The 133,329-nt window shown below is 37.9% G+C and overlaps 2 protein-coding genes and 1 non-coding gene across 4 annotated transcripts; 2 read left to right on the forward strand and 1 right to left on the reverse strand.

The window, feature by feature from the left end:
• Window positions 1-48,778: 48,778 nt before the first annotated feature.
• On the forward strand, window positions 48,779-101,230 carry TNKS2 (tankyrase 2). 2 transcript variants are annotated; one of them, XM_054572848.1, is made up of 27 exons: window positions 48,779-49,289; window positions 55,639-55,863; window positions 58,261-58,356; window positions 59,695-59,731; window positions 59,890-59,965; window positions 60,337-60,431; window positions 62,320-62,386; window positions 65,722-65,908; window positions 66,943-67,064; window positions 69,303-69,394; window positions 69,483-69,561; window positions 72,557-72,728; window positions 74,713-74,792; window positions 78,456-78,601; window positions 79,152-79,317; window positions 79,899-80,118; window positions 82,488-82,597; window positions 83,285-83,473; window positions 85,456-85,708; window positions 86,552-86,634; window positions 87,709-87,829; window positions 89,814-89,911; window positions 90,932-91,006; window positions 93,111-93,216; window positions 95,453-95,639; window positions 98,127-98,283; window positions 99,119-101,230. In XM_054572848.1, exons 1-27 carry the CDS (start codon window positions 49,091-49,093, stop codon window positions 99,179-99,181), a joined length of 3,501 nt encoding a protein of 1,166 aa, XP_054428823.1. In that variant the 5' UTR covers window positions 48,779-49,090; the 3' UTR covers window positions 99,182-101,230. The 2 variants fall into 2 exon arrangements, with proteins under 2 accessions (XP_054428823.1, XP_054428822.1); XM_054572847.1 differs by lacking the exon at window positions 83,285-83,473 and having other exon boundaries at window positions 48,797-49,289.
• On the forward strand, window positions 96,170-96,275 carry LOC129070059 (U6 spliceosomal RNA). Its single transcript, XR_008529077.1, has one exon. It is a non-coding gene; the product is annotated as a U6 spliceosomal RNA (small nuclear RNA).
• Window positions 101,231-130,989: 29,759 nt separating the features above from the next.
• FGFBP3 (fibroblast growth factor binding protein 3) lies at window positions 130,990-131,754 on the reverse strand. Its single transcript, XM_054572466.1, has one exon. The coding sequence runs from the start codon at window positions 131,752-131,754 to the stop codon at window positions 130,990-130,992; it is 765 nt and encodes a 254-aa protein (XP_054428441.1).
• Window positions 131,755-133,329: the final 1,575 nt, after the last annotated feature.

Consider the following 133,329-nt stretch of genomic DNA (forward strand, 5'->3'; position numbering starts at 1 on the left):
CAGAAACCCTGAGGTCCATGCCAGCTCATCCCAAAGATTCTCTGCCAGGCCTTCATGTAACCAAGCCAGGGGCAGCCTTGCTCCAGGCCAAGGCGTAGGCCGAGGTCCAGGCTCAGCTACCCTGAGGCAGTTGGATCACAAAGAAGCCCTGGCCTGGTCTGTGGCCCCTCCTACACTCTGCCAGGGCAGGCTTTTGTGGGGGTATTTTGGCCCAGAGCCTAGCATAGCTTTCACATGTGGGGCTCCCTGCAGAAATTAACAATTACCGGCCTCTTGGCTCTGTTGCTGAGGACACAAGGAAGCTCTGCTCCCAACCTCCCCAGGACAATAGTGGCCCAAAGACCCACGACAGTTTCAACTCTTGCAGGGATCCAGACAAACTGGGCTGGTGACTAATACAGAGAGGAAATCTGTGCTTTGGCTATAACAGTGCTACAGGAAGGGACAGGGGTCAGCTCTCCTCTAAGCTCCCCATTGTCTCATCAAGTGAGCACAATCTGTACTTAAGGCAATTCCTCCAGACAAGCAGAAGAGAATGACTGGATTCTGCTCATCTTCCTCTCCTCAGTACCACGGTGCCCCTGGGACAGGGATGTTCAGGGCAAAGTCGAGCCACAAGACTGTTCCTCAAGGGCAAAGAGAAGCCAGCATTCTAAATCCTTGGCTCAAGGCTATAACCACTAGGGCTGCCCAAGGGAGAAAGTTGCAAATGGCCAGGCCAGAGAAATCAGATGACTAAGACAGGACTCCAAGGACAGGCCATTAACTTAGAGAGTTACTTGTGCTTAGAAGCAGAAAGCAGAGGCTCTGCAATCATAAGCAGGGAGAAAGAAAGCAGAAAACTGCAGGACAATGGGAGTTAGATATGGAGCAGACAGATGCCCTAGTGGGCAGTGTGGATGGTTCGTGGCAAAACTTAGAGGCCCAACCTCTCTCTGTGTGAAATTCTGGAATTCTATCATTGGCTCAGGCCAGGGTCCTAAGGGGAAGAATCTCTGGACAAGGATCCCATCAGCTACTCTTGGAAAAACAGCATTCAGTTTACAGCACTGATTAAGCAGCAACGTATGTTCAGAGCTATGCCAGGCACTGGGGTATGGTGAATAAGACTGACTTATTCCTGTCTTCACAGAGCCCCTATGTAGCAGGAATGACAGACATTATGTTAGTTATTACAGATGCAGTGAGCCCTGCAAAAAAAGTTCAGTTAGAAAAAAAATAAAAGAACATTTTTCATTGCTTCTCTACTCAATTCTTTAATGAAGACCATTTGAAAATAGGTGTGAGACAAGCTATCCAGTCCTGGTCTCATGACAGTGACTTCGTGGAGGTGATTTCTCCCAAACATCCCCAAAGCTGCTCAAAGATTCATTTAAATTTTATCATCCATGAATATCTAAATCTTTCCTGAAGCTTACTACTTACTACCTGATTCTATTCTACCATTGCCGGGTTAAATAATTCTGACAAATGCATCCACAGTCTCTCAGTCTTGATCTTTCTAGATCTTCTCACAGAAGTTCTGCCCTTCCCTTCACCATTTACCCCTCCCCACCCCTGGATTTTTTCCAGCCCCACTAGGTCGTTCTTGACAGGCACAGTCAGAAATGGTAGAAAGCCCAGTTTTACTGCCAATGCCGTTTGCCAGAGTCTGCCCACGTACCCCACGGGCCTGGGCAGCCCTCCCCTGCTGGCCTCCATAGGCCCGGGAAGGCCAGTGCCTGCAGTCCCTGCAGGATGGAGCCTCCCATTAATATCACTTTTCTTGTGCTCAGGTTTCTTAGTTTGCAAAGCTCTTTCATTTTCTCATTTGCTACAACAATCTGAAGAAGTAGGCAAGGTAGATACTAGAATCCCCATGTTATAGAATAAAAAAAAAACAATGGTTCCAAAAACTTTAATTGCCTAACATCATAAAACTACCACTGACAGGTACAGAAATTGAACTTGGGTCTCCTCAGTTGTACCTGCCCCATCCACCCAAACTCTTTAACTCCAAGGCTCCATGCCCCAGTACCTAATGGCTGCCTCAGATCTCCTCTTTTGGTGCAATCATGGCTTTGGAACACATGAAGATCCCGGTAAGAACTGCTTCCTCACCTCTGTCCGTATGACTCACACCTGGGAGGCCAACCCTCCCAGTGCCTTTTCCGCCCCTGGTCCCCACTTCTGAAGGAGGGAAGAGGGATCATAGCACTTCTAACCAGCCCTGGATGCTCTGAATAACAGCACAACAACAGTACTCAATACGTGTTGGACAACTTGCGAGGAACTGTGCCGTCTGTTTGATTTCTAGTTCACTGTCTCATTTGCCCTCTGCCTCATATGTTCTTTAAGGCTTGATTTTAGGCCAATTTCCAACAAATAATTTCACCCCTTCCAATTAAGAGACCCCAATATGACCTATTTCTACTCTCAGCATTGTTTCCAAAAAGTATGTAGTGTGTGCACAAAATACTGGAGCTCCCTTCAACCAAGCATGTGATCAAGGCTCTGATAGAGCGCAGGGGATCCACAGGTGCTTAACCCAAGCGGGAGTGAGAGTGAAGTGGAAGAGAAGTAGGTCAGGGAAGGCTTCCAAGGAAAAACAGTGCCTGGGCCAGTCTTTAAAAATGAGTAGCCGAGAAGACAGAGAAAGGAGGGTGTTCTAGGACAGAGCGTGCCACATGAAAGGACACAGAGTATGAGAGTTTATGGCACTTGGGGGAACTATGAGAAGGCTGGCACAGGCAGAAGGCAGGCCGGATGGGGCAGTGCTGGGGGACGGCTCTGGAGAAGGGCATGGCCAGGCGAGGAAGGGCCGTGCATGCCATGCTGAGGGGATCAGGCTTCCCACTGAAGGGCACGGGCAGCCGCTGAAGAGTACTAATGCAATACTAGATTTGCAGAAATACTCTGGCTGCCTAAGGAGAATGGATCAGAGGCTCCTAGAGTATCTGCACTGAAAGGAATCTTGCAAATGAACCACCTTGTCCAAATGCTGTTCTAGAGAGGAAGTGAGGAGGGTGGCAGGCACCACTCTGCTGCCATCAGTGCCTCGCTTGACCCATTTATTAGTCCTCTCTCCCATGAGTGTATTAGTTTACTAGGGCTGCCATAACAAAAGACCACATACTGGGTGGCTTAAGCAAAAGAAATTTATCTTCGCACAATTCTGGAGGCTAGAAGTCCAAGATCCATACGTCAGCAGGTTTAGTTTCTTCTGAGCCTCTCCCCTTAGCTTGCAGATGGCCATCTTCTCACTGGGTACTCACGTGGTCATCTGTCTGTGTTGCTTATGTCCTAACACTCATCTTCTTATAAGGACACCAGTCATATTGAATTAGGGCCTATGCTAATGACTCCATCTAATAATTACTGCTTTAAAGGCCCTATCTCCAGAGGCCATCACATTCTGAGGTATTGGGTGTTAGGGCTTCAACATACAGTGTGAATGACACTGATGAAGGGGACACAATTCAGCCATGAACGCGAAGAAAATATTTTCATAGTGCACAGGGGAAGGAACGTTATGACAGACACCTGGGTGTTAAAGGATGAATTCACAGCAGGAATAGGGAGAAAGGGGAATCCAGGAGGAGAGAACAAATGAGAATTGACCCTCCTGGAATGTCAATCATGATGAAGCCCCTTGGGTCGTAGAACCCACTTCATGGGCAGAGTCTCATATCGCCACTGATGCTCACCCACTGTACTCCTGCCCAGGCACGCAAGATGCCAGATGCCTGTTCAGTGGATCGCCTCTAGCTTATTATGCATACATCCGCACGCAGTAACAGGAAACTAGAGATGAGGGCCTCTTCCAGATCACTAAGGAATGTTTTCTCGTCATCTTAGCCCTGATACCAACACTAAATTAATACCCTGCCACTGTCCCCAGGGTGGAGTACCATGCAGTCGTTATATTGTGATAATCCAAGAACAATGGGGTGAGGCTCACAATTTATCAGTAAGTGAAGAAGCACGATGCAAAGTTGCCTTATACTTCTCATACTATTTTGTTAAAAAAAAAAAAGGCTGAAAGACATTTCAAGAAGATGCCAATAAAAATGGTCTATGAGAGCAATGGGACTGAGATAGCTAGTTTTCCAAATATCTATACAGTTATGTGAGAAAATGCATTTAACAAACTTTTAAACCTCTATCCACAATAGAGTCACATTTTTACATACCCTTTGTTTCCCAGTACAGTGTAATAAAATGCTCTGGGTGCCTAAGGCTTTAATGAAATTCACTACCAAGATAAAACATGTCCCATATTCCATAAGTATCAGTTTCAAAGTAATCGGTTGTCTAGTTTTTGAAACTAAAACTCAAGGCAAGTGTTGTAATATATATTTATATTCACCTATTTACAAATTAACTTACTGTAGAAAATATGAAAAATAGAAACAAGCACAAAGAAAAAAAGAAAATCACCTAACCTGACTCTCCTAACACTTTGCGGACTTACCTTTCTATGAATAATTGTTGAATAGGATCAAATACTTTATAACTTGTTTTTAACTTATCAATAAATAATAGACATTTCCTCATCTATCCATTACTCTAACATATCATTTTTATGACTGCCTACTACCCCATTTTATAGTTATAGCTTACTTTACCTAACCAAGTCCTTTTTGATGGAAATGTAGGTGGATTTTTTTCTTTCAGTCATAAATTGGACTGTAATGAACTGTAATGATAAATAAAAGCATATGTCCATGACTATTTTGAGAGAATAAATTCCTAGCAGTGAAAGTGTTGAGTCAAACGCATTTAAGACTTAGGATATACACTGCCTAGTCACCTTCCAGAAATGTTGTACTGATTTATCCTCTTAGGGTGCCTATTTTTTTCTCCAGTATTGAATATCTTAATTTTTAAACCTCTTTTTCAGTTTGAATAAATGCAAAATAGTACTTCAGTATTTTATGTCAATGGCTTTTTGAGTGTCTAAATATTTTTGTTCACTGGGTTTGCATGTGTTCATTCACAGATTTACCTCCTCAAGAAGCACATTTTTCAAAATTCCAAACTTGTTTTTTTAGTGTCTATTTCATGCAAAGCTCTGTACTAAGTGCCTTTTCACAATGGGTTATATTTATTTTATGCTTTCTGACCCTATACTTCATCTTTGATTCTACCATGTTGCCAAGAATTAAAGTGTGAATAACTTAACACCACATTAATTCCCATGGCCCCCTCTGGAATTTCTTCATGGATGTATGTTGCTAATCCACCAGTTATCTGGTAACCATTAGTAAATTTAAGGTTCATATTTTATTTAGCCAATGGTTCCAAAATCAGCTAGGTGGATGCCATATGTTCAAATTGTTTATTTACACCCAAGTTGCCATCTTGTTCTGGAACATTTTGTGCTTGTATCATCATTTGACATATACCATCTAGCTTGGCAGCTACCAAAAGTAATCTAAGTGCTCAGCTTCTTGTCTGAGGCATTATTGCTGAAGTGTCTCAGGGACATTAGACAGTAATTATCTGTGGAAAAAAAATGCCACTGAAAGGAAGGAAAATCAAATTTAAGGTAAAAAAAAAAAGTAACAATAGTATGGAATATTTCTAAAATTCAGTAAACCATCATATACTAGTCAGGAGTCAATGGATTTAGTTCAGTAATAAAAAAGTCTCTTCAATGTTTAGAGCATATATTAATCAGGTTCTCTCGGAAAAATGAAGCTCATGCTAGATGGTTCAATGGAGATAAGTAAATACAGGGAACTAGTTATAAAGGTGCTGGAAAAATTGAGAGGTTAAACAAAGGTCAATGAGATAACCCAAAGATTCACAATAGCAGGAAGTTGCTACACTATTATTATCAAAGCCCAGAAGTCAGTGCAAAGGAACAGAAACTGGACACTCAAGACAGCCCCGTAGCAGAGAAATAAGGAATGAGTTACACCGGCTTCTCCCTTTCTTTTTTCCTCCAATCTCTCTCCTAGGCTTCTCATTGGTGAAATGTAAACAGAAGCCAGTGGGCCAGGAAGCTTGGGAAATGCAGTCGACAGGGCAGCGGTGCTGAGTTTTAGAGCAGAGTGGAGAAAGTGGTTATGGGACCTCAGATCAAGTAAGCAAATGAGTGGCACAGTGCTCTAGCAAAGAGCTAAAATTTTGCCGCAAAGAGCTAAAATTTTGCCACAAAGAGGGTACTTCTCTCTTAATGGAAGAGCCCAGTGCCTCAGGCTCTTCAGATGTTCACGTTTCTTGCTCTTAATTCCAGTCTCCACATGAATAGGTCCCCAACACCAGTCCCGGACCCACTTGCACTCCCCACTATTAATCTCTGTTTGCACCTTGACCAATGGTGCTCACATTTCATCATCTTTATCCATGGAGGCTGATCTAGACTTTGACCAGCTTTGAACTCTATGCATTGCTTCAAAGTCTCTGGACTTTGGGCCCATATCCAGACTTCTGACCTTTGCCTAACCCCACAGATCTGCCTGCACTTCCAAATTCCAGTGTTCTTTCCCAAAATCAATGGAACCATAAACAGAGACTTAACGATATTAAAGTTATAAGGGTACCTAATATCATAACTAAAGAAATCACATACAGCTATCAAACAGTGGGAGGAGCAGGAGGGAATATGGGATGGTATGAGCTAAATCCTCATCTGATGCTGGAAGTGAACACATAACACTTAAAGCTGATGAATCAGGATGGAGTTATAAGAGCATATAAATTAGAGACTTGAAAATATCCAACACAGGTAAAAACAGAAACAAAAAGAAAAAAGATGGTTGCCTTTGAGCAATGGGGCTGCAGGGTAAAACAAGGGTCTGTTGCTTTTCATTATAATTGTTTCTATATGCCTTTTTTTTATTTTTTGGATAATCATAGATCTGTACTCAGATTTTGCACTTGATGTTCCCTCTACCTGGAATGCTTTTTCCACTTGGTTGACACTCTCATTTCCTCCAGGACTTTCCTGATTACTTCTCCCCATCCTGTACTTTATTTCTCTCTGTACAACATCACTTGTTAATATTCTGTGTGATTCTTATTCTTTTCTGTCTGCCCCAATTACAATGTAATTGCCAGAAGGGTAGGGGCTTTGTTTTGTTCATTGGTAAATGCCAGCACCTGGAACAGTAACTGACGCTCTTGACTATGTGAACAAATTGTATATGTGTAAATAAACTTTTAATGAGCAATAATTGTTTTAGAAAAGTTTTCTCTTTTGCTTGTTTGTTTTAGTTTTCTTATGTTTCACACTGAGATAGTTCCTGAGGATTAACTATGCCTGAAGTTTTCCAAATGGGTTGCTCTTTTGTACTTTGTCCTTCAAAGATTCCTTTGAGTTTAGCCTAATGAAGCATCGGGCTGGTCCAAGTGCAGGGAACTGACATCGCTGGCAAAAGGAAGGAAGTTCTCTGGTCAAACACTTCCTTACCCAGGAGGATACAAGTTCCCTCAGGTGTCCCCCAAGAAAAGAACTTTTAAAATGAGGACACGCTCCACTGAGAAAGGACATAACCAAAATAACACCATGTCTTAACAAGTGGTAGATTTTGTTTTCTCAAAATAAAACATTCAATTATTTAACTCTACAAAGCTAAATGATTAATGGTTAGACAACCTTGGTAACATACAGGTCTTTTAGATAAGGAAGTCTAAACACTGCACCTTTCAGGGACCTAAAATTCTTCATTGTAGTCAATGTACTCCAATTTCTTATGAAAAGACCAGCAATTCCTCACAAAGGTATCCATAGGTATTAACAGCATCAAAAACATCCACTCTCTTCAGTCCCTCAAAGGATTTACTTACAACCTTCCTCCTGAAGCCTCCCATCTATGGGACTGAATTGCTAAGACCCAGAATGCAGATTAAGACACTGTAGTCCAGGTCCAAGACCAAGCCCACCACTCACTAAGGACCTCCCTGTTTTGAAGACTGGCTTCTTCAAGCCTCAATTTCTTCATCTCTGTGGCAGGAATAATGGAACCTATTTCAAAGGGTTATAAGAATTAGACGTTATATATAAAGGACACATGGACAAAGCCAAAGGGGGTGGGATCAAGGGTCGGAGGCGGGGATGGGTGGGGCAGGGGGGAGTGGGGCAGGGAAAATGGAGACAACTGTACTTGAACAACAATAAAGAAAAGAATTAGATGCTATTCTATAAGGTGTGTAAAATGCTTGCCACAGTGTCTGCAGCCATAGTAAGTATTCAATAAGAAATGGATATGTTTTCATATGATTTTATTCATATATGGAATCTAATGAACAAACTGAACTAACAAGCAAAACAGAGACAGACTCATAGACGGAGAGCAGATGACAGCTAGTGGGGGAGGGGGAGGAGATTAGGGGGTGAAGGGATTGAACAAAAAGGTAAAAGGACTCATGGACATGGGCGACAGTGTGGCCCGTGCTCCAGGGGGGATAGCTGCGGGGGGAAGGGGTACAAGGGGACTAAATGGCAATGGGAGAAAAATACAACAAAAATTACATTTTTAAAAAGAAATGGTGTTTTATGATATTTTTTTAATTGGGTAGCTGTGACATTTTGTAAAGTTAGGAAAAGTCTCTCAAAAACAAATAAATTAGATTTAGATTCTAAATTTCATGTCATACCCATCACTTCACCAATACATTCCTTGCAAATTGCCAGTGCTTAGAACCCTCTGAGTAAACATGTTTAAACTTTAATTACACGTCTCCTCTAGAATAGAAAATAGAACCTTACCTTTGACTCAAATAATTTTGCCCAGTTATAGTAGATGTGTGCTTCATTAGAAAAACAAGTATTATGTTCTGTTGCTGATTCTCAGGCTGCGTGCCCTAAAATTTCATACTTTAGGATGATTAACAGATAGATCTCCATCTATTGACTACATTTTTAGATAGTGGTTAAACCTTTAACATGACCAAAAACTAGTATGTTTGGATTTCATCAGGCAGGCCAAACATTAATTAAGAGCTTGACTAGGCCAGAAATTTCTTAGAAGAAAAGGCTTTCTCTTTCCAGAGGTGAACAATTCAGGTTACCACCCAAGTTACTGAATATACTGAGGCCCAGGTGCCCTAGAATTAGAGTTGCCAGATAAAGTTAGACTGCCCACTTTAATCTGAACTTCGGATAAACAATAAATAATTTTTAGTATAAGTTTATCCCAAATATTGCATCATTATCTGAAACTCAAATATTAACAGACATCCTACATTTGTATCTGGTGAATCTAGCAACCCTACCCAGAGTAAGGAGATAACTACTAAACCACACCCCCCAACTCTTCATCTCCCATAGCGCTATCGTCTCTACTAAATTTTGAGTTTCTTGAAGTGGGCCCTGTATTTCAATCTTTGAGGATTCGGCAAGGGTTGTGCTGTCAGACTGCAGCACCAGAGCGGCTGGCGGCTGCCCTGAGCCCAGCAGCAGCTTGAGCCCAGCTTCTAACCATGTACTTTGTTCTGACCCCCTGTATCCCTGTGGACAGAACAAAGAAGATAAGGTGATCTGAACTGTACAACCATACACTTTAAGTGTATGTGATAATAAACAGCATTAATACTGGTCCATAAGGCTAGAGACTCAATAGGAAACAGGAGGGTTTGGATAGAAGTGGATTAGGAGCCGCAGCTGCTTAATTCCGGCTCTTTGTAGCGAAGCAGAAGTACCCATTCTCCACGTGGCCAGAAAACCCAGCTTTTCAAGTGAAGTCAGAAATCTGTGTATTTATGTGAAATCTCCTAGTTTTTAATAATAGACAAGTAATTCAAAAATCATTTGTTAATGCTCTATGGCCACACTTGCAGGCTGGATTTGGCCCCCAGCTCTCAGTTCACATTTCTGGACTTTGTAACTCAAATTTTCTGTCTCTGCAGAGTTGCTGATCAGTTTTAAACTTTTGATTAAAGTTATTGCTGTACTAAATAAATAACTTGGAGGCACAACTCCTCTCTTGTGGCTGTGTGCTTACACTGGTTATAAAATAGTGCTGAAAAGATCAAGGACGAAGGACTAGCCATCCCATTTTCAAAACAACACATTTTACTCGCAGTATTGAGTGGTCCTCCCGCTTACTCAGGTCATCGGTTCCATAAAGACAAGGGAGGGGCGGGAAGACGGATGCGCAACATAAACCATTCGGCTCCTACAAGGCCAGACCGGACAGTATGGTCTTTGGATATCATGAAATCATCTATGTTGTTACCTAGATCAGAAAATTTTTAAATATGTAAACTGCTCCAATGAACCATTTCAAATGCAAAGGTTCTTTTTTTCATATTGTCCTATCTTTTCATTGCAGTTTTTATTACTTCAGTATCCATTTTCTAACTGTAAACACACTTTTTATAGCGCCTTTGATCTCAAATAACTACATTACCAATTCTGTAGATTTGGTCTGTTGACTCTCCCTCATAGAGTATTCCTTCCTTATGGGTTTATGTATTTTTAATGTGAACATATTTTTAACAGAGATTTTTGGGGGGGAGGGGCTAAGGAGGGGTGTTGCCGAAAGAAATCCCATGTACCCTGTTACAGAAGTGTTGCTAAAGAGAAATTTGGTATTTGCTTCTACAAATTTCACTGAGTTGTTATCTTTTTTTATGTTCTCTTTTGGATTGAAGATTCTGGAACTACTTGGGTAAATATAAACTTGAACTCCACACAAGTCACTAACCTGGGTCTTTGATTTCTCAAGGGCAGAGAAATGTTTTGGATCACCTCCCTAGGTGAGTAAATAAATTCTCTCTAGTCCCATTTCACTAAAGATGCAGCTCTATAGTCATTCTGTCTTTATGGACAGGTCTCAGGGCGAGCTCCTATCTTACAAGAGTTCAGGGCCATACCTTCTGCCCTCTAACGAACATAAATATTAAATCCTCAGCTATTAGTCCCTACTACCTATAGGGAGGAGACCCAAAAAATGGAATTTATTTATTAAAAAATTGTGTATTTATTCTTACATGTTCAAACTTCAATTATCTTCAAAGTACTCTCCTTTTCATGCAAGCTATCGAAACTTTTTTTTCCACTACTCAAAGCAGTTTTTGAACTAGTCAATTTTAACACCTTTCAGTGCTTCTGCTGTTTTTTGTTTTGTCTGTTCCACATCAGCAAAACATTTCCCTTTGAGGACTTTTTTCATGAGGGAAAAAAAAAGTCATTCAGGATGAGATTGGGTAACTAGGGAGGGTGGGCACAGGGGCCATGCCATTTTTAGTCAACAACTTCTGTACACTCAGCACAGTGTGGACAGGTGCTCTCATAAATCACCTGCCATAGAAAGGGCAAACGCGCTGACCCTAAGAGTTCAGTGAAGCCAAACACAGCCTCTCACAACACCACCAGCTGGTACACTGATAGAGATGGATTCTGTCATTATAAGGGGCGTGCCTTCCAGAAGATAATTCTAAGGTTTTTTGTGTCTCCCTCGTATTTCCAGCCCAATATCTTCCCGAGCCATTGTGACATCAGATCATGAAGTTACACATCTGGTTTAACACTCACTCATTCTTGGCTCCCAGGGAATTATTTTTCTTTATTTTGAGCTCTGCTATCGCATTTAAATTTTTTGCAGCAATACTTTGTCCTACACTTATATGTTCTTGAGGGAAAGAAGATAATATGGAGTATCTCAGTAAACCATGTTACCAGAACCCAGGAAACTATTTTTATAAGTGTTCATATTTAATAGAAAGTAAACATTATCTCAGCAAAATTCTCATCAGAAAATGCTATTTTCATTTCCCAAACCACTTTGGTTTATTTCCCTAACTGAAATTCCTTTGCTAAGTAGCAGATCCAAAATTGGACACAAGTTGTATAAATAATTCTATGAACGGCCTTTTTGTATATGGTCTTTATCTTGAAACATTAGACAATTGCCATGTCCTATATCATCAAAAATTCATTTAAAAAACTAGTTTTTAGGACCTGTATATTATTTCACTATAGTATGATAATTTATTTACATATTGTCCAGTATTTTATATAAATAATACTATGATGATTATCATACTTAAATATTTATCCACATTTTTTACTATTTCCTTAAGATACATTCATAGAAATACCTTCATGGGGGAGTTGTATTGAACTCATTTAAGCAAGTGTACTACCTGGGGAATGATTGTTTAAATTGTGTGCCCGCCAAGAACCTAACTGGCTAATGTGCTAGCAGGAAGAGAATGATTAGCAACTACCCTTCAGCAAGCCACAATTTCATAAGATTCCTGTTTGCTTTATTGCAGTTGTCCCTTGATTGAAAGTCATTAAAGGCCAAAGATAATGAAAATCCTGTGTTTCATAAGTGTAATTAAATTTCACCAGCTTTCCATATCCCACCAGAAAGCCAGAGGCAGTTTGGTTCTTTCAACCTTGCTTTTCAAAGACTGCTCTTCATTTCCTCCACCATGTTTCCACATGCCAGCAGTTTGCAGAGGCCCAAGTCAAATGCCATTTCCTTCAGGATCCCACCTTACCAGGGGGAAAATATGCCAAATCTCTGGCATGTCTGGCATGTTTTTTCCAGTTGTACTAAGAAATCATTGACATAGAACACTGTATAAGTCTAAGGTGTATTGCATGATGGTTTGATTTACATTTATTGTGAAATGATTACCACAATAGATCTAGTTCGCATCCATCATCTCATATAAATACAATAAAAAGAAAAAAACAGAGTTTCTCTTTGTGTTGAGAACTCTTAGGATTTACTCTCTTAACTCCATGTATATCACATAGCAGGGTTAGCTGTAGTCGTCATGTTGTATATTCCACCTCTAGTAATTATTTATCTTATAACTGGAAGTTCATACCTTTTGACCACTTTCCCCCGGTTACCACTCCTCCCATCCTTCTATCCCTGGTAACTATAATTCTGATCTTTTTCTTTAAGTCTGATTTTTGGGGGGTTTCCTTTCATTTTTAGATTTCACATATAAGTGATATCTTGCAGTATTTTTCTTTTTCTGTCTTAGTTCATTTAGCATAATGCCTTCAAGGTCCATCCATGTTGCCACAAATGGTAGGATTTCCTCTTTTTATGGCTGAATAATATTTCATTGTATATGCTATACATACCACAACCTCTTTATCCATTCATCCATCAGTGGACACTTAGGTTGTTTCCATGTCTTGGCTATTGTGAATGATGCTGCTATGAACATGAGGGGGAGGATATCTTTTTGAGTTAGTGTTTTTATTGAGGACAGACTCTGATTCATCTTCACAGCCTCCAAATTACCTAGAACTCCAACTCCGTCTAAAGCATGGAAAAGACTCAATAAAAAGTTCTTGTGAATTGTAATGCATGTATGGTAACAAACCTAACTATATACCATTTCATTAACAACTAGCCAACAATATATATACCTACTATTAAAAAGTGAAAAATTAGTTTTTACTCAACTGTGTTGAGGAAGTTTGTCTTTCAGAATAGAAACACTGCCTTGATAAAAGCTACCTAATACTAGATTTGTAGACATCAAAACCTGACTAAATCAGTATGATTCAAGCAGAAATAAAGTGAAACTCAAAAATTCACTTAAAAGAAGTTCGTAGCCTTTGTCAAGCTTGTGTGGGAGGTGCCACCCTCATAAGACCGAGGAAGAAACTGGACTCGACTTGATCGAAGCCTCTCTTCAGAGCCCCAGAGGGCAGGCAGGAAGAAGGACTAGGAGGCCCCGTGTCAGGAGGTCTGAACTGAGCGGGTGGGGCAATCAGAATCTTAAGAACTGGGCAGATTGGTGATCAGGGAGAAAGATTTGGCTGAAATGCCAGAGAAGAGAACTACGTCTTCCCAAGATTCTTCCTTTTCCCAAGAGAAGAGGACAGAAAAAGGGGAAGTGACAGTTCTGCACCTCACAGCCAGATCCCAGGCATCTGTGACACTCAGGAAGTGGCCATGGACTTCACCCCAGAGGACTGGGGGAAGCCGGGTCCTGCACAAAGGGGCATGATGCTGGAGAACTATAGGAACTTGGTCTCACTGTGGCTTCCAGTTTCCAAGCCTGAGAACTCCAACTGAGAGAATGGAAAGGAACAATTGAGCTTGATTAAAAAGTATCCAAAAGCAACTATTCAGGAAGAATAATTTTCACATATGTGTGTCTGCCTGAGGAAATCACATGTACGTCGTCTAACAGGTAGGACCCCGGATGCACATCGTTGGTCCACGCGTCTCACCTGAAAAGACTCCTGAGGGCTTTATCTGTTGGCACGTAGAGCCCCCCACAGGCTCACTTTAGCAGCTCTCAGCTCCCCTCCTCCTTGTGGACCAGAATTAATGGTTCCCACCCTCTTTCAATGGACACTAGTGTTTTTCCCAGTTTCTGGCAATTTCATCAGTGCTCTGATGCATAACCTCAAAAAGACATTTTTGAAAAATTGTGCAAGAATTGCTGTGGGGTGACCACCTAGGATGAGCAATGCCTGGTGCAGGTGTGCACCTGTGGCACTAGGACAGGACAGGTAAACACTTGTGAGGGTTTGCTGCACCAGAGGCACGTGACATTTCTCTCTGGCCTTGGGTTGTGAGAAATGCTTTCCAGCTTGTGGTTTGTCCTTCCAGATTTCTGCATTTTCTCATTTTGCATGGGCACAGGATGAGCTAGCCATTGCCTCACTTCTGGCCCTCAAGTCGCACTTAGCACAGTGGTCTCCACCCCAAGAATTGTGCACAAACTTACCAAAAGGACTTCTTCTTTCTATATGATCTCTAATCCCACTGGGATTTTCCTCTTAAATAACAAAAATATGTGAGCAAACAGAAAAAGGCACATATTGTAAGATTCCATGTATAGGAAATCTCCAGAATAGGTTAAAAAGAGAGAGAGAAAACTCATCAGGGGTCGCCAGGGGCAGGAGGAGTGAGGAGTGAGTACTTTTGGTGCAGGTTTCCTTTCAGGGAGATGAAACATCCAGCAGCCATACAGCGGTGATGCTTGCACAGTGCCATGAATATACACCATGCTCAGAAATGGCCCAATTTACAATATGAACAATAATATTTATTTAATACTTAAAATTAGGAGAAAGGGAAAATAAAACAGTTAAAGAATGTAAGAGGAAAAGGTCAAACGGGGCGGTCAAACAACTTCTGGTTGGAGTAGGAGAGCTGGTTTGATAATACGCAGCTCTGGGACTGGCCCTGGTGCGTTTTGCAAAGGCAGCTCCTCCCCTGCGGTGGGAACCAGGGCAGGATCCAGGGAGGGTTTTTCAGGTAGGCAGGGTGGGGCCTCAGTCAGGTCAGCAGACGCTGCACAGGCCAGCCGAGGCTCCAGTGCTGCAGCTGCAGCAGCTGCTGGACTGGCACGATTGCTGGAGAGGGACGCCCCTCCTGATCTGGAGCTGCATCCTGGTCTGGAGCTGCGTCCTGGGCTGAACCTACACCCAGCTCCTCCGGATGGAGGACAGGTGTTGAAGAAGCAACCAGCTTTGCCTCCTAGGCTCCTACTGGAGTTTCAAGAGGAGAAAAAACCACTTACGTGCCCGAGTTTTATGTCCCCCCCACAGACAGAACACAGCCAGAGCCTTCCAGAAAGGCCTCAGCCCGGGCCCCACTGCAGGACGTCCTCCCCGCAAACAGACCAGCAGACGGTGGTGTGAGGCAGGTCTTCGCTCCCAGGTAGCCTCTGTGGGTGCTCCCCATGTGTCTGGCACCAATTTCTCCCAATAAGCTTATTTTTACCTCCACCCACCCCCAACCCTGCCACCTTCTCACCCTTGGGCTCATCCTCCTTGGGCTCCAGGTCATTCAGCCCCGTTGCCTTAACGTGGGCACCATGCATGAGATTAGATTCTGGAATCCTGAGCTGCCTATGAAGACTAGGAGGCTTCAGAGGAGGTGTCCTTTTCCGGCCATCCAGGGACACTGGTTCCCCAGGCACCTGGGTGGCCGCTGTCACAGTGGGCCTGCTCTGGCCCTCTGTCATATGGCCCACCTGCCCCTCACTGGTAGACTCAGGGTGGGGTTTTTCATTGACAAGCTGCTCCTCCTGGGCTGGTACCAGAGTTGTGAGAAGAGAAAAAACCACCAACGTGCCCGATTTCCATGCCCGCCCGCCAACACACACACAGAACACAGCCAGAGCCTTCCAGAGAAGCCCCAGCCCGGGACCAACCGCCGGACGTCCTGCCCGCGGACAGACCAGCGGATGGTGGCGTGAGGCTGGTCTCCGCTCCTGGGCAGCCTCTGTGGCTGCTTCCTGTGTGTCTGGCACCAGCCCCTCCCCATAAGCTTACCTGTACCTCCACCCACCACCCCACACCCACCTCCTCTTCCACCTTCTCACCCTTGGGTTCAGCCTCCCTGGGCTCCACATCATTCGGCCCAGTTGCAGTAACATGGCCACCATGTTCCAGGAGGGATTCTGAAAGCCTGAGCTGCCTGTGGAGCCTGGGTGGCTTTGGGGGAGGGGTCTTTTTTCGGCCATCCATAGACACCAGCTCCCCAGATCCTTGTGTGGCTACTGTCACAACGGGCCTTCTCTGGCCCTCACTGGTGTGGCACATCTGCCCCTCAGTGGTGGAGACAGGGCCAGGGTCTCCGTCAACCACCTGTTTCTCCTCCAGGACCTGGGTTGAGTTCTTCTGTGACAGTGACAGGCAGCCGGTCCCAAAGCCTCAAGCCCTGCCAGGCCCTAGTTGCTGCTATTTCTGCTGCTGTACCTTCTGCTCCAGGATGTGGCCCAGCCCTGTGTCTACACAGACCTCCACTCAGGGAGAATGAGATTCACATCCTGGGCTTGGGATAAATATCGGGCAGGGGACACCACCCATACTCCATGTCCACCCATCCAGCCTTGACCTGGGGTTGAACATGACCAGCCCACCAGTCTTCTCACGGTCCTCAGCCTGTTCCTGCTTGTGGAAGGCCCTATCCAAGTGAATCCCCTACACACACACACACACACACACACACGCACGCACACACACACACGTAGGTGATACAGGGCTCCTCACGCTGGATCAGAGTGATGGCCTGGCCCAAAGAAAACCACCCTGGGCTTCTTTGTGTGTTACCTCTGGGTCCTCAAAGAAAAGGGCCACAGGCATCTGGGCTGAGTCTGGGCCCAGTGGCAGCTGCAGTGGAACGTACTGTCACCAGTTCTTTTGAGGTCTTGGCCTCGGCTAATGGGCAGACAACAAGAAAACATCCTGCTGGATGAAATACCTCTACCTAAGTGAGGCTGGGTAGAGGCAGTTTTAGAACGCGGCTGCCTGGTTACCAGGGTCCCAAGTTCTGTTGGGCTCTATTGTCAGGAAATGAGGTCAATGCCTGGGTCCCCTACCCCCGAGCACTTCCTCAGACAAGAGCAGTGACCCCAGCCTGAGGAACCCTCCCCTGAGCCCTGCCGGGATCTCGCCCCAGTCCCTGCCCCGGTGGAGGGGCTGGCTCTGGAACATGTCTCAGAGCCACACGTAGAGCCGTTCGTTGAACCTGTACTTTCTGTCCTACCAGAATGTGTTTGCTTTCATCTCTATGACTTTTTAAAATTTTTGTTTTCCCTTTATTTTCTTTACAACGTGATTTATGTCATAAATAAAAATTATTGTTTATATTTCAAACTGTGCCATTCCTGAGCAAGATGTACATTCATGATGCCTTGCTCTAATCCAGAGTTGGATTCTCCAACATTTCTAGATTATCTCTAATACGACATGTGCCACAAATTTGTAGCATGCAGCCATATTTTTATGTACATATATGTAAAAATAACTCAAAAACAGTGTGATGGAGATGTGGCTTGCCAATTTCAAGCAAACATCTAGATATATTATATATGTGTATATATACCTAGAATATGCATGTGTGGACATGTGTGCATGTTTGCATGTTTGCATACGGGTCAGTACATGTACACGTATTTCCATGTTCTTTCTATTACATATACTGATGCCTCATTTTATTGCGCTTCACTGTATCACTCTTCACAGATATCATGTTACTTACAAATCAAAGGCTTATGTGTACCCTGAGTCCAGCAAGTCAGTCAGCGCCATTTTTTTCAATAGCATTTGCTCACTTTGTGTCCCTGTGTCACATTTTGGTAATTCTCACCATATTTCAACTCTGCCATTATCATATTTATTACAATCAGTGATGAATGATCTCTAATGTTACAACTATAATTGTCTCAGGGCATCATGACTGTGCTCATATAAGAACGCAAACTTGTGTGTTCTGACTGTTCCACCAACCGACTGTTCCCCATTTCTCTCCCTCTCCGTGTCCTCCCCATTCCCTGAGCCACAACAATATTGAAATTAGGCCAGTTAATAACCTGACAACGGCCTCCAAGATTTCAAGTTAATAGAAAAGCTGGTAAAACCCAAATAAAAGTTATAGTTTAGTTGGAAAACAACTCAGCTAATTTGATTCTTGCATCTAACATTGTAATTAATTTTATCTACATGATGGCTGACAATAAGCCTAATTGTAATGCCAAATAGTGAAGTTAAATGACTTTTTTACCTTTTGGGATTCTTTTTTTTTTTTTTTGAAAATGTTAGTAATAACCCTTAACTATGGGAGAAATGACTCTGACTACTAAATGACTATTCTGTATTTTTTCCTTTTAAAAAGAGGTTTATGATAGACTAATAGATATGTGATAAAGCAAATAAAGTAACATTTTAACAACTGTATAATTTAAACCAGAGGTTAGCAAACTTTTCTGTAAAGAGTCAGATAGTTAAGAACTTGAGGCTTTGCAATTTCTGTTGGAAATACTCAGGTCTGCTTGTAGTGCAAAAGTAGTAGAAACAACAGGAAGTAATGGGTATAGCTCTGTTCCAATAAAACTTCATTTACAAAGACAGGCAAACAATTGGATCTGGCCCATGGACTATAGTTTGCCAACCCCTGATTGAAATGGTGAGTATATGGCTGTTTGCTATACAATGCTTTCAACTTTTGTATGTGTTTTAAAGCTTTCATAGTAAAATGTTAGAAAATGTCTGTGAATAATCCAAAGGTTTTAAGTATTATGCAAATGTCTAAATATAAAAGCTTATAAATTGTCACCAAGTTTTTGTTTTTATCTATGTTGTCTGATGTAGCCTTCGGATGGTAAAGGTTCGATACCAAGTTTTCTGAAATGCCTTTAAGTTTGGGCATTAAAATCATTCTGAATAGAAATGATTGAGCCAAAATGATTAGTACTTGGCATAGTAAGAAGAAAAATTTCCTCACTACTTTTCTCCCCCAATGCCTCACAGTGACTTTCCACTTAATTTGTAACGTTTTCTTGCCTGTCCAGGAAGGGGAGGTGGATGTTTCTATGGCACTGTTATTTTGTATACACTGCGTGCCTTTGTCCAGGGTATTTAAAGCTTTCCGTCATTTAAAGCTGACATTATCTAAAGTGGACAGCAGTCACTTTTCAAGTTATGTTATTTCTCTTTAACTATTTCCATCTAAATGATGCTTAATATAATTTGACTTTTTTTTTCTTTACAAAATGGATTTCTTAAACTCCTTTTCTGGCAGTTGTGAAACAGGTTACTTTAAAACACTAAAAGGAATCTAAAAGTGTAGGTGTTTATAATATCAGCCTGCTGGACAGAGCAAGGTGACAATCGAGCCATAGACACCATTTAGGATCTGTGTAACCTGCCTGAATTACGACAGAAGAAAAATCCTGCTTCATAGTTAATGGCTTAATTCCTAACCCAACCCAGATATTAGGAGGCATAGTAGTGTCTTTGTCCCTGACGGAATTTTCTTCGGGCCTATGAAGCCCTTCTGGCTCTAGGGCCATCCTTTCTCCATAGGGGAAAGAAAAAGAAAAAGAAAAATAGGACCGGGGGCGGGGGGGCGGGGGGAACAGTCTGCTGTAGAATCATACCACCTACCACAGTCACAAGTACTGCTTCTTTTGTGACTGCCAGCCCTTCTGGATGCTGAATGCTGCCTGCCTACTGAAACTGGGGATCCTGGCTGGCTTTCCTGCCACTCAGCTCGTTCATGGAGACCTTTGATGTAAGACCAGGGGACCGCCCCAGAAGACCTGACCCTCTTCCTGCACTAAGCACCCGTAGTTGCCCACTTTGTCCTGAAGAGTCACCATTTTAAATGAAGACACTCAGGCTGAGAGAAGCTAGATTACTCCACCATCTTCCCTCCTGCTGGGGCGGATCCTCACTTCTGACCTCTCCTGTCTCTGCCCCATCACTATCAGTTTGTGACAAGACAGATTTCTTGCAAATGCCTGCTTTGTGCATTTGCAAGAGTACAAACTCTGAAGTCAAGCAGATCAGGGGTCAGCTTTCACAACTGTCACAAGTTATGGATTTGGGTCAAGTTACTTAGCTCTGCTGGGGTGGGCCGACAGAGTAGCTCCTAAGGTGTGTTTGCATCCCAATACCTGGGACCTGTGAGTGATTCCTTATATGGTAAAGTTTTTCCAGGTATGATTAATTAAGGGTCTTGAAATGAAGAGATTAGCCCAGTGGGCCCTAAATGCTAACACAAGTGTTCTTAGAAGAGAGAGACAGAGGGAAAGCAGATGCCACACACAGAGAGAGGAAGGTAATATAAAAATGGAGGTGGAGATTGAAGCGATACAGCCATAAGCCAAAAATGCAACAGCCCCTAAAAGCTGGAAGAGGCAAGAAATGGATTCTCCCAAGGAGCCTCCAGAAGGAACCAGCCCTGCTGACATTTTGATTGCAGACTTCTGGCCTCCAGAATTGAGAGAGTTAATCATTACTGTTTTAAGCCACCGGCTTTGTAATAATTTGTTACAGCAGCCGCAAGAAACTGATACCCCTGCTAAGCCTCAGTTTTCTCATCTGTTAAAGAGAAATAATAATATATGCCTTGATGGTCTGTTTTAATAACAAAAATTAACAAATGCAAAATATGAGCTCAATCTCTGGCACACAAGTAAGCATATGGTGCATAGCAGCTATTGTTTCTATTATAATTATAGTTTTGGTTTTTTTGATATGGATAAAGAGTATGGGCAGCTTATCCTAAACCCATTACCACTGTTTTAAAAATCAGTCAAATCAAATGCCCAGTAGTATCATTTTTGAATAGGAAGAACTGCATGTTTATTTATAGTTTGTATCAAAATACTGCCTCTCATCAAAAAGCTGTTTTCTATACTGTTGCTATATTATGAAGTGCCAGATCTGTCCATGCTAATAATTAAATAAGCCATGTTGCATTTTTTCAAGTATTTAATTTTATGTTTTGCCATAAATTACATGTTTAAAATGGAAAATAAACATTTCCAGCTGTTTCAAGGACAACAAATCTAAATTCAAACTGCTGAGTTCTGGAAAAACTACAGATCTTTTAAATATGCTCCTATTTTTTTTTAAACCAATGTCAACTCTTGCTTATTCAAAACTTGAGCATTCAGTGAGGTGTATTTAAGGAAGAATGAGAGTTTTATGTGACGAAAGATCGCCTCCCCAAATACAGAAGTGTAGTATGTAGGGGGTAATCATTCATTTAACTATTGATTTTTAAGGCGCTGTGACAGGCATTGGAGGATGAGTAAGACATTGTTCCTACCCTAGAGGGACTAACAGACAGCAAAGGACATAGAAATAAAAGCAAATAGATTAAAATTCAGAAAAATAGTGAAGCTAATAGTTACCAAGTGTCTACTATGTGCTAGACACTGTATAACCCTTTACATGTTTTATCTCATTTAATCCTCCTAACAACCCTATGAAGTGGGAATTTGGCAGGGTTAACTTCCCAAAGGTCACATAGCTACTTTAAGAGGAGTCTATTTTTTTTTAATTTTTTTATTCTTAGAGAGAGGGGAAGGGAAGGCAAAAGAGAGGGAGAGAAATTTCTATGTGAGAAACATCAATTAGTTGCCTCTCCCACACACCCAGACTGGGGACTAGGCCTGCAGCCCAGGCATGTGCCCTGACCAGAAATGGAACCAGTGAACTTTCACTCTGTGGGATGACGTTCAACCAGTGGAACCACACCAGTCACAGCAAAAAGAGTCTAATTCTTGAACCCTCTCTCTTAACCACTACTGCAGAGGCATAAACTGCATAATATGAGCACAAAGAAAAGGAGAAAACTTACTGTGCCTGAGGGAAGTGGGAAGGTTTCATCCCCCCTCTACACACATACTACATGGAAAAATATTTAAGGAAAAAGGGGTGCCCTGGCTGGTGGCTCAGTTGGTTGGAGCGTTGTCATGCACATCAAAAGGCTGAAGGTTTGATTCCCCATCAGGGCACATACCCAGGTTGAGGGTTCGATCCCTGGTCGAGGCACTTATAGGAGGCAACCGATCAATGTTTCTTGTATTGATGTTTCTCTCTTTCTTTTTCTCTCTCTCTGAAATCAATAAACATAGCCTCAGGTGATGATTTTAAAAAAGAAAAAGAAAAAAGAGTTATGTTAGATAAAAAGGAAAATTCAACCTAAAATGATTACGTACCAAATAACATAGCATTAAAATAAATAAAGCCAAAGCTCCAAGAAATACAGAGAAAAGTCCAAAACTGCAATTCTAATAGGAGGCTTTAACATACCTCTCTTCTTAATAGATCTAATTAACAAAAGCAAACATGAATAATATATAAAAGTGTAAAGTTTAAGTTAATAATATATATCATACATTGTGTCTCAAAAGCTTTACATTATATCACATCCTAATCAACAAGAAAAACTCCACTCATTCCAAAAACTAAAAAATTGTACATGCTACCATTCCTAATGACAGTGCAATTAATAAAAGAGAAAACAAACAAAAAAGTAAACTATTTGCAATTATTAAACACTATATTAAATAATTTGGGCTACAGAAAAATATAAAATTGCAGTTAGAGGCCCTTAGGAAATTATTAGAACACTATCTAAATTTGTAGAAAAAAGTGCTCAAGAGGAAAATATAAAGCCTCAAGCATCTACATTAAACAAAAAAATCCAAAGAACTTACATGTACTTCATTCAATAAGCTGTTAAAGGCACTAAAAAATAAATCTGAGGAAAATATGAGGAAAGACAAAATATAACAGCTCACAGAATAAATTAATCAATTCAAAGTTTAAGAAATGGTTCACTTTTAAAACCAATAAAACTTACCTTTGGTGACCCTGGCCAGGTGTTTCAGTTGGTTAGGGCATTGTCACTACATGCCCATATTGCAGGTTCAATCCCTGGTCTGGGCACATACAAGAAAGAACCAATGACTGCATAAATAAATGGAGCAAAAAACTGATGTCTCTCTGTCCCTCCCTCTCTCTCTCTCCTTCTCCCTCCCTTCTTCTCTCTCTCTAAAATGAATAAATAAAAAATAAAAAACTCAGCAAAGATACACTTTTGTGTACATTTTATTGTATGTAAACTTTGCATCACAAGAAAAACTATAAACAAATATTGAATACTAGCTAATGATATGCTTATTGAAATATTTAGAGTAAATTGGACAGATGTCTGTAATTTACTTTGTAATGCACCCCCCCTCAAAAAGATAGATTGATGGGTGGACAGAAGATTGGTTTCATTGATAGATAGCTGATAAAACACATACATAAAATACTAATGATAAAATTTTATAGTCGGTAATATGTGGTCACTGTAAAAATCTTTTCAACTTCACTATGTGTTAAAAACATTTCCAAATAAAATGCTAAACCTGAATAAAAGGCAAAACACACCTTCCATGGGAAGTGTATGGGAGCAAATTATTCCATGGGAGCAAACTATTCCACTTCATTCCTAGGTATCTTCCCAAGAGAAATGAAAGCATATGTCCATACAAAGACTTGTACACGAATGTTCAAAGCAACTTTACTTGCAATGACGAAAAACTAGAAACAACCCAAATGTCCATTAAGAGTCAAATGAATAAACAAAAAGTGGCATATCCTACAGTGGACTATTCAGCAATAAAAAGGAATGAACTATCAATGTGAGCAACATGAATGAATCTCAAAATAATTACTCTGTGAAAGAAACCAATCCCTGCCCCACAAAAGCGTTCCCACTGGATGACTTCATCTATATAAAATTCTAGAAAATGGAAACTAAATCTATGGTGACAGAAAACAGAACAGTAATTGCCTAGGGGTGGGGGGTGGGGAGGAGTGTGGAGAGAGGCACAGAAGGAGAAGGAAAGATTACAAATGAGAATGAGGAAATATTGGGGCCTAAATGTGGTGGTGGTTTCCCAGTCATGAGCATATGTCAAAACCTATCAGATTTTACACTTTAAATTGGTGGAGTTTAGAATATATCAATTATGCCTCAGTAAAGCTGCTTTTAAAATCCTAAAGAAGCTATTGAAAATTTTAATCCAACAGTATATCTTTGAATATTTTAATTATATAGGCTTTATGCAATGAATGCAAGGTTACATAATATTGAAAATTTACTAATATGCTAAATTATATTAATTGAAATTTAAGATTTCGATTAACCTTTTTAATTCTGATTTTTTTAATTCTAAGAGATTTTAATTATAAATATATTATAAAATAGTTTTTTAAAAGGTTCTCAATCTCTGGCCAGGTACTCAGTGGATTGGATCACTGTCCTGTACATAAAAAGGCTATGGGTTTGATTTCCAGTCGAGGCGGGGATGGAAGGCAACCGATTGATACATCTCCCTCACACTGAGGTATCTTTCTCTCCCTCTCTCTCTTCCTCTCTCTCTAAAACCATTACAACTTATCTTTGAGTGAGGATTTTTTTAAAATTAAGATGAAAATCCAGAATCCTCTCACCATGACTCTCCATGATTGGATTCATTGTACATTTTTCACTTCATCTCATATCCTTTCTGACTTCCCATTTTCCTCCAGCCACACTGCTCTTCTTTCAAGCACTCAAACATATCAAACTCTTCCCACTTCAGAGAGTTCACATGTGTTTTTTCTCTCTACTGAACCATTTTCAAGGCTCTTTGCCTGTCTCTCATTTTCCCTTCTAGTCTCAGCTTAAATGCCATTCTCTCAGAGAGTCTTACCTCAGCTACTATCAGCCCCCAATCTAAATTAGATCTATTATAGCATCTTGTACTCTGCCTTCATAGGATTTCCACTGGTGAATTATATACCTATTTATGTGATTATTTCTTGTGTGCTTTTCCACTAAAGCTAGACTATACACTGTATGAGAACAGGTGCCAGGGAATATTTGTTTGGCTTATCATTTTATACCCACACTCTGCCAGGACCTGGCATATTGTCTTGAGATTTATTTTTCAACATTGGGTTAATGAATACATGAAGATTCAGCCCAAGCCTCAGTTCTTATATAATTCCTTTCTCAGACACCCTGCCTACTCCCTAATACTGGTATATTTCAGCACTTGCTTCCTTGTTTCCCCCCACTGCGTACTATACCTATAACACATACTTGACAGTCTCACTGAACTTCTTTGGGGTTCTTACATAAGCCAATACTGCATGTCACTTCCGGGTCTTCACACATCCTATCCCCTCTACCTGGACACTGCTCTCCTTACTTAGCTGAATGATCCATTTCAGATGGTGAGGGTCAGTTGATGTTAGACAATGAATTAAGAACCTGCTTGAACAGTTCTCTCCCTAGAAAGGTGAGAGTAGGCCTTCCTCTACCTTCTTAAACCAACATTTTTTGATGAGAAAAACACATTAAGAATAGGAAATTCTAAAAGCAGCTACTGCTGACCCCAGAAGCACACTTTGCTGCTGAAAACATTACAGATTTAACTCCATCTCCTACCAATGGAATGGAAATAAATAAACTAGTTTCTCTAAATTGGTTTCAAGGACAATGTCAGTGTTAATAAAATTTCAGGCACAGAAAGCAATGTTACATAAGATGAGTGCTTAATTTTCTACATAATTGATTAGCTTTTTCACAAGAACAGCCTTGAAAGTATCCAGAAATTGAGCGATTGGGTAATGTACACTCAACAAACCCAAAATTGCAATAGAGCTTAAAAATCACTGAGTGAAAACCAGGGAGGCCTTAATAGGCACTGTCCAAGTAAAGGTGGATGCTGAGACCACAGAGTACATTGAGAGAGAATGACCAACATATACTGATACAAACTCAATCATCAATGATATGGCATGAGCTATTTTTAATAATAACTATGGTTGCAGGATCATGGGTTGGTTTGCTTTGCATCTCTTCCTATCCTCTCTACTATAGAAGCTAGGGAAACTAAATAACCACTTTCCCAGGCTCTCTCACAACTAAAGATGGCTAAATGAACAGTTTGGGCTGAATGAGACATCTTCATTCCCCCATTTTCTTAAGTCAAAAACTTAGAGTCATTTTTGATTCTTATCTTTCTCCCACATCCCTCATCTAGTCCACTAGCAAATTATTTTTGCTCCACCTTCATAATATATTGCAAATCCAAATATTTCTTACCAGCTCTACCACCACTGTTACCTTGGTCTAAGTCAGCATTATCTATTGCCTGGGCCACTGTGATAGTCTCCTCTTTGGTTTCTCTGTTTCTATCCTTACCCCTTACAACCTATTTTCCAAAGAACAGCTGAAGTTATCTTTTTGAAAATACAAACCTCATCATATCATGCTTTGCTCAAAACCTTCCAATGTCTTTAAATAAAATAAAATACAAACTCTTGACCATAATCTACAAGGCTTTGCATGATCTGACTTTCACTACCTCATCAACATTTGTGCCCATCACTCTCCTGCCTGCTCATTCTGTTCAGCATTGCTGGCCTCCTGGCCGTTACTCAAATATGTCAAGCATTTTACTCATCAGGCCTTTCTGTTTGCTTTTCCCTCTGCCCAGAACATTTTTCCTCCAGAAACATTTCCCCTTCATTTATTCAGGCCTCTTCTCCATCATCGCCCTTCCCCAAAACACTGTAGCTAAAATAGCATGCTGCCTGTCCTTTTTTCCTTCCCTCACTTCATTGCACACATTACTACTTGACTTTATATTTCATATGTACTGGTTTATTACTTTATTGTCCCTCCAACACACATACTCACACACAGATGCAGATACACACTATTTTATTTACCAGTATATCTTCATCATCTAAAAAGGTGTCTGACACATAGTAGGAGCTATATGTAATTATATTTGTTGAATTAGTAAACTTTTCATAGACCTCTACCCAAACTTGAGTTATTACTATATTACCTATCTTTGCCATTTCTTCTACTTTAGCTAAATTAATTGTTATGGCAGACATTGTTCATTGTCCTCCCATCACTTAAACTTCATATTCCACTTCCGTGACAACAAAACTTTGAATCGTTGGGCTAGAGCCAGCAATCTATCCCAGTCCCAAGCAATGAATTATGATTCACCTAAACCAGTCATGGCAATGCTATTCTACTTTGCCACAGGTTATTATACAGTAGACATGTGATCTTATTTTGTCAAAGAAAAAAGTAAAAGGTTTTCCTTCTTAAATAAAAAGACAGAGTCTTGAAAGTAGCTAATCTTTGTGCCTGCCTCTTTCTTCCTTCTTGGGCTATGGGTGTGAAGATATAATGTTTAGAGCTGTGCCAGCTATCTTGCAACCACATGATTACATGCATGAAGACTAAGAGTCAACTCAATGAGGATGGTAGAATGGACAGGTAGAAAGATGATGGATCCATGATGACATCACTGAGCCAGGGAGTAATCCTGGAACTGCCCATTTCTGACATTCTTCTTAAATGAACAATAAATTTAAACCTAACTTAAACCATAAGAACAGTTATGGTTCCTTTATCAACAGCCAAATGGAATCCTAACTGATTCAATTATTTTATTTAAAAATGTGTTTGTAAGAACAAATGTATTTTTACTTTATTTAGAACATTCTGGATAAGAAAAGGGAGAGAAACAGGATGAAAAGAAAGAAAAAAATAAACTCAACTAACTTGTGAATAAAATAATTCTGGAAGTGGAATAAATTACAGGAAGCATAAAATATATACTTTTTCTGGACAGACAATACATATGTATATGTATGTGTATATGTATATGTATATGTATATGTATAGTCTATAGATAGATAGATAGAGTCTGTCCAGAAGAAGTCCAGACATTGTTGATATAATAAGAACAGTTTGCACAATATCAGTGTAACCTGGGAGCCAAGGAGAGTGGACTGGAATGCACATGTGTGAACCATGATGACTTCACTGTGCTAGTCAGTGAGGATGGTAGACACTGTTGAGAGGGCTTGTGTACTGTGTGGCCGTGGCATTCAAAATGACTGAGTAAGTAGAGCAACAAATCAGCATCAATTTTGCGTAAAGCTTGAACATTCCTCCATGGAAACTATCCTGATGATTCAGAAGGCTGCAGGTATGGGAAAATGGCCATTGTAAACTTCATCAGGACAACGCGCCTGCTCATGTATCACATTTGGTGAAACATCAAATTGCCCAGGTGACTCAGCCCCCCACAGCCCAGATTTGGTGCCCTGAGACTTGTGACTTTTCCTAAAATTAAAATCAACCTTTGAAAGGGAAGAGATTTCAGACTATTGATGAGATTCAGAAAAATACAATGGGAAAACTGTGTCAGTTTCCCAAGGCACCTATTTTGAAGGGGGATTGAGGTGTCATTGTCTTATGTACAATGTTTCTGGTATCTTCAATAAATGTCTCTATTTTTCATAGTGCATGGCTAGATATTTTCTGGGCAGACCTTGTATATTTAATATCTTTCTCATTCATCACCTAGTCTCAACTTCCTCCACTCTGTCTTTATCTGTTCCTTCCACTAACATAGAAGGATCACCAATAAAATCTACCACCTCACTCCCTAAAACCTTTAATGGTTTCTCAAGATCTATCAGGGAATGTTCACCTAGTTAGCATTCAAAGATTCTAAAATCTTATCACACCATACCTTCTAACTCCTAATATAAACTTTTCCTCCTCAAATAAACAAATAAGAACTCTCTTTATTGTCCTGTATTCCTTATTACATCCAAGCTGTTGATGTCACCATTCCCAGTTGCTGAATAACCTAATAGACAAAGTATTTAAAACATTAGCAAAGCAGGGGTTGCAGGGGCAACCCTCTGAAGCAGAGGGTTGTTGGGGAGGGTATTTTGCAACCATAAAATCTTGAATAAACTATTTTATTTCCATTATATGTGTACATTTTATTCTTTACAGTTTTAGAATTGCCTTATTTTGAATTATATATGGTATATGTACATCATAAATTGTCTTCTAAAGGTTAAATCAAGTGCTAACTATTTAGAACACATCTTCTCTCCTCATATCTAAATTCTGCTTCATCCGTTGAGCACAAGTCAAAATCCAAGCTTCTCCAAGTAAACTTTCCAAAGCAGAGTAGAATCTTTTTTTAATTAAATTTTTATAGCTTTTAGACTCAAGTGTTCATGTAAATGTATATGTATGTATTATAAACTGTCCTACGTATTATAGATGATTCCCCTTATTAGACTCAAAATTGCCTACTTACAAATAAATCATCTAGAATGCATTGTACCATAATTTTTTTTAATCTTCTACATTGCAGCTACAACAGTAAGAACACAATGAATACTTGCTGACTGGAAGGAGTACAGAGTCCTGTCCTGCCAGTTTACATGACCAATATGTAAACAAATGTTTGAACATAAATGTCTTATATTTCAAGAATGATCCGAAAGCTATTTGGCTAAAGATAAATCCTGGATTAAGTTGTAAGGTAAGCTACTACAAGCAGCATCAGTGAATGAAGAACTAAATCCTCCTTTAAGACATTCTGCGGAAGTCCACCTATTTTAACCAATTGCTCCTTGCAAAATCTTTTCTTCTTAACAGGCAAGTGGAGAATCACACAAAAACTCATTTGGTCAGAGATTTACCATCCGCACCCAGGTGCACTCCTCCCTCTTCACCCAGCACCACTACCCCGTCACCAGATCAAAAATATGTGTTTTAAGTCGGAATTTAGATTGGCAGCCAACAGCATTTGCGCCATACAGAAATTGCTTCCCCGCACATGCCCACCTCCCTGCTGCCTGTAACGGTCTGCTACCTGCCTCGGTGACAGAAACTGACAACCAGCATGCTTGTTCCTCCCCTTCAGTGTTAGTGGGCTATTCTGCTCCCTCTCTGTTTAGAAACTATGGCCAAAGATGCTTTTCATGAGCGGCCTCAACATGCCTAAGGAAAGGGAAAAGGAACTTTGGCACCCTAATTTTAAAAGGGTGCCAGTCTATGATGTAAAAGGAAGACAAAATCATTCTCCAAATGTGGATCCGATGTTTCTTTATTGCAATCATAAGCGGATGTCTTTGGCAGAGAATATATTGAGTAACCTTTTCCAGGATGGGTTTGTAGCCTTGGAAATATACCATCCAAAACAAAAAGCCAATCATTTTATTGTTTCTTGGTTTTTACCCACACATCCACTGATACCTCATTTATTAAAAACGAGATAGAGCCAAATTTATATTCCTGCTGTCCCCTTATCAATGATGAATCATACAGATTTTTACTTCTCTTTTTGGTCTATTTTCTTTTCTTTCTCAATTAAAAGAAACATTTTTGTCACCAGTAACTATTGCATTTCCCATTTTCCCTTTTCTGTTCCCTGGCCTCATTTTTTATGACGGCCACCTAAACAAAAGAAATTTTAAAAACTAAATTGATTGTGGGTAATCTGTAATTGAAATTTTAAGATCAATATATAAAAATTGAATATTAATAGGATTTGACTCAATAGCTCATTTATTTATTAATAAATCTAAATACAGTATGTTTAGCATTCATTATAAAGTGATTTTAAGGGGAAATGTAAAATCTTTTCCTCAGGAAACATTTATTTTGAAAGGTTGCATACTCACATTGAGCCAATACCACATTATAATAAGATAACAAAATTAAACTACTATAAGCTCTTTTCCACAGGATCATTTACATAAATTTAACAGGCAATCAATCTGCCTTTCCAACTTCAACTTTAATCAATTCCAATGTCAAATCTTTGATTATCATATGCTCTGCTTAATGAGTAACTAGCTAGAGAGTAAGACTTCAGTTTGATTGCAGCATAATATGTACAAACCAGAGGACTGGTTTCTCTATTTTTAACACAGTTAAATAGTAACAAATATGTTTTTAAAGGCCATGGAAAAATACCACATAGTTTAAAGAACTGAAAAATAGAAATGCTTCTAATTACATGTTAAGTTACTCTCATATTCTGGGTTTGGTTTTTTCTTAGGATATAATACAATATGTGCTACAGAAACAATAAATAACTTTCACTAACATCTACATTATTTATGCATTGTGAGGACTAGGCCAAACCGACTCAAGCAAGTTTTTATTAAGCTTTTCCTAAGAATTAATCAAGATTTGAGTCCTAATTCTACCACTCAAACGCTATGGGACATTAGAAATATGGTTAGTTTTCCTGGGTCTCAGTTTTCTCATTTGTAAGATAGATTTAATAACCCACCTCACAGGGCTATTGTGAGGATTAAAGGAGAAAATGTATATGAAATATCTAGTGCAGTGCCCAGAATCTCAGGAACTTCCTTCAAACCCCTCCCCATCTTTAAATTTCCATCCCTACTATTATTAGTCAGTAGGGATGTATGTGAACATCCCTTCCATTCCTCAGTAGCAATAAGTTAAATGAGTACCATTTTGTTTATAGGCGTTCTTGCAAAATGTATCATGTACATGTGATTTTAATTCATGTAAATAGTATTATATAACATATTTCATTCTATTCCTTATTCTATTTATTTTTTTGGTTTGAACCTTGGATTTCTTTGTTGCTAGTTATTGTGGTTTGGGAAAAATATAAAATCTATTATATATTACATCAGTCCTTTCAAAGGCAAATTCAAAACCAAATTTTTTTAGATCAGATATGCCCAAACTTGCTTGGAACAACTTTACCGAAGAGATTAGATATATGTGTAAAGCAAATACATGATGAAAGGGTGCAAGAGTTCTTTCATATTGGTCTTTTGGCCTTTTTTTCTCTTTTTGGGCAGAGGTAGGTGGGTGGGTGGGGCGAATGCGGAGAGGACACAGGGTTGAGTTAAACATATTCTTCACTTCACAGCCCATTATCATGATTGGTCTGTGCAAGACTCGTCCGTATTTTATTCATTCCCTTTAATCCCTATTCATGCCTTTCTCCTTCCTCCCCCGTAGACAACCATGCCAATGTGTTGAATGGATATACTTTCGTTTGTTAAGTGTGCTTGCAAAATATATTGTTTTATGCAAAGATAATTTTAATTTACATAAATAGTATAATGCTATATCTTTCCATTTCTTTTTTTCACTTTACACTATGCTTTTAAGCTCATGCATATTGTGATGTATAAATTCACTTAGCTATTTTTAATTCTTGCCTTGTTCCCATGGTGTGCAACCACCACATTTTACCTTGCTACTTTCCCAGCAATGGACACTCACAAGAACATCCAACCACCTACTACCACAACAAATAATGCTGAAATGAAAATTCTTACATGAGTTCCCACATTTACCTGTGGGGAACTTCTTTGGCATACATATCTAGGAACAAAACTGCTATACGAGGGTATATAAACCTTTAATTTTATCACATACTGCAGGATGACGCTCGTCCGCAGTACCAGCAGTACCTGAGAGTTCCTGTAACTTCAAACTTGGCGTGACATAGCTTTCTAATAAATGGAAACTGGAATCTCATTGTTCTAATTTTAATTTCTCTGATTACTGGTGCATTTGAGCATCTCTTCATTTGCGTGTTGTAGTCTCCTAAACCTGTCAATTAGGCAATTCATGTTCATTTTCCTATTAGAATTGTCTTTTTCTTGTTGATTTGTATGAGTTCCTCAAATATATTAGATACTCATCCATTGTCAGTTTTAAACTTTGCAAATATATTCTCACTGTGTCATCTATTAATTTTGTCCATAGTATTCTTTGAATAAATCCTTAATTTTGATGTACAACAGTATCATTGTCTTATGCTTTGTACTTTTGAAGTTTTATTCTTTCCTTGCCCCTGGGGCACAAAAAATATTCTTCTAGGTTTTCTTCTATTAGCTTTATAATTTATCTTTCTCATTTTGGTTTCCGTTCTTTTTTTCCAAAAACAATGAAGTTAAAATTACCAGAATCTGTGGCAATGATTTTTAAGCTGGCACCCAGGAAGCTATTGGGCAGTTTCAGAGGGAAAAAAATCAATGGAAGTATTTTGTTTATGCACATTAAACAAATTGGAAGTTTAGATTATATTTTTTCACAGAAATCCCACTCTAGTCTTAAAAGCCATTCTATTTTTAAAAGTTTTTATGTGTCAAGGATATCATTTGTTAGCTCATCTCAGATAAAATTCAGTAAGAAGGATAAAGTTCATTTGCACTTGCTTTTTTAAAAAAATACTTTATTTTATTTATTTATTTTATCCTCACCTGAAGACGTGCTTAGAGGGGAAAGGCGGAAGAGAGAGAGGGAGAGAAACATCAACGTGAGAGACACATCAATTGGTTGCCTTTCGCACATGCCCCAACTGGACACCGAACCTGCAACCCAGGCATGTGTCCTGAACCAAATCCCCCTGGTGACCTTTCCGTCCATGGGACAATGGTCCAACCAACCGAGCAATGCTGGCTAGGGCCGAACTTACTTTTTAAAATATCATTTTGCATCAGTTTTCTTGTTTGTAAAATTTGCATTGTTTTACTATTATGTTGGGTTATATCTCTAATTCAAAGACATATATTTGTCAATCATACTTCAATAAAGCTGGAAATATATATTAAAGCTCAGCAGTGAGTGGTTCATTGAGAAATACAAATAGTGATAAAAATTATAACAGAAGAGTTATCACTAAGAATTAGATCACAAGTCTACAGTGTAAATACAGAACTAGAATTGGTTTAGAAACATCTCTGAGTATGATTATTTCATACAAAAACTAAGTATAATGGCTGATATATGAATGTAAGATTTTTGAGAACTAACAATCTATTTTCTCTTAGTTTCCAAAGCATTATCTGTTATAGAAATGTGTCAAAGAGTTCTTACCATTGAAACATTAGGGTTATTTTCAATTAAAGCACCATAATCTCTCCAGTAAACCAAACATGCGCAAATAATGCTTCCCAGTCTTAAAAGAAAGAATTTTGGCTTGAAAAGGCCAAAAAAAAAAGCCAACATTATAGAGGCATTATTCCATTTCATTCCTTACAGTAAAGACAGGTACAAGTTATAATATTTGTAAGAAGTTTGTGTTAAGAGCCATAACCAATAAAGCTGATGTTTTTCTCTTAGAAAGAAAACATAAACTACAAGCAAAATTTCTTTATCAAATAACACCATTGAGTTCTGAATATCTGGAATATAGCTGTGGAAGGTAATTACAACACATATCCATGCTAGAAGACACTTCACTCTATGGTTGCTCAAAACCACTGAAATGATGAATTACTTCTTAACATTATGTTAGGTGATTATGTACATAATTATATACATCATGCATTATATACACTTCTTTAGATGGTAAAAAGCACCAGATGGCTTTATGTGTTTATCACTGAAAATGCATGCTACAAGAAAAAAGACTATGGTTAACAATTATTTTTTGAGTTTGTGATGTAAAGTGGAAAATGTATGGTGGATTGTACTGGCCAGGTGGCTCAGATTGTTGGAATGTTGTCCTGTACACCAAAGGTTGAGGGTTTGATTCCTGGTCAGGGCAACAGATTGATTATTTCTCGCTTACATCAATGTTTCTCTCTTTCTCTCTCTCCCTTCCTCTTCCTTTAAGGCCAATGAATATAGGAAGAAGAAAGTGTATTGAGGATGTAGTAATGATAGGATACCAACTATATGTTAGAGCAAGGGACGTGCTGCTAAACAAATGGAAGGGGCACCTAAACATCAATCGGCACAGCCAGATGTCTACATATATACCTCCCAGTCTTCACTCCATGTGAAAGAAATAGTGACAATTGTGACAATGATCAAGGTTAAATACTTTTTTTGTGATGAAAAAAAAATTTTAGGAGTAAAACTTTTTATGAAGTACGCCAGCTGATTACACGTTTAAAATGAAGACAAAGAATAAAATATTCTTCTAGCCTAAATAGAATCATCTCTTCTGATCATGCTATAAAGGCCATTTTTAAAATTTCAAATGGCTTCCTTAAACTGTATATCTCAGATATATACCTTTATCTTACTAGCCAGAACCTCTTGTTTTAAGGTAAAAATATCATGATGTTTATAATGCTGATGTTAAAGTATTGATATTTCGTAGGAAAACTGAACTGTAGTGAAAAATGATTCAACCATCAAGAATTTCACTCTGCCAACACTTGATTCTCTTTGCCCTTCAAAGAAAGAAATCTGTGGTATATAACTGGGCATATTTTAACATTGCAACCAGACACTGCAACAGAATATCAAGTAATATTTCTTAGAGCCACACAGACAACCAAAGAGTATGTTATTAGAAATTCAAATGTCTGAAACATTTGAAACATGAGCATCTGACTGAGAAGAGAACCAAATGTGCTGTTCAGAGAAAAATCTCTCCAACACTTTTGGATCTGTACTCAATCAAAACATCCAAAACTATCTGACAAAGTCTGCAAACATTAGTTCTCACTTCCAATGACTTATAATGGTGAATTAGCATTTTCTAGTTTAGAAGAAAATAAAGAGTAAGAAAACATCTTCATAAAATCTGGCCAACAGTTCAGTTCATCCATGGTCAAATATATCAGAGACTATTATTAACAACTTTAGTATGCTTTATTTTTAATACTAATAGATTTTAAACCTAAAATTTGTGACTTGAATATGCTCTAAAAATCTGTTCAGTGGTCTATGGACAGCAAAAGTTAGAGAAACACAGATCGATGGTAAGCATATTGTCAAAGTGTTCTGATCTGTGCCTCAGGGTAACACTAGTTCAAAACTAGCATCCGAAGTTTTAGGTGGGAACTGAAAAGACAGAGCTGTTTTCTTACAAGGTATGAGTCATGGGAATAGGTGTTTTACTCTACTATACTATTTTTATAAACAATGAAAAACTGTAATTTGGGTAAGTAAAATGAAGAGTCATATAAATGGTACACACCAGAAGCAGACATAACTCAGGTCTTCTCACCCTGAATTCAGACTCTGCTTTACACCATTCCTTCTCAGAATTGGAGGCTTTTGGATGCATTTGGCATAGCACAATGCTTTAGTTATTTAAACTATCTAAAGGACTATTTATCTTGGAACTTTAATTGGGTTGATGGCTACTAACTAGCTGAACTTTCTGTATCACAATTAGGTACTAGTTGTTCAACTCTCATTGTGAAACTTCCTTCTTTTTTTTCCCCAAGGTGTTGGGTTTCTTTTTTTTTATTTTAATTTATTTTTTCAAATACATTTGTCTCTGCCTACCCCCCCCCCCCCACTTTCCCTTGCACCCTCTCTCCTTCCCTCCCTCAGCTCTTCCCCTTTGGTTTTGTCCATGAGTCCTGGTTAAATGTTCCTTGACTTGCCCCTTCCCTTCCTTTTCCGCGCCCCATCTCCCTCCTTCCCTCTTGTCCCTGTTGATTTCTTTTCCTTTCAGTGTTGCTGGTCTTATTTTCCTTGCATCTTTGCATTGTTGGTTAGGTTCCACTTATAGGTGAGATCATATGGTATTTGTCTTTCGCCCCCCTGGCTTAGTTCGCTTAGCATGATGCTCTCCAGTTCCATCCATGCTGTCGCAAAGTTTAGTACTTCTTTTTTTCTTTCTGCTGCGTAGTATTCCATTGTGTATATGTACCATCATTTTTTGATCCAATCATCTACTGATGGGCATTTAGGTTGCTTCCAACACTTGGCTATTGTAAACTGTGCTGCTATGAAAATTGGGGTGCATAGGTTCTTTTGTATTGGCGTTTTGGTGTTCTTAGGGTATAGTCCCAGCAGGGGAATCACTGGATCAAAAGGCAGTTCCATTTTCAGCTTTCTGAGGAAATTCCACACTGCTTTCCACAGTGGCTGCACCAGTCTGCATTCCCACCAACAGGGTACTAGGGTTCCCTTTTCTCCACAGCCTCGCCAGCACCTGTTGTTTGTTGATCTGTTTATGATGGCCATTCTGACTGGTGTGAGGTGGTACCTCATGGTGGTTTTGATCTGCATTTCTCTGATGGCTAGTGATGCCGAGCATCCTTTCAAATGCCTCTGGGCCCTCTGTATCTCCTCCTTGGAAAAGCGTCTGCCCAGGTCCTTTGCCCATTTTTTGATTGGATCATTTGTCTTCTTGGAGTGGAGTTGAGTGAGTTCTTTATATATCTTGGAGATCAAACCTCTATCTGATGTATCATTAGCGAATATATTTTCCCATATGGTTGGTTCCCTTTTCATTTTGCTGATGTTTTCTTTTGCCGTGCAGAAGCTTCTTATTTTTATGAGGTCCCACTTGTTTATTCTTTCCTTTATGTCCCTTGCTTTAGGAGACATATCAGTGAGAAAATTGCTGCATGGGATGAAACTTCCTTCTATCCCATGAAGTTGTCTTCTTCCTGCCACCTTGAGAGAGCATTCAACACAATGCCTATTGGGGTCCAGAGCTCTTATTCCCTGAACTTTGTACAAAGCACCAATCTATTTTCCTACCCTGCAACCTGACCTCCAATTTCACTTCAAGACCTGGCCATAAGATAAGGAAGTATCTGAATCTGAAGTATCTGAATTTATATATACATATATAAATAAGTATGTATATATAAATATAAAAGAAATATATATATATATTTCTTTATAAGCCTTAAACCAGCATTGCAATTTGGAGTTGAACTGGTTTCACATTCAATTTGCCCGTTTTTTAAAATCAGTGGAACTATTTCCACTAGATGGCTGTCTTTACCAAGAAATGTAAGAGTGATGCCAGCTTGTGGCAATTTACAAGTTTTAAAGCCTCCCTTTTACAGAGATAAGTATATATATGTGGCCATTTAGTAAATTTACATACGTGAAGTTTTCATGATTCCATTTTTTAGCCCCCACTTAGCAAAAAGTCAAAAAATGTTAAAAGTGTAATATGCTTTTAAAAAATAGAAATTTTGTTTGTTTCAGATTGAGATTTTTCTTTTGTTAATTGAAATATGTTTGACTATAGCATTGTGTAAATTTAAGATGTACCTGTTAACTTACTACACATATATTATCGTATACTTGCCATTGTAGTGACAATTAGCGCTGTTATCACTCCACATAATTATCATTTCTTTTGAGTGGATGGAATAATTGAGTTCTAGTTTCTTAGCTAGTTTGATGATTATAATACAATGTTGTTGTCTATATTCACTATACTGTGTAATTAGATCTCTAGGATTTATTTACAACTTGTTCCAAGTTTGTAACCTTAAAAACATCTAAAAATTTCCTTAAAAAAAATAAGCTGTTTTACCCAGAAAAAAGACTGAAACTTTCTATATCATAACTAGGTGCTAGTCATTCAGCTTTCTATCTCTGGGACTGTTATTCATATTTGCAGATAAAAAATACTTGTTGATTATAAAAATTAAGTGTTTGATATTCAGGAGAAGAGATTGGCAGTTGCTATTTAGTGTTAGCAATTGTTTTACATCTTTTCTCCCGGCAATAAATGTTATTTTTCAGTTAAAATATAATCTATTGAATAGAATTTATCATATGCCACAAGTCCTACTCCAGTCATCAGTGACAATCTTACTCTCACATGCTTTGTCATTTATTAGTTTCCATTGTGATTTCTTATTGGAGTCATAACTTATTTAGAATTATATTGCTTAATTTCCTAACATTTGAGGGTTTTCTAGTGAACAGTTTTTGATTTCTAACTGGATTCATTATGGTCAGAGAATTCATTCTGTATAATTTCAAGCCTTCAAAATTTTGATGAGCCAGTATACAGTCAATTTTTGATAAATGTTCTACATGCACTTGATATGAATGTGTATTCTGTTGTTGGTATGGATAATGATCTGCGTATGTAAGTTAGGTTGTTTTGTTAATTATGTTGTTCGGCCCTTCTTTATTGTTACTGATATTTTGTCTGCTTGTTCTATCAGCTACTGAGAGAAATACATTAAAGTGTCCCACCACTATGACTGTGAATTTCCCTATTTCTCCTTTAGTTCTGTTGAGTTTTTGCTTCAATATCCTTTGAAGCTATCTAATGGGGTGTATATGAGTGAAAATTGTTATATCCTCTGGAAGGATTCACCTTTTAAAAAGTATTAAATGTTTCTCTTTATTTCCAGGAATGTTCCTTGCCTTAAAATATTCTTATCTGATAGTGATGCAGCAGCATCAGATTTCTTTTGATTAGTATTTGCATGATATACTTTTTCATTATTTTACTTTCAAATTGTCTATGTCCTTATATCAAGGTATGTTTCTTGTCAGCAGCATATAGGAGGGGTTTTTTTTTTACATCCAATCTGACAAGTGTTTAATAGGAATATTTGGTCTGTTTACATTTAATAATATTACATGTACTTTTAAGTATATTAAATGTACATTTAATGCAATGATTAATATATAATATGATAATGTTACTATATTACTACTTGTTTTATATCTCACCCAGGTGGTTTTTATCTTCCACATCTTACCTTCTTTTGGGTTAATTAAATAATACTGTATTATTCTTTTTCTCATGTATTTGTTATTTATATTTTTAGCTATTCTTTTCATGGTTAGCCTAAATATTATAATTTATTACAGTCTATTAGTTTCCTAGGGCTGCCATAAAAATTACTACAAACTGGATAGCTTAAAACAACAGAAATGTATTCTGCCATAGTTCTGAAGGTTAGAAGTCCAAACATCTAGGTATCAGAAATACTGGTTCTTTCTGAGGGCTCTGAGGAAGAACTATTCTATGCCTCTCTCATAGTTTCTGGTGATAACAAGCAATCCTTGACATCTTTTGGCTCATAGATCTATCATTCAATCTCTGTCTATATCATCATACGTCATTCTTCCTATGTCTCTGTGTCTTCACACAACTGTTTTCTTATAAACATACCACATTGCCCAAGACTTTAATTGGTTCCATCTGATGGCAGTATGACTTTATCTCTACTTCACTAACAACATCTGTAATGACCATATTTCTAAATAAGGTCACATTCTGAGTATTGGGAGGGAGGGGGTGTTAGAATTTCAACATATCTTTTTGGAAGAACACAATTTAACCCTCAATACAGCCTTAAATTAATTATTACTTTTACTACTTCCCTGACAACGCTGGGACTTTAGAACACTTTAACTCAATTTACCATTTCCTGCCATTTATGGTATTGTTATCATGCATTTCATTCTTCATATTTTAAATTGCAAGGAACACGACTGTTCTTTTACATAGTCAAAATTCATTTATTTTGACCCATATTTTTAGCTTTTTCTTTGCCCTTCACTTTTTTCTGAAATTTCTTTTTCCGTCTTGGATCATTTGCTGCCTACTTTTCTCCTGGTCTGCTGAATCTTTCATTACATGTATGTTAGACCTGTTTGCTATGTCCTATTTGTGAAATTCTCTTTTTCTTAATCTAGTTCCTCCTTTCTCTCTGTTTTCTTAAATATATTCATCAGTTATATTTAATATTTGACAGATAACCATAATTCTGAATCACTGGTGTTTTTTTTCTTTTGTTTTTGGTCATTTTGTCATATTTATTCATATGCCTGATACTCTTTGATTGACATTTAGGTACTGTGTTGAAAAATTCCAGAAGTTCTGGGTGAAGGGGACCTCTCCAGAGTGAATTCACCATTTCTTCTGCTAGGGAGGTAGATTTAGAGATGATCACCTTAATCCAATCAGGAACTGAGCTGACTCAAGGTTAGGCTGCCATTTTCCTAAAGTTCTTGCTGCCTCTTCATCACTCCCACAGTGGAGCATAGCGTGCAGAGTTCAAACTAAAAGCCTGGGTAGTTCCCCTCCTCCATGACCTGTCTTGAACTCTAATCCTCAATAGCCTGGGACAGCCAGAAACTCCATTCTGTTTTTCTGAAATTTTCTGCCTAGCTTCTTATTCCTTCCTGCCCTTCACAGCTTCAGAATTCAGCAAAATGACTCCATTAAAAAAAACAAAACTGACCAATTGGGCTCTTTACTGCTCCTCCAGCCTCCAATTTGTATCTCTTTAAACCCAAAAGATTGACAAATGCTCTGATAGTTTCTCTGCCTTCCAGCAGTAGCCCTTTGCCCAAGACTTGAATTGAATTTTCAGCCACATTCCTGGAGCACAGAGTTGCGGAATTCCCCATGGGAAAACATGGCTGCAGAATGTTAGTAGTTCTGCTCCTCATGGTTTTCCCCTCTCCAGAATCTTGACCTCTCAAATTCTAAGTTGCCTTGGCAGCTTCTCAATATGCATAAAGAGAATTTTTCTTACCCAGCTTCTCTAGTTATTCTTAAAGAATGCATTTTTCTGCCGTAAATTACACTATCATGCTAAATGTAGAAGACCTAACCACAGAGTTTAAGAGCTTCCCCTTCTGTGAAGTTATTGGTTATGATTCAGGAAGTAAGATTGCTAAACAAGAGAGTTTCTCATTTTTTAAAAAGAAATCAGATATATGATTGTCTCTAAATCCCAACTGCATAGTAATTAGTGTGCCCTATGGCAAAATGTGAATTTAAATAAACTACAAGAACTTGTCACTGAGCTATTTTGTCAAGAAACAAATGAGAAAAATAAATATACAAGATTTAAAAACAACTATATTATTAATAAAACAGGTTGAAGACAAATATTATTCAAGACTAGAGCAAAAAAACTTGCTAAGTTTTTCATAGAAATAGAAACGCTTTTATTATTAAATGTATGCTGCATTAACCTAATAAGATAATTTGCAATTTAAAAAAAGATTGACGAAAAATGTTAAATGTATTTAATTTATTTCATATTGGCATAGATAAACTAAAATATTTATAAATAAAAATAGAATTATTTCAAAAAGCATTACACTTCAGTGACTTATTAGCAGAGGCTTCTTTTTTTACTTCAAGTGTATAGAATTGAATTGAAATATTAATTGTATGGCATTAGTATTATCTATCTAGGTTAAGCCCCATTTTAAAATATTTTTTAATTTACTTATTGTCTTTTTTCTTTATCTCTATTCCTGGTCCCCAACTTCATTTTTCACTTTTTCATTGCCCTTTACTTTTTCTGCATCTTTTTCCATCTTGGAGAATTTGCTCCCCCAAGATGAAAGCTTGCATCCCATCATACGGTCTTGCTCTTACGTATGTAATGTATTTTCTTCCAATCTACCTTTCATACATGTATTTGTCCTTGAAAATATTTGATAGTCCTTTTGTGTGTTTCTTAGTTTACATACATGAAACTGTGCTGCTATCAATTGCATTCTTTTAATTCTTTGTACAACCTTGTTTATGAAGTCTTTTTATAACTGCCTATGAAAATCCAGCTCATTTCTTCTGACCATTGCATCACATTCAATCATATTCTTATATATTTTCCTCATCCATTCTTTTATGAAGGACGGGTAAGTTGTGCCCACCTCTTAGTTACCATAAACAACTGCAATAAACATCCTGTGCATGTCTCCTTCTGCATTTGTGTAAGAGTTTCTGTAGGGTGAAAACTCCTGAGAGAAAAAACAACAAACATTTCCTGTAAAGAAAAAATGTAAAAGTTCTTTTTTTTAGAAAATGAGAATGCATTTCTATCTGCTTTAGCAATAACAAAACATGCCAAATTTGCTGTCATAAACATAAAATAGCTGAAAGTACCACAGAAATGGAAGAGCCAAAATACCATTCCTACTTATGTAGAGAAATTCAAAGGAATATAAAGAATGAAAAATAAATATAGAATCAATTTCCATTAGGTAGAAAGTTAAATACCAAGCCAAAATTTCCTCACTAAATTATTTTGCAATTGCTGTCTCATTCTCAAACTCCTCCAACATCATACATGAGCAAAGGTCACCTGGTAACCCTTTTTAATACTCTTGTCACTTATTCATTTAATCCACTTGCTTGGTCGGCCACATTTTTATGATCTTTCAATCCTACACAAATCCATGTTTGACAAGTATTTCTCATTCCTATTAGTGGTGCTGCATTAATTTCCTAGGGCTGCTGTACGTAAATGACACAAACTGAGTGACTTATAATAACAGAAATTTATTCCCTCACAATTCTGGAAGCCAGAAGTCTGAAACCAAAGTGTCAGCAGAGCCATGCTTCCCCTGAAACACTCTATGGAGGACCCTTCCCTGCCTCTTCCAGCTACTGATGGTTGCCAGCAATCTTCACACGACTCTTTTCCCTGTCGGTGTCTGCGTGTCCTTCCCTCTTCTTGTGAGGACTCCAGTGACTATATTTAGGGTCCATCTTTTTCCAATATGACCTCAACTTAATTAAATTACGAAGACCCTGTTTCCAAATAAGGTCACATTCTGAGGCTCAAGTTGGACATGATTTTAGAGGGGATACTAATTCAACTCAATATATTCTGCCTTCTGGTTCCCCGAAACTCCTATATACATCCTGTGGACAAAATACATTCACTCCCACCCCCAAACCTGTCAAAATCTTCACCCATCCCAGTATTAAATCTAAATCTAAAATATCATCAACTCAAAAAAAAAAAAAGTTCCAAATCTCATCATCTAAATCAGTATCAGTGAAACTCTAAGGATGGTCCATCGCGGGGCAAAATTCCTCTCTATCCACAGACCTATAAAACTAGGAAATTATCTGTCTTTAAAATACAATGATGGGACAAGCATAGGATAGACATTCTTATCCCTAAACTGGAAAAAAAAAATGGAAGGAATAATGGGATTGCTTTTCTAAAACAAGTTCACAAACCAGCAGTGCAAATTCCAAATTTCAGGCTTAGGAGTAATCATTTGTGGCCTGATGCTCTGTCCTCTGAGCCCTCTGAGGTGGCAGCTCCACTCCCTCTGGACTCTGCATCCATGACTCTGTCCCTGGGGTCATTCTTTCTTCATTTCATCCTGTCTCTGTCCCCTTCAGTTTGAGCCAGCTGTTTTTGCTGGTATAAAATTCTCAAAAATCTTGTCACTCTTATGTTAAGAGTGGTAAGATATTATTATGATAGTAATAAACTAGGATACGCATGACCTATATGAAGGAAGCCACAATATATTATTGAAATTCACTAAAGAAGACCTAAATAAATGGAGATATGCCATGTTCAAGGATGGGAGTTCTCAATATCTTTAATACAGAGCGCGCGTATGTGTGTATGGCAATTAATCTATGAATTCAGTGCAAGTCTTATGAAAAATTCCAATGAGGTCTTTAAGGAATTTGAAATTCTGATTCCAAAATTTATATGGGAAAGCCAGTTCTCAGAAAAAACAAAAAGAATAACGTGTGAGAGTTGCCCTAGCAGGTATCAAAATTTATATAAGCTGTACTAAGATAGTATTGAAAGATGTATTGAGATATATCGGAGGAAGAATATAAATATATAAATCTGTCAATGGAATGACATAGAGTCCAGAAACAGACTCATGAATATATGGAAACTAGAAGTGACACTGCAGCTCCCTTCTGAAAGGAGGGGATTCTTGATAAATAGTAATGAGATCGTTTGTTATCTATATGGAAAAAAGCAAAAGAAGAGAAATTGAATGCCTACCTCGTACCACACTCCAAAATCAATGCAGAAGAATTAATAATTTAAGTAAAAAGGCAAAAAGTTTAACCTTTAGAAAAAAATAAGAATATCTTTACCACTTCAGGGTAAGGGGGTAGTTTCTTAAACACACAAACACAAACTCTAGTTGAAAATTCTTATAAATTCAAGTATATTAAAATTGAGACATCTTTTCATTGGGAAAGTAAAAAAGCATACTACAGTCTCAGAGAAGATATACATTTTCACATATAACTGACAAAGGATTAGCATGCAGGATATATAAAGAATGTCCACCACTCAAAAGCAAAGGCAAACCACCCAATAAAATAATGGGAAAAAGATATAAATAAGCATTTTACTAAAGAGGAAATACAAATAGACTATAAATAATGAAAGATACTCAACTTTATTTACAGTTTTATTTCCATCTTAACCATTTTTAAATGTACAGTTCAGTAATGTTAAGTATACTCATGCTGTTGTACAGCAAATGTCTAGAATTTTTCATGTTGCAAAACTGAAACTCTGTACGCATTCAACAACAAACCCTATTTCTTCTTCGCCTCCGCCCCTTGTAACCATCACTCAACTTTGTTTTTATTTATCTACATTAGACACCTCATGTTATGAACTGAATAGTATCGTCCCCCAAAATTCATGTTGAAGTCCTAACCCCCAGTACCTCTGAACGTGACTATTTTGGAGGTAAGGTCTTTTAAAATTAAGGTTAAATAAGGCCATATGAGTGGGCCCTACTCCAATCTGACTTGTGTCCTTTTATAAGAAGAGAAAATCTGGACACACAAACACCAGGGATGCATATGACCAGAGGAAACGCTACGTGAGGACACAGCAAGATGGCTATCTGCAAGTCAACGAGAGAGGCCTCAGGAGAAATAAAACTTGCCAACACCCTGATCTTTGACTTCTAGTGTCAAGAACTGAAAAGTAGTTTCTGTTGTGTAAGCCACCCATTCTGTGCTATTTTACTATGGCAGCCCTAACAAACTAATTCACCTCATATAAGTGAAATCATACAGCATTTGGAATTGGGGGCGGGGGTGATGGTTTATTTCACTTAACATACTGTCCTCAAGTTTCATCCAAGTTTCATCCAGTAACATATGACAAGATTTCCTTCTCTTTAAAGCTAAATAATATTCTGTTGTATGTATAGACATTTTTTTTTTACAATCCCCTGTTTGAAGACATTTGGGTTGCTTCTACCTCTTGGCTATTGTGAATAATGCTGTTATAAACAAGGGTGTGCAAACCTCTCTTCAAAGGGTCTGCTTTCCACTCCTTTTGTCTATATGCCCAAAAGTGGGATTACTGGATCACATAATAGTACTATTTTAAATGTGTTAGTAAATGCCATAGTGTTTGCCATAGCCATTGCACACTTTAGAGTCCCACCAGCAGTGCACAAGGGTTCCGATGTCTCCACATTCTCACCAGCACTGACTATTTTGTTTTTTTGATAGTAGCCATTCTATCTCATTGAGGTTTTGATCTGCATTACTCTAATGATCATTTGGTATTTTTAAAAATTCAGAGTGTGGTGTTTGGGGGGTGCGGGTGGAGATGGAAAAGGGGATAAATGGAAATGGAATAAAATACAGTTAAAAAAAACACAAAAAAATTCAGTCTAAGACCTCTTTGAGATACCACATAAATCCACTATATTTGAAAAACTAATCTCATAATACCATGGGTTGATGAGGACAAAGAAATTTTTTAAACCCTCCTAAATGCTGCTGGTGGGCACATGCATATTAACAATCTTCTTGAAAAACAATTTGGCAGTGCCTTGTAAAACGACATTCACGGTCCTCATGACTCAGCTCTTCCACTCTCAGGTAGTCCCTTCTCGCAGCGTTTTTCAAACCTTGAGTCACCACTCACCTGTGCGTTCTGTCACCCAGTTACTGAAAGTCACAACTAGCAGTTTTTGTAAACATTGGAAAGGTATTGTTTTATTTTGTGAACTTTTATGTATGTGCATGTGTTTACCAGTTAAAGACACCAATTGCATTTCCTATACAATATATCAAAAAATCTGAGACTCTTGTTGACCCCACAATGAATATACCTACTGAGAAGGGTTCCTGTTGGCTAACTGGATTCAAATTTATAAACAGGCCTCCCACACAAACCACACTTCAGGGAGAGGCTTGCCGTGAGCTGCCCACCTCCTGCATTGAATCACCTGCCAGCACTGTATTTCTGTTATGTTAAGCCAATCCGTATGAAGGAGTTTCTGGCAGGGTATTTCAACCAACAGGGCTAAGACTTCCCCTGTCCAATGGGAGCTGCATAGGTATAGCCCTAATAACATCTTCACATACCAATCAGAGCAGTTCCATTATAACCAATCAGGACAGTTTTTTAGACCAATCAAACTCTGAGGATTTGGAGTCCTTATCTGAGGATAACCAAGCAGGGAACATGGGCAGGGACTTCTTTACGCATGTCAGCTCCCCTCAGACTCAAAGAGCACTCTTCTGCTTTCCACAGAAAACCGAAGGTTGGAGCTCAAACACCAAAGATCAGCCTGGACCGGGGTGGACTCCAAGCAGGTGGAGCAGACAAAATTCTCATCCAAGGCCACCTCACAGCCATGTTGTTCTATAGCCATACTCTTCATAATTGAGCTGTAACGCAATTGAGCTGTTTGCACTGAATACATTTTCTTTCTTCACCACACCTCAAATTGCGGATTCCTGTTGGCATTGAATTGGTGCCAACAACCACTGGTTGTCACTCTCACTTCAAATTTCTGCACATCTATACCAGGAGAAGGTATAAAAATGTTCATAGTACTATTGTACTATGGACAATGTATATAGTACCATTGTATTGTTATGACAACAGTAAATTGGAAACAAACCAAGTGGCCGGCAGAATTGTAAATTTGTGGTATATTCACACAAGGCAACTCCATCAAGCAATGCAAATGAATGCATGAGTATTATATCGTCTTAAGTGATAAAAGATCACAAAGACTGATATGTTTACAAAGGTCAAAACCAAGTAAAAAACTAAGTATGTTGTTGAGGAATACATACATGGAAAAGGATGGTAAGTACAAATAATATTGGAATATATTTGGCAAGTGGATGAAATGGGGACAGAAAAGATAGATGCAATAGTATTGGTTGTATCCTAGTTCTTAGGTGCGTTCATGGATATTCATTTTATTAATATGCCACATAATTTAAATTTATACTAAATATATTTATACATAGATGTATTCATAATGTACATTCTTTTTAATTCTCCCCATAGTGTACATTTTCTACCTTTTAGCACAGTAGTGAGTCAACATTTCCCAACAAAAACTGAATTTCCTGAAAAACAGGTTAAGAAGTTAAGGCAACAGGGGAGAAGTGCTTGTCAGCTTTGTCAAAGGTCAACGTGTATCATTTCATGTAAGCATACCTTTCTTTCAGTTTCTTGAGGTCAGGGCATGGTGTAGGGAAGGATCATAAACAGCTATATCACTACCTTTAACATGAGAATTTTGTTTTTCTTGCTTTGAGGTCCCCCCCACAAAAAATTTGCAATTCGTTAAAATTAGTCCCATGTATCCACACCTCATCTAAGTCAGTAGGATACTGATTTATGTATGGGCTTTTTAGTTAGTCCTCACCTAATAACTATGGAAAGAATAATTAACCAGGGCCGTAACTTTCAGTTATTAATTTAGAATTGTAACAAACTTTCATTGCTTTCATAATTCCCTTTAAATGCTCTTGTGGCAGCTCACCCAAACTTCCCATCAAGTGGAAAGCAGTGCATTTATTTCCGAGGACTGGCTTACAAGAAACAACAAAATAGCAGTTGTGGGGGAAGGGAAGAAACAGTAGAGAAAACAAAAAAGAAATCCCCCAGGAGAAAGAGATTGTGGAAGCTGAAACAAAATGGAAAATTTCCACGCTAAGAATTCCAAAATAATATGCAAGATCGCGGGGGGAGGGGGAAGGGCTCGAGGGATTTTATCGGTGTAATAGCAGTAAGCAAATTCAGGAGAGGAAATGCAGGCTTTAAAAAACGGGCAATAAGCAAAGTTATTCGATTTCGGCAAAACCCACCGCAAAGATGGCGATGGTACGAAACCCCTTCTCCCGCAGCCCTAGGCTCTCGCATTTCACATTTCCCACAAACCCCTCCGCGCAGACCCGCTCTCCGAAACCTGCCCGGCCGGTGCCCAACCACTGCGCATGTGCAGCATGTCGTCACTTGGGCTCCCAGGACTCCGCGGAGCTGGCAGGAGGGGCCTTCCCAGCTTCCGCCGCCGCGTCGCTTCGGGTCTCGAACGTCGGGTTCGCGCTGCCTCCGCCGCCGTGGGGCAGTCCGGGGTCCCGAGGCCCAAGGAGGGGCGCGCGGCGGCGTGGCCATGGGTCTACGCCGAGCCCGGTGACAGCAGGGAGCCAAGTGGCCCGGGCCCTGAGTGCGTCTTCTTCGGGGGGCCTCGCCCTCCTGCTCGCGGGGCCGGGACTCCTACTGCCTTTGCTGGCGCTGCTGCTGGCAGCGGCAGCGGCCAGGATTATGTCGGGCCGCCGCTGCGCCGGTGGCGGCGCGGCCTGCGCGGGCGCGGCGGCCGAGGCCGTGGAGCCGGCCGCCCGCGAGCTGTTCGAAGCCTGCCGCAACGGGGACGTGGAGCGAGTCAAGAGGCTGGTGACGCCTGAGAAGGTGAACAGCCGCGACACAGCGGGCAGGAAATCCACCCCGCTCCACTTCGCCGCAGGTAACCCGGACGTCGCCGGGTCGATTCGCGCCAGACCCCACCTGCGCACCCGGGCTCTCAGGCTCAAAACCAAACACAATACTCTTCTGCTCCGGCCTTCCCCGGAGCCTCCGTCGTCACTACCTCCCTCTCCCCCCGGGCTCCGGTCCTGCTCTTCTCGTTCTCGTCAAGTGGGGAATTGCGGAGACTGGGGTAGGAGCTGGGAAGAGCGTGCCGCGCTCACTGGAAGTTTTTTCTTTTTTTTGGCTTTGTTTTGTATAGACAATACCTGTATCAACTTCCGGTCTTGCTACCCTAAAAGGCCTCCGCATTCAAAGAGTATGGGGCACAGTAGACCTTGTAACCTGAAAGGCCAGTTATCTCCAAAATCTGTCGTTCTTGCAAGTTCCGCTATTGCTCTTATCCTTTGGGCTAAGGTGCTGAAGGCCCTTTGTCAAATGCAGAGATGTAATTTACAAAGAGTAGCTCAGTTGCCCATTGACATATTGGTGTTAATGTGTTTATGTAGTCAGTCATTAGAAAGTTTGTGGTGAGACTAGAACTGGAAATTGTCACGTTCGGGAGAACTGAGTTCTGATTTAGGCTAGGTCGAGGATGGTGGTCCCTACCTCACGCACACACAAGTTGGGGTGAAAAATAGTAGGATAAGAGGAAACATGGTCCGGGTGCCTTAGCTTGGATTTAGTTAAATTGGGACTAACCTCGCCTCTTTCTGAGACTTAAAGCGTTTGAATGACTGTTAATATTTACTAGGTTTACTTCATGATATAAGCATGTTAAATCATATTGAATTTAAAAGAACGAGAAATGAGACAGCTTATTTCTACAAAGCATTTATACTTTTCACTTTGAGGATAGATTGTGACTCTGTCCTCATGACTGAAAGTGGGAATAGTTTTCACTTCTCATTTTCACTTCTGATAATCCTAGTGTCTTATTTCATGTATTATATGATTGTTTAAAATATTTCTTCTATTTATTGATTTTAGAGAGAGAGAGAGAAACATGGATTTGTTGTTCCACTTATTTATGCACTCACTGGTTGTTTCTCGTATGTGCCCTGACCAAGGATCGAACTGCAACCTTGGCATGTTGCCTGATGCTATAACCAACTAAGCTATGCAGCCAGGGCTAAAGTCATTTTTTGAAAAAGCAGATAGAAATACTTTAAAGTAGTCTGTTCTTTTGGAGTAGGAATGATGAGTAGAGAAGGAGCATAAGAAAGATTTCCTTGTTCACAGACATTGCTTTTACACTTTTTACCAGCTTTAACCTGTACCTGTTTTAAAGTGTAAATATTATTAGGATATATGCTTTCCTGATCAGTTACAACTTTGTTGGGTTCCCACTGGGGAGCCTTTTCAAAGAGAGAAGTTTGAAGGAGTATGTGTGAGAGAACTAGAAACAGCCTGTAGACAGAAGAAAGGGAAGAATACTGAAGTCAGATCTCACCTGTTTAGCCATTGTGCCTAAAATGTTGGTGTTGAGGGCCACCTTTTCTCACTAATTAGGATTGCCCTGTTTGACCATGTAGTCAACATTTAAACAACTGATTTGGCAAAATGTCATAACCAACTGATATGTAATCCAAAGGGTAGTGTTACTTAGATTCTGTTCACTTGATCTGTGGGATAAAAATAACCAAGAAAGATCTTAGTTGCTACCTTTCAAGAATTTGGTGTATTAATGAGTTCATATCTGAAAATAGTAGTATTTAGAGGTTTAAGATTATGGGATTATGGGATTATCTTCTCGTTGATTTTGTACCTCCCCCTCTCAGTTCTGTCCCAACATTTCAAAGTACATAGGTTTCATTGTAGTTTGTTCAGACTGAAACGAAAAACTTATTTTAGGAATAAAACCACCCCTCACAATTTACACGTTACCAGGTACAGGTTATAAGATTAAGAATTTAAGGTATAAAAGGGGAGTAATAAAAATAAAGACTGTTAATCATCTACATTAAACAAGAGCTTTAAAGCCCTGCGTTTAAAACTAGGCATGTAACTTCATAAGTTATATAAATGTCTAGTCACCATGTTGTACACCAAAAACTAATATAATGTATGTCACCTGTAATTAAAAAATAAAATTTTTCAAATTTAAAAAATTTAAAAATTTTTATCACAAAAAAAACTATGTAGATGTTGCAAATGCCAAATCACAGAAATTTTTTAATTAGCTTTGTAAATTCAAAATAAATTATTAGATTAATGAAAGAGTACTTGCTTTCTTAATTTCTAAATAAATGCATCCAGCTGCATTTTCTCTAACTATATGGAGAATATGTTTTTTATCTTTTGTGGGTAGTGAGTTATCAGTCATGTTAATGTGCATCTAAACATGCCATTGGAAACTCAGTTAGGTGGTGAGACTATGTAGCTGCCTGACCAAGCAGTTTCTTGGGTTTGTACATTACAGAGTAAACTATGGAGGAAAACTTTTTTCTTTTTTTAGCCAATTAAAATGTGGAGGTTTTACTGGAGGGGGTTGCAGGGAGCATGCTTTTATCTTTTTGATATCCAAGAAACAGGAATGAGAAATCTATGCAGACCAAGGAAAGTGAATCATGATAGAAGAACAGTTTAGAAAAAATTGTGTGTCTTTTCATCTAAAATATTTAGTTACAAGAATAATCAATTGCCATCCCCAAAGGAGATATGCTAATGAAAAAGACAACATAAACTGGAACTTTTCTTTTATGTGTTCTCTTTCAGGTGTTTTTTATTATTTAACTAAATTACATTTCTTCTAAAGAAGCATGCTTTAAGAAGTCATTTTTATGAGAAAAATTGTTTCCTCTTCAGTCTAGCTTCCTTTTCCCCCCTTGTAGCCTCCCCCCCCACCACACACACACATAAACGCTCAGAGGATATGAATGAATTTTCTGTGACATGTCACAAAACTTGTAGAGGCAAGTTGGTGGTAGGGAGGCTGCAGCTTTAAGTTTGCTAAAAGCAATAACATCTGAAATTTTTGACAGTGTAATCCCCTATAAAACAGTGGATTTCAGTAAAGGGGATTGCTTCTCTGAACTCGTTTCTGAAAAATAAAGGACAGAAACTTTGGGAGAAAGTCACCTTATTGTCCACCATAGCCAAAAAAAAGAAATATGTAGCATTCTCTAGAATCTTAGAACTGGGGTGAGGGGTGGCAGGTGAAATAAAATTCCATGGCTTGAAAATTTTAAATATTTTTGAAGGAGGTGTGCTGAGATGTATCATTCAGTAGAGAAATGTATAAAATCATTTATCAGGTTTAAGGAATTTAGATATAGAGATGGTGGAAAGAGATGCTTGATATATGTATTTTGAAGAATGACAAGTTGAAGAGAGCTTGCATTGTAGAGTTCTAGCTAAACAAAGTAACACTTGTTTTGTATTTGTAGTATGTTGTGTTACTGTTCTGTATTTGTAGTTTGCTACTCAGCCATGTACATTGGACTGGTCAAGCTGAACACCGATTACTGTATTCAATAGTGTGAATTGCATATAAGAAGGATTCTTTTTTATTCAGATAAGGGAAGTGGAATTAGAGTCTCCAGAATTTATTATACAAGCAACAGATGAAAACTAGAGTTATTCTAGAGATGAAAGAAGACTTAAGGTCAGACAATCATATGTGGAAGACATTCCAGTAGAAAAGTGAGTGGATATGACTTACACATGGCTTCAGCAGTCAAAACAAGGACGAGTAGATGGAAGGTTGCAGAGTCAGACTGCCTGCACAAGTTCAGCTGTGGAATTAGCTGGAAAAGTCCAAACAGTAGCTGGATTGGCCATCTTGCAGAGATGCTGTAGAAAGGATTTTTGCATAGACTAGGGAGTTGGACCAACAGGTCGGAATCTGACTGGTATAAGAGAGATGAGCCCTGACTGGTGTGACTTGGTTGGGTCTCATCCCACAAAGCGAAAGGTTGCCTGTTTGATTTCCTGTCAGGACACATGCCTGGGTTGAGGGTTCAGTCCGTGGTTGGGGTGTGTATAAGAGACAACAGATTGATGTTTTGATGTTTCTCTCACACTGACGCTTCTCTCCCTGTCTTTCTCTCTCCCTTCCCCTCTCTCCAAAAATAAATATTTTACCAAAAAAAAAAGTGAAATGATTTCTCCCATTTGAAAGTTTAAGGTTTTAACAATCAGCTACCAAAGACACAGTATCTTTTCATTCATATCCTTTCCCAAAATGGTACTTATATGTCATTCATATCCTTTCCCAAAATGGTACTTTTAAAGATATCCAATAACATTTCAATAGTATTTCCTGCTTTTGTGTGTAGGCCAACATCATAATGATGGGCGATGCACAAAATGTACCCACATTCTTAACCTAGGACTGAATTAGAGATTATTGTTTCTAAGATTATTTTTTGCTGTGTGTGTGGTGGGAAGGGGGTGGGTGGTAGGGAGTATTAAATCCTCCTTCAGTAGGAAACCCAAATACCCAATAAGCACTTAGTATGTAAGAATTCCGCATCTTTCCTGACACAGCTGATCTGCCAGTGTACTTCCTCTTAGATTGGGAGTTTCATCACCACAGAGGTTGCGACACCCTCTTCCCAGTTTCTCTGAGCCTGACCAGACAAATGGTGTATCTGTCCCAAGTTGAGTGAGGCAAAACGTTCTCCCTTATGTTCCTCTATAAAGAAATACATGTGGGAAATACCTTTCTTAGATCTTTGCTAACTGAAGTCACTAGTAAGTTTAAAATGACATCCCTCAGAAAAATCTGACAAGAGTCCTGGCTGTATAAATCAGAGCTTAACACTGCTTGATTATACATCCCATCTCCCAGACTACAGGAGCCTTCTCTGTTTTGTGGCATTTATTGACATTTTCTGTTTCTGAATGTTTTCTTCTGACAGAGCTGTACATGATACCAGGCTTCCTTTAGGTGCTCAAGGCGTCACTGTCATTTCATATTGGGCCTGTTATATCATCAATGGCCGATCCCATCTTTAAACTATAAAAAGGGGGAGTTAGCAGCTCTCAGTGAAATTTCCTGAGCATTTAAATCAGTTCCTGTGTAGTGGCTTCAAGGGCTTTATAGCTTTTGGGAAGCCATTCAGATGAAAGGACTTTTCCGGTGCAGCAGCAAAATATGATACTGTTAACAATACTTGTGGTTAGCAAGACAGTTCCTAGAACTGCTGAAACTGATGGTACCTAGGTAGTAATAAAACCTGACAAGAAAGAAATTGAATAGACTCTTTTTTTCTTAGTCCTCACAAATCATCAGCTCCATAGTCTCTGTGAGGGTCGTTTGGTTACTGTTTCAGCAAAGTATTAGACATACACTAAGCAAATGTTTATGAAGCAGTATATGCTAGATCTTAGCTTTGGCCATTGAACAGAAATGAACAGGATACTAATACCTGCCATTAAGTGACACAATTTATTGATCACCAAATTTACTTTCCAAATATGCCTGCTTTGTTTCACTGTTAATGCTTCATAGTAGATTCAAACTCACTGTATGATTTCATGAGGATTTTCACACACAGAGCAGTGTTTGAAGATAAGTGCTGTTCCATAATTATAAAACAAACCACAGTATATCCTGAGCCACCGTGACTACCAAGTTTAGGCTTCTGATTCCTTTGTAAAGAGATCCCTAGGATATGGAGATTGGCATTGACTCTAAGGATATGTCTGTTCTTGTTCTACCTGGCCAGTGAGAACATGATCAGAATATACCCTGCAAAGCTATTTTTCCTTCCAGAAATGAGTGTTTAACAGATGCTTTGAACTGTTCTTGCGACCATAAGAATGGGGATTTCATCACGGATTAGCCTTCAGAGTTTAGGAAGCATCTTGAATCTAAAGGTCTCCCCAACTCCTAACCGTGGTAGATTTTTGAATGTTAAGTAGCTACACACTGACCCCCTCTAAATTTCCTTTTATGCCAAGAAGTGGCTTCAGTCACTCAAAATTTCAGACTCTTAATCTACTCTCTTATGATAGCAACATGACCTCCCCTCACATGTTGTGGTCCTTACAATGTGTCTTTGAAAACATGCTGATCTCTGCTATCAGTCTCCAGACAGGTTTCAGACATCTTAATGACTGAGGAATCATGTTGATACAAAGTTCTAGAAGTTAGCTGTGTCTTGGGCTATTGGTAACTATATAATCGCTTTACCCCTTCTACCACCCTTAAGCTTCAAGTTCAGCATTTAGTCATAAGTGTCAGTATTGAGTATATGTCTATCTCATCAGTGAATTCTTGAATTGTTGCATCTCTCTTATAATTTCCCATCCAGAAGCATTTTAGCATGGCTTTTACTTATTGATTCTAATTTGAAATATTTTCTTTGGAGGACTCATATGGATAATTTGTTTTCTTTTAGGTTTTGGGCGGAAAGATGTTGTTGAATATTTGCTTCAGAATGGTGCAAATGTCCAAGCACGTGATGATGGCGGCCTTATCCCTCTCCATAACGCATGCTCTTTCGGGCATGCTGAAGTAGTCAGCCTCCTTTTGCGGCATGGTGCAGACCCAAACGCTCGTGATAATTGGAATTACACTCCTCTCCATGAAGCTGCCATTAAAGGAAAGATTGATGTTTGCATCGGTAAGACTTTACTTTCCAGAATTCTTCTGAAATAGTTTTTAACTATTCTGAATCTGAATTGACTTCATTTGTTAATATCAATTTCTGCCAGTATGAATTTAAATACTTAAGAATAGTTTGAGATTTAAGCTCACCACTATTTACGAAGTGTCATTTTGTGTATAGTACTGGGTTTAAGTTCCTTAGAAAATAGAGACAAGACTCCTGTTTTCTAGAAATCAGGATTCTCTTGGGGGGTGGCACACACAAAGAACCAGATGAAGCCATGGCAGAAGTGAATAGAAGTGTTAGAGGGTAATGAGCACGGTGAGTAAGCTGGAGTCTGCTTACTCCTTCTGGGAGTCCTTTGAAGAAATAGTGCGAGGAAGATTGAAAAAGTAAGGACATTTGTAGAAAGAACTTTGAATTTCAGGTTAAGGAGGTTGATACTGTTATGTAGGTTGTATGGAATCATTGAAGACTTTTAAGGAGGAGAACAACAGTGTGATAAGAGTAGTATATGTTAGAAAGAGTGAACTGGTAGGGGGCTGGTAGAATGGATAGCATCAGGGAGATTAGCTCGGAAACTAGAGTGGTCCAGATGAGAAATGCTGAGGGCCTGAACTAGGGTTATTGTAGGAAAATAGAAATGGCAGGATCAATAAAGAAGCATTTGAAGGAAAAAAATCATCTGTCATAGGATTTGCTTAACAGATTGATCATTGACAGAAAATCATATGTGAGAAGGCTGCTTAGTTGAAAGTTTTTATTAACCTCATATTGACTTTTCTGAACCTAACATAGTCAGGAATTTTGGACTCTGCTACCCTAGTTTTATTTCCTGGTGCAAAACGGGGACAGTTGAAATTTTTCAGGCAGATGGAAAGCCAGTTCTGTGCACTAGGAAAAGTCCAGAGGCTCTGTGCTAGACTTACATTGTTCTCCCCTGCCCTTCACACACCAAATCACTATTCATACCAAAGTCGCCGGTTTAGTTCAAATTAGGTAATTTATAAAAATACAAAATAGATTACCTAGTAACCTCTGCCCAATTCTCCTTTCCTTTGGGTTATCTTATGTTGCTACTGCCTTCTGCTCATAATTCTTTCCTAGTTCCTGAGTCTCAGATATACAAATACTTAATTTTAATAATGTAAGATTTTCTAAATATAGTTATAGATCTGCACTATCCAGTGTGGTAGCCAAGGACTTCTAATGTGGCTAGTCGAAACTGAGGTGTATTCTAAGGGAAAAATACTCCAGATTATAAAGACTTAAAAAGGAATGCAAAATTTCTCAGTTTTTTATTGATTACAACATAAATGTAAATATTGAAATAACAATATTTTGGATATGTTGGGTTAAGTAAAATGTGTTAAGATTAATTTAACCTGTTTCTTTTTATTTTTTTAATGTGGCTACTAGAAAATTTTAAATTACATGTGTGGCTTACATTAATGCTTCGCATTTTACTTCTATGACAGATAGGAATAGAGTACGATAGAATGAACATTAACTCTATCAAAGAACGGAAGCTAGGCTTCCCTTTCTGCATGTATTTGCCCTTTCTTTCCCCAGCTCCCTATTTATAGAGTATGCTATAATATCTTTATGTAACAGATAACAATAGAGTATAGCACAGGTCTTTTCTTTTTAGGTGCTTTGGGTTATAATGTAGCAGTTTTGATTTGGGGTTAACAGCAGAGAGTAATTTTTTTTTCTTTTTTAAGAATTTGGTTGCATGATTTTTTTATTTTCAGTACCACAGATCCCTATTCCTGAGCTATCCATAGGTTTAGAAATTTCATTTTTGTTATGATAGAACAATCTTTCTAACACAGGCAGTACTCATTTGGAATGAGAAAACAAACTTTCAGAAAACAAACAAAAATAAAAGACTTGCCTTTTATTTTTTTATGCAATCTTATCTGTCTTTTAGTCACTTGCCTAGCAAAGGAAAATCAGACTTTGCGCTTAGGGAACATTATTTAATGTGTATAATACATTAAATAATAAAATGGTTTATGTATTCTTATCTTTAAATTATAACATTTACCATACTGTCAGGATATGAAAGATCTTTAAATAACCCTGAGACTGCTGGAAGAGAATTTTTTAGAAAATTATTTACTAAAATCAAATTGTCATTATTACCATTTCTAAAAAGTACTGTTGTGCCCTGGCTGGCATAGCTCAGTTGTTTGAGCACCGGCCTGTGAACCAAAAGGTCGCTGGTTTGATTCCCAGTCAGGGTACGTGCCTGGCTTGTGGGCCAGGTCCCTCGTTGGGGGTGTGCAAGAGGCAACCCACTGATGTTTCTCTTCCTCTCTTTCTCTATCCCTTCCCTCCTCTCTGGAAATGAATAAATAGAATCTTTTAAAAAACAATAAAATAAAAAGTAGTATTGCTGTTTTGCAGTGCTCTTACAGCATGGAGCTGAGCCAACCATCCGAAATACAGATGGAAGGACAGCATTGGATTTAGCAGACCCATCTGCCAAAGCAGTGCTGACTGGTAAGTTTGTGTATTCTCTTTGGGTATTACAGGAAGAATATAAAGAATAAGCTTGCTAGGTAAACAGTCAGCTTCCTGTGGTTAATGACCTCAACTAGATTTTAAAATAGTGTCAGTTCAGTTATTTATTTATTTATTTTTTAAGCATCTGGACAGTTGGCATTTGATTCTTGTCTAATAAAAGTGAAGTGTTTTTGTTTTTGTTTTCTTTTTAAAATTGGTGTCCCTCCTTCACTATTCTATGCTGTTCTCTGCTTTTATCTTTTTTAAAAGTCTTTGAATTCAAATGAAGCCTTGCTCTGGTAGCCAATATGCAATTAATATTGTGGGCCGCAGTTTGGATTTCACTGCAGCAAATCAGTAAACACTATCCATTTTGTTAAATTATGTTTATTTAAATTGTATTAATTTTAAAGGGTTTTTATATTTTGTATATAAATTGTATATATTTTAAAGGGTTTTCATTATAAATATAAAAGCTATAGGCATAAAGAGGTTATATTTAATCCTGTTTTTACTTGTACACAGTTGTCCCTCAGTGTCCACAGGGGATTGGTTCCAGGACACCACCCCCACACACAGATAGGAAAATCTGTGGATACTCAAGTTCTTTAAGATGGTATAAATCAGCGCATAGGGTCAGCTCTCCAAATTCATAAATTCCCAACCATGAATTGAAAATACTGTTTTCACTCTGAGGTTGGTTGCACCTCTGGATGTGAAACCTGCAGAAATAGAAGGCAGTTACTTAAAATAGCATTATAATAAAAACAGTTTTAGTGTTGAAAAATCTCTTGGATTCATAAGAATGTTAATGATTATGTTCAGTTGGTGATCCTATTGATTATCTTTTGTCATTTCTAAATGGTGGTATAGAAGATTTTGAGTTGGGGTTTTTGTTTGTTTTTGCTTTTGAATGAAGTTGTGGGTACCTTTTGTGTGTTAAGCAAATAGCGAATAGCATATTGGTTTTAGATAATAAAAGAAAAGGAAAGGTGCTCCTATAACCATCCACCTAAGACAAACTTTATTAAAATTTTGGCATATTTCTTTCTTTTTTTGTGCAAATTGTTTTTGTATGATTGCAGTCACACTTAATTATATAGCATTAACTTTTTTTTTCACTTTTCTACAGAAGTGTTCCATGTTCTTCATAAAAATATTTTTAAACTACACAATATTCTATTGATTAACCATTTTCCATTTATTAGAAATTTATTTCCCAATTTATAGATTTTAAATATATAACTCGTTGAGCACATTCATGCATGAAACTGTCATTACTTTTATAATTGAAGTTTTAACATTTCTGGGTTCTTTTTTTCCCCTCATTCACAGGTGAATATAAGAAAGATGAACTCTTGGAAAGTGCCAGGTGTGTTATAAATATATACCATTAAAACTTCACCATTTAAATTTTTTTTTGCAATAAGTAAACTGTAAAAGAGAATGAATTTTTTAAATGTTCACATAAATGTCCTCAAATACGACCTGATAGAGAATAGAAATTGCTAATAAATTTTTTTGTGTTAGGAGTGGCAACGAGGAAAAAATGATGGCCCTACTCACACCATTAAATGTCAACTGCCATGCAAGTGATGGGAGAAAGGTACTTCCTGTTGCAAATAAGTTTGTTAATCTCCTGGTAACATGAAAATGCATTTATCTTATTATAAATTAAAACATTTGATAAGAATACTGATATATTCTTTTACACAGTACTTTGGATGAAATCTTAAACTTAGTAAAACTTACTGATAATAAATATTTGTTTGCTTCCTATTTGCAGTAATGAACTTACAAACTTATTCTGTGCCTTTAGTAATGTGTTGGATTTTCTTAAATCAAATTAATGACTATTTATTTAGACAATAAAGTTATAAAGCTTTTTCTCTGGATTTTTGATTTGGATTTTTAGCTTTTCAGACTATTTTAAAGCTGGTATTTGAATTTCATTAATTTTTCTGATTAATATTTCAGTCAACCCCATTGCATTTGGCAGCAGGATACAATAGAGTAAAGATTGTACAGTTGTTATTGCAGCATGGAGCTGATGTCCATGCTAAAGATAAAGGGTAAGTATTTGAACAAAAATTAGGATTTTTTTAAATGTTACTACACTTATATTTCAATAACCTTATACAAATCAGATATTTTACTGAACAGCATAAACATTTATTCAGCTTTTATAATATGCCGATTGCTCTGAGGATATAGGGAATTATAACACGTTAAGGCAATCACTTTTAAGGCTTATACTACACTTTAGGGGGCATGAAAAGATACCTAACAATACAAGTTGTGTACTAAGTGTGGGGTGATACAAAGGGACCTGCTATAGAAGTTCCCAGGAAAGGACTCTCAGTGATAGCTACAGTGACTGGGAAATCCATTAGGAGGAGATGATACTTGACCTGAGCTCAGTTCAAGAAAGCAGAGAGTTTAGGAACCATCACACTGTGCAAGAAAATTGGTGTAGAAAGAGGTTCCTGAAGAAGATACTACTGCATATTTAGGAAACAAAGGGTGGACCAGCTTGAGTGAAGCAGATGATTCACACAGGAGGGAAATGAAGGTTAGGATTGGAGAAATAGGTAAGAACCAGATTCTAGAGGACTCGTTATCTTAGCCTGAGGAATTCAGGCTTCATTTTTCCAGCCACCTTAGCCATTGAAGGATCGTAAGCAAGGGGAATGATTATTCTAAAAGAGGAATTAGGGGAGATACATTCTGGTGGCAGTGGGTAGGGTAGATTGGAGAGGGGGAATAGAAGCAACAAAGGAGCAGTTAGGAGAGTGCGTACAGCAGGGGTTCTGGCATAACGAAGATCTGCAGTAGTGGTAGTAGATGGGATGGAAATGAAAAGAAGACAATGCAAGAGATAGTTTAAGAATGGACAAGATTTGTTGAATGTCTGCATGTGATGAGAGAGAAAGGAACAAAAAATAATTACATTTCAAATTTTGAAGCTGAATGAGTGAGCCCCAGTAATACACATACTAAATCCAAGAGGGAAAATTATTTTAGGGGAGAAAAATTCAGTTCATTTTTAGAACTCTTGGTTTTATGAGATGATGGGAACTCAGGTGGAAGTAGCTAGCAGAGAGTTGGAAATGAAATTAGTGGTCAGGTAAGTAAGATGACAGATAGCCAAAAAATGGGAAGGAAAGTCATGAGCCTTTAAAGAAGGAATACATGGAACTAAAGAAGACTAAGGCCATCACGATCATGTCTGTGGTAATTAATTGTGAGTCATTCCCATGAAGGAGCAGCTTATAGATATGTGACGATTTTAAGGTTCCACTGTATCTTATATAGAAAATTCTTCTTGCGTTGCAATTATAAAGAAATTAGGATTTGAATTTATTAAGGAATATGCCTTACAGAATTTATCTCAAAGAAGAGTCAGTGTTTGAGCTCTGTGTTTGGGAAAACATGTTTAGAAGTAAGCCAGGAGGGAGGGAAGTCTTTGCTCACCCAGGGGATAGTCCTGTGTGTAGGCATTCAGGGCACTGCAGGTGGTTTGGTACACTGTTAACTGCAGGGTGAGGCTAGAGGATGCCAGGCTAAGCGGTTAGGGCCATCTTTTGAAAGCAAGGAAGAGCCAGTGAAGGATGTTAAAACAAGGAGTAACCACATTAGATAACCTTTTGACAAAGTCTGGCTAGAGCTTGAAGGTCAAATTTAAGTGCGGGTTATATCAGTAACACAGGGAACAGTAGTAAAGGCCTGAACCAAGGCAGTGGCAATGTAGTGGGGGGGACAAAAGATATATTTCAAAGAGACTTGGGAGTTAGGATTGCTAGGACTTAGGGTTCAACTGGATGTTACTAAATTTTATATGCTTTTATTCAAAGGTCACATAAACCATTTGCTATTTAAATCTAACTAAATTTTAATTAATTAAAATTAAGTAGTCTAGGCAATCTGTGATAACAGGTTTTCCCCCCTCTCATGTTGTAGTGATCTGGTGCCTTTACACAATGCCTGTTCTTATGGTCATTATGAAGTAACTGAACTTCTAGTCAAGGTTAGTTTTCTTATACTTTTCTTATGATCATATAAGTTACTTTAAATACATAGTGTACCTATCTTCTATGTGTTTTTAGTGCTTGGTGGATATAGGCCTATTTCTAATTATTATAAAACATAAATGATTGATAGGTCAGCATTTGCTTGAGATTTTTGAGATACCATAAGATTGTAAATATAAAGTGGCACTACCATCTTACGAATAGCAAATTAAGTGGTTCTATAATTTGTGGCTAAAGGGAAGATTCAGTACTCTTGAAAAAATATCAGAGAACAATTTCTAGGGAAACATATATTGTTAAAACCACCAGCTACATTTGCAACATTTGTACTTTGAGTTGGAACAGGATCACTTGGTAAGCTTTAATTCTTCCAGTATGTTGGGTGGCTATTGTTTAACAAACAGATTCCCAGAACTGGCAAGAAATTCCTTATTTTACTCCTTGTTGGATGAGAATAGAAGATAATATTCTCCTTTGAGTGCATCCAAGGATGTTACCCACACCCAAATTTTTTCTGTCCCCCAGTCTCTATATATGTATTTGATCATACACTTCTCCCACTCTGCACTCATTCTGCCCCTTGAAAACTTCTCCTTATTCTGTCAGCAGCTGTCATAAGAAGGGAAAGAAGGCATTTGTGTTCTATGCCTCTATCTTTCCTTTGGGGCACATGCTACCACAGAATACATTTTCCCACAGAAACAACTTTACTATATTTTAAATTTAGTAATTTAAATTTTAAATTTATAATATGGCTGCAGTATTACACATTTATAGTAGTAATGCTTTTGCTTGTTCTAAAACTGAACCTTGAGTTAAGCAGAATATTTGAAATGTTGTTAGGAATTAGAGTGAAACATCAGCCAGATTGCAATGGGACCTATACAGACAACTGAATGGTGTTTTCCTGAGCCCTTGTGTTTTCTAAATAAGTGGGAGGCTGGCCGGAGAGTATACATCTAGAGAAGGTTAGAAGAGGTGAGGATGCAAACAGTTATCAGAGTAATCAAGTCCAGGAGAGTCAGGAGAAAACAAGTAAGATAGAGACAGGGAATACAGGCAGAAGTCCTGAGCAACAGTGAGTTAGTAGGCAACCCTTGCCAAAGAGTCTGGCCAGCACATGCTGGCCTTTAACAGCAAACAAGCAGTGACTGCTTTTTATGACAAGGATATGTACAGATTGTGATTTGACTGCTTGAAAAACTAACATGATTTTATGTCAGTAATAAAAGTGTAGTATCAAGAGCAAATGTAATAGTGGATGCGTTTTACTTGCACAGTCAAACCACGTTGAAAATCTATCATTATTGTAGGCTCTTAGTATTTTTTAAATGAATTTTTAAAACTGAAGTATATTTAGTTGAGGGCCACTTGGGTGATAGGAAGTCTAGAACCCATCCAATAAGAAAGATGAGTGAAGAAAGAGCTGAAGGCATTTAGATTGGAAAAGAAAAACATAGGAGATGCCTTCAAATATCACAAAGCCTGTTGATCTTTTTTGCTCCAAAGAAGACCCATAGATTAAAGTACATATTTAACTCAGTAAAAGAGAATGTTTTAGCAGGAGCTATCTAGTAAGTATAAAAGTTATTTTAGTTGAGAATTATTTTCCAGTTATTCAAAGTACTAAGGGTAAGGAGCTTGTTCACTTTCTGTAGGTATGCTGTGGAAGGAATTTTGTGTTTGAAGAGAGATTAAACTAGAGTGACTTCCATGGTCCATCCAACTCTCCTACTTGGAAATGGCTAAATTAAAAAGACTGACAATACCAAGTATTAGTGAGGCAGTGGAGCACTGGAACGCAAACATTGCTAGTGGCAATACAAAAACAATACAGCCACTTTAGAAAAGTATTTGGTAATCTCTGATAAAACTAAATGCATCTACTGTATAACGCAGCAGTTCCATTCCTAGAGGTATATGCAAAAGAAATGACAGCATATGTCCATAGAGAAACTTACGCATGAATGTTCATAACAGCTTATTTATAATAGCCAAAATCAAAAACTAGAAATAGTCCAAGTGCCCATTGACAGGATGACAGGTTAGAGAATTATGATATATCTTATACAATGGAATGCTACTACTCAGCAGTAAAAAGAAGCTACTGATACAACAACATGAGGGAATCTCAGAAACATTGTGAAAAAAGCTAGACACACAATACATACTGTTACTCCATTTTTATGAAATTTAAGAAAGATTAATATATGGTGCTAACAGTCAGCATGAGGGTAGGAATTGTCTATAAAAGGAGCATGGGGAACATTCTAGAGTGACGAGAGTGTCCTGTCTCTTGAATTGGGTAATGGTATCATGAATATGGGTATTTCTCAAAGCAAATCAAACTGCAGCAGTCCCCCTGCTCGCCACCCATCCACACTTTCAGTTGCCTTCAGTCAACTTTAGGTCAAAAATATTTTCAGTGAAAATTCTAGTAATTAATAAATTGTCAGTTTTAAATTGTGTGCCATTCTGAGTGGAATGAAATTTTGCACCATCCCCTTTGGGGTATGAATCCAGCCTATCCCCACTGAATACTACCTGCCCATTAGTCATTTAGTAGCTGTCTCTGTTGTCAGATCACCTGTCCTGGTATTGCACTGCTTCTATTCAAGCAACCCTGATTTTACTTAATAATGGCACCAAAAAGCAAGAGCAGTGATACTGGCAGTTCAGGTATGCCAAAGAGAGCCATAAAGTGCTTTCTGTAAATGAAAAGGTGAGCACAGTACAATAGGGTATTTTAAGATAAGTTACATTCACATAACTTTTAGTACAGTATATTGTTATATAATGGTTCTATTTCATTATTGTTGTTAATCTGTTACTGTACCTAATTTATAAATTAAAGTTTATCATAGGTATGTATGTATACAAAAAAACAGTATATATAGGGTTTGGTGCTATCCATGGTTTTAGGCATCTGCTGGAAGTATTAGAACATACCCCCCCCCCAATGGATCAGGGGGAACTACTGTATATATCTAAGAACTGTGCATTTTACCATCTGTAAATTATACCTCAAAAGAAACAAATAGTTTTTGGAAAAGATGCGTGTTAATTCTAAAGTTTCATTCTTAACTTTTTTTTTTTTTTTTTTAACAATAAAAGAGTTACATAGCCCTTTGTGGGTAGGCCTAGGAGTCAGCTACTGTTCCTTGCATGGGAGGGGAAATGTATTATTTTTCTGAAATAATTGGTTTAAAAAGTGAACTTTGGGAACATAACCTGTTTAAGCTTGCATGATGTTAAATTACAGACTACTAATACTTCCACATTCTCTTAAAAATTGAACGCTAAATATGTGTTCCCTTCCCCCAACCCCCAGCATGGTGCCTGTGTAAATGCAATGGACTTGTGGCAATTCACTCCTCTTCATGAGGCAGCTTCTAAGAACAGGGTTGAAGTGTGCTCTCTTCTCCTAAGTTATGGTGCAGATCCAACACTGCTGAATTGTCATAATAAAAGCGCTATAGACTTGGCTCCCACACCACAATTAAAAGAAAGATTAGCATGTGAGTATAAAATGAATATTTTGCAAACAATATTATATCAATTAAACTAAAAATTATTTTTCTTGTTTGTTTCTAGAAATGTTTTAATCATAGAATATTTTCCTTAACCATGGGTATATGTTGTTTTTTAAACTAGCATATTAAACCTTTGGAAGTTTCTACTCATTCTGCTTTTAAGATGCTACGAAAAGATATTCATTTGTATTCATTTTTTTAAAGTCAAATTAAATTCTTTTTATATGTATTAGTCTTATAGATGGTATGCTTTTGAAAAGAATTTGAATTTGTTCGTATCTTTGATGTGACTTTCTAGTGAAATTGCCATGAGGTTGAAGCGTTATTTGTAAGTTGCTATCTTGTAAACATGGTCCCCAGGTTCTACCATCTAATGTTCTTTGGTGTCTGGGCAATTCTGTGGTTTTCTATGTATATAGCTAAAGTAGATGTAGTGAGAAATAGCCACCTAGTTCATGTACAGTTTGCTATACATAAATAGGAAACTTACGTTATTTTTGAGTATTAAAAGATAATGGATGGTTTCACAAACCTGAGGAATAGAGGAGAGAAACCTTAAGAAAATATGTAGATGCCCCTTGGAAATATCCAACTTGTCTAGTCCCTAGTTTTTTGATGTGTGAACAGACACCTGCCACTGCCATAATGTTAGTGTAGGGACTATGGTCTCTCTTTTTACTGAGAAAACTTCTATGTTTTAGAAAGTTTTCAGAACTCTTTGGTCTGGGAATATATTGCAGTACTGTAGATGCCCTCCAGACCAAAATAGATCTTGAGTTGGCCATGGGCTAAATCTGTGATACAGTTGGGGATGAATTGGGTCATAACCGAGGGGAACTAGAATACCACTGTTTCCCTTTTCAGGAGTTCTATTTTGAGAGTGTCTTTAGACTCTCAAGTTGGCTATTTCGGTTGATAATTTTGAAAATAATTTCAAGAAAAATACTGTGTCTTTGACTAAGTGAGTCCTATCAATTTAATAGTTCTCATGCAGATTTAAATACTTTTTCTTCATTTAGATGAATTTAAAGGCCACTCTTTGCTGCAGGCTGCACGAGAAGCTGATGTTACACGAATCAAAAAACATCTCTCTCTGGAAATGGTGAATTTTAAGCATCCTCAAACACATGAAACAGCATTGGTAATGTTTCAGATTTAAGTTTTTACAGTACCCAAAAACATGTAAAAACTAATCATAACATTCTGCCTCTTCTAATGATACAGGGTAACTATCATAATGTCCTACTTTTAGTAATAATATTGTTTTAACTGAGTTTTTTAAAAATTAATACCTGCACATATATTAAAAAAAATCAGACAATACAGAAAAATAGACAGCCTCAGCCTTCCAAAAGGCAATGCTGTTGTTCATTTGAGCATCCTTCCAGAAAAATGTTTTATGTATACACCAGATATATACTGTGTATAATTTTTTATTATCATGGATGGCACATATAATTTGCTTTTTTATTATAAAAATTTTAACTGTTTTATGATTGAAAATTTGGAACCCACCCTAACTGATGAGGCTCAGTTGGTTGGGCATCCTCCAACAAAGTGAAAGGGTGCCGATTCAGCTCTCAGTCAGATAATGTGCACGGGACAACGGATTGATGTTTCTCTCTCACATTGATGTTTTACGTCCTCCCTCCTCTCTAAAAATAAGTAAATAAAATCTTTAAAAAGAAAATTTGGAACTGACTGAGAATAATGAGAAAGAAAATAATTCTACCACCAAGATAAAAATCACTTGGTTTTCATTCTAATATTGTGATTTCTTTCAAAATTAGATCTAAAGTCTATATATTTTCTCTCTCCACTGTGTGAATAAAGTGGGTGAGTAGAGGCTGCTTTCCTGATAAAAGTGATAACCACTCTATGGAACTGTAACAAAGTAAAAGAGCCAGGCAGTGTATGGAAGAGCATTCAGAACAGATGGGAGCTAGTAAGGTTAAGTGATGGAAGACAGGAGAAGGAGTGGGTTAGTCAGAGGCTACTTATGAAGCAGAAATTTAAAAGGAATCGAATCCTGCTGTATGAATTGCAGACAGTGGTTTGGGTGACAGAAGATGGCCCTAAATAAATTAATGCATTTAGGGGAAAATTTAACTCATATAGCCTTACTTACCTAATATCTTCTATAGTTTATTTTCTTCCTTACAACGTGATGTAAACTATGTGAAGGTTATGTAGAAACCCATCTATAAAACATTGTAGACCTTTTTTGCTACTTGTAAAAAATAACTGAGTAAAACAATAGCAAAGCTGCAGACGAATAAGAAATGCTAGTGCAAACTTAAAACCATAGCAGTGTGAAGATGATACAGAGAAACTGGAAAAGACCTGACATGGAAAATTTTGTGGGCTGAAAAATCTTGCTTTTACCTAAATATTCTGCTTTTAAACACCTTATTCTGTTATTAACCTTAAAACATATTAGGAGTTAAGTACTGGATAGTTGTGGTCCAGGGCCAGTGTCTTCCAGGTTTCCAGAAATGACGGGTGCTGTCCCAGTGGAGCAGAGGAGTAGGGGAGCGATTTGAAATAGATGTGATCAAAATTCTTGGAAATAAACTATTTCCAGTCTGTGTACTATCCTAATAGATGTCCTGGGGTGATTACTCATAACATACCAAAGAAGCTATGTTCACCAATTAGAAAGCGTTTTATAGAGAGCAAAGGAATGATTTTTGTGACAGCCAGAGCGTCAAAGGATGAATCTGAAACAAAGTCATAAAGATTGGATAAGCATTGTAATTAACAACAGGCCAAAATCAGAGAAAAAAATTCATATGTACTGTGTATTTAGATGCATAAAACAACTTAGTTTAACAATTATCTAGGACTTTTATTCCATGAATTTGCAGGTTTCAATTTATTTATATACACACACACATTGATTTAATCATTCATTCTTTTAGACATTTATTGAACACTTGTTGTATATGAGCATCATCCTGGATGTTGAGGATGAAAACTTTTGGGACATGACCACAGGATACTTACTAGGTTTACACTAGCGCATCCCTATCTCCTATCTCCCTTCCTCCTTGATATATCATACACGTAGATGCTGCTACATCCAGCTTAAATTTTTTATCCCATCAGTAGTAGTTTTTCAGAAATGTAGGAAAACTATAAAGCTTGATTGGAGTATTTAGTAATAGGTATTATGTAGTAAATAAGATTTTCAGGCCCTGTCACAATTTAGTAATTGTTGTACATTCTACCCAATAGAAAGTCTTAGAGCAACAAAGTTTTTTAAAAGTTAGTCAAAAATAAAACAAAGAAAATAACTTCTTGAATGGAACACAGATATTCTTAAATAAAAATCAGTCATATGTAGTCCTTGATTAATGCTGCAATTTAAATTATCTAGCATTGTGCTGCCGCATCTCCATACCCCAAAAGAAAGCAAATATGTGAACTGTTGCTAAGAAAAGGAGCAAACATCAATGAAAAGACTAAAGAGTAAGTATAATTTTAATAATTAAAAATTATTGACATTTTATTTTTTTGAAAAACATACTTATTGTCTGGGTGACTTTTTCTCTTTAAGATTCTTGACTCCTCTACATGTGGCATCTGAGAAAGCTCACAACGATGTTGTCGAAGTTGTGGTGAAACATGAAGCAAAGGTATTACCTCTTTGGTAATCTTTGGTAATCCAATGAGTTATTTTCTGTTTAGCACATGAAATGCCTGGCTTTTAAACTATTTACTCTCTTATAAGTATTACTTCTTTCCTCTAAATCTATACTTAAAAGAAGTCCTGCAGATACCTTATCAGATTTTTTGCTAGAAATCCTATGGGTTTACTTAAAATTACATTTTTCTTATATATCTTTCTTTCTCTATTCCTTTTAATCACCCACCCACTGGTCAAGTTAACCTTAAGGTCTTTTTGTAACACTATACTCTTCAGGAAAATATCCCTAGCTGCAGAATACTGATTCTGACCTATCATATTTTCCAGTATTCTTATCTCATATGTTTTCTTCCTTGGTTACCATAATAACTACTGTTATTTATCCCAGCCACAGTCTTTCCTCTGTTGTTCCTATGACTAAGGCAAAGAACTTGGAACAGAAAATAAACTATTCAAATAGCTTCACTAAAAACATAGCTCCCCATGCTGGGAAATAAATGCTACTCATATTGGGAGGTTAATGTTTTTTAGTTGGCATCTGTGCACAAAGCATTTTATTTGTTGAATAATTAAGTTTTCATCCAAGCTACAAATCATTTCTTACCCAGGAACTTAAAAAATAATCTGTAAAAAAATACACATAGCATTCCAGATTGGGATGACAGTCACATAATTCAGCAGTTTTTACAAGTTTTCAGTTTTTTTTTAAAGATACATTTCTTTCTTTAAATCCTCATCTGAGGACATGTTTGTTGATTTTGGAGAGTGGGGAAAGGAAGAAGAGAGAGAGGGAGAGAAACATTGATGCAAGAGAGAAATGTCAATCGATTGTTCGTTCACACCCAGACTAGGGACTGAACCCACAATCCAGGCATGTTCTCTGACTGGGAATAGAACCCACCACCCTTTGGTTTACACGATGATGCTCCAACCAACTGAGCCCCACCAGCCAGGACAGTTTTTAGCAGCAGGTCCTTCCTTTTAAACAAAATCTTTAGTAGAAATTCATTATATAAAAGAGAGATGGAGCTACTCTGAAAAAAGGAAGAAAAATGAAATAGAGATTCCTTTCCCATTAGGTTACCTTGAGGCTCTTCTCTAAATGTGCTTTGCAGAATGGTTTTCTGATCTGTCCTTCCTTGGATTTTCCTCTCAAGTAACCACTTAGAATTCTACAATTTCTTTTTTGGTTGCCTCTCAGTGTCTTAATTTCTCTTTGATTTGGGGGAATTCTCGATAATGTATAATTTTCATCTTTCCTATTGTAAATTATTGAATAAAGTTATTCCTGCTTGACTGCTTGTCATATCTCATTTGTCTCTCTGGTCTGTAACTTCGCTATTTGCTTTTTTATGCATGTGATACATTACTAGAAGAATATCTGGATGCATATTAAATTTGAGTTGTGAAACTCAATGAAACAGTCTTGACTAGGGTAGCCAGATATCCAGGTATGTCCAGAACTGAGGGAATTCCAAAATCACAGGACTTTCAGTGCTAAAACTGGGGAAGTCCCAGACAAACCAGAGCAAGTTGATTACCATAGTCTTAAAACAGAGTGGTACCCAAATAAAGTTTTCAAGTGAATGTATTTCATAGTTTAGTGAGTTTTGGTATATAAATAAATAAATTACCCTGAGCATTTTAAATTGCTTTTTCAGGTTTCATAAACCTGGAGATTAGCCGTTTCTACATAGTCTAGTTTTGGATTCATTGAGAAAGTCTTACTATATTCCTGTTTAAATTTTCCCCAGTTCCGTGGATATAAATTGGACAGTGTCTCAAAACACTAGTGGCCACAGGATTGATTACTAAGGAACTTAATTTCTCAGTTATGTTTTGAAGACTTATTTCCCTGGTTGGGAGGTGTGGAATGGGCATGAGATTGGGGGAGTGTTAACACATGATTTTTTTTTTTAATTACGAACATTTTTAAAAATACAACCAAGTTGAAAGAACTTTATAAAGAATATATGCCCATCACATAGGTTCTGTTAACATTTTGCTATATTGTATTATTACATATCATTTTCTCCCTCTACCAATATCTTTTTTTTGACACACTTCAAAATAATTTGCAAATTACTGTGCACTTGTTAAATACTTCCACATAGACATCATCTAGAGGTCAATATTCATTCATAGGCTTTTTTTACTGTAAAATTTACATGTGGTGAAATGCACAAATCTTAAATGTACATTTACTGAATTTTGACTAATGCGAGCACCTGTGTAATCAAAACTCCCCAAGATATAGAACATTATCTTATGGTAGCAACAGGACCCCATCCAAGGCAGTCTCCATCCCTAGAGGCAATAACAATTTTTACTTTTCCTTACATAGATGAGATTTGCTTGTTTGAGGCCTTTGTGTCTATAGAATCGTATCATAATTGTACTTCTGTGTAAGGTTTTTTCCTCAATATACTGTTTTGGAGATGCATCCACTTATCAATAGTTCGTTCCTTTTTATTGCTCAGAAGTGTTCCATTGTGTGAATATACTGTAGTGTATTTATCCATACACATTGTATTTTACATGATAAAGGGTAGATGATTAAGCCGATAGAATTAAGTGTTTTAATGTTAATCTAATCTCTGGATTTGTTACTGACTGTTGTCTCTCTTTGGGTTATTCTCTGCATTTCTGGACCTCAAGATCCATAAAAACACATGGATTAGACTTTCATAGGCAATGTCTAGCTCTGAATGCAATGAACCTATTAATACTTTAGTGCTATAAACACAGCTGTTACTCAACATCTCACCTTTTTAACCCAAGATTGAGCCACCTTCTGGTGTCAGCCTTCAGGAATTGGTGAATTTATGTTCTCAACTTGGGCATAAATATTTGCTTTGAATAGACTTCTGAAGAGAATAATTGAGAATTTTAAATTAGTAATAAATGTTAAGTACATGATTGGATGATTTAAAATTTTGTGTTGAAGCTTTTCAGCTAATTTCAGCTTTTTCTGCATTGTTAAGGTTAATGCTCTGGATAATCTTGGTCAGACTTCCCTGCACAGAGCTGCACACTGTGGTCATCTGCAAACCTGCCGCCTGCTCTTGAGCTACGGGTGTGATCCTAACATCATATCCCTTCAGGGCTTTACTGCCTTACAGATGGGAAATGAAAACGTGCAGCAGCTTCTTCAAGGTATTAAATGCTCCCGTGAAATTATTATTTTTTAATTAACCTTCATATTTTTTCACATTACGTAAAAGTTGGTAGTAAAAGGAATTTTTTTTTTAATTTTTGGCTGTTATTTCTTCCTAACTCATTATACTTAATGTCCAAATGTTGTTAAATCTTTATTAGGAATTTGTTTCAGTAGCATTTTCTGCCCAGTTCTCTGAATACAGAGCTGACTCTTTAAGTTATTTAGAAAGTTTTTAAGAGTATGATACAATAGTAACAATTTGTTTTTAAAGAAGAGAAAACTTTGAAAGGTAGATGTCTCTTAGTAGAGCAACCATAGTGATAAATAATGCTATAAAGACTAACCCTACCTCTACACTCTTTTTTAGATTTTTCATATATAAGGCATGTAGATTTTATGGTAACCAACTGTTTGACATAGTAGAATATATTTAACTATTGAATTTGCCCATTCATTACATTTTAAAATAGATTAAATATTTACATACAAGCTATAAATACATGTATCTTATAAATTTTAGTAAATCTGATCCCATGATTTTAAAGTGTCTTTGCCTATATCTCTACATTTTACTAGAATTTAATAGAGTGTCTGACATCTCAAAGCTCTGATGAGAAGTGAAGATCAAGCCTTTTGTATCTTTAATAGTCAGACTTGATGATCTCTATACCTCTGGTTTAGAAACCACATTTTGAGAAAAACACTCCTTGAATAGATGAAGGCAGGTTGACAGAACCTCCTGTAAACTGCCAAAACTGTGAACTGACTACAAGACTGCTTTACTTCCCCACATACCACACATTTGTAGACATGTCAGCTTTGGCTAGTCCTATTCATTTGTCTACTGAGGGACATTTACAGCCTTGGTAGTTTTATGCTAAATGCTGTTACTTTTCTAGCTAGTTTCGTAGAAAAAATTATCACAGTACAATTCCCAGGTCAGAGGATAAATGTAATTTATTAAATCATCTTCTAGAAAGGTTATGTACCATTTTATGCTCTACTACTAACAATGTATGACAGGATCTGTTTTTCTTGTCAGCCCCTAGGTATTAGGATTCTTAATCTTCTCTCATGCATTTGTGTATGGGAATTATGGAAGTAATAGGTGCTTTTTTAATGAAATTATAGAAATACTGTCAGGTAGCTCCTCCATTTCCTCTTTGTCTACTAATGGATGAAAAAAAAGTGTCATCATTTTGCAGTTTTAAGATACATGTTGCAATATTTTTTCTATTTTTTTCTGTGCCTTATAATTTTAATGCTTTATTTAACACCTGTCAGATATTTTTCCAAATCAATTTTGATTCTGCTTTTGGTATACTACTCTAAGATGCTTTTCTACTGCAAGATAAAAAAATACCTATAGTTTCTTCTATTATATTTAAGGTTTAATTTTTATACTTAAATCTTTAATCCATCTGGAGTTTATTTTTTATAAACTACAAGGTACCTGCTTTTTTTTCTCTCCTATGGGACTTACATATGCTGTAAAACAGAATTTCAGACCTGAAAGTGAGTTTAGATATCTTCTAGTCCAACTCCTGTCATTTTAGAACTGAAAAAATCTGAGGCCTGAAAAGTTCAAGGGACTTGCCCCAGTCAGGTAGCTAGTTAATGTCAGAACCACAGTTAGATCTCTCGCCATTGCACTCCTATATTCCACCATTGTACAGTCTTGGTTACAGAGCAGGCCATCTTTCGTCATCTATTTTCTATTCCTTTACATTGTCTAAATCACAATTTACGATTACTCACGTGTGTGTGTGTGTGTGTGTGTGTGTGTGTGTGTGTGTGTGTGTGAGAGAGAGAGAGAGAGAGAGAGAGAGAGAGAGAGATTTACTACAACCACAGGTATTTACTACAAAATCTACCCAATTATAAAAGAACTCTACTCTCAGATAAGATGCCTCCCTGAACGCTTGGTGGTTCCATTTTCTAAGTAGGAGTTAATTACTCTTTCCCTCTCTTTCTCTTTAGAGGGTATCCCATTAGGTAATTCAGAAGCAGACAGACAATTGCTGGAAGCTGCAAAGGCTGGAGATGTAGAAACTGTAAAAGTAAGATCTTATGTTTTTAACTTTGGATTTTTATTTTGACGGTGTTTAATGAATCTGTACTGTTAAAATGAAGAGCCTAGTTATTTATATGTGCCTTGTTTTAAAAGGTTAATAATGCTAATTTAGTTCTGAAAATAAGAATCATTAAGTAGTAAAAGAAACTTTTTAGTTTTACATACATTTCTATAAATGCATCACAGTCACAAATTTAAATAAACTGCATGTTTAAGGAAATGAATTTTGTTTAAAGGACCCATACATTTGTTCCTTGAAAAGAATAAGGTATATCACCCTGGCCAGTGTGACTCACTTAGTTGGAGCATCATCTGTAGACCAAAAGGTTGCAGTTTTGAATTCTGTCCAGGGCACATGCCTGGGTTGTGGGTTTGGTCCCTGGTTGGGGAGTACATAAATGACAACCAATTGATGCTTCTCTCTCACATTGGTGTTTTCTCTCTTTCTCGCTCTCCTTCCCCTACTTCTAAAAATAATAAAGTATATCCTTGGGTGAGGATTTAAGAAATAATAAGTTAATATCAAATTATTGTCCATTATTGTTTACATTTGACATACAAAACAAGATCAAGTGGGGAGAAGCTAAACAGTGTCTTATTCTGTCTACACATTTCTTCTCTGAGGACCCAGTGTTTAAATATAATAATAATAATACAGTGTTGCCTGTTTTCAGAGCCACTGTCTCCTTATAATCTTTAACTTATCTAAACTGAATTTTTTTTTCTTTCTCAGAGGAGCCAACTTCAGCTGTTATGTGGCCCATCTCCTATGGTAGTCTTCCCTAGAGTAACTGGTTACTTCCTTAGATTTTGCTTTACTTTTCACCATAGAATCATATGAAATGTCTTTAATGCCTTTAATGCCTATACCGCACATTTCTTTTATCTACAGTAATTGTGTATCCAGGTAAATATGTAACTCAAAAGCCTAACATTTTTGCAAGAGCAAGATTACTTGTTAATTCAACTATTAAAAATTAAAATTAACTCAGCATGTTTGATGAGTTTCAGTAATCCCATTTTTTTTTCACTTTGGGAAACTTTTTTTGCAATTACGCTATTTTAATTTTCAAAGCTAGTAAGAGGAAAAAACTTTGTTGTGCCCCCCTATTCTCCCCAGACCTTTTCAAAACAGTGCTGGTCCTATTTTAGGGGTCATCAATAGGTAAAGTAATGAGAAGTTTCTATAAAAACCTAAATGTATTGATTTGACTCATGGCAAAAGTATCTTTTTGAAGCAGTATCAGTATATTTCCATATGGTGTTCTCCGTCCTGAACAGACCCATCCCACAAAGACAATTTTAGATTTTCTGAGAACCAAAGATGAATATTGATTTCATCTGAACTTGAACACTGAGAAAATTTATTCACTGTCCTTTCAAATAAAGAGATATGTCTATGGCCATACCACCCTGAATGCGCCTGATCTCATCAAATAAAGAGATCTCTGGAAGCTGATTTAAAAGTTCATAGGATCCTATCCTACTGCTTTATCTTTGTAGATAGTACAACTATTCGCAAATAGCTTCAGATTTTATTTTTAAAATAATTTCATTTTTCAAAGAAAAATAGTATTATAATTACAGTCTTAATTGTTTGACAAGTTTTATATTTACATTCTCTTTCCCTTAAGTAGGAAGCTAATGGGATAGGAAAGGAGGATTTTGTTTCTGTTACTGACTACTGGTTTGTGGAAAAACAAATCACTTGAGTTAAAGGTAGTGAGCCAAGTTGTTTCCTGCCGAAGTGATCAAGAATTAAGTTAAAGGCAACTAGTTAAAGGGCAATTAGCTGATTTTTGGTTGGGGGTGGGTAATAGGGAAAATGTTTAAATGTTCATCCACTTATGTACATTAAAGAATATAAAAGTTGATTCAGTATACATAATAGTAAAGATGACTTTTTGTAAAGCTAGGAAGAGTCTAGAGGAAGAAACAGATCAAGAGATAAAATTGGGGGCAGGAATTGGATTTAGAGAATAAACTCATGTGATTAGATTGAAAAAGGGCCTTTCTCTTGCTTATTCTCTGGGACTAGTCATCGGGCTCTCTTCTCTCACCTCTCCTTTTAAAATTACCTGATGGAAGTTTATCTTCATCTGCTCTTCTTCTATTCCTTACCCAGCTCTAGACAGATGAATCACTGATCACTGGGACAGTAACATCTGCATATTACCCCATGGATACTTCTGTGCTCAGTTGTGTTTTGTGGTGATCCATAGACTAGATACTTCCTATTAGAAAACCTTTTCAGTCTGGACAAAACTAAACTGACAAGTAGGGAGTAACGTGGCTGGTGATAACTACCAAACCTAGCACCTGGTGTATGTGTTTAAAAATACTCATTCTTAGAGCCTGAAATCAGACCCATGGAATGCCATCTCTCAAATGGGACCCTGAATCTATACATCTGACAACCTCTTTTTTGGATAGCATAGAAGAACTTTATCAGTCCTGTGATTATACACCCCTTGAGGTTAAACCCCTGCTAGTTGATCCTTTGGTTTATTGGCTGTAGGTTATTCCACTTGTAAGGTAGGATAGTAAAGAGAGTAAGGGTTTTTACTTACATTGATAATTATTTTACTTTTTTTGAGCTCCATGATTTATTATCGATATTGCTTTTATTCCCCAACTATTTATACTTTTCATGTAAAATACTCGAGTATTTTGAGTGTTACCATACTCTTAACAGCCTTTCTCAGCCAGGCTTTGTCATCTAAACCAAAAAACAATCAAAAAAATTATTTGATTATTTTCTTTCTTCTCCCAAGGATGGTACATAAACAATAGTATTCTGTTAGTTCGTTCATTCCATATAGTGCAATATAATTCTCTAAATGTAATGTCTAGACTGCCAGCATCAGCACCACCTAGGAACTTGTTAGAAATGCGAATTCTCAAGCCCAAACCCAGACACAATGAGTTAGAAAAGCTGGAGTGGGACTGAATGCACATGAAAATTTGAGAATCACTGGTCTAGAGCAGTACTTCTCAAACTTTAATGTGCTTACAGATCACCTAGGGACCTTGTTAAAATGCTAATCCTGACTCAATAGATGAGGGTCTGAGATTCTTAGTTTTAACAAGCCCCAGGTGATGCTGATGCTTTTATGCTACAGTGTACTTATACATATATTTGCCAAAAATGCAAATTACAATTGCTAATGATTCATACTTAGAATATCTTTATGTAAATGGGAGGAGTGATAATGATAAAATTTATCTACTAGCGTTAGCAAAAGAAGATGATAAGTACAGATGAGAGGACCAAAGGGATTCCCAAGAAGTGGCAAGACGCAATAAGAATAAATAGCACCCTGGCTGGTGTGACTTAGTTCGTTGGAGCATCATCACATAACCAAAAGGCTATGAGTTGGATGCCGGGTCTGGGCAAGAGAGGCAACTAGTTGATGCTTCTCTTTCACATCAAGGTTTCTCTCTCTCCCTTCCTCTCTCTAAAAGCAGTGGGGAAGTATCCTGGGGTGAAGACAAAACAAAATTTTTTAAATAAATAGCAAATAGTTTCTGAGGGTGCTGATTTGGTGAGACAAGAAAATAACTCAGACATTCATAATTTCTAAATGAATGAAAACAAGAAACCAGAATGTATAATAGCATCGTATGTGTGCTGTGTTATATCCAATAGAAATTGTGTACCGTTCAGAGTGTGAACTGCAGAGACATTGAAGGGCGTCAGTCTACACCACTCCATTTTGCAGCTGGCTATAACAGGGTGTCTGTGGTGGAGTATCTGCTGCAGCACGGAGCTGATGTGCATGCTAAAGACAAAGGGCAAGTACCAACAGCTGTCGTGACCTCTCTTTCCATTATCAGACCTTTTTAAGAGACTCTGAAAATATTTGTATGATAGTTGCCAGCTCTTTATTTTCAGGGATGTCTGTTCTCTTAACATTAGATTAAATTTAGCTTCTTCTTTTTGTTAAGATTTTTATAGTCAGACTTATTTGCATAATTCCTTATATTTTACAATGACCAAGTAGATTGCCATATTAGTGTAATATTGATTTAAAATTTTTTTCAATTTGCTTTCAGGATATTTAAATTCTTCCAGATTATCTTAAAATGTTTTTTCTCTAAAAATACACATTTCATAATTCTAGATATTACGTATATATTTGTTGTATTCTCTGCAGTTTTAAATATTTCTTCTTTGTCTATACCCCAAAAACAATTCCACTTAGGCTTACAATAAATATTTATGTTCTATAAAATATAATCAGTATAATCCCTTGTAGAGTTCAAGAAATTTATCAGCTCTATGTAATTATTTAAATTAAAGTATATCTTTGTTTTGCATTGCTTACTTAACTTTTTTTTCCAGAGGCCTTGTACCTTTGCACAATGCATGTTCTTACGGGCATTATGAAGTTGCAGAACTTCTTGTTAAACATGGAGCAGTAGTTAATGTAGCTGATTTATGGAAGTTTACACCTTTACATGAAGCTGCAGCAAAAGGAAAATACGAAATTTGCAAACTACTGCTCCAGGTACATTTAAGTACTTACTATTGACAGAGTATATTACATATAATATGTTTGATATTTCCAACTCTCATATAAACTTAAACTAATAATTCTCTATCTAGATTTCAGAATAAATATCAGTAACAGTAGTTTAATCTATGAGTATGTTTACCACACATAGATTATTATTTTATAAAGTTAGTTATCATCATATAATAGTTCTCTGGTAATGTTAGTTTTCCTATTTAGTACTTTAACTTCAAAAGAGTTAATGGATTATGTAATTTATAAGCTAGATTTATTTAACACTAATGAAGTTATTACTGGTTCAATACAGGTACCAGGGTAGATATTTTACAGTAAAAACAAGAATAAAGTTAAATTTATACTTTATTTCTATGTTTTTGAAAACTAAAAATGACATGAAATTTTTAATGAAATATTTTAATGTAGTTTTTGTGTGTTAAATTTAATAACAATCATGTTAACCTTTAAGGTAGTCTCAGTAGAAAATCATTTTTTAATATAGTGACATTAACTATTTTTCTCACTGACCAAGGACAAACTTAGGTCAATTCTTCTTTTCCTCTTTTCCACATCCGCAGCACGGTGCAGATCCTACAAAGAAAAACAGGGATGGCAATACTCCTTTGGATCTTGTTAAAGATGGAGATACTGATATCCAAGATCTACTTAGGGGAGATTCAGCTTTGTTAGATGCTGCCAAGAAAGGTTGTTTAGCCAGAGTAAAGAAGTTGTCTTCTCCTGATAATGTAAATTGCCGTGATACCCAAGGCCGACATTCAACACCTTTACATTTGGCAGGTGAGGTAATGAAGTTTCGCACATTTAGGCTGGTGACATCTAAGATGCATTTTACCTGAGTGAAATATTTTCTACAAGTAAACATAAAGAGTTCAAATCAGATACCTTCTGATACCACTGTTACTCTAGTATATCTGTACAGGACGACTGTACCTCATGTTCACTTTAGTACTAATACATTACATTCAGTAAGAACACTTGAAAGAGGCTCTGCCAGTCACCGTGTGCTTTAGAACTTTTATTTCAGGTCACCATATTATTTGAATCATCTTTGGTGGATGAGTTTTGGGTAGAAAAACTTGAAAAATATGCCTGCCTGAGTCAGCCTTCCTCATGGGAAGCTAAAGCTTTCCGTTCTTCTGATGGTAGCTGTTAAGCACAAACAGGAAAAAAAAAATTAAAAGACTTTCTGAAGACTTTCAGTTACATAAACCTCTTGCCAAAGTTATTTCTTATATTAGTTACAAAATACCACAGACTGGTGGCTTACACAACAAAAATTTATTTCCTCAAAGTTCTGGAGATTAAGATGCTAAGGATTGGTTTCTCCTGAGGCCCCCCTCCTTGACTAGCAGAAGGCCACCATCTCACTGTGTTCTCACATGGCCTTTTCTTTGTTGTGTACAGAAATCCCTGTGTATCTCTCTCTATAGGTTCTAAATCTTCTCTTATATGAAACCAGTCAGATTGGATTAGGACCTACTCTGAATGGCTTCATTTAACTTAATTACCTCTTCAGAGGCCCTGTTCACAAATACAGTGACATTCCAAAGGACTGGTGGTTAGGGTTTCATCAGAGAAATTTTGAAGGGCACACTTGAGTACATAATATTTGTTCTAAGTCTTCAGTAAAAGTAGTCACTGTGCACCTTTGCTTTTAATGCAGGTATACAACATTGTGTGTTCAGTACTGCTTTTTCACCTGCATTGAAGATGCTAGAGAATGGGCCATTAAATCACTGAGCCACGGCTAATATTCAGTGGACTTGTGTCATAGGCATATTTGACTCATACAACTTTACCTAAGCACACATGGTTTAAAAAGAGGAAATAATAATAGGTGTTTCTAGCCTCTCTGTAATCTGGGAAATGGGAATCTACTCTTCTCCCAGTTCATTTCAGTCTCAATATGAGTAACCATGTTCCTAGTGAGTAAGGGATGATTTTGGTTATATGTAACTTTTACCTTTAAATTCTCACCCCATGTAAGTTGGGACCCCACTAGCCAAGGAAAAGAATTGCTCCATCTATATGTTTTTTAGAGAATTTTGGAAGGGATAAGCCACCAATGCTGACATGGTGAGAAAAAGCTTTTCAACTTCCACTGGCAGTCAGGAGTTTCTAGTCCATGCAAGACGAGATGTGACCTGACCTCTGATCTGAATCGTGCTATTTATATTTATATTAGCTTTTTATATTTTTATGGAAGCTTATCTAGAACACTTAACATTACTATTTAAGTCAGTGTCTTTGTAAGCAGTAAATATGTTGTATGTACAAAACATTTCTGCCCTCCTGGGCAGTATTATACCTTGAGACCTTGAAGCACTTTTGGATTCAGTGTAATACTTAGCTTATGACAGTTTTGTAGTTTTGTTTTTCTTTACTTCATCTTAATAAAATGTTTTGCTTTAGATCCTTCAGCAGAAAGATAAAAACTACGATTAAAAAAATGAATAAAATATTTTGAATTATTTTAAAGTTTCAAGTCATACCTGGTTTTATTTTGGCAAAGTTAAGTTCCAGATTTGCTTTCAGTCTATGAATACGTGTCAAAATATACTTCATCCTAAGAGTATGTACTAAGATGACAGTTTCCAAGATGACAGCTGAGAGGTTATGGCATTTATAAAATAGTAGGTTTCCCTTCATAGCAACATACAGTTTCTGCTGTCTGACTTGTATGTATCTGTACCCCTACGTTCTCTCTAGCAGAAAGCATGACCTTGTGGCCTTCTGGGAAATTGGGGTCCTGAGACCCAGACTGGGTAGCTGTCTCCTGCTCTGCCAGCCACTTGTGTTCCCAACTTAGCTTTTATATGTTTGAATACCTTTTACTTGTAGCCCTTGAGACCATGTATCTGAGTTCTGGAAGTTGTATGTAACAAGTATAAAGGCAGGGACTTTGGTAAGAAGGTTTTAAAAGATACAGGCAAATCAGTCAGATTTTCTCAAACAAATGGGTATCATAACTGAGAGCGTCCAGCTTGAGACCAGTGGGCAGATTTTTTGTTCGTAAGATAAGTTTTTAATAGACTGCAGTGGGGAATTTCAGATTTCTATAAATATATGTAACTAATTTTTTTGTGTGTGTAACTAATTTTTATATTAACAATTAAAAGTGATTTTACTTCTTTTCTATAAATCAGCTGGTTATAATAATTTAGAAGTTGCAGAGTATTTGTTACAACATGGAGCTGATGTGAATGCTCAAGACAAAGGAGGACTTATTCCTTTACATAATGCAGCATCTTATGGGGTAAGTTCTTTATGTTAATTTTAAAAGTCTGAGATTTTCAAAGAAAAATCAGTATTGCAGTTCAATGAGAATTTGGTTTGACTTTCTCATTTTATAGAGAAGTAAATATGAGGGCTACAGAGGTTAAATAACTTCCAAGTTTTGGCTCTGGATCTATTGTAAGCCTGCTGTGTGGTGTGCAGCACATTTGTCATTTATTGCCTTACCACCTGTCTCTCATCTTCACTGAGCTGTTAATGTTTATTTGTTGGTGCCCAGGAAACTCGTTGGGATTCATACGAATCTGTAGGTTCCGATGCATTGTTCCCGACTTTTTACAGCCCTAAATGTCACAACCAGTATTAACTATCTTCAGTAATAAAATTTGAATAATTGAGGAAGGCTGCTGATTAATTAATTGATGTTCAGCAGTTATTACACCTGAATAAATGAGAAATTGTTAAAGTCATTTTGGCTTCCTTCCTTCCTTTGTAGAATTCTCCATATTTTCTAGACAGTTTCTCAAGTAATTTGAATGCCTACTGCAATTTTTAATTAACTACCCATAAATTATGATTTTGGGGAGAAACAGTTTTCATTTCCAGAGAAAGTATGAAAACAAGGAAAAATAGGTATATGGCTAGTTTCTTTTTAGGAACTAAAGTGTGATAAAATTTCAGACTGTAACAGGAATATTTTCTTTTACAGCATGTAGATGTAGCAGCTTTACTAATAAAGTATAATGCATGTGTCAATGCCACGGACAAATGGGCTTTCACACCTTTGCATGAAGCAGCCCAAAAGGGACGGACACAGCTTTGTGCTTTATTGTTGGCCCATGGAGCTGATCCTACTCTTAAAAATCAGGAAGGACAAACACCTTTAGATTTAGTTTCAGTAAGTGATGGGCTCTTTGAAAAATCTCAGTGCTTTTCTCACTTTTAAAAATACCCTTGGTATATATAAAATGTCTTCATGATGAATGTGTAAAATCTGGTTTTTAGCCCAGTTTAAATGTAGGACTTTTTTGGTATTAAAATATAATAACTAAATAGGATTATCAGTTACTGTGTTTTAAATAGTTTGGGAAATGGAAAAGGATATACAAGGTATAGCTGCTTACATTAGTTGGGAAACAAAACAGCACAGGCCCCCACTGAATGCTGTTACAGTGCATATGGTGCAAGACAGTACAGAACATGGGCCTTGATGGATTTCCCCAGCCGGGAACATTGTCCTCAAGGTGCAGCCACAAAGCATGCTTCTACCAGATTCCCTTCCACATTACCTCATGCCAAAATTCCTTTTTCTTACCCCACTAGAACTGTTCACAAAACAAGCTTGTTCCTCTAGTTTTCTACAGAAGTCTTTTTTTCCTCTCCTAAGGGAACTCCTTAGAAGTCAGTTTTAGCCTCTATCTCTGCTTTGGCCACTGTAACACAGGTGCCTCTTGCCTCCACCACTAGGAAATTGCCCAGAGCAATGGAGGGAAGGGGAGAGAGGTAGAAAGGGACTTCTGCAGACTGCTTTCAGAGTGCAAGTTCAGCTGCATTGGGCTTAAATAGATTTTTCTCAGAGTGATAACCCAGCCATATTTGCAGCATTTTTTCAGGGAAATGTCTTACTCTTTCCAAACCACCTTCAAAGTGAACTTTCCTTGTTCAATCCACCCGTGTATTAGTCCACCAGATACAATTGACAGTGAAACAAAATGCTCTAGAGAACATGTATGGGCTTTAGAGTCAGAGTGCCTTAGAATTCCAGCTCTGCCACTTATAGTTGTACAGTCTTGCAAGTTGCCTAACCTCTAAACCTCAGTTACCTCATCTATAAATGGGAATAAAATATATCTGGTTAATATGAGATTTAAACACGATAATAGTGTACATAAAGTCCTTGGCATGTACCGGGTACGTAAAAAGCACCCAATAAATGGTGCTGTTATCTTAAAATGTTATATACAAACTGTGGGTCCCATGAGAGTTCTCAGACTCAGGGGAACAAAGAGATAAAGATTGGAATAGGCAGTATAAATAACTAACCATGAAAACAAATACTGATTTACTTCTTGCTGAATGTTAACTAATTGAGCATTGGGAAAGAATGGTATCTGTCACTAATTAAACAAATTAATGTACCAGTAAATCTGGGGATTTTTTTCCAACTATAGTAAATTTGATTCGAATTATTATCTTTGTTACCTCTCCTCAAAATGTTCAGTTTTAAGGAACAAAATATATTATTGAATATTTTCCAAGAAACAGATGATCATTATGTTAAAGTTCTGTGTAGGTTGAATTACCTCTTTCAGAGTAATCGTGAGTGTTAAAAGCTCTTACCTCTTTAAGTTGATATTTTCAAAATAAACTGAACAAGCAAAATAGAGACAGACTGATTTGGAGAGGAGGCTGACAGTGAGGTGGGAGGCGGGGGGCGCGGCAGTGGAGGCAGCTGGGGAGAGAGATCAAGCAAAAAAGCGAAAAAAAGAGAAAGAACTCATGGACACAAACAACAGTGTGGTGATTGCCAGGGGGATGGGAGGATAAATAGTAATGGGAAAAAAATGAAATTTTTAGAAATTTTTAAAAATTAAAATCATTGATATTTTCAGTTGTAGTTAAAAATTATTATTTTCACGTTTTGCCACACTTAATAGTTCTGATTCTGTGTCTTGGAAGAGATGTTCTGAATTATGTTTTATATTTAATAACAATATAGCTGAATATCACTTGCTTCACTTTTTAAAACTCATTTTTACATTAAAAGCAATTCTAGTGCAGATCTGCTGGGTTTTTGTCATATTTTAAAATGCATTCTATTGGGTGTAGTAGAATTTTAAAACTTATTACAGACTTTGTCTCTCTTGACATGTACCCCAGGCCGATGATGTCAGTGCTCTCCTGACAGCAGCCATGCCCCCTTCTGCGCTGCCTTCTTGTTATAAACCTCAAGTGCTCAATGGCATGAGGAGCCCAGGGGCTACTGCAGACTCTCTGTCTTCAGGTCCATCCAGCCCTTCAAGTCTTTCTGCGGCCAGCAGTCTGGATAACTTATCCGGGAGTTTTTCTGAACTGTCTGCAGTGGTTAGTTCAAGTGGAACAGAGGGTGCTTCCAGTTTGGAGAAAAAAGAGGGTGAGATTCTATAAAAAATAACTTCCTAATTTATATTGTAGACACATATTTGACATTTAGAATGCTTAAGAGTCATTTTTTTACCTATAAATATAACAGTATCAGATTAACATACCATAGTCTAAAAGTTTTAGCCTTTTATTATTTGTCTTACATTATTATATTTCCTAATGACAGTTTCTCCTTCCAGATTGAGACTTGATGCTGCTAACCCACTCTTTAGATGTAAATATGCTTTTTTAAAGGTGTAGAAGCCCTTTTGGTTGAATAATTATACCTTCATTTACCCCTTCCAGTGTATTGTTACAGAGTTATGGAACACTTTTTATCCTGTGTCAGAATACCCAACTTTGAAGATCATTTTTTAAAAGATAAAAAGACAGACACATACCTGCAGTCTCTGAAAGCTGTTCTCTTTATCTTTTACCTGTCAAAATTTATCTCATTTTATGTGACATTATAAAACTTTTTTTCATAAACTTTTTTGTGAAGTAGCTTATATCGTCAAATATAGGGAAACTTTTTTATTTTTGGTGGGGATAAAATTGACATATAATAGTAGTTTCACCTCTATGAAAACTTACTTTAAAGATAGTTAAAAATACGTTTTTTTAACAAAAATTTTTTTTAACCTGAGAACATCATGTTGGTTAACTGTTTCTTCTAATTATGAACTCTTAGCATGTTCTCTTAGCAATTTTTGACATTCTGTTCAGTATTATAACCGAAGTAGCTATTAATACTTTCTTAATGTATATAGTAATATCACAAAACTTTTTTCTATCATTAATATCTACTATTCTGATGTGAATTTTTTTTTTTCTGGATTTCTTATTTTTCCAGTTCCAGGAGTAGATTTTAGCATAACTCAGTTTGTAAGGAATCTTGGGCTTGAGCACCTAATGGATATATTTGAGAGAGAACAGGTGAGTTAATTGTTTTGCTTGGTTTGGTATTTTATGGACCCTCATAGCACATGTTTGAAATGCTCTGCCTGTTTTGGGGGCTGAAGGAGGATTTTTTTTTTCCCCTTTATGAGCCTGGAAATCAGTTTCTCTTCTAATTTGGCTTGATCTTGGAATTTCTGTTCAGTTTATTAGCATGTAAAAATGGACTCTCATGTAGTAATAGTAAAATAACTTTCTTGAGTGAAAAGTTTATCTTATTCAACCCTGAAAGTAAGTTAACCTTGAGCCCCATGTGTTTAGTTCTGTTGTGTCAGTCACTACCCACTGTAAACCTGATACTTCACTAGCCACTGTATAGATATGCCAACTGTATATCCCAGTAGTCCCAAATTATAGTACTCTCTCAGAATACAATTACGGATTTTTTTGGTTTAGAACATACAGTTACTATAGACTGGTACCCCAAGGAACTTTTGATCTAGGTAATGGAGCTATAACAAGAACATATGAAATGTTAAGTTTTTTGGCATTGATTTTAGAAAGTCAAAGAAGGAAGAGATTACTATACGCTGGACTCTTCAGAGAGAGCTTCATGGAACATACGTAAATAGAAGAGGATTTTTAAAAATGCCTTTAGTTTCACATAGTGGGAATAATATATTTGAGATAAAAGGAATAGTTTGAACAGTGATGTATAAGTACCAGTTAGCATAGTCTGGAGCCTGGAAGAACCATTGTATAAAAGGGTTGGGTGTAGAGGGATCGTGGGAAAGATATGAAAGTGTACCTGAGTATAATTAATTTGAAAGTGCCTCCTTCCACTACCCTACAACTCCAGTTTCATTCTTCTCGGGTTCTTATGCTAAATGATAACAATGATTTTGGTAGTTCCTGGCTCAGCTTGAATTAAATTAGCTAATTAGCTGCAGCTTTTCAGTTTCAGTTTAAAAACTGATTTACTTTCATTCCTAAATTATTCAAAAATTAATTTGTAGTAAATGTGTGAATCTAATACATTGTGAGATTACCAATATATGAATGTCTACCAAATGACTAAGTCTTCTAAACAATTTCATCCTCTTTTTTTGTAAGATCACATTGGATGTATTAGTTGAGATGGGGCACAAGGAGCTGAAGGAGATTGGAATCAATGCTTATGGACATAGACACAAATTAATTAAAGGAGTTGAGAGACTTATCTCTGGACAACAAGGTATTTCATTTTAAAATAATTGCTGTTGTCAGTTTAACAGTTTCCATAAAGACAACCCTCAATTTACTAACTGATCATTTAAAAATCCTAAGAGTCCATTTGCTACGAAGAGCTTCGGGAAACCTGGAATCTAGTCTTAACTCTACTTCTATTAAGCTTCCTGAGCTGCTGCTGTTTACTTTGTGAACCCAAGTAAAATTTCTGGGCCGTTTTATTTCTCCTGGATGTTAATACTCAAGAAAATATAAATTACACTTGTTCAACAGATGTTAACACTTCCTGTGTACAAGGTCCTGAGTAAAAATGATTAATTAATTTAGGTCAAAAATAACTTTAACTTCATTGTGACATTGAAGAAGTGATTTACCCTGGGGTCAGAAGCATCCTATAATTGAAAGCTCTGGCTGTACAACTAGGGTTGAAGATAAACCTCCACTAGCAAAAATGGAGGAATTTTCAGGAAAAAAATGTATACCTGCCAGGATAGGGTCTATCCCTTAAGGAAGGGAAAAGAGTACTTCTAAAAATGAGATGATTCAAACTGAAGAATGCTTTAAATTGGGATTCGGGAAAAGGATCCATTAAAGTAGATACACTCTTACTTGTCTGGTAGGGTCTAAGGCAGAATGCTTAAAATGTGATAGTCTTGGATACGTATAGTACAGATGACAGTGTTTAAAAGTTGAAGAAGAAGGAAAATCCATGGCTCCCTGGAATGTTAGTGTACAATATCAATAGCATCAAAATGAAGAGGAACTAGGGCCCTCAATTGTAACCTGCCATTGTGGCTCTCCTACAATAAAACCATCTGGTGGGGTGGTGAGTGTGATGGGGTACTTGGAACAAGGGTCATTTAGGAAAGAGGTGGGTTCAAAGGAAAGCGGGCAGTGTTTGTACATTAAATACATTGTAGTCTGGCACACAGTAGGACTGCATGGAAAGGCTCAGGAAACTGATGGAAATGAGACACTGCCTCCAGTTGTTAGGCGCACATACCTCCATGCCATCCCTGGTCCTGACTTCAAAGCCTTAGCTATTATGTAGTGTGTCAAGTCAATAGATTACTTGTCCTGATATTTCTGCACTGATAAGTGTCTTTCTTCAGAGCAGCCCAAAGATGCTTTCGTCAAGCATTTGTCAGAGACTTTATTCTGTAAAATAGTCATCTCTGTGTAGTCTCTCTACTTCCTATAAACATTGTAATTCAGCCATACCTATAAGTCTTTATCAGAGTTTTGGCATGTTGGTGGTAATAATCAGACCACAACTCAGAATTAGAGTAATCTGCAGAAGCAAACCACCATGCACTGACCCAGCAGTAAAAGATTTGGTCACTACCTGGGAAAACAGCGGAGCTTTAGGTTTCTTGTAGAGATTAAAGGAGATTTGTTACAAATATACCAAAGAAATAGATTCTGTTTAGAATTCCCTTTAAAAAGCTTTGTAAGAATAAAATTAGAAAAATATGGCTATCTTGACCATTGATATTCAGGAAGTATGACAAATTGCATTAAATTTAAAGACTATATTTATGGGTTAGAATAAGCATTCAGTAGTTAGTAAACTTTATGGACTTCTCATTCCAGGATGATTAAAATTAGCTGAGGTCATGTAAGTTTCCATGATAATTTGTCCTCATACTTACAAAAGATGAAGGAACTAAATGCTGAAGGGGCTGCACATTTAGTAAAGGAGATAATTTGAAGGAGACAAACTCATTAAGAATAGGGTATAAAGAATAGGAAGATTTTCTGAACCATTCCCACAAAACCTTATGACTTGTCAGGTCAAAAACTAGTAGCTTAAATGCAGTGTGATGTTCTGGTTTGGATCCTGGAACAGAAAAAAGACATTGGTGGGGAAAACTGGTGAAATCTAAAAAGTTTTTAAAAATTAATAGTAAGTATCAGATAAATCAGATTATTTTTTATTGATTTTTGTTTGTTTTGCAAATGAATTTTTACCTTCAAATTTCATTTGATAGGTCTTAACCCATACTTAACTCTGAATACTTCCGGAAGTGGAACAATTCTCATAGATCTGTCTCCTGATGATAAAGAGTTTCAGTCTGTGGAGGAAGAGGTATGTTCACATACCTTAAATAAATGTTCGTTCAATAGCCAAGTTTCCTGGAGGTTTCCAGATCTACTTGAAAATATATTAGGGTATTTTAATTGTCCCTAACTCTTTTCCACCTGGAAAACTGTCAAAATCAGCATTTAAGCTCAGTAAACCTTAATTTCGGTAGCTTGGTTCAGCACTCCAGTTAATACTAACACAGAGATTGCTGTCATTTGAAAGAATATGCTAATGTCACCTCCCTTCATGAAAATGTTTGCAAAGTCCAGTATCTCAGACAAGATCCAGACAGAACGGTGGATGACACTTGCCCAGAATAATTTTCTTCCAGTATTCTTTCTACAAAATTAATGGATTCATTGAAATCTTTTTTTTTTCCTAATTATTTTTTAAGATTTTATCAGAGAGGGGAAGGGAGGGAGAGAAACATTGATCTGTTGCCTCTTGTGTGCACCTTGATCAGGGACCAAACCCACAATTCTAGAACCAGCTACCCTTCACTTTGTGGATGACTCCCAATCAACTGAGCCACATCGGTCAGGGCTCCACTGTCATCTTTTAAAAGTACCTTACACTTTTAAGAACATGTACTCTATATATGCGTGAGCTGAGTACAAAAACACAAAATTGAGTGAGATTTAGTTCTAAAACCCAAGAAAGTCCAACTCTTGATGAAATAAGAAATTGCGCTTTATTAGGGCATAACAAATGGAAACAAATCATTTCAGTATGTCAAGTGGTTAGCTATATATGTTTAGCTTACCTGTGAATCCAGTTCCTTTCTTCCTTCAGTTTACATTATATAGTTTTCACCTATAAATACTGTTTTCAGAATGATCTACTAGCAAACAGCTATCACTAGAAAATAGTAGTTGCGAACTTACAGAACTCATACTCCTTAAACAACAAAAATATCAAAAACCCATTTTATATTCTCAAAGATAGAATCATGTAAGTCAAGAACCATGTTTCCCAAATCAGACAAGATATCAAAGCTAAATATTTGAAATATTTTTCCATCAGATGCAAAGTACAGTCCGAGAGCACAGAGATGGAGGTCATGCAGGTGGAATCTTCAACAGATACAATATTCTCAAGGTAATAATAAGTTAGTAAAAATAAAGTTGGTTGAGAACATAGTTTTCAAGGTCCAAAACCATAATTAACTTTCATAAGAATATAATGATCTATCCAGCCCAGGAAGTCTTTGATTCGGTATCAGGGGATATTTTGGGAAAGAATATGCCCTTGGAAGATTAAGATTCTGAAAACCCTATATTATTTTTTAACCAGTAAGTCAGTGCTTGTTGAACATATTCAAGTTTAGGGATTATGCTTTATCTTGGGGTAATGATAAGTCCTGTAGATTTAGGATTTCATATAAACTATAAGGCACTCTGTAGTAACAAAGCTGAATTTTTGTTGTGGCTTATAAAAGGACTTCATCTATATAGTTATGCTTTTTTAATTTGTCCTGACTAGGTTTCTATGAGTCAGTGTACATATCACTTTTCTATGATTTTAATAGTATTCCCTTGATACCTTTATCTTTTCCAAACACAGGCTTTTAAAAATATTTTAAGTCATTCTAATGAGAGTCCTGTCTCTTTATTGATACCAGTTACTCTTATCAGGACCTTTTCCAACTTCGCTCTGTTTTTCTTGACCTATATATAGCAAGCAGAGCTGTACAGTCTACTTGAGATGCATGATTTTGTAATAACTACATTGATATCTGCTTAATCACTATAAAAATAAGATGGCTAGAATTAAAGTGTGACAAATATCTAATACCTAAATTTTAACCTCAAAAGTGAACAGCATCATCTTTCAGCTGTTGGATTACTGTTTCACAATAATGTACTATTATGATATAATATTAGATGTCATGTTTTAGAGTTAGTGAATACTAAAACTATATGTTGATATTGCTGTGTTCATACTATTAGAAATTAGATGATTTAAAGCAAACACATTATTCAGGTAAAGGATCATACTTATTCATGTTCCTTTTTATTTATATCATAGTATGACATAAGAATGACATCTTTATTTCCATTCGTGGACATACAAATTTTTAATAAGACATAATTATGCCTATATAGGCAAATTTTCAGTCAAATCTACTTTGCCTACAAACAGTAGCAAACAATTTCTTAAGAACGAGGGCAGGAGAAAGAATATGCATTTGATTTCCAAAATACAGGCATATCTTGCTGTATTGTGCTTCAGTTTATTGAGCTTCACAGATTTTGCGTTTATTTAATTGAAGGCAGGACCCTCCACCAACAAAAATATTACAACTCTCTTTGTTACAATACTTTATTATGGTCTGGAACCAAATCCACGATATCTCTCAGGTATGCCTCTAGTTGAATTTGAGAAAGATACGCTCTTTCTTCCTCTGTAGTAGCACTTCAATGCAATATTTAATAAAAACTTTTTCAATGATAGGACTTTTATTTTTGTTACTTTTTTACCTAAATGAGATCTCTTTGTGCCAGTTGTGTTCGTTAATTTTGTCTCTGGCAGTATATTGAATTATTTTGAGCCCTCAGATTTGCTCTAGGGCCAGCAGGGGGCTGTAACTCCTTTAAACACAGCTAAGAAACAGCTCTAGATTTGACCTTATAAATACTCCAAATGAGATCAGCATCCATCTTTAACTCTTCTCCAGACAAAAATTTTAGAAACTGGAGGGATTGGGGAAGGTAGAACAAGTAATAGGGGGTATGTGTGTATACATTTTAAGAATAGCTTTTGGTTTGGCTATTTCAAATATTATTAAAAACAGATAAAGATGGTACTTCGTGCCAGAAAAATCAGGAGGAAAAAATATAATTTTTTTTTTAAATACATACATCTCAGAGAACTCAACATCTCTGATTTGGAGGTATTTACTAATAACTGTGAATTAATGAGATTGGAAGTATTTTAATCAATTAATGGTATTATTGACTTTTATATATGGCCATATATAGCTTTTTTCCCTTTGATGTTTTCCATTTCCAAAATGTAACTATATTTCCATCTTTATGGTTGGGAAAAAGTATTTTTAGTTGACTAAAATAACACAAAGTTTATATTTTAGAGAAAAGTTTTGTCTCTTCTGGGTATGTGGCCTATTTTTGGTTAAGATAAACAAGAAGGTAAGTAATTACTATGAGCAAAAGATAGGATTTTTCTGTTTTCTTTTTTATAGATTCAGAAAGTATGTAACAAGAAACTATGGGAAAGGTATACTCACAGGAGAAAAGAAGTTTCTGAAGAAAACCACAACCATGCAAATGAAAGAATGCTATTTCATGGTAAGATTCCTTTCCCCTAGCTACTGCCATTCTCCATGTTGGAATAGTTTTTGTCAGGTATGACCCCAGCCGCTATGGCTTAGTTGGTTGGGCTTCGTCCTGCAAACCAAAAGGTCACCCATTCAATTCCTGGTCAGAGCACATGCCTCGGTTGCAGTTTTGGTACCCAGTCAGGGTGCATATGGAAGGCAGTCGATGTTTCTCTCTCACATTGATGTTTCTATCCCTTTCTCCCATCCAAGTACTAACCAGGCCTGGCCCTGCTTAGCTTGCAAGATCAGATGAGATCGGGCGCTTTCAGGGTAGTATGGCCATAGGCTCTCTCCCTTTCTCTAGAATCAAAACTAAAAATTAAAAAAAATTTTAAAAAGAATAGTTTTTTGTTAGGTATGAAATAATAATGAATCTGTATAGTTCTAGTGTCATTTTTTTTTTAAGATTTTATTTATTTGCTTTTAGAGAGAAGGGAAGGGAGGGAGGAAGAAAGGGGGAAAAACATTGATGTGAGAAAGAAACATCAATCAGTTGCCTTACACGCCCTGACCAAGGACTGAACCCACAACCCAGACATGTTGCCCTGACAGGGAATCAAACTGGAGACCTTTCACTTGTGGGACAACGTGCAACCACCTGAGCCCCATCAGTCACAATGCTCATGTCATTTTTTAAAAATAAACATTATTTCTGTGAATTTTACATTTACATTTGTATTTTCAACCTCTTTTGAATTTGTATATTTTACAATGAATAGTTTATAAATAGAATTACCATAATAGAAAAAATGTAGACATGGGAATGTTGACTATTCATACTTTCCTTTTTTCTTTTTATAATAGATTTTGCTTATTATTATCACTCTGAGAAATTGTTTTATTTTTAACCAGTTGATTGAGTTAAAATTAAAATAAGATCTAGAAATCTCCTCAGAAGAATGTATGCATTCTATTCTTGCATTGACTCTGTGTCAAAACTACACTTAACTTTATTGTCAAGAGCTATTGTCGTTGAACTTTTATGTTTTCTGAGAACTTTGTTTAGATTGAGAGCACTGTTACTTACCATTGTTGACATTTCTGGGGTTTTTGTGTTGCAAGTTGACAGGCGTTGATTGGGCTTTCAAACTTATAGTAAATATGAATATAAATATTAATGTAGTATTTGTCAAGTCTTTAAGCACATTACTCATAGTATCTCAAATCTGTTCCTTCATTTGACCTTGATTGCAGAAAATTTTTAGAGACCTGTAAAGTTCTATTGAAATTTCACAATCCTTAGAAGAATGGCTACTACAGTCTGAAATGGGGCATAATATCTAAATGGTATTTCTCATTCCAAAACCTTAAAAATTACTATGATACTCTCTTGGCACAAAGCAAAATATTTATGTATTGACTTAATGGTTATAAAGAATGGTTTTTCTATTTTAATGGGTTTGGTTTTTCTTATTTCAAATAAGCGATTCTGTTCTTCAGTATGTCTGTAAAGTGGAATTTGTTGTGTTTTCCTGTCCCTTTATGAGCAGGAAGACTGATGTTGATGAATCAGCTAGTTATGTTATATTGGCTTTTCCCAGCTCCCACCCTGACCCACTGCTTAGCCTGGTTCCCATGCTCAGTACCTCCTCCCCTTTGGGTAAGCTCACCTTCTTTGCATACATGCAAGGAAGAAGGAGAAAGAAGTCAATATTCTGGGAATGAAGGCACACCACATTTGCAGATGGAATCTGTTAAAGCAGGTGATGAAAGAGCATTGGAAGGATAGGAGAGATGAGGTATAAAGAGAATGAACGTGAAAAGACAACTTTGGACACTTTAGATATCTAAAAAAAGTACATAGATATAGGTGTTCTTTTAAGACATAATTAATTCAGCTTTGCTATATGAGGTGAATTATAAGACTGTTCTGATTTGTATGGATTTAGGGTCTGGAATTTGATAACTCTAGCATTGATATTTCAAGAGATCTGTTTATCCTTCTAATTAAATCTGTATATGTCTTTATTTTGACAGCTGAATCACCACCACCTTTTTAGAACATTGACTCTCTCAGTTCCTCTAAAATATTTATTCTAAAGTAGTGAACTGGGTGACAGTTAATTTATTAGCCTTGTTTTCTGATTTTGTTGAATTGTAGTGGTTGTGTATATATGTTTAATAATTTAACTTGTAAGAGGCTTTAGTTTTTGTTCTTTTTCTAAGATAAATTTAAATTGTTAATTCATCTGTATGTATTTTAGGGTCTCCCTTTGTAAATGCAATTATCCATAAAGGCTTCGATGAAAGGCATGCCTACATAGGCGGCATGTTTGGAGCTGGGATTTATTTTGCTGAAAACTCTTCCAAAAGCAACCAATATGTGTACGGGATTGGAGGAGGTACTGGGTGTCCAGTTCACAAAGACAGATCTTGTTACATTTGCCACAGGTAAGAGATCACTTGTTCACATTTATTTTGATAAGAATTGGGTAAGGACTAGTCTCATATTTCAAAATTTTAGGGGGCAAAGCATTATCTTGTACAGTCTTAGGAATCCAAGATGGGTGTGTTTTGGGTTGCTTTTGGCCCTCTCACCAGTTACAATAGCTAGTATTTATCTAATGGTTTTTATAGGCCAAGTACAGTTTTAAGCACTTGATCTGTTTAATTCATTTAATCATTAGTATGTTTGGTGCTTTAAAGACTATGGAGTAGAACATCTCATTGGACATGAAAGAGATTTCATTGTGGCTCTTGTATATTGTAGGACTGTGCACTATTTTAAAAAATTCTGGTAATCATGTGCTAAAATGGTATTACTTACAAAGCCTAATTATTTCATGGCAATGCATGAGGGAGTCTCTCTCCTCCATTTTGATATGATCCTAATCCTCAATTTGTGATTTTAGTACTTAAAAAGTTATAATAAAGCACATCAGTCCTTTAGAAATTACATCATTATCAAATAACCACTTTATGTGCTCATTTCAGCAACACGTATACTAAAATTGGAATGATACAGGGAAAATTAACATGGCCCCAGCAAGGATGACACACTAACTTGGCTCTAATTGATAAACTCCTCATAAGTAAAACTATCTTTTGAAATCTGAAAACTCGAGTAAGATTAATTATTGAGATTATCCTACATTAGGGCACTGCTTATAAAGATAGGGAGCAGTAGTTTATCAAACATGAGCAAGATTCAGAATCATCTATAAGGCTAGTTGAAATGCAGATTACTAGGCCCTACCTTCTGAGTTGCTGATTTACTAGATTGGGCATGGGGCCCTAGAACTTGAATTTTTACCAAATTCTCAGGTGTTACTGATGCTTCTGATCAATGACCTAGGAAAAACCCTAGAGGACTTGCTCTCAGTCTTGGCATCATATTGGAATCACCCAGGAGACGTTCAAAACTGTCTGCGTCCCACCCTCAGACATTCTCTAATTGGTCTCTGGGGTATGGTCTGGGCACTTGGATTTTTAAAGGCCTCCCAGCTGATTTTGAAAGGTTCCTAAGGTGAAGAACTATAACCCTGGAGAGAAACATCCTTGTTTTGTTTTGTTCTTGTTGTTGTTTTCCCCCTAAATTTAGATTTGTATAGGTGTTTGAAATCAGCCCTTCTGGGTATGACCATCTACCCATTTACGATGTTAGATCATAAATTGGACTCATTAGGAAGCTTATAATTTCTTGAGAGTCTGTAAGTTGGACACTACTGTTTTTACTTGTTATATTTTCTGAAGGCTAAATAGTTCTGGTTATTCGTAATAAGCAGTGTTCTAGTACCGATTCTAAACTGTCTTTGGAGCAGAACGTTTGATTGTTTGGAAATTTAAGACTTCTGTATTCTAGATTATCGCGGAACTGATTGTGACTATAATAGAAAATCTCTTAGAAATGCTAAGGTTTCCAACAGGCACATTTAGAATAAAAAGTATAGAAAGCATTCCTTTGAAAAATAGAGTCATTAACTGATTCACAAAAATCTTTTTTTCTCCTCTAAAAAAGAAAAGAGATAAAACAGTGAAGTAACTAAAGGGAGGGTGGGAGAGCCAGTTCATTGGATCTAAGAAAGGCCAATCATATGCCTGAGGGGAACAGAAGAGTAACCTACTCAAACTTTAGGTAAGAGAAGACCTAGCTGAGGAAGTAACATTTCAGCTGAAATCTGCAAAATGAGTGTTGGCCAGTTGAAGAGTAGAGAGATGCCATTATAGGATGTATAGGATGTACGAAGGCTAAGGGGTGAGAAGGTTTAACCTACATTAAGAAAGAATGTGTCTGGGACATGAAGAACACAAGATAAGATTAAAGAATTTGGAGCCATTGTAAGGACTTTAGATACTCTAAGTACAGTGAGCAGCATCTAGAAGGATTTAAGCAGAAAATTTATGTGACCTGATTTATGTTTTTGGGTTTTTGTTGTCTCTTTCCTAAATCACTGGTGGCTTGGATGGAAAGTAGTTTAGATATGAATTAGAGTAGGAAAAAGGAAGACTAGTGTAGAGGCCGTTGTTATAGTCCAGGTGAAAATTTAAGAGAGGAGAATGGATTTCAAATAAATTTTGTAAGTGAAATTCACTAGACTTAGAAAAATGTCCCCTTTGCAAGACACATCATGGAATCCCCTTAAATATCCTCCTTCCCACTTGGGCTGTGATTGTGCTTTTACTTGGATACAAACAGGACAGCTGAGTCTGCATATCTATAAGGTTATCACATTTTCAGGTTTTATAGTTAATTAAAATGACAAATTCTTTTATTAATGAGAATATTAGTAGACATTCTAATAAATTTATTTTAGGGGTGAAGTGATAAATCGTAAGAACTTATGTATAAATGCATTAAAAAGCTTACACAGTGTACAGAAATAAAACTGTCATACGCTACCTTGTCTTCAGAGTGATCTTTTCCTTTTCACATTATAGGCAGCTGCTCTTTTGCCGTGTAACCTTGGGAAAATCGTTCCTGCAGTTTAGTGCAATGAAAATGGCACATTCTCCTCCAGGACATCATTCAGTCACTGGTCGACCCAGTGTAAATGGCCTAGCATTAGCTGAATATGTTATTTACAGAGGAGAACAGGTAATTCAGTTGTATTTGTTCATCTTCAAAAAGGCTTTAGAGCCATGCTTCAACCTCTTCTTATTAATCTCTTAAATTAAGAAGGTATGTGGCCCTAAGGAATGCATTTCTTTTTAATTTTTTAAAAATAGTTTCAGACCTACAGGAAAGTTGCAGAAATAATAGAGAGAATTCCCTTATGCCCTTTACCCAGATTTTCCAAATGTAACATTTTAATATTCTCTCTTTTATTTATCCCAAATATGTGTGTACACTTTTTTCCTTTTTTTTTTTTTAACTGTTTGAGAGCACAGTTCCTTTACATAGGCATGTTTCTTTTCTCTTACATGCGTACTTCAACTGTATTTCCTAAAAACAAGGAGATTCTCTTAAAATTATCAAAATCGGGAAAATACCATTGATAATATTGTATCTAGCATATAGGCCAGATTTAGATTTTGCCAGTTTTTCAGCTTTCCTAAAATACAATTAATCAAAATCCAATATTTAATAGTTAACCTATCAATAGCAAAGAAATGTGTAATTCCGTCTTGCTCTTAGTGACATAGATCCAGTCAAAAGCATTTCTAGATTGTGTTCTGAATTGGGGCTATATATCAGAATCACCAAAGTTATTAAAAACAGACAAACACATACTTAGTACTCTTTCCAGACCTGCTGATTCAGAATCTCAGGGATAGGAATCAAGGTAAGGATGTTTTGAGAAACTGCTTTTACATTATCCTGATCCACAGCACTGATTTAGAACCTCTTTCCCAAAGATTAGGAACTCTGATGGGAAGTCTCGTTTCAAAAAATTTGTTTACCAATATTTGAATTAATCTTTCTCTTTTAGGCTTATCCTGAATATTTAATTACTTACCAGATTGTAAGGCCTGAAGGTATGGTTGATGGATAATTATTTTAGGAAACTAACTTCACTGAACCTAAAATCATCTAAGCATCTGGTGGCCTCTTTCTTTTTACTCCTTTGCTGAGAGAAATCATCTTGTTCACAAGCCTGTGGCAAAAGGATAAAAAATGTGAAAGAAGTTTAACATTCTGACTTGATAAAGCTTTAATAATGTACAGTGTTTTCTAAATATTTTCTGTTTTTCAGCACTTTAACAGATGCCATTCCAGGTTGAAACTGGGTTTGTCTGTACTAAATTATAAACAGAGTTAACTTGAATCTTTTATATGTTATGCATTGATTCTAACAGAAACTGTAATCCCCTCAACAGAACTCGTTTTACTAATACAGTACTGTGTTCTTTAAAACACAGCATTTACACTGAATACGATTTCATTTGTAAAACTGTAAATAAGAGCTTTTGTACTAGCCCAATATTTATTTACATTGCTTTGTAATATAAATCTACTGTTTTAGAACTGCAGCGGTTTACAGATTTTTTTCATATGTACCGCTCATCTGCACTTCATCCTGCATCATCATGACTGAGTGATCTTTACCTTGATTTCAGAGGCTGTGCTGAGTTGTCAGCAGAGACTTTGTTAGTTGGGAAAGATTTATTTATCACTTTAATTTGCTCATGGCAGCATTTATCACTCACTAGCAATCTTTCCCTTTTAAGAGCCTATTTCATGAATTCTCATGGGATTTAATTTGTGCTACCTTTGTATGTATAAGATACATTCCAAAGAGCTCTAACTGTAATACTCCTGATTATTATAGATGCTTCTTTACTTGCATCGAACTCTGGGTTTCACATTGGGAAAATTTCTCATGCCATTTTGTGAAAATTAGAGCAGGTGCTTTTATTTTTTAGAGAGGTTTAAGTCCTGCCACTGAACATTACGGTGTTCTTTTCATGGACTATAACTAAAAAGTTAAATTTCAGAGGTGGGAATGGTAATCTTTAATAATTTTCCAATATGTTCTAATCACCTTAGATGTAAGTAGAAAAGAATAGCAAATGGGAGTGGGTGGGTTTTTTGTCCTAAGTATTCTTCTCCTTGGCCTTACTGTTATACTTAGAGCCAGTCTATGCACCATAGGTTAGCTCCACCCAGAACATGGAATGTAGGTGTCCCAGTTCTCTCCTCAGCTCCTGAGTGGGTAGGTGCAGGGAGAAGGGTGCTTTCTGCTCTGGGCTGCTGCATCGTGAAGTTACAGCCAGCGGGAAATACGCTTTGTGCACCACGTGGTGACCAGGCTTGTTTGGCAGCTGTGGAGAGAATGCTATCCCATAAAATGCCATTCCTGTTTTCTAATGTAAAATACCTTTTCCATGAAAAATGCTAAAGCATCTCGATACAGAGGTGTGAGTTAACAGCTTGTCAATCTGTTTGTTGACTGTAGCTTCCTCATGAGTCAAGGCAAAATTTTTACCCCCTTAAGTCTTTGTAAATGAGGACGTTCCCATCCACTCTACACCAGTTTACCTTTGTTTTACATTTTATTCAGTCTCTTAACTTACCCTTTTTTAGCAACGTGTACGTAAAGTGCTAGAAAATCACGTTTCTTGTCTTAAGAGTTAATTAGAGTAAATGCGTATCTGGAGTTTCTATGATGTAAATTGTGATTATTATTTAAGAGGTCAATTCCTGACCTTTAAGTGACTTTATACACTTACCTAACAATCGCAAACATCTTAAAGTCATTTCTTGGAACTCAAGTGGAGTATGCCAAATTTTGTATCATTTTTCAGGTTCTGGAAAGCTTCCAGATTTTGTAATTAGATGACAATGAGATGAGTTAATGGAGTTTATATTTACATACCTTGTCTCTCAACATTTAGTCCATAATCTTCACCCTATGAGTGAACCGAATTGCTTATCATGTAAAATTATCGTGGTCTATGAGTTTACAATATCACAGCCTGTGTTGTTTCATCTAATCCATTGCTTAATCAGAGTGGTGTTTTTCTATGAATGATTATATTGTGGTTAATATGTTAGCATGGCAATATTTTCAGATAGCTTTTTGTTTGTTGGGAGGTTGGAGGGGGGCTGGAGGGGTTAGGGGATTCTTTTGGAGTTTTTGCATGAAATATCTTTCTTTATAAAGATGAAATTTCTTTTTCTTTTGTGAATTTTTTTGAAATGAGATTTAACATTTTTGTGTGAGTAGTACTATTATATCCATCTTGCGTGTCTTTCTTGTACTGTATCACATTCCATACCCTCATTTAATTCTTAATAAACTGTTCACTTGTTTTTCCAGGTAATTACTGGAGTAGTATAAATGTGTTTAATGGACTGTGAGAAAATGGATAAGAATACAATAAACCACAATTGCAGGAAAACAATGTATTTCTGAGTCTGATAGTGATAAAGAATGCAGTTTAAATGTTGAAATATTGAAGTTGTGTCCATATCTGCTCAGCTACTTTAAGGTTGAAAGTCGCTCTACGATGTTTTTAGACATTTAGTCCATCCAACAAACTTTTTGGCAAACCTTAAAGCTCATTCCTGGGAAATCTATCCTCTTAACTTATAAAGAGGAATATATTTTTGTTTTCTGTATTACATAAAAATTCCTTATAAGTTTTCAAATCTTATAGTGGTATTTATTACTCTTAAAGTATAGTAAATATAGTTTAGATTTCAGTATGCCAAGTGTCCATGTGTGTGATCAATTCTCTACTTTCCATAAGAGAGTAATGGTGCAAATAACCAATAAATCATGGCTTTGAAATATTTTCCAGTACCTTTATCTTCGTGCTTCAGGTAGGATAATACTAAAGTGTTTGCTAGTTCCTGAGCATGCACTCCCAGTGTATGATGTGATCCATTTATTTGCGGGGAGATAGAAAAAGAAAACATACAAATAAGTTTCCCTAAGCTTTTGTGATTAGTATTCCTGACTCGCCGTTCACCTACTCTTCTGTCCTGTCAGAGGACTGGAGTAACAGAGGAGCAAGTTGTAGTGCCCATTCTTCAGGAGAACTGTCATATTTTTAAAAGTTAGACTATAATGTGGCATTTTCTCTGTCTCCTGAATTTCTACCACCCCATCTCCCTTTTCATGCTTCACTAGCTTAGGAGGACTGTGATATAAAATATTTAATTATACCTTAGAAGGTTCTTGCTCTCCACGTACAAGCCAGTGTCTCCTCCAATTCATTTTCTACCGACAGTTGTCATCCTTGTCACACAAATATATTCAGAGCTTCCCAAATGGCCTGCCAATATACTGAAGAGTAGTGCTATACAAATATGGCTTTGCAGGCATGCAGACTTTGTCACCAGCCCATGGAGAGAGGAAGAAAATTGAGAGGACACTGAGAGCAATTGGGCATTGCTGCAATATTTTTAATTTCTGTTAACAAAAATGCAGGTTTTTAACAAATGGGAAATTAGAAGAAGAAAGAATTGGCCCTCACAAATAATTTGAAAAGTCTTAGAAATCTGTTTGTTTAACACCTCCCAGCACACAATAATTTCTCAGAAAACTTTTGTTGAGTCAATAAATAAACAATGATTCAGTGGTCTATAAGGTCCAATGGATCTGGATTTGAATTTTACCCTATCCCTGTCCAAATGTGCAGTCTTGAACAAGTTACATGACCTTGATAAGTTTTACAGTACTTACATGTTGTTGAGAAAATAAATGATATTCTGTATGTGCCACTAAGTGCTATACATGGCAATAACTGGTTATCGTAATTAATGTTATTATATCCCTGTACGTAAGAAAAACAACAAAATAATGGCTTCCTATTTACACATGAGAAACTGTTGTAACATATCATGAAAAGACCCCATTTATAATATCAAGTATATTTAATACATAAGAATAAACAACAATAAAAATATTTGTTACTTAGAGACGAAAAAGACTCACAAATAGAATACCATATGCTATTCTTGAACAAAAAGATTCAATAGTATAATGATTTCATATACATTTACTTTAACCTAATACCACATCAACCCTTTTGAGGATAGGAGTGTGAAATTGTACAAACTGATTCTAAGACCGCTATGGAAAAATAAATGTACAAGTATTCTTTTTTTAAAATATCGGGGAAAGGATTACTGAAGGGCTACTGACCATATCACAAAAATATTTTAAAACTACTATTAAAACAGTAATGTTTCTGTCAGTATTTAGCTAGGAAAGGGCCCTAGACATGAAGCTTAGTAAAGTGGGGGACATAAGCCTGCTTCCTCAGCCAGAAGGCTGCAGCTTCCCACTCCAAGGTGGCTAGCACTCCTCCCCTTCCCCAGCCAGTATCAGATTGTTGAGGGACGACGCAAGGGGAGGTGCTGGACCAAAGAGGCCGGCCAGCCTAACTAAGGGATGTAAATCCACCCAAAGCCTGTGAAAGTTTGGGAAGTTAAGGGGCCAATTTGGAAAGCCACCTAGTCTATCCCAAGCCCAAACATATAATCCCAGGGGAACAAAGAAGCTCGCTCTTGCCTGGGAGCATGTGACCATGTGAGTCTAGCAGCCACCAGGCCCACAGCAGATGACGTGGGCTCCAAAAAGACTAAGTGCTCTTCTTCCACCCCATAACATGCTTGCCCCGGGCATTCATGCAGCCTCTTAGCCACAAGGCCTTAGCAGCCCCATGGGCTCCACCACCCTGAGCAGACGGGAACAAGCTAAGGGCTACCTGGATGAATAAGCTTACAGGCTCCAAAGGACTAAGCTTTAACAAGAAGCAGAAACGGTGGACTCTGGCTTGCTTTGGCCTTGTGGAGAACGTGGGCTTTTTCCATGGTGAGACAAGGAGATGGGGCATTGGAAACCCAAAGGCAGCTTCTGTTTCCACACGAATAAACCGTGACACACCACAGTTTCCCATGTGTGGGTCCTTGGAGTGCTTTCCTTGTGGTCCCATGGAAGAGACTAATTTCCACTGACAACAGTTACACTAGTACATAAGCTATTCAATGAAATAGAAGAGAAAAGCCATCCACTGGTTCAATTCCCAGTCAGAGCACATGCATGGGTTGCAGGCCAGGTCTCCAGTTGGGGAGTGTGCAAGAGGCAGCCAATTGATGTTTCTCTCACACATCAGTGTTTCCTCTTTCTCCCTTCCCCTTGCTCTAAAAAATAAAATCTTAAATAAGGAGAAGACAGAATCCAGAAATGGCCTCAAATCCATGGTATATGATAAAGGTAGTTTATTATGTATTTGTGGGAAAAATAATGGTCTTGGAACAACTGAACCATCTGGGAAAAATAAAGTTGTACCAAGTCATCATTCTCTACATCAAAGTATTTCAGATGAGTCAAATAGGAAATGATAGAAAATGAAACTAAAACATTACAAAACAGAATGATGTTACTAATGACCCTTCTAATTATAACGCAAAACCCAAAAGCTGTGAATAAAAAGACTGATAAATCCCACTTAGAAAAATTCTGTCTGCAAACAAAATAAAAAGATAAATGGAAAATTGTGAATACATGTAACAGACAAGGAATTGGTACTATTACATATGAAAAAAGAAAAGCTCAAAAATTGAGAAGCAAAATACCAACAGACCAACAGAAAATGAACAATACACATAAATAGAAAAGAAAATGGCATTTAAAGAAGAGAAATGCAACTTAACTATATACTGTGATACCATTTTCCACTTCTCCATTAGTAAAGATCAAGGAGTAATATTCAAAATTTAACACCCAGGTGCTGGCCAGTCTTGTTAAGAAGACTCCCTCTTCTGCCTGGTGTTAATCCCTTAGTTGCTGGATTGTGAGAGGCTATGGGTGGAGAAGTATGCTAATAATTAACCAGCGTAGTCCCGCTGGTACCATACAGCTACCTACCTACCAGCCCTGGTGGAGAATACCTCTTTTGCATCGTAGAGAAACAACCTCTAGGAGGAAAACAGCAGTATTTGTCCAAATCTTAAATGGATATACGCTATGAGCAAAAGGACCCATAATAGGGAAATACATCACGTGTTATCTGAAAAGACAGTTATAAATAACACATCTATTCATCAGTAAGGGAACGGTTAAGTAAATTACAGTGCATTCATACACCAGAAAGTCTGGAGTCATGAAATGAATAAACCAGTCCTATGTGTGCTGATCAAAGCAGATCGAATGGAAAAAGAAAAAAAGTTCAGAACAGTGTGTAAGTTGCCATTGAAAAAAATAATAAATATAGAGGGAATAACAGGCTTATTTGTGCATAAGCTATCTCTGGGGGGAAATGCAAGTAAGTGGTAAGTAACTTGAAGAGGAGATAACCTGGGTGGCAGAAGACAGGGTGGAGCGGGTGGGGATGGAAGGAAAGCTCACTTTCCATTCTGTATTCATTATACTTGAAATTTTGTACTATGTGCACTCACTTAAAAATGTAATGTGTTTAAAAATGAGATTTGAATTAGGATACCTACGGGTTCTCTTAAGCTCTAAGTATGCAAAAGTGTGACTAAAACTGAATTAAGTTTCCCCAAAACCTGTTTTTTCTCAGTCTTCCTCTTCCTGTCATGGCCTGTTTATTCTTCCATTTGTTCAAGGCAGAAATCTTGGAGTCATGTTCTGTCCCTCACAACCCACATGAAACCACTTAGTGCCCTGTTTTCACTCTTGCCCCCCTCTCCCTGATCCCATAGTCAGTTTTCAACGGGAGCCAGAGCGAGGCATAAATCAACTGTCATTCCTTTTCCTGACAACTCAGCAGCGACTCCCCATTTCACTTGGACTAAAAAGCGGAGGCCCTTAGAATGCCAGGTGTGGCCCACCATGTGACCATGTGTCTCTGCCGCCCTGACACTATCTCCCACTCTACCTCTGGCCACTCTAGCCTCCCGAATGTGCAGGCATGCTCCCTCAAGCCCCTGCCTTTGCAGGTGCTAGTTCAGCTGCCTAGGGTGCTCTTCCCTGAGCATTCCCAGGACTTACTCCCCAACTTCCTTTCTGATTGTTTTAAGTGTCAGCCTTGTCCAGGAAGCCTTCCAGAACTACCTTTTGGAGAATTTTATTTCATCTTTTCTCTTCTCCCCCAACTCATTCCCAATTCTCCTTACCCTGCCCTATTTTTCCCTAGAGAAATGAACAAGTTCTAAACTCAACATAATTTATTACATGTATGTCCATCTTGACCCACTAAAAAGGTAAGCTTCACAAGGATGGGTTCCATTGATGTAGCACAGTCTGGAACAGTGCCTGGCATGCAAATAATGCTCAGTAAGTAAATACTTGTTGAGAGAGTGAATGGGCTTGTATGGTCCTCACTCGGGTCCTTTAAAGTCTATTCACCACTAACTACATGGAGACAATGGTTAATAGTGGCATTATCAGTAGTAGTAATAATAGCATAGTTATTTATCAAATATACTGCCAGCAATAACAATAATATGAATAATCATAGTTATGTATCCAGTTCACTCCTAGTAAGAACATATAACCAATCACCCAGTAACCATTTTTTTAATTCACCACTAGTAGTGATATCAGCAATCACAACTACGATACTGTGATTAAATTCCTACACCATGAGCCAGAAAATCCCATGTGGATTCTCTTCAGATAAGGGAACTAGAGCTTAAGTCTTAAACTTTGCCAAGCCAAGGCTGGGTAAGTCTTTGGATTCCCTTTCCCCTAAGAAGGAACCTCAACCCTTCTAGTTTGCTGTGCCCTTGGGAGCAGCCCATCAGCCCTGAGGGGACAGTTTTCCCTGCAGGTTCTGTGGGAATGTTGTTTGTGGCCTGTCCTACACAGAGATCCAAGATGGGTATAGGTTACTTTTCTGGTACTTACAGTCTCCAATCACGGGCAGTAGCAACTGCGTCTCTCCGGGAGCCCGCACCCCTCCCCGCCTCAGTCAGCCTGCAGATTGGGTCAGAGGAGCTTTCTGTCTCAGAAGGCAGGAGACTCTCCAGCACGCCTTAGAAGAGGCTTGGACTGAGGAGGAAGTTCAACCTACCTCAGTGGATGCTGGAAAGAATGTTTTTACTTAGAACCTCTAAACAGCTGAATTTAAAACTGACCAGTGGAGGATCAGATGGGTTATGTATAAAGCTGTAATCCAGAAGTTAAAACTAATTAGTGTTGACAGTTTTAACCGTAACATATTTGTCAAGAGGGAATAGTGGGAATCCTGTGGCGGAGTGTTCTGTCCCAGAAAGGAGGAAAATATTTCCGTTCTGACCCCTGAATAAATAAAGGAAGAATGAATCCAGGCAAAAATGATCTGGCTGAAGTTTAAAAGATTTTAATATTAAAAAGCTAGCAGATTGTTGAAACGAATATAGTCAATTTGTACTTATAGACAAGGATTAAATAAACTAATCTGACAGGAGTCTTTGCAGACAATTGTTTGGGAGCAAGATAGATTCATCTGCATGTGAAGAATTGTGAATGAATGAGGATCCATGGCTCAGTGGGCAGGCGGGGCTTAGCAGAGACCACCAGTCCAGATAACCAGACATTCACGTTTCCCACTGTTTTGTTCCATTGTATCCAAATGTGAGAAGCTGCTTTCCAGTACCCTCACCCCCCACACAAAGCCCTTTATTGGACTTTACTGATGCATGATCCCTGCTGCTTTACTCAAACTGCCAGCCCAAAAGGAGTTTGCTTAATGGTGTCTGGCAGCTCAGCTTTGCCCCCAAGTAGATTTATGAGCTGTGAAAGATGGTCAAATTAGCACCCCAAGCATTCCTGATAGGATTGGAGGGTGAGAGACAAGCTGGCATTTGCATACCTCCCCGATGCAGCACACTGTCTTTGTGTCCTCCCAGCCCTTCCTGGTTGGGTTTGGAGAGGGCAAGTGGGAGGAGATGCCACACACCCTTCTCCCAGCTGACAGCACAAAGGGTCGCCATGAGATTCCAGATGATGTTATTTGGCATTTAACATCTTCTAATAGCATCTCCCAATCAAAAGGACTGAACTGAAGTGGTAACTGTGACCCTCCCCCACCACGGAGAGAAAGATCATCTTTTCTGCGGGTGGGATTAACTCCTCTAAGGACCCTGACAAGTGCTAGGGCTCGGCCTTAAAACATCCATTTCAGTAATAACACTAACTATCAATTGTAAGAGTAGAGCACATTCATTGTAGAAAATTTGGAAAAGGTGAAAAAGTACAACAATTGTAGAAGCATCTTGATGTAATTATTTACGATCTGTTTTCTGTGTATATAGACAGGTAATTTGTTGGTTTTGTTTTAGCAAAGCCAGATCATGTTGCATAACCTGAATCCTTTCTTCTCATGTTATATCAAAAGCATTTTCCCATTTACTAAATATCTCTTTTTCGGAAAAGGTTGTTTTTAATGACTGCATTGTGTCCCATCACATGGAATAAAGTATCTTAGGTTGTATGGGATCAGGAGCAGGTGTCCCCGGAATGTGCCGTCCTGCCATGCAGATTACAGTATTTTGAACTGAAATCAATTAAAGCTCAACAAACTCAAGAAGTGTTTTTTACTTCTCCTTTTCTTAAAGAGATTCAGATAGAAAAATTTGCTTTCAGAAGGGAACCTTGGCGTAATCACCTGAAGCATTTTAGGAAGACTCCAAACATGTTTACTAGATACCCCATGTCCAATTGTTTCTGAGTTTGCACAGCCAGAATTTGCATACCATGTGTGCTCCCTCCTTCAACCACCATAAATAGCCCATTCTCACTGCTGAAATCTAATACTCCATCCTCTCTTTTTTCCTTTGCCCAAAATGTCGTATGTACCTAATGCTGCCTCACAGTCTTTGGAATTGTCATGTTTATGTGAATTCCCATGCACAGGAAACTAAAATTTGATTTTCTCCTGTTAATCTGTCACTGTTAATTTGCTTATTAGCCCAGCTAGAAGAACATATATAGGTATATATTCTCCACAGTTGTCAAAAGTACCGTGAGTTTTGCTTCTGGGGACAAGGAACATGAGCAAGTGTGTGCCACACAAACAAGATGCAGGATTAAGACTCTCCCCTGAATTTGCACTGCCTGATACTAAAACATTGAAGCTATAATAATTCATTAAAAAATGTGAAGTGATTACAAGAAGAAACAGTAAAAATTACTGAAACAATAAAAAAGGGGATCGTATTTCAAATCAATGAAAACAAATTAATTGTATACCAAGTGGTCCTGATGTTGCCCGGTGGAAGCAGGGTTCTTGCGTTGTCTCAAGGAAAGAATTCCAGGAGATCCACATGTGGGAGATTGTGGTGCCAGAAGCAAAATCAAAAGAGTGCCCCTTCTGGGTTGCCAATGCCCTTTCTCTGTCTATCCTGCCATGGATAATCAGGGCAAGAAATAGGGCCAATGTCCAGGGTTTCTGCTTCATATTAAAGCTTAGTCCTTTGGAGCCCACACAGTCTGCCATGGCCCCAGGCGGCTACTAGGCCCCCGTGATTGCTACAGAGAGAGAACACACAAACAGATGGGGTGAGACCTGTCTGAGGTGGCTCAGTGAATAGAGAGCCAGCCTGCGAATCGAAGTGTTGCCGGTTGGATTCTCAGTCAGGGCGCATGTCTGGGTAATGGGCCCAAACTCCCCATTCGTGGCGTGCGAGAAGCAACCAATTGATGTTTCTCTCCTGCTTTTTCTCCCTCCTTTCCCCTCTCTCTAAAAAAATAAATTTTAGAAATCTTTTTTAAAAATGGGATGAGTGTTAACCAATGAGAGAGAAAAGGGCTTTGTTAACTGGGATTATGTTATTGCATCTCGGACTTGGGAAGACCAGGTACTTTTTCAAAATAACCAGCCAACTTCCCAACCTTTCCCAGGCTTATGATGGGTCCACCTCCTAACAAATCTATTTCCTTCCCGGGCTTGACTGACAGGCCTATTATGGTTGCCATCTTGCCTCCTACTGAGCATGTGCTTACTTCATTTTTTTCTGTCCCTTCCCCTAGTGATCTGAGGGGAACAGACTGGTAGTTCCCTGGGGAGTATATGAAGCTGTACCTTCCTATGGAAGCAAACAGGCTTTTAAATATCTGATTCCCTTTGTTTCCCTCCTTTATTAATAACTAGCTAACTACCCACAGCAACACTAATATGACTGCTTAACTATTTAACCAAAAATTAATTCTTTACTTCACATGACATTTTAAAATAAATTACAAATAGATTAAAAAAGTCAAATAGTTTTAAAGATAGAACTAGAAGATGATAAAGGTGAATATTTATATGGTCCCAAGATGAGGAATGCATGAAAGCAAAAGAAGTTGTAAATTGAAAGATTGACATATGATTACATTAAAATTTTAAAATTTGATAATGTATAAAATACATAACTACCAAAAAAGAAATATAGAACAGACCAGAGATATGACAAGAAAAAAGTTCAACCTTAGAATTAATAAAATGAATAAAAGTCAAAACAACTTAATAAGAAATTTATCTATTGGCAAAAAAATATTTTTTGACAAATAAAACTCTGGTAGAGGTGTTAAAGATGGGCACTCTCATATACTGCTGGTAGGAGTGCTGATGCCCTGGAGGGAAATTTGTAAAGCTGTAATTCGTACACTCATAAAACCTTATTTCCCAGCCTTACTTTTCAGATATTAAGAGAAATAATAGCAAATATCATCCACTGTGCGGTGTTATATATCAGACTCTGCCAAAAATAATCAACATTAGTTTTTCTAACAAACTTACGTGGTTTCACTTGTAATGATGTTCATTTTACAGATACAGAAATGGGAGGTTAACTATATGTAAGTGGTATGTATTTCATTGTTCGGACACTCTTTCCCATGTAGTTTTTTTCTTTTTTTCATTTGGCCTGATTAGGCTCAGTACACATAACAAATTAAAAGCATTAATCCCACCCCCCAAATAAAGTCTAGAGTAAAAGCTTCATTCACAGTTCTTCAGCTGCCTTCTGAAATCTTCGGAGCTGCCCATGGCTAGGGTGTAGAAGGAGTGATACTCTACTGTCAGACCCACTGACTGAAAAGTCATGTCATCTTATCACCACATACTTGGGCCCCTAGTGTATAGGCAAGGGATGACTTGGGCAGTAAAACATTATTTATTGAGTTGAAATTCCACTGGAATCTCTAAGGAATGGAGTAGAGCCAAGAAATCCAAACCCTGTAAATTGAGAATGTTGGAAAATACATTCGTGATTCTCCACGACTCTTATCAATGAGGTAGTCCATCCCGTCTCTTGGATATTTTGTAAAGCATGTATTTGAGCTTCTTGTCTTTTATTTCCAGGATTAAATTGTTTGTGGTATGAAATGGATTTTCAGAATAATACCCCAGTTCCTAACCTTGTATCTATAGGAAATAAATTTTTATGATTCAATTAAGAACTATCACACAGGAATCGTTTTGATTGTATTATTAAGAGGTTGCCTATAAATCCATTGTGTTAGAGAGGTGTTCTCAATGCTGGTTGTCGTTAGAATCACCTAGAGAATTTTGAAAACACTGCTGCTTGGGCCCCACCCCAGAAATTATTATCTAGTTGGTCGAATGAACTTAGAGTACATATCAATATTTCTTGAAAGATCCCAGAAAATTCTAATGTGCAGCCAGAGTTGAGAGCCTTGTTAAAGCTCTCAGCATTCAATCCCTTGTTAAATTGCCTTTCCATCTGGATGGCTGGCTCCTGTGCAGACAGGGTTCATGTTGGTCCTGTTCGTGATTGTCTTCCCAACATCCAGCCCAATGCCAAGGACATTTGTATTAAGTGAATGCAATGATGCCCCTGGAGTTCATTGATTCAGGCCTGAGTGGTACCCTGTTGAGAACCATCACTGGCTTTAGGGGTGGATGGGGGAGAAATGGCAGACACTAGAGACTTTTACAACTCATTTGAGCCAAGTTTGGAAGTAAATGAAGCTAACCATATAATGGATGCCCCCGGTATGTGGGGATTTTAGCAAGGGTTGGAGGCAGGCTCAGATAACCTTGAGTATGAAAAGAATGTTCAGTGTGAAAAACAATGATTTCTTTCTTTTTTAAAAATTTTTATTTATTGATTTTTAGAGTGAGATACATGAATTTGTTCCACTCATCCATGCATTCCTTGTTTGATTCTTGTGTGTGCTGACTGGGGATTGAATCTGCAACCTTAGCATATCAGGACAACACTCCAACTGAGCTACCCAGCCAACATGTCAATGATTTATTTCTTAAAAGACCCTGAGATGTCAATTGTATGAGGGAACTGAGATAGGAAGCCAGTTAAGGGTTTGCAGTAGAGACAGAGTTGGCCAAGCCTAGGGAGCTGTTGAGTCATCCATGTTCGGAGCCATGGTTCTGCATCCTGTAATTCCAAGCACGAAGCTGTGCTGTAAATCAGAGCTCTGGTGGTTACAGCTGTGTTCAGAGGGGAAGCCGAGAAGATTGATGGGAAGGGGGTCGGAGCGGTGGGGATGGGGGAGAAGGGCTGGAAAAAGCTGGCATAGAATAGTTCCAAAGTCTAGGAATCTAGAGGGAAGAGATGCTGCTCTGGATTTCCTGCAAGTCGCCATTTGAAAGGGTGAAGGGAGATCCGAGGGCTGGCTTCTTTAAAAGAGTGTGTTGTTTTGTGCTGTTCTGGCCCTGAAGCAAAATGATAAGGGCAGTGTTTGCTGTAAAGGAAGGAGAAGCCAAAGTACAATTTTTATATCTTGTTTGTTTTAAAATATTAATTTTTTGAACAGGTATTATATTGGCATGGCTCAACAATATTAGCATACAAAACGTTATTCAATAAAGTCTCTCTTCTATCCCCATTCACCAGTCTCCTAAATTTCCCACATTAGATAAATGCTGTTATTTGTTTCTAGGGTACCCTACCAAAGATTTTAATGCATATACAAGCAAATGTGAATGTATATATGTATGTATATCTTTTAACCACCCCCTTTTAAATTCATATTATACACACTGCTCTGTATCATCCTATTTTCATTCAACAATGTGAATCTCTCCATATTAGCATGTCAAAAGCACACTCAGCTTCTTTATGGATGCATTTTGTAGATATGCCACCATCTATTTTACCAGTTCCTTACTGAGGGACATGGACAATGTTTCAAATATCTGTCATTACCAAAATAATGCTTCAGTGAACAACTATATGGTCATGTCATATTTTGAAATGTGTGAGTATATCTGTTGGATCAGTTCCCAGAAGTGGAATTGCAGGTCAAAATGTCAAAGAAAGTGATGAGGCAAAAACCAAAGTGCAGTTTAAAAATGTAAAATGCACATAGTGAAAATCAAAAGGTATATAAAAGCATGTAGAGGGAAAAGCAAGCCTCCCCGCCTCCACACCATCCCCTACCACTCAATAGATTTAATCAGCATCATCAATTTCCTCTGTTTTTCCCCAGAGATTCTGTGTATAATCAGATATATATATTTGGGTTTCTTCTCTCTCTTATTATTCTTCTTTTGTTTTAAAAACCACAAATAGCAGCACACCTGCCACCATGCTTTTTTCCCCTTCTTCACAGCCTATCCAAGACACCTCCATGTCAGTATGTGTTGCTTCAATCTAAAGGGGAGTTTTCTAATTATACTTCAGTGCGGTACAATTGTAATCATTCTTTTACATTTCTTATCTGCCTAGAAAACAATTTAACTCAAGTCTGAGATTCCCCTAGAGTTGGAACAACTCTTAGAGGTTACATCTGTTTTCAAGATATGTGTGATTTAGGGGTTTGTGTTATTTGCATTTCCATCTCAGTGAACCGTGATGTGGGGGAAGGAAGATGATTGAAGAAGGTAAATCATTTCAGAAAGCTCACGCTCTCTGACTTGCTGCATCCTGATGAACTCCAGGAGGCTGTCATATCAGGTCTTGCAGGTATCCTACCCCATTCAGGCTTCGTCTGTTTTATACATTGGTGTTCAGCATAAAATTTTATTAGAAATAAGGATTTCGGTCTGCTATACCCCCTTGGATTTCAGAAGAGGGTAGTAAGGCAAGAGAGGTTGACCAACTTATTCATGGCCACCCAACTAATATAAGCAGGACTAGAACAAGGGTCTCCCAAGCAGTGCCCACCTCCTTCTCTTCTCAAGCCTGGATCCTCATTCACTTTCTCAGGACAGCTGGGGTCCTAAGTAGAGAGCCGGCCGAGCCCCTCGCCAGCTCCTTCAGATGACGTCTGTGCAAGTGACCGCCATATCACTCGAACACAAAGAACTGCTTAGAGAGTGGACATTCCCCGCATCCCTGTGGAACTATGGTGAGGATGTTAGGGGAAGAAGGCAGTAGGTAGATGTCTGATCTTTCCAGCAGTACACAGGGCTAATTGGTACCACACTAAGAAAATGCTAGATCCAAGAGCACACAAGAACCATGAATCAAAATAAAACACTCGTGGGCCTTGCCTAGGTGAGTTGCATGGTAGTTACTAAATGTGATTCTTATGAGAATCACCTGGGCAATCTGCAGGTTAAAAATAGTCTCCCAAGTGCTGCCCCCAAGGGTTACTTCCGAAAGATAAGAGTGGGGTCCAGAAATCACTATTTTTTTTACCAGCACTCTGGAGGGTTCCAGTAGAACTAATGCTAAGCCCAGATCTGAAGAAATACCAGTGAGCGGAAAGAGCACTTTGCAGTCAGATATGGGTCCAGGGGGCAGCTCTTTCCCTTAAGACACTTCCTTGCTCTGAGCCTCAGTTTCTCATAGCACTAAATAAGGGGAAAGACCGTGCGCTCCGGGCCAGCCCGACAGGGTGGCCATGAGTCTCAGATGAGGTAATGCCTGTGAAAATACTTGGCAAATACTTGCATATAAATGCCAGAGGCGTTACCACATTGTACCCATGAAGAAAAGATATTTGGAAGAGCTTGATTTATTTCTAGGGCTTAGCAACAGCTCCCAGCTACTTTTTGGAGAGTCTGCTTCAAAATCCACATTTATTTTCTTACTAAATGCTCTCCTCCCTTGTCAATAGGCTTTGCCTGTGAATGGCTTCATTTTCGGTCAGCTTCCACTTTTGGGGACTTTGTGCCGATTGGTTGGTTTCGGAGGCTCAGACTCTGCATTGAGTAGAGAACTAATGGAAAGAGTGTTCTCCCTCCAGACTCATTCCTGGCCCTGGCCCTTCAGAATTCCCTGAACTTGGAGCACCTTTGTGGCTTGAATCTAGGTCACAAAACAGCCCTTTGTTAATCCCGTGGGGTCACAGTTGCGCCCAGCACTGCAGGGGAGGACAAATGAAATGGGATTAAATGCCTGGCATCCGCCTTCCGGCTTTCCTACAGAGATGCAACAATTCCTAGAGGTTAATAAGATAATGTCAGGGAGGGGTTCACACCCTGGGGCTTCCCAGGAGTGGTGTGATGTCCTGTTATTTAGTCACGGTTTTGGTCGGTCTCTTAGAATGTCAGAGAAGAGCACTCCCTCCGCCCAGAGAAAGAGTTCATATTCCACGGTCTCTGATCTAATGAAAATGCAGGCTGCTTCAGCTGGATTAAAAGAAGTTTCCTTTCTTGTCTCTCTTTTAAAGTGCCTGTAGGCCTGGAACTACCATTTAGAATAAGAGATGAATTGCAAGAGGCCATTTCATGGCCAGAGCAGAGAAAACCTTAACTTCCAGCTCGCACAGCAAGCTTCCACTAACATGAGTAATATTCTCTCACATGGCCTCCTCCTTAGCCTTAGTTCTTAGCCTAAGTTCTTGACCTTTCATGATTGATGAGCTCATAATTTTTGCAGGCCTTGTGCTTTTTTAATAAAGAGGGGGAAGCAATTTGAAAATAGAAACAATAGTCTTTTAACTGTTGCCTCTGCTGCAACAATTTTACCACAGGACAAAGATGCAGCAGGTGTATTGAGAGAAGAGAAAAAATTTCCCCAGTTGTCAAAATGCTGACATTTATCTTCTCTTTAGGTGAAGATCTGCCATTGTAAGTTTTAAAACTAGCTGATCGTGTTAAAGGGCATTCTTTAGGAAGGCCTAGTGTTCTTAAACATCTACAGTTTGATTACCTTTTGCTCCAGCTTCAATAACCATGTCCTGAGTGCTTACTAGAGTCAAGGCAATGCACAGGAAAAGGAGGAAGAAAAGCATAATTACTAGCACTTACTACAAGCCTGCTCAGCAAATGCTTTTCTGCAAAAAACTAAAAAACATTGCAGCCTCCCTTTGCCTTAGTAATTAATTCCCCAAACTTTATAGTACTTTGCAATTAACTCAGATCTTTTTTAAAAAAAATACTGATGCCAGGCTCTCCCAGACATTCTGATTTAATTGGAATGTAACCTGGGTGAAAGGGATTTTTAAAAGCTGCTTGGGTGTTTCTAATGTCCAGCAAAGCTAGGGAACCACTAGCTTAGTTTCTGTTCTTTGGGATTCAGTTCAGTATTTCTCCCTTCAAGGAGCTTTCCCTCAATCCCCCTCTCCCATCACCTCGACACACAGCCATGATCCTGACCACGGGGTCCCTCCTCGTCTCCTGCAGGACCTGACACTTACCTTTTCAAAATACTGCCCACTACTCTCAACACCCTTTTTCAGGAATCCTGGGAGATTCTTGAGGACTGGACAGCTATGCCACTGACCCTTGAATCCCCAGCACCGAGAGCATCATTGGCTAAGTACCAGGTGAAAGAGCGAATTAGTTTTCTATTTGGGCATTTCATTTTACTCCTTCTGTACATGCCAACTTACCTTTTTTGATGATAATAAATTCCATTGTGTTTTGCCCAATTAATCACATTTTTTCAAAGTCATTTGATCATGTAATAAAAACGAACCAGTTGCACTATTTTATGTTTTCTATATCTTTAATAAAATTGTAGGAAATATTGCCAGCTGAAGCTCTGAAATAAAAGATCCGAAAATGTGGTTTCTCACGAGGTTAAATGACTTGGTTCAGGAGTTTAATGTATGAAAATATGTATTTACACTTAGGTTTCCGTAGACTTAATATCTGGTTTTGCTCTTATTTAAAAGTTTATATTTAATAAGGTATACTTTATGAAAGCAGACAAAGGCAAATCAGTGTCTTCATTTTGTAAGTTTCAAAAGGGTGGGCGCGCGCGCGCACACACACACACACACACACACACATTCCTGAAGTTGTACCAGGCTTTATTTTCGAAATTCAGACAAAGAAATATCCGCAAACACAAGCCCCTTCTAACATCACGAAAGTGTCAGATTACAAGGTTGGGCCAAGGGGGCCTTCAGAGCCACGGTAATTGTCTCCATGTTCCGGGCCCCGCGTTTCTGGTTTCTGCGACGCCCGCAGACTTCCTAATGCCCGTCTTTGTAACTGTGCCTGGATGCATGAATGAGGGTGAAGATAACGTTGACTGCGGAGCACTGGCTGGGGGCGGGGGGGGGGGGGGCCTCGGGAAGGGCGAGGGCCTGGCCAGTGGGAAAATCAGACGCGAAGGGGCAACGTCACTCTACTGGCCTCGGGCCAAGGCCTCCTTTCAGCCTCGAAAATGAGGGCGGGCAGAGGCTTCGCGGAACCCTCCGGCCGCGGTTAACCCTGTGCGCGCCCGCTGCGGAGCGTCACCGGGCCTCACAGTATCACCCAGGAAACGGAGAGCATCACCCTGGGCGCAGAGCAAAGTCGGGCCCACGAAGCACCGCTCGTTGTCTCAGCACCAAGTTCATTTTCCTCTACACGTAGGCATGGACCTTTCAGTGTTGTAATTTTTTTTTTTTATTTCACCATTTACTCGCCATAATTACTTTACCCAAAACCACATATTCTCACTACAATTCAATAATTCAGAAAATATTTTAAAGTAATCGTGGGGCTCCGGGAGGCTAATGAAATGTAGGTGGCTTCCCTTGCTGGCAGTCACGACGCAGAGTCCAGAAGGGGGAAGCCAGCAGCAGGCAAGCGCTTAAAACTGCAGCCTCTTCCCCCACACTTTGCACGTGAGAACAATGAGGGAGCGGCCTTCTCTCCTACTTTTCTTCCCTTTTCCATAACTTTTGTTATATTTGTAAGTAGAAGCCTGATCAGTTTCCACTTAGTTTTTATTAAAAATTTTTTATTTAGAAAACACTCAAATCTACGGAATCGTTCAAAGTGTAGTGCAATAATACAAGTGAACATTTCTCTATCCTAGCTTCACCACTTATCATTTTGCTATTTTAGCTTTATCAACTCTCAGTAAAGATTTTTTTTTCTCCTAAACTATTGTATATTGTAGATCTCATGACATTTTACCCTGAAATAATTTACATATGTCAGTAGGAATGACAGGACCTTTTCTTCATAACCACTATACTGTTACTACACCTAAGAAAATTAACCCTAATCAAATAACATCACTTGAAATATAGCCCATACTTAAATTTCCCAGTTGTTCCAAAAATGCCTTTGAAGTAAATTTTTGTAAATCCAGAATCCAATAAAGATGAATTGCATTGCATTTAGTTATTTATTTTTTTGTGGTAATGTTGTATGATTTATTGTTTTCAGCCTGCCTAGCACATTACTGGAGTTTAAATTTGGGGACTCTGTTTATTCTAGGTCTGTCTTGTCTATAACATTAGTTAGCACATTTTTACATCAATATTTTGAGAGAAACCCTTTGTTGCTAAACTGTTAGTACACATAGTGCTTTTAACATGCAGACCAGCATATTTCCCGCCCTGGAGTCCGACCCAACCCTGATGCAACAAAGCTTCCGTTCCCAGGCATTTGCCTTCAGAGCCAAGTGTCCCATCAAGGCTCGCCATCTCTCAATTTTCTCTTACCTCCCCTTTGGATCCATGATTTCTGGGCCTCTTTACAGTAACTCTGATCAAATCCAAATTAAACCATTCTATTTTCTCTTCTTAGGTGATCTTTAAAAATATTTTTGAAGTTCCCCCAAGTCCTGTCACTGTTTTGTCACATATGTGGACCTCAGAATTCTTTTCCTACAGCTAGTGCCTTTATCTCCTGGCTTATCTACAGTAAATGTGTATTGAGTGCTTGCTATATGTCAGACAGTATATATACATAAACTTTAATAAATATACTTTTGCATACATATTCCTCAGAACAATCTCATAGAATTGGCACCATGAATATTACCTCCATTTTAAAGATGAGGATATTTAGAAGAAGTAATTTGTCTGGTAGAAGTGGCATTGTAAGACAAGGAGCTGGGACTTGATCCTTGGTTACCTGACTCCAGAATTCATGTTCTTAACATTAAATACCACCTTTGAGACACTAACATGTCCAGAGCCTTCCTTTTATGCAACACATAAAGAGCTGGTATATCTGGGAGGTGTTTCATCCATGAGGCTACTTTGCTGTATCACTGTTTCCGTAAGTCAATGGTAGAAATCGGTAACACTCCTGTGCCAGGGCTGTGTATTAAGCCCACAGGGCTGGGTATTAACATTTTAACTAAATGACATTGGGAGAGCTCCTGTCAGCTAGCTGTTGGCTCACCGAGGCCATAGAACGCCAGCGGCGACACCCCTGGGAGTCAGGGAATGTTAGATGCCCCCCGAAACTGGTGGCTTTCCTATGTCTGGAATTCCAAAAACCATTGAAGTTTAATAGACATTTAGGTGAATGACATAGGCTGTCCCTTGGTTACTTTGCCAAGTGAGAACATTCCATTTTTTTAAATTACTGTTTTTAGAACTAGCATCATCATTTTATAAAAGGATATTTTAAGCCTATCTCCCTCCACTCTTACAAAAAAATTAGAAGAGACATTATCTCAAAATAAAGAATAATCCTTAATCTGAAAAATTCAGCTCCATCAAAATTTACTCATTTCTTTTTTTTTTTTTTTTTCTTATTTTGTAGTACACAGATATAAGCCTCTTACTGAACTGACTTTGGCCATATAGGCCAACATCATCATTTTACTAATAAAGAGATGATTCCTCAGACACATCTGTATGTTAGCCAGATTGCAATGGTGGAGTCTGCAGGCAAAGATGGAAGGGATTAGGCGCATTTATCTAACAAAATCACTGGGAGTGGTTTCCCCTGGTTAAGTGCAAAGGTCTGTTTCATCCATAAGGCTACGGATGTAGGGCTGGCAGAAAGACATTCTGACGCAGCTGAAACAAGGGTTCACAGAGGATGAAGGATGAAGGTATTGGTGGAGGGTGTTCAAGGTCTGTGGCCTCATGATGGGAGAGGTGGGCAGTAAGGAAAAGACATTGGTTCAAGTTCTGGCTCTATTCTGTGTCCTTGGAGAAGTCACTGAATGTCTCTTAACCTGTTTCCTCACTCATGAAATGCCTTCTCAGGAGGCAGGTAAGAGGACATTCAAGAAAATGCTTTTCAAATTAAAAAGCCAATACAAATGATAGGAATTATGAGTTTTTATTGATAAAGGCTTTAAAACAAATAAGTGTGATACAGTTCTGGAGTAGCAAGAATTTAGGTCTGGAATATTATTTTGATGTCATACAAGTTAGAAACTTTGAGGGAAAAAGATTCAGTCATAAATAATCCCAGCTCTGGCTGGTGTGGTCAGTGGATTGAGTGCCGGCCTGCAAACCCAAAGGTCAGTGGTTCAATTCCCAGACAGAGTACAAACCTGGGCTGCAGACCAGGTCCCCTGTTGGGGGTGTGCAAGAGGTAACTGATCTCTCACACATCAATGTTTCTCTCCCTCTCATTTTCCTTCCCTTCCCCTCTCTCTAAAAATAAATAAATAAAATCTTTAAAAAAATTATCTGAAAATAAATTCAATAAAGCAAATTTTCTGGCCATTATAGAACAAAGTATAATCTCAACTAAAGGGATGTTTGAATTGGAGACTTTGAAAGACCTTGAGAACTATTGTTTGGTTCTAGATGTTGCTTTAAGAGATGAAACATTGCAATAGAAGTGATAACAACTTCCATGATAAAATTAAAATATTTTATAAATATGTTAAAATATTTATAATATTTTCTGCAATAATGTTAACTTATCATATACAATCCCAATACAGTGCTTGAATGTGATTTGTAAAATTTAGGATTTAAGATACATATTGACAAATCCAGTAACTACTCCCTCAGCAGAATAAAGTATCTCAACATTGCAATTAATTAAAAAACCACAAAGACTATTATGGCTCAAAAATTATTATCAAATTTTGCACTTCTGGCAATAGAGCACAAATCATGCTGTTATAATCCAAACAGTATAACTAGCAATGTTGCTGAAATGAATAGAAAAATGCATAACTTGTGAATTATGTGTCATTATTACTCATCCAGCATTCACCAATGCAACAGGACACCAGACATGCACCATGATCATTAACTTCCATTGTCTTTGATATCTCACAAACTCCCACTAATATAAAAGTTAAGTTTTCATATGTATATGTTTAAATATTTGTTGTTTAAAGGTATCAAGATGAAATGATAGAGTACAATTATTAGCTTGAGTTATGATTATTTAATATTTAGACTTTTGATATGGAGTTCTCTCCATTGTCACTCTTGCCCCAGACCCTGCAAATGTTGGAGGAGGACCTATTATCTGGCGTGATGTTTCTGCCTGAATACTCTGAGTATTGCCCTATTCCCTCAGCCCCGAGAACCAATTCCTTACCTCCATGCCCTCCCCTCCTGTCTTGCCCTCTCTCTTGGATTTCCAAAGAAACTCTAATGGGACAGACATTTTTTTTTTTAGTGTGCTCCTCACTTTAGTGCAGCTCACCCCTCCCTGGGGTTCTGGTATAATTTTCTGGGGGTTTGACTGCAAGTCAGTCAGAGCAACATGATACAATGTAGGGTGCCTTTGATCCCTACCAGCTGTGAGCCTGAAATATTCATTAGCAGCAATAGTTCCCCAGTCAATTTTGGGGTTCAAATACGGGGTTAGGCCACCAACACAAGCTCACAGATCTCATAAAGGACCGCCTCACCCTTAGAACTGAGCTCTTACTTTCACTCTTTAGCAAGTACCAGGAAATCTATGAATTTCAATTAAGACCTAGTGGCAAACTTTGAGATAAATAATAAAATGAAAGAAACTTTTATGTTATTGAATTTTGTAAAACTCCATTACCAAAACAACACACCAGCCATGACTAAATTGTTTTCTAAAGCATTTTCAAAAATCAAGATCATTTAGACATTAAACAATAGTTGTTGTAATTATTTTAATGGCAAATGAAACTGCATGACTATTAAAAGAGAAGGCCCCCTCTGCTATTTGGAACAAATCTACCACTAAGCAGTAGCCACCCTTTAAGGCTGCTAGGAACTTGAGGTTGTAGCCAAATAACCCCAAGCCCCTTCTGGCCCCTTCTAACCCCTTTCGGCCCCTTGTGGCCCCTTCCAGCCCTTCCTTTCAACACCCTACAGCTCCTCTGAGGAGGCTAATTGTCCTGCGTGCACAGAAGCAGCTCTCCAGCCTTCCCTCTGCGCCCAGCTTCCCTCAGGCAGCCTGCTTGCTTTCTGGCAGGCATGCTGGCATCCTACACTGAGGTCCTCCCTCGTTCTGAAGGACTCACTAAAAATTTTTATAACACTATATAGGTGCCAGCCATTCACAGTTACTCAAAGCTGTTTTACCATCCAGATTTTCCTGAGGGTTTATGTTATGGATTTTAACAGGGCTTTGCAGGAACATTCAAACCCACCTAAGAAACTGGTTGCATACCCACTTGGGTGAGACCGCTGGTATTAAGGTATTAAGGATATGACTGTCCTAAACATGTTTCCTCTAGGCATGCTGCTGCTGGTATATTTTCAGAATGCTTCCATCGTGTGTGTGTGTGTGTGTGTGTGTGTGTGTGTGTGTGTGTGTGTGTGTGTTCATCTTTGCTTTGCCTTTTTTAAAAAATTTAATTATAAATTTTTAATTGAGAGCATTCTCAAGTCTTGGGCAATAATGGGAAGGGATAAGAAGAAAGAAAGCTAAATAACTGCCTCTAAATGCTGGTAAACATTTCATCCCAGGGCACTGCCAAGGAATACTTATACATAACTAAACATAAACTGTGACATCTCTCCCTCCTGGAGGTCCCCCACTGGCTGTCTTCCCTTCACCTCTTTCCCCACCTCTGGAAATCAGTGCAAAAGGGCCCTAACCCTGTCTCCATTTGGAGGAGAATCCTTCTCATTGTGACTATTGTGCAAGGGAACAAAAGAACATATGGATCAAAGGTTTAGGGTCTTCAGCCCCACCATGATCACATGACCACCCAGCTCAAAGGAAGCAACTGTCAACTGAAGCGCTGGTTGGAAGCTTCTGGCTTTTCATGGAGAGTCCCAGTGGTTACCTAGAAACAGTCCCCTCATGTCATTTACATTGCCTTGCACTATGCTGCCAACAGTCCTTTGGGAAATTCTGTATTTAGCCATTTCAAGTTGTACACTCAGTGAAAGCATCCTTTATTCCCCTCTCTGAAACATACAGCCCTGCATTCCTCCAGCCCCCAAATTCATTTTGGTTTTCTTTTCAAACTTTAGAAAGAGTTTGCCTAGTTCTCATAAACCCCAAAATCCCGCTGGTGTTTTGTTGAAGTCATGTTTAAATGTACAGATTATTTATAGATTGAAAATTTTTTAATGTTAATGCTTCTTATCTAATAATAATAATAATAATAATAAATTCATCTATGTTTTTATATTTCATGTCTTTCTTTTCTGCCCTCCAAAGTACTTCTGTATTCCTCATATAACTCTTGCATATTTCTTATTGCGTTTTTCCTTAGGTATTTTACCTTATTATTCATGGCATCTTTCATGATCTTTTCTAACTGCTTGTTGTCTGTACATGATGACCGTTCAATAATTTTAATGCAGCTGAAGCCAGTGTCTTGCTTTAAAAAGGAAGGGAGGGTTTTGGTCTGCTTTCATGCCTACTTTTAAAAATTGAAATGGGGAAGAGTTTGAATGTGGTGAGTCAGAGGTCACAAGAAGGACAAACCAGCGGTAAATTCATCAAAGCTCTGCCTCAGTAAGCATTGGTCAGGAAGTAAGGAGAGTTGTTCTTTGAAGTTGTAAGAAAACCATAGAATTGGGAGGGGCAGCTGTAGTCCCCAGGCCTTCAAGACCAGAAACATTCTCATTTCCTTTCAAGTCCTCATCGAAGGAGATATCACAGGTCCCATTGCTTCCACATTACGGATACAAACACTGCATGTTGTTCCCTCTTCTACAACTATACATGTCTTGTTTATTTCTTTTTACGCTGTTTCTAGCTGAGGTGAAGAGTTGCTGGTCACCATTTTGTGTAAGTGCCCTTTAAGATGAAAAGGTCCCTCTACATGTCTGCATTTGGTATATTAAAGGAAATGGGAGAACTAAGGATATATTTATTACATGTTTGCAATGTGCCAGGCACTGTGTTTTACATGAGCATCTCACTGAATCCCCTAAACAACTGCATGGGGGAATTACATTATTTTCTTCTGTATTTTATATAGAAGAAGGCTGAAGCTCAGAGAGATGAAGTCAATTGTCCAAGGTCATGTAGGGTTAGTGGTAATACCAAGATTTGAACCTGTGCATGTTGGTCTCCTTCAGCAAAACTTTTAGTAGCTTTTAGCTATATTTTTGTGATGGTGGAAGAAAAAAACCCTAAATCATGCCTCGACCAAACTGAAACATTACCTTTAGTTAAACTTTTGTAGCAGCCATGGGAATGCACTGCTCAAATCTTCCTCTAAACGAGAGCCCACCATGAGCAGTGTAATTAGCTGACAGTGTCCAGCAGCAGCACCTTCAGAATCCACCACAGTGTTCACATCCAGAACATATTCTTCCTGGATCACCTGCAGCCAATGACTGTGCCTGCAAAGGAGCTAGCACTAGGCCATTTCCATCCAATGTGGGATTCCTTCAATCTCTGCTCAGGCTCCCCGCCGGCCTAAGTTTTCCTTAGAGCTGCACAGAATTAAGGCTCTTCCTAAGCAATTTGCCTTCCTCCCACTCCCCTCGCATAGGACTCACAGACTCCCCTCCCCCCGCCCCCACATTGCTGCACTCTCTCTTTTTATGACTTACAGGATTTCCTTTAGTAAGTCTTTTCATTTAATTCTTAAAGGACTCACTTCGATACACCTTTCCTCAAAGATAGTGTCATCTTTGTGACTCTCCTATGGAGACTCGTCAAAGTTTCTGTATTTGTCTTTGCCCTAGAATGGGAAATAGTCTGTTTGCTCTAGAATTAGAAATATTATCCTGTAGTCTGACTGAAACTGAGCAAAAATGAAACTCACTAGAAGTGCCATTTTCATGTTATGGGCCACAAACTTGACCTCTGGTCCAGTCCTCAGCAGATCAGTTGAGCATGTACATACATATACTCAGTTGTAAAATATTCAGTTGGGCTGGATTGTTAACATATTCTTCACTTATTATGCTCATTTCCTCATCTGGATAGGAGACAGAAAATGGTGTTTAATGTCCCTCTTTCTGTTTATTATGAAATCAACAGGTTATGGGAAAGACATGAATCTTTGGGGAACCCTATTCAACCCAGTACAGACCCCTTACTCTGCACTTTTTAAAATAGTGTGTTTTTGGTTAACTGCTTTTTTTTAATTTTATTTTTCAATTATAGTTGGCACTCAATATTATTTTATATTAGTTTCAGGTGTATAGCATAGTGGTTCGATAATCATATACTTTACAAAATGATCCCCCCAATATTTTCTGTACCTGGCGCTATACATAGTTATTACAATATTATTGACTATATTCCTTATGCTCTAGTTTACATCCTTGTGACTATTTCGTAACTATCAATTTGTACTTCTTAACCCCTTCACCGCTTTCACCCAGCCCCCAAGCTCCCTCCCTTTGGGCAATGACAGATCTGTTCTTTGCATCTATGAGTCTGTTTAAAATAGTTGCTTAAACTCCTCTGTTCTCCCTTCTGAGTGTGTCCTGTGCTTCCTATAGGAAGAATGATGATACAATGCATAACTTAGGATCAATAAATGCAGTATTTGTTTCCAACTAATAGAAATTGCAGGGAAACTTGTATTAGTTAAGGTAAAAGTTAAACTCAGACTAAAAGGGATTAAATGAGAAACACAAGTCAATTCTCATTATTTGTAGTAATTATGTTCCATAAAGTTGGTGTGAGCATGGAATTAGCAAATACTGAACCATTGGTCATCAGGAGATTACAGGATTAGGTTTCTGCAAGCCTCTGGTCAAGACATTTCCATCAACTGATCCACACATAACCTTGTTTTATGTGTGTTTCTGTTTAAAGGCACATTATTTAATCTACATTGCTGATTCATTAACATTGAATTCATAGCCAATAATATTATAATTCATACCTGAACAGAACTTACTTAACATATGGATTTTCTCTTTAAGACACATCACAGCTTTCTTGTGCTTAGGAAAACTAGACAGCTCTTCAGTACTATATTTGGGAGTCATACAGTGAAACTACCAACAAATCACAAAAATTCAGCAAAACGTAGCATTACACATATAGGAAAAAGAAGCTTGTTTACAGTGTAAGAGTTGAAACAATAAGGCGGAACACTGCCTTGTTAGACCTCAACTGGGTAACATGCTTGCTGAACCACTCAAATTTTTTCACCACTTTGTGCATGTACATGTCCCAAATGATGGAAAAATTGCCATAAGTATTGATTTCAGTGACAAATTTTAGTATGAGAATTCACAGATACAGAATCCATAAACAATGAAGATTGACTATACATTTTATTTCCCTCTCATGGAAGAGTCTGGCTTATGTAGAATGATGAGGCAGCTTTCTGTGAGGATATTCAGAGGCCCAGGTTCCTTCCATCTCATTGCTCTGCCATCCTCTAGGGTATTGCACTCTTTTCCATGGTTAAAGTTAACTTCTTAGGACATCTAGGTTCCACCTCCCAGAAGGGAAAGGGAAGTAAAAAACAAATCAACTAAAGAAAAAGTTGCACACATTACTGGCAAAAAAAAATTCATCATTTGATCAAACCTATCTCCAGTGAAGTCTGGAAAATGTCTCTGGCTACGTGGCATGCACTCAAGAAGAAAGGGAGATTGGATTTTGGGTAAATAATTGGCACTTTACTACAAAGAATAATTAAGAAACCAGAGGTATGTTTCTATTCCTGAAACATACCAATGAGTGCTCCCACCAATGTTATCAGAGAGTGCTTGTTTCCTTGAACATTCAGTAGAATATTATGTATTTTTTTCATTATGCCATATTGAGGCACAGAAATGTTTTTGAGTTGCCCAGAATTAGGCTTAGAGGCAGAGGAGGGCTTGGTCCAGGAATTTTAGGTTTATATTATTTCTCTCCCCCTACTCTGCCCACAGCTATTTCTTGAGTTACACCATCTTTTACCTCAAGCTAACACCTCCTAGATGGGCTTCCTGGATAACCAGACCTACACTCACCTTTCACCTTCCTAATCTTTTACATGTAGAAAGCTAATTTTTATTGTTGTTGCTGTCATTGTTGTTTTCTAATGGTTTCATGGTGTGATCCTAAATTCCAGCTTGTTGAAGACTGGTGCTATATCAGGGTATCCCTTCCTCCTGTCCGCTTCCTTAGCACCAGAGTCCAGGGCATTTGGAACAGCATTGAAAATGATTAATTTAATTAAAATTAATTGATTTAAAAATTTACTCTTCTTCAAGGGAAAGAGAGGTAATATTTATTGAGTACCTATGATATGTCAAGTATTGTGTGGCGCTGGGTAGTATCCAATATGCCACATAAATTATTCTTCATGATAACCCTGGAAGTTAGACATTATTGTTATTTAACAAGAGAAGAGAGAAACATGGAGAAATTAAGCAACTTTCTCAAAGTAACCTAGAGTAAGTGGAAGACAGAACTAATATTAAAACTAGCCATGTCTGATTCCAAAACCAGTGCTGGTCCACATTACAGAGCCACCTCCTACAGTCGGGACTTGAAGGAGGCAAGTCTTTTCTAGGATACAAAATACATGGGCATTCCAACAAACTCAGTAATCGAGATAAATATTTAATGCAATATTTTTAAATCAAAATCAATGGAAAACAACCCATAATGAACAAAATATTGCATTTTGAAATAAAGATGGGATCATTATTACTGATTTTCCATTTGTCTCAGGCTCCTACATAGCTTTCCAGAGCACTGCTACGGATCCTGCTTTTATTTAAAATTATAAGCCGAGTCATTGAACAAAAATATTGCTTTAGAAGAATTAATATGTTGGTGGTATGTAGGGTAACCCAAAAAAGAGAGAGAGACTTTGAAGTTTGGAAAGATTTTGCCCGGTTGAGATGAGTTCAGAAAAGCAAAGTCAGCATGGAATGCATGGCTGTAATTCCATTTTCCCGTCAGCTCTCTGCTAAATAACTTGGAAAGTACAAGAAGAACAATGTTTGGGATAGTCCAATGCTTTTTAATAAATTCTCTATCTTCCACATAGTGGGCTACAGATACCTTGCTACTTCTGATGCCCAGCTCTGATCGTTAACCCCAGTGTTGTACCTGGTGACTTCCCTTCACTCCTAATGGCACCTGCAGGGGAAAATTCCCATGTATCCCATGTGCATCCTCATGATTTTAGAGATTTTGATCCTGTCTTCTCTCACTTGCAGGTTTCTCCTACTAGACTAATCTTCCAAATCTTTCTAGATGCTCCAGACACAGAACTCTTCTTTATTTCCCTGGTCATTTTGGTACTCTTTTTTTAGGTCTTTACTAGCTCCGTGATCTTTCTAGGGTTGTAACATATGGTACTACATATAGCACTTGTTGATTTTCACATTATCATCTCTATGAAAAGCTATGTATAGGTTTCTAAAATGCGTCTTAGGGACCTCAGGTTTAACCAAGCCCAACTCCCCGCAATGTACGTATCAGAGACACTTGGGATCTACCCAAAGTCACTCCGAATTCTGAGGTAGGATCTGTCCATTTCCCTTCCACTGGAAGCAATTGGCTCCTCTTAGTCCATATTTTGTTCCTGAAGCAGAGTCCTGGTAAAGCTCTTCTTGAAGAGTAAAGGAGTGGAGAAGCAACAACCTACTCAGTGTACTTGGCTCACTGAGTTTGGCCCTTCCCTCTTCCATAGAGGTAAGTTCATCAAATGGCCGAAGGGCACACAGGAAGGAATTGAAAGTTGTCTTGTATGGAGAAGTAGAACAATGATTCTAGAGAGTGCTGTTTCATGTATAATACCCTTTTCTGATGACACCCAAACTTTGCTGATCTTTTTGTAGAAAGTGTACATTGGTTCCTATCTTTAGGGAGTAATCTCCAGCTACTCTGAGCTTCCTTTCCTTGGCCAAGATGAATTTTATCTAATGGTCAATGTTACTCGAATATGACCTCATAAACCTGGTCTTAAACTGTGCACAATCTGAATGTTTTTGCCAATTGTATGAATACAAGAATGTACAGAATTGGTAAAAGATAGTTTGTTTACATTTCCTAGAGGCTGGTCAAAGAGGAGAAAGTTCAAGAGATATTACTTATCTGTAAGACTGTTGCATTCACCATGATTTTAAAGGGGAGAAGGTGAGAAGAAAAGAAGGTCAGCAAAATATGAAAACCTTATACTGGGCAGTGGCTTAAATGTCTCATAGGCTTAGGCCTGTAATATGAATGAAGTTGACCGATGTGCAGGAGCAGTGGACAACACCAGAAAATATGCCTAATCTAAAGGGGCAAGCAACACTCAGTGTCAGCCAATTGTTGCCACGTGGGTCCAATGTCACTAGATCTGATTTTTCAAGACTATTCAGAAATCTGGATTTTTCTATGAAATTATCTAACTTTTAAATGCTGGCAACAAATCCAACTTGGGAGGTAGGAAGAAAGAGAGAAAAGATGAAAGTGAACCAACCACATGTAGGACACAGGGTTTGCCAATTTGTGACTCTTGACTTATGCACACTTCTTCTTTCTTGTCTTTCCCAACAATTCAAGAAGTAAGTTTAGCAACTTACTTCAATGTATATTCAGAACTAGATCAAATGCAGTCAGAATTTCCATCACCCTGACAGTTCTTTAAATTTATCCATACAGTTTATTGAGCATCTAATATGTGCAAAGTCTCTCATTACATCTTATTTAAAGTGAAATATGTTAACAATTAATTACATGAAACAGAAATACAACTATCATAATGGTCCAAATGACTCTGAAATACATACTTAAAATTTAAACTGTTTTTAAAAAATATGATCAACTATAAAAAATATTTTTTAAACCTACTGGAGCACTCAACTTCTGCAACTGACTTCTGAATTTAGAAGGTTAAAGGAAGGTTAATGGGAAAGTTTCTGAACATGAGGCATCACCCTGTTTAAAAGTAGCAATTCTAAAAGTATTCAAGGGCAAACACCCTGAAAACCTTTTCATTAGAGTCGATTTTGACCTACGAATGGCTTCTATCCTTGTAGACGTGATCTGTAACACAAAAGCAGCACTAAAGTTAATACTAATTCAGAAAGCAAAAAAAAAAAAAAAGATGGTAATCTTGTTGGCTGATTAGGTGAAAGGACACTATACAGTTCAACTTGGCTCAGGCTATCAATCGTTTGATTACATTATAATGTAAATGTGCTAAACAGTACACATTGTATCAGCTTCCCACATCAGATTCATATCACTTTAGTAACTTTTCCTCTTATTTTTTTTCAGTCTCTCTCTGTACCCATCTCTCTCCCCAGTATACAGTTTTTACACATTTAAGATATGTCTACTTTTGTTTCCACTATTTCTTCTGGCCTAATCAGGGTTGATTCTCTTCAAAATGTTTAATCTGCTGTCTCAGAGATTCTCCATAACCCTAACACTCTCATCTCAAGCCCCACCCCCTCCCAACCTCCATTCTAGAACCTGGACTCCTCCCCACCCTCTGTTCAGCACCTCACGGGCCTTAAGTGCCCTTTGCTACCTTTCCCCCAGCTGAGCACTTCCTCCTCTGACCCCCACGTCCCTCCCCAGGCCGGCAGCCTCAGCCATTCCAGAAACTAACAAAGAAGTTGCAGAGGGAGTGCCACTTCTCAGCACAGTAGGTCTCCGTGAGCTTTGTGTTCTCGTCCAGCCCGTCAGAATTCGGCCCTATCCCTAGGAGTCGCTCCTCTTCTGGGTCCAAGGCCGCCTTCCTCTTGCCCCCTTTAGTCTTCTTCTCAGACAGCTTCCCTTGGGGGCGCGTGCTCGGAGGAAGAGGGACCCTTGCGGCGGGGCCGATCGCGGGTTCCCGGGGCCGCCCCCGGCCCCTGGCCCGGGGCTTGGGATCCCGGAGGAAGCCCGCCGCAGTGGGGCCAGCGGGTAGGGACGCGCGGGGCACCAGGCGCAGGTCGGAGCCGTGGCCCTTCTTACCCGCGCACAGGCGGGCTTTGAGCGGCGCGGGGTCCTGGCAGGGCCGCCGCTTCTTGCGTAGCCCGCCTAGCACCTGCTTCCAGTAGTGAGAGCCGCGGGCGGCGTAGGCGGCGCAGCGCTCTGGCTGCCCGCGGTAGGCGCACTGATGGCGCACCCCGTCCCGGCCCTGGCAGCGCAGCGATAGCTCGCTGCCCACCGCCGGCCCTGGGGCGGACAGCAGGAGCTGCCAGCTGCATGCTTGGTGCTCCGGGCTGATGAAGCGGCCCGAAGAGCTGCCCGCGGGACCCCGGGCAGACTCTGCAGCCGTGCCTGCTAGCTTCTCGTCCCTCCTGGCGGCCGCGAGGAGGTAGCCACCCAGCAGCAGCGAGAGCGACGCTCGCAGCCTCAGAGGACCCATGGCTCTTCCGGGACCCCTGGGTGTTTCAGTGGTGGCACGGCCAGGACAGCAGCATCCCTCAGACCTGGGGAGAGAGGCAGAGACTGATACTGACCGAACCTGGCGCAGTCCTTGGCCCCAGCACATGAACCTGAGAATCCCTCTCGCCAGACTTTCTAGGTTCTGGTTTCCAGTGGACCACAGCAGCAACCCCACTGAAAAGTTCTGGGAGAAAATCGCTTACTGTCCAAATCATCGTTTTTAAAATCCTGTGCAAACACGAAAGCAAAGCAATGCCTGATAATTATCACCTCCATACCCCCTCCCTTCTCCATCCTCCAATAAACTATGACCCAAATAATTCTAGATTATTCCTAGGAACCTTACCGCGTTCTAGCAGAGGTAGCAGAGCTTTATTAGGGTAAGGGAATGACTGCAGGACAGAATAGTCTCTTTTAGTCGATTCCCAGTGAATGAACGCATTATCAGTGGGACAGAAGAGGCCTCCCTCACTATGCCCCTCCCCGAATTCTTTCACACAGGGAGATTCCCACCCCCACCACCCCACACACACGAATGATGGACGTGGCATGAAATATAAATCTTGTATTTAGCTTACAATGTTTAAAATAATCATGCCAATTTTAATAAGTAACCCTTTTCTTTCTACATGTTTAATCATCTAAACATAAAAGTTAAATAAAAAGATCTAAGTGTTAACAGTTAAACAAAATAAAATAAAACAATATGCTAAACCAGGCACTATTTACGCTTTTTTTTATATCATTCTGAGTTCTATATTTTCACTCATCATTTCCAATAGATTTTCTTATCCCAATGACTTAATGCTAATAACTGTTACTAGTAATAAAATATATTCTAGTTTATTAATATACCATTGTGTCCAGCAGTTAACCCAGGGATGGACATTTAGGCTTTTTTAGGTACTACAAATCAATTATAAACTTCTTACAAAAATAGAAGTTTAAAAAAATAATTTATTTGGATTATAGTTGCAAGGTAATATTACCAATTCAAATGCCATAATCTTTAAGAATTGACATGTTTTTGAATCTTGAAATTTTTATGTTAAGCAAAGCTAAGATATACATCAAGATATCCCATCATCTTTTAAAAATGTTCTCAGTAATAAATGTGATTTTTTTAAATTTCAGGAGTTTATACTTCTTACTAAAATTGTTTTACACAAGATGTCAAGAAATCCTAATGTCTTTCTGCAGACAGTATTTTCTATTACTGAACTCACATTAAGGTGTATTTGAACAGTTATAATTTGATTACTACTATAAAAACCAAAATATTTTTTTGTTTTTTATTTATTAAAACACCCCTTTATTGACTATGCATAGTTATTAACAATTCACATTTCACTTATCTACTGAGAGGAAGAGCGTTTATTCTTTCATTAAAAAGTTAAGCCCTTAGGGCAGCAGCAGGGATGCAGAGACTTCATTCTATAAATGGCACTGTCCAATGAATGTGAAATGTTTCCATATTAACACAAAGGAGAAAAATAAGTAAAACAAATGGGTTTCTCCTGCCCTCCACCGTCCCCTCCCTGCTAATATACTCCTC

The sequence above is a fragment of the Pteronotus mesoamericanus genome, unplaced genomic scaffold, assembly GCF_021234165.1.
Source record: "Pteronotus mesoamericanus isolate MK-2021 breed Mesoamerican mustached bat unplaced genomic scaffold, CSHL_Meso_final contig_24, whole genome shotgun sequence".
In the NCBI taxonomy this organism is placed as follows: Eukaryota; Metazoa; Chordata; class Mammalia; order Chiroptera; family Mormoopidae; genus Pteronotus; species Pteronotus mesoamericanus.

Coding starts and splice junctions, on each gene's coding strand:
- TNKS2 (XM_054572848.1), top strand. CDS start 49,091: ATGTCGGGCCGCCGCTGCGCCGGTGGCGGCGCGGCCTGCGCGGGCGCG. Junction 59,966..60,336: donor ATGCAAGTGATGGGAGAAAG/GTACTTCCTGTT, acceptor TTAATATTTCAG/TCAACCCCATTGCATTTGGC. Junction 82,598..83,284: donor ATAATGCAGCATCTTATGGG/GTAAGTTCTTTA, acceptor TTTCTTTTACAG/CATGTAGATGTAGCAGCTTT.
- FGFBP3 (XM_054572466.1), bottom strand. CDS start 131,754: ATGGGTCCTCTGAGGCTGCGAGCGTCGCTCTCGCTGCTGCTGGGTGGC.